The 141,622-nt window shown below is 43.5% G+C and overlaps 16 protein-coding genes and 1 long non-coding RNA gene across 19 annotated transcripts in view; 8 read left to right on the top strand and 9 right to left on the bottom strand.

Moving 5' to 3' along the window:
- mmp25b (matrix metallopeptidase 25b) overlaps window positions 1-12,748 on the top strand; it is an 18,855-nt gene extending 6,107 nt beyond the window's left edge. Inside the window, exons 2-10 of the mRNA XM_056297655.1 lie at window positions 1,996-2,128; window positions 4,852-4,996; window positions 5,379-5,668; window positions 8,404-8,583; window positions 8,869-8,956; window positions 9,446-9,528; window positions 10,374-10,526; window positions 11,332-11,625; window positions 12,475-12,748. Coding sequence (XP_056153630.1) covers window positions 1,996-2,128; window positions 4,852-4,996; window positions 5,379-5,668; window positions 8,404-8,583; window positions 8,869-8,956; window positions 9,446-9,528; window positions 10,374-10,526; window positions 11,332-11,625; window positions 12,475-12,728 — 1,620 coding nt within the window. The 3' untranslated portion in view covers window positions 12,729-12,748. The remainder of the gene's footprint in view (window positions 1-1,995; window positions 2,129-4,851; window positions 4,997-5,378; window positions 5,669-8,403; window positions 8,584-8,868; window positions 8,957-9,445; window positions 9,529-10,373; window positions 10,527-11,331; window positions 11,626-12,474) is intronic.
- Window positions 12,749-24,006: 11,258 nt separating this feature from the next.
- ca15b (carbonic anhydrase XVb) lies at window positions 24,007-29,241 on the bottom strand. Of its 2 annotated transcripts, none has more exons than XM_056297421.1 (9): window positions 29,102-29,241; window positions 28,551-28,626; window positions 28,440-28,466; window positions 27,182-27,352; window positions 26,187-26,335; window positions 25,988-26,083; window positions 25,282-25,360; window positions 25,014-25,177; window positions 24,007-24,921 (listed from the first exon to the last, which is right to left on the bottom strand). In XM_056297421.1, the coding sequence occupies exons 2-9, from the start codon at window positions 28,624-28,626 to the stop codon at window positions 24,742-24,744; spliced, it is 942 nt and encodes a 313-aa protein (XP_056153396.1). In that variant the 5' UTR covers window positions 29,102-29,241; the 3' UTR covers window positions 24,007-24,741. The 2 variants fall into 2 exon arrangements, with proteins under 2 accessions (XP_056153396.1, XP_056153397.1); XM_056297422.1 differs by lacking the exon at window positions 29,102-29,241 and adding an exon at window positions 29,048-29,064.
- Window positions 29,242-45,770: 16,529 nt separating this feature from the next.
- LOC130127018 (carbonic anhydrase 4-like) lies at window positions 45,771-80,662 on the bottom strand. Of its 2 annotated transcripts, XR_008811789.1 has the most exons (18): window positions 80,557-80,662; window positions 79,796-79,883; window positions 77,824-77,853; window positions 77,555-77,728; window positions 69,575-69,735; window positions 69,373-69,462; window positions 66,391-66,463; window positions 65,894-66,057; window positions 62,482-62,587; window positions 62,368-62,397; window positions 61,922-62,098; window positions 60,920-61,074; window positions 60,733-60,822; window positions 58,352-58,399; window positions 56,836-56,920; window positions 56,175-56,338; window positions 46,592-46,818; window positions 45,771-46,435 (listed from the first exon to the last, which is right to left on the bottom strand). XR_008811789.1 is itself a non-coding variant. In XM_056296565.1 (17 exons), exons 2-17 carry the CDS (start codon window positions 79,857-79,859, stop codon window positions 46,663-46,665), a joined length of 1,767 nt encoding a protein of 588 aa, XP_056152540.1. In that variant the 5' UTR covers window positions 79,860-79,883; window positions 80,557-80,662; the 3' UTR covers window positions 45,771-46,662. The 2 variants fall into 2 exon arrangements, 1 of the variants encoding a protein (XP_056152540.1); XM_056296565.1 differs by having other exon boundaries at window positions 45,771-46,818.
- Window positions 80,663-84,620: 3,958 nt separating this feature from the next.
- Window positions 84,621-85,513, top strand: LOC130127035 (histone H4). The gene has a single exon (XM_056296580.1). The coding sequence runs from the start codon at window positions 84,638-84,640 to the stop codon at window positions 84,947-84,949; it is 312 nt and encodes a 103-aa protein (XP_056152555.1). The 5' UTR covers window positions 84,621-84,637; the 3' UTR covers window positions 84,950-85,513.
- Window positions 85,514-86,280: 767 nt separating this feature from the next.
- On the top strand, window positions 86,281-86,808 carry LOC130127033 (histone H2B 1/2-like). Its single transcript, XM_056296579.1, has one exon. The coding sequence runs from the start codon at window positions 86,367-86,369 to the stop codon at window positions 86,739-86,741; it is 375 nt and encodes a 124-aa protein (XP_056152554.1). The 5' UTR covers window positions 86,281-86,366; the 3' UTR covers window positions 86,742-86,808.
- Window positions 86,809-87,536: 728 nt separating this feature from the next.
- LOC130127027 (histone H3) lies at window positions 87,537-89,244 on the top strand. Its single transcript, XM_056296573.1, has one exon. The coding sequence runs from the start codon at window positions 87,952-87,954 to the stop codon at window positions 88,360-88,362; it is 411 nt and encodes a 136-aa protein (XP_056152548.1). The 5' UTR covers window positions 87,537-87,951; the 3' UTR covers window positions 88,363-89,244.
- Window positions 89,245-89,312: 68 nt separating this feature from the next.
- LOC130127023 (histone H1-like) lies at window positions 89,313-90,431 on the bottom strand. The gene has a single exon (XM_056296569.1). It carries the CDS (start codon window positions 90,275-90,277, stop codon window positions 89,570-89,572), a length of 708 nt encoding a protein of 235 aa, XP_056152544.1. The 5' UTR covers window positions 90,278-90,431; the 3' UTR covers window positions 89,313-89,569.
- Window positions 90,432-94,404: 3,973 nt separating this feature from the next.
- LOC130127030 (histone H2A-like) lies at window positions 94,405-94,884 on the bottom strand. The gene has a single exon (XM_056296576.1). It carries the CDS (start codon window positions 94,840-94,842, stop codon window positions 94,459-94,461), a length of 384 nt encoding a protein of 127 aa, XP_056152551.1. The 5' UTR covers window positions 94,843-94,884; the 3' UTR covers window positions 94,405-94,458.
- A 1,839-nt stretch (window positions 94,885-96,723) lies between these two features.
- On the bottom strand, window positions 96,724-97,130 carry LOC130127039 (histone H4). Its single transcript, XM_056296585.1, has one exon. It carries the CDS (start codon window positions 97,118-97,120, stop codon window positions 96,809-96,811), a length of 312 nt encoding a protein of 103 aa, XP_056152560.1. The 5' UTR covers window positions 97,121-97,130; the 3' UTR covers window positions 96,724-96,808.
- A 9,394-nt stretch (window positions 97,131-106,524) lies between these two features.
- On the bottom strand, window positions 106,525-110,232 carry LOC130127935 (rano class II histocompatibility antigen, D-1 beta chain-like). Its single transcript, XM_056297649.1, has 4 exons — window positions 110,161-110,232; window positions 108,709-108,970; window positions 106,685-106,972; window positions 106,525-106,535 (listed from the first exon to the last, which is right to left on the bottom strand). The coding sequence occupies exons 1-4, from the start codon at window positions 110,230-110,232 to the stop codon at window positions 106,525-106,527; spliced, it is 633 nt and encodes a 210-aa protein (XP_056153624.1).
- A 3,268-nt stretch (window positions 110,233-113,500) lies between these two features.
- Window positions 113,501-114,379, bottom strand: LOC130127042 (uncharacterized). The gene is made up of 3 exons (XR_008811790.1): window positions 114,027-114,379; window positions 113,724-113,793; window positions 113,501-113,515 (listed from the first exon to the last, which is right to left on the bottom strand). It is a non-coding gene; the product is annotated as an uncharacterized LOC130127042 (long non-coding RNA).
- Window positions 114,380-114,596: 217 nt separating this feature from the next.
- On the bottom strand, window positions 114,597-115,329 carry LOC130127025 (histone H3). The gene has a single exon (XM_056296571.1). It carries the CDS (start codon window positions 115,093-115,095, stop codon window positions 114,685-114,687), a length of 411 nt encoding a protein of 136 aa, XP_056152546.1. The 5' UTR covers window positions 115,096-115,329; the 3' UTR covers window positions 114,597-114,684.
- Window positions 115,330-115,998: 669 nt separating this feature from the next.
- On the bottom strand, window positions 115,999-116,799 carry LOC130127032 (histone H2B 1/2-like). Its single transcript, XM_056296578.1, has one exon. It carries the CDS (start codon window positions 116,785-116,787, stop codon window positions 116,413-116,415), a length of 375 nt encoding a protein of 124 aa, XP_056152553.1. The 5' UTR covers window positions 116,788-116,799; the 3' UTR covers window positions 115,999-116,412.
- A 9,109-nt stretch (window positions 116,800-125,908) lies between these two features.
- On the top strand, window positions 125,909-126,315 carry LOC130127028 (histone H2A-like). Its single transcript, XM_056296574.1, has one exon. It carries the CDS (start codon window positions 125,929-125,931, stop codon window positions 126,313-126,315), a length of 387 nt encoding a protein of 128 aa, XP_056152549.1. The 5' UTR covers window positions 125,909-125,928.
- Window positions 126,316-132,310: 5,995 nt separating this feature from the next.
- LOC130127038 (histone H4) lies at window positions 132,311-132,737 on the top strand. Its single transcript, XM_056296584.1, has one exon. It carries the CDS (start codon window positions 132,367-132,369, stop codon window positions 132,676-132,678), a length of 312 nt encoding a protein of 103 aa, XP_056152559.1. The 5' UTR covers window positions 132,311-132,366; the 3' UTR covers window positions 132,679-132,737.
- A 5,446-nt stretch (window positions 132,738-138,183) lies between these two features.
- On the top strand, window positions 138,184-139,023 carry LOC130127031 (histone H2B 1/2). The gene has a single exon (XM_056296577.1). It carries the CDS (start codon window positions 138,197-138,199, stop codon window positions 138,569-138,571), a length of 375 nt encoding a protein of 124 aa, XP_056152552.1. The 5' UTR covers window positions 138,184-138,196; the 3' UTR covers window positions 138,572-139,023.
- Window positions 139,024-139,982: 959 nt separating this feature from the next.
- Window positions 139,983-140,600, top strand: LOC130127041 (histone H3). The gene has a single exon (XM_056296587.1). The coding sequence runs from the start codon at window positions 139,989-139,991 to the stop codon at window positions 140,397-140,399; it is 411 nt and encodes a 136-aa protein (XP_056152562.1). The 5' UTR covers window positions 139,983-139,988; the 3' UTR covers window positions 140,400-140,600.
- Window positions 140,601-141,622: the final 1,022 nt, after the last annotated feature.

Here is a 141,622-nt window from a genome sequence, read left to right as displayed (position 1 = left end):
CCTCTGTGAATAGTACACATACACACTCTCTAGTTAATGGTCACACCCATATTTGCATATGAAACCGGTCGTTGGTTTCGGTCGTTATGCAACTGTATTGTTTATAAGGGGTGGAGATACCTGCAGTCAGTTAAGACAAGATAACATTTAGTTGAGTGATGAATCGTATCTGTCAATAAACGCTGCATCCACATGAACTGATTCAACCTTCTTTGATTTAACTGCTGCAGTTGGCATTTCATTTTTATAAATGGACGCTTGTTCATTCAGTGAGCAACTTTGCAAGTGCGCATGTGTGGCACATGTCCGCATCCACAGATGCCAAAATGTACAATAGAACTGCATAGGCAGGCTGCCTGTATCCGCTACTCACCCATGGATGGTAGTTTTTTGGAGTATATCAGGTCCTTACAATCAGCAGATCAACTCGCATTCTCAGCCAGAATCTGACGTCTGGCCAAACAGTAGCGTATTACGCATTATTTTTGCAGCTAAAAAATAATGATAGAAAGATTTTGAAAGTGTATGTGTGTGTGTGTGTGTGTGTGTGTGTGTGTGTGTGTGTGTGTGTGTGTGTGTGTGTGTGTGTGTGTGTGTGTGTGTGTGGTGGAGGTGGTGGTGGTGGTGGTGGTGGTGGGGGGCAAAAGCGACCAATGGAAATTATGCACCTGTCAGCACCGATACAGAAAATAATTTCTCAGTCCTGCTTTGGTGCAAAACTTCATCCCCCTACCTTCCACCCACATGGTGTATGTTGAGGGGTGTTGATTGTTTGCTATGTCATGTGCTGTTTTCAAGAAAATCCTTTAAACAAATCGCAATATTGTTTTTCCTCATTCCATGGTGTTCCCCTTTCTCTTTAAAAATTCCAATAACATTGAAAACAAGTGAAATTGCTGAATCCTGTTTACAGATATTTCGTTTTTCACTGCAAAAAAGTAGATAAAGGCTGCAAACAAGCTCACATTTGTACATAGTAGGCAGTGAAGTCAGGGTTAACATCAAGACAAGCCACAAACAGTTGACGGCTGAACCCACACCGTTCTTTCTGCAGAGAGATGGGTGGAGATGGTATTTAGAAATGATGAAAGCGATGATGGCAGACCTATTTTTTTTTCTTCATCTTTCTGGTACACAAATGACACAAATGAGCTTTGTTGCAACTGTACAGAATTGCAGCAACTAAAGGAGGAAATGGAGAAGACTTCCGTAAACAAATCTGATGACTAAGAAATGTATAGTGCTCCACTGGAGAGAAAAAAAGTCGGCATTTGCAGATTATAGATAGTAATGCTTGAGAGAAAAGAAACAAAAAGAAAACTATTATTCCTATTTCTGATTAGTGGGCCTGCTTTTTGCATGACATCTAAATTGCATCCGGTGTTATTTTAATGTGCTGTTAAGTGTAGCTACATGTTATTATAGGCATAGAATAGACAGCCATTCCCCCATTAGGCCACTTACTCAACTGGGACATACAATGAAATATTGATTAGAAAAAAAAATAGCTGATGCGAACAGGGCCAGGAAACTTCTCTGACAGTTTGTGAATGAAAAAGGCAAAATCAAAGCCTTTCAAACTCTCTCCTTACGGTTCCCATCTTAGTATATTTTCCTCCCAAGTAGATAGTCATCCGAATATTGTGTAGGACATACTGAGCTGAAAGAATTAAAATTATCTTTATTTGAGAGTCAGTAGTCAAATACAGTTTCTTTGTATTGATTCTTTCTCTTCTCCCTTGTCTCTCATTCTTTCTCTCTCTCACTTAATTGAAAATTTCTTTTGATAACCTGTTAAATTCTTGACCTTGACTGGAACATCAGTCTGATCAAATCAGTGACTCTTACCTGTTGAAGCACAAACTGAGATCTAGGATAGGTAGAAGCACACACAATGAATGTCACTCACTACAAACAACACAGTCTCTGAGGATTTTAATAATATTTGTGCAAAAGTTTGATGACTGACTTTCCGTTTTTCTTCTTTTTCTTCAGGATTGGTTGAGCAGGTATGGCTACCTCCCTCCCCCTGACCCTCACACGGGCAAACTGCAGACCAAGGAGGGAATTGAACGGGCCATCCGGGTCATGCAGCGTTTTGGGGGTATCAGGGAAACAGGAGTGCTCGGTAACAACCTCTGAACTCAGCTGTAACCACGTACTTTACTACTATAGACATAGGCCACCATGTGCCATCGAGTGCCAAGTTTCTTTCTAACCAATCATTACACAAAGTGATTCCAGACATTAGTCTGTCCTCAGGTTAAAGGTGTGCTAATTGCTAAAATCACCTGAAGTAGTGAATGTTTGAAAAGAGAACCTGCATACTCTTGGCTATCCATAGCACATGGTTTTCTATTCTATTGTATGCTTTGCATTGCAACAGGTGACTTGGTTTGTACCCTAACTAGAGGGCTTATGCTGTTACCCCATGTAAACAAACACATTCAACTATCTTTATCATTGGCCCTCAAGTACCAGCTAGCTGAATCTGTGCCCCAATAAGAGGAAGGAGAGAGAATTTAACAACTAAAGGGCAAAGATTATGAAATGAATAAAACATTGCCATGGGTTTCACTATCTATGGTCTCATTTGTTGAATAAGACAAACTGAACAAAAGGCAATTTTCGATACAAAAAATCCTAAGTATTGTAGAAAATGATTTTATACATGCTTGAGGTGGAATGGTTAGTGAGTCGATAAAGAGAAGATGTGAATGACGGAAGCAGAATTTGGAATAGATGTTGTAAGGGATTGCATGGGTAGTCATTGCTTAAGCCATTGTAATTCTGAATGTTAAATTAAATCATAATTGGAAAGTGTGGAAAATAACCAAGAACAGCTGACAGTAACTTACAATGATAACTCTTCTGATAGCCAAGGCTTTAGCTTCTCTCCCCTGGCAGTTAGCACCTGTTAGCTGTTGTGCTAACTGTTGTTACTAACCAACCATTAGTAATAATTAATAATAATAATGATAATTTTATTTACATAACACTTTTCTAAAACAATGTTACCAAGTGCTTCACAAAAAAAACAAAACAGACAAGGCAAAAATAAGAGTAAGACCAAATAGGTAAGAGTAAAAATAAGAATAGTATAAATAATAAACAAATATAAAACATTTGTAAAAGCTTTCATTAAAAGAAAAGTTTTAAGAGGGGATTTAAAAGAAGCTAGAAACTTGGTTTGTCTTAGATCAATAGGAAGAGAGTTCCATAGTGTGGGGGCTTGAACAACAAAAGCCCGATCACCCTTTGTCACAAATCGAGACCTGAGAATAACTAGCAGGGCTCCATCTGCAGATCTTAATGGTCGAGGGGGAATATATCAAGTCAATAAATCACAAATTTATGAAGGAGCAAGACCATTTAAAGCCTTAAAAGTGAGCAGTAATATTTTAAAATCAATTCAAAATATAACAGGGAGCAGGTGTGGGGGCAAGCACAGGAGTGATATGGTCATGCCTCCTTGTCTCGGTAATGAGCTGCGCAGTGGTGTTATGTACCAACTGCAGACGGTGGAAGGACCCCTTGCTCGTACCAGAATAAAGTGCATTACAATAGTCAGTGCTGAGAATAGATAAAAGCATGTGCAACTTTTTTTCAGATTGGGAATTGATAAAAAGGACCTAATTTTGGAGATTAGCTCAAGCTGGAGAAGCTGCAGCCCTTCTGGCCTCCTGTCTGCTGCTTCAGGAGACCCCTGGGCCAACCAAGCCCGAAAAGCCTCCATCAGGCTGAAGAAGGAGGCCTTTCAAGCTTGGCCAGTGATTAAAAACCATAAAACCTCAAATGCAATAAAATTACCAAAATTAACAGGATGGCACTTAAGAACTAACTTATAAACAATAGCTAGGCCACCCCCTCTACCAGAGGGCCTGGGTATATGAAAATATGCAAAATCAGGGGGCTTGCCTCCCTCAGGGGAACAGTGTCCCCTGAGGACAGCCATGTCTCAATAATAATAAAAAAGTCAATATTATTAGAAACAATAAAATCATTAATGATAAAGGACTTAATACATACAGATCTCACATTCAAGAGGTCAGAATTGTTTGGTATCAAATTAGTTCCTGTCATTAGACTCTACTCTTGTTCATTGACACACAAACTGATCCATTCTTTCTTTTGTTGACATTTTCTAAAATCGGCATATTTGGGTGGAAATATAATACTTAATAAAAAAACAAAAACAATAACAGTTAACAGCTTTCACTTTATCCGGCCAAATGGTATTCATCTATATAACATGAAATGCACAATGAAGCAAGAGGAAAAAACAAGCATTTTACCCTATATAAGGGAAAAAGTGTGTGTGTGTGTGTGTGTGTGTGTGTGTGTGTGTGTGTGTGTGTGTGTGTGTGCATGTTTCACTATCCTAATGTGGACCAAATGTCCTCATTGGGATAGAAAAACCAGAAACCACCTCCCTTGTGTGGACATTTTATAGGTCCTCACAAGTAAAAGGGTCTATTTTAGGGTTAGGACTTGGTTTTAGGGTTAATGTTAGAATTAGGGTTAGGTTACGTTTGGGTAAGGGTTAGGGTTAGGCATGTAGTTTGCCCGGTTAAGGTTAGGGTTAAGGGCTAGGAAATGAATGTAGTCAATGAGGGGTCCTCATAAGGATAGTGAAACAAGTGTGTGTGTGTGTGTGTGTGTGTGTGTGTGTGTGTGGGAAGAGTGAATATGTGAGATGTGAGTGTGCATATGGTTGGAGTTGTGGCAGGATGTGGATGCAGGTTAGGGTGAAGGGAGTGTTTTTTTGGGGGTGGGGCAGGGGTTTCAAATCCTGATCACATGTTGATTATTTTTTCTGAGTTTTCTGCATATGTTTGTCATCTCTCCAAGACAGCGAAACTTTGAAGCTCATGTCCACCCCGCGTTGCTCCTTGCCTGATATCGTTGGGAGTGAAGACATGCTGAGGAGGAGGAGGAGGAGGAAGAGGTATTCTCTAACAGGCCTTCAATGGGAGAAGACGGATCTTACGTGGAGGTGTGTTTTCTATCTTATATGCTCTCTAGGTTTGGTTATGAGGGTGCAATTAAAGACCTTGTCAGTGTTTAAAAAGCTCACTTTTAAAGCAAAATGAAAACAATTAAAGAAACTTCTGCAAAACAGTTGAAATCACAGAATGGGCTGGCTAAAGAATGAAAATGCTCCTCAAGATGAGCTTCTTTGTAAATTTAAGTTGTCGAAATGAAAAATTTGGGATTAGATTATGTATTTGATTCTGAAAACAACAGGATTTTGATTTCATAAAAATCAAGGTTGAGAACACCAATAACAAACAATAAAAGATCAATCAACAACAGATAATTCAGTAACAGGGTTAGCTAACCTTAACCTTAACCCAAACCATAACTCGGGTATGTAGCGTCCACAGCTACCCGTCCGAGTCTCTGTCCAGCTCACTAAATCCCAGCACAGTGGACAGTCTCCTGGCACACGCCTTCAAAGCCTGGAGCGACGTCTCCCCCCTCCACTTCCAACGGCTCCAGAGTGACAGCGAGGGGGACATCCTAGTGTCTTTCACTCGCTCACTGCATGATGACGGGTATCCTTTTGACGGGCGAGGGGGCACCCTGGCACACGCTTTCTTTCCAAGCAGGGCCCAGATTGCCGGGGACACTCACTTTGATGATGATGAGATCTGGAGTTATGGAGGTAAGGAAGATGGATGGATGAATGATAGATAGATGGATGATGTATGTATGTATGTATGTATGTATGTATGTATGTATGTATGTATGTATGTATGTAGTATGTAGGGAGAGATGGATGGATGGTTATTAAGGTTAACGTTAAGGTTAAGGTTAATGTCAGTTTACTGGTCTCCAAAAAGAAATTTAGCTTGGACGACAAGGTTGCTGCTTCCATCATATACGCATACTGCAGTTTACATCCATATGCCCACTAGAGTTTTAATGGTTATATATGTAAAAACAACTACAACAACAGCAACAACAACCAAAGCAACAATAACAATGAAAAATAACAAAATAAATAAGATGCAGTAAAATGACAAGTTCTCAAAGTGGGACAGGATAAACGGTTAGCTTGTATCACCTACTCTTGTTCAGTTGCTTGACTGACAGTGCCACCAAGGAATGGATGATGAATTGATGATGAATGGATGACTTGAAAGCAGCTTATCTGCTAAACCACCTGTCAAATACAGAATTAGACAGCCAGCTGACATAATCAGAGAGACAGAGATCTTAATCTTGCCTTTTCTTTTTGTACAGTATGTCATTTCTAGACTCAGGGTCTTCTTTTTCTTTTATTTTTTTTCTTTCTGGATTTTTCCCGTTTTTCTCCCCAGTTGTATCTGGCCAATTATCCTACTCTTCCAACCCATCCCATTCGCTGCCCCACCCCCTCTGCCAATCCGGGGAGGGCTGCAGACTACCACTTGCCTCCTCTGATACATGTGGAGTCGCCAGCCACTTCTTTTCACTTGACAGTGAGGAGTTTCACCAGGGGGACGTAGCGTGTAGGAGGATCATGTTTTCCCCCCCTCCCCCGAACAGGCGCCCCGAATGACCAGAGGAAGCACTAGTGCAGTGACCAGGACACATACCCGCAGACATGGCCAATTGTGTCTGTAGGGATGCCCGACCAAGCTGGAGGTAACATGAAGATTCGAACTGGCGATCCCCGTGTTGGTAGGCAACGGAATAGACTGCCACGCCACCCGGATGCCCCGACTCTGGGTCTTCTTGAAACCAGTCTCTGATATAGATGCAGAGTCATGAGAGCTGGTACAGTTTAATGTTAGGAACAGCTAAAGAGCCCTTCTCCAGCCGAAGCTGTGGGTTGGCCAGTTTCAGTCTCGAACATTTGCTTTGCCATAGAAAGGCTATGAGAGTATTATTCAACTCTGATAGTGATTTACGCAATAATAATACATGGACCATTTGAAATGGATATAATAAGCTTGGTAGAACATTCCTTTTAAATAGGTGTACCCCCCCAGTAATTACAAAGGGAAACTGGACAAACGGGTGAGATCCTGTTTTATACGCCGGATTAAAGGCGTAATATTGGCCTTAAACAAATCAGGTAGAGAGGGGATAATATGGATGCCTAAATAAGTAAATCTTGATCTTATTATATTTTTAATTGTTCTCTCTGTTTTGTTTTGAATAGCAGAATTGTTGTTGTGAGGTATCAGTAAGTACCAGGAAGCGCTGCACGGCGTGTGTTACATGGCTGTAATGTGTGTGTGCGCGCCTGTCTGTTAACCTGCTGATGACTGGAGGAATTGGGGTACACATTTTTATTTTCTCAAAGACCAAGAGCTGGACTTGTCATGCAAGTGGAAAAACATATACTCAGGATTAAAGCCCCAGCAATACTTACTTGCAACATTTCACTCATTTGCCATCGAATGCCAAGAGTTTGCAGATATTCATACCATATGAGAATTCTCTAAGCTGATTTTGCCAAATGGCACAATTTCAAATGGAGAGAGTGGCCTTATCAGTGAGTGCAGCTGGTGTAGAGTTTGGTTTGAATGCAAGTCTGCAGAGTCATGGCCCTGTGACATGACCACTGCTCTAAACACCGAACCAAAGTCTTGGGGGCTTGAATCCGGCATGGATGTTTTTTTTTCACTTGTGCCTCCACCCGCTGATGGCTGCCTGTCTGTTATGCGTGTTTAAAAAAAAAAATTATTATATCTAGAAAAACAGCATTGGTGACACTAGCCCTTCATAAACTGTACAGCAGTGGAATGCTGTTAGCTGATCACCAGCTTAGTTAAAGTAGCCTACTTATTTCCCTGCAGTATTAAAAATTAAAATATGCTCATAAGTCATGAGCACTTAACAGTTCTGTCCTTTGGATAACATTTACTTGTAAAAGCTAACACTTGGGGAAGGCACGGTGGTACAGTGGTTAGTGTGGTCACCTCAAAGCAAGAAGGTCCTTGGTTCGAACCCCCGGGTAGTCCAACCTTGGGGGTCGTCCCAGGTCATCCTCTGTGTTGAGTTTGCATGTTCACTCTGTGCCTGCGTGGGTTTCCTCCAGGTGTGCCGGTTTTCTCCCACAGTCCAAATACATGTAGGTCAGGTGGATCGGCCGTACTAAATTGTCCCTAGGTGTGAATGTGTGTCAGCCCCGTGATGGACTAGTGGCCTGTCCAGGGTGTTTTCCCACCTGCCGCCCAATGACAGCTGGCATAGGCTCCAGCATCCCCGTGACCCTGAGCAGGATAAATGGTTTGGATAATGGATGGATAGAGATCTTCATATTAAAAGAGCTGAAATAAACCAATACCGTTCATTCCCTGATTGGTTCACAGAACCAGAAGTCTTATAAGTATTGATTTATTCACTGAGGTCAAATTCCCCAGGAAATGACAAACACTCACTCTGTGACTATTTCATGTTCTGCAGGTGAAGGCAGCAGCACAGATCTGTTCACGGTTGCAGTGCATGAGTTCGGCCATGCTCTCGGACTCTCTCATTCATCCTCCGACCCATCCATCATGAAGCCCTACTACCAGGGCCCAGTCGGAGACATTGCGAATTACCGCCTTCCCCAGGATGACAGACAGGCCATTCAGCAGCTCTACGGTCAGTGATCAGAGTGGTCCCTGTTCCTCATAATAGACCCGAGTTCAAATCAGACCACACTGTGGTTGATGACAGCTACATCCCTCCACATTCAGAGACGTTCAGGGTTTGCTTGGTCTCTTTTATAACGTGCAAGTTTGTGCACAGGTTTCCCTATTTCCTTCCTTTTCTTGACACTTGTTTGTAACCTAACACACATCCTGTGCACAACTTGCACACATTTAAAGTTGGTGCAAGATGTCATGTCCTCATGTTTCCTGTTGTCCGTGGTTCTTTTCGTTTCAGGTGTAAAGGAGGGCAGACCATCGCCCCCTGTTGGTGACCCTGACCTACCTCACCTCCCAAGTCCTGCTCCTCCCAGACCAACACCACAGTGAGTGCAGCTAGATGAAAAAAAAAAAAACAAAACATGGCAATTAAACTGGAGTCAGCACATATTTATTCCTCTTTTCTATTAATGAAGAAAACATTACACATAGGGATCTCAGATTCCTCCGAAGAGTCATCTTACTCATCCAGGTAGTACAATACCACAAAACAAGGTAAACACACACAACTAGACCATTATTGTGGGTTTTAAAATATTTAACCACTAATCTGATTGGTCTCTTTAGTTCTGTTGTCGGGTGGGGCAACTCCTGCACTTATTTCTGTGGGGACGCTGGTTCTCTTTCTGGAAGAGGATGTAGTTGAGGACTTCTTCTCAGCAGTGGCCTGACTTTTTATAACCGCAAAGCCCTCTGACTAAGCCCTTTAACAGTGATTGGGATTGATCCGCCCTCTCGTTAATATTAACTGAACTCCATTTTAGGAAATTGTATTTGACCAAAGGAGAAACGGAACAATCGTTCTTTTGTTTTAGTGCTGACCCCTCCTTCCTGGATCGCTGTGAGGGGGGCTTTGATGCCGTGGCCAATATAAGGGGAGAAGTCTTCTTTTTTAAGGGTGAGTCTGATAAGAGGGACTGTGTCCACCTCTGTCTACTAGGAATGCAATGATGAGGATGTGAAATATGAGTTCACATTACTAAAGTCAAATACCAGGAGCAATGTGTAATGCACCAAAAAAAAAGTTAACCATCAAAGCTCACCATCTTCATTCTCTATCTGTTTCACACACAGAGCAATATGCTTTCTCTCTGTTGGGAAAATAGATGTCTTTTTGTCTTTTTCTTAAATTAAGCTAAGAAATGGCTAAATCTGTATCAGTGCATGGCAAATGGACAAAAGAGGAACTTGCATTCAGTGCCTGATATTGGCAAAATCTGGATTTGTTATTAAAAAAAAATGAACAAGCCATTTTGAAACATCTGTAAAATCACCGGGGTTTGAACCCAGGACCACAGCAAGATGGTCCTGGGTTCGAGCCCCAGGGTTGTCCAACCTTGGGGATCGTCCCGGGTTGTCCTCTGTGTGGAGTTTGCATGTTCTTCTCATGTCTGTGTGGGTTTCCTCCAGGTGCTCTGGTTTCCTCCCACAGTCTAAGACATGTAGGTCAGGTGAATCGGATGTACTAAATTGTCCCTAGGTGTGAATGTGTGTGTGTGTGCCGGCCCTGTGATGGACTGGCGGCTTGTCCAGGGTGTCTCCCCATGTGCTGCCCAGTGACTGCTGGGATAGGCTCCATCATCTTGCGACACGTGCTCAGGATAAGCGGTTTGGATAATGGATGGATGGATGGATGGATGTATAATCACATTAATTATTTTTTAGTATACAACTAAAAGGTTTAGAGTGATTTAAAGTGAAAGCACAGTGAATGTACATTCCCTCATGGTCTCTCTCCTATAGGAGTGTATTTCTGGAGGACGAAGCGAGATGGCTCTTTGATTTCACTCCATCCGGCCCTCATTAAAAACTTCTGGATCGGCCTCCCACCAGGAACCAATAAGATCGATGCAGTATATGAGAGGAAGAGCGACAGCTGCATCATCTTCTTCATTGGTGAGAAAAAAAAATCCTGCGTTGATTTCATTGTCCTCGTTTGTGAGAAAATAATACTATCCATTTAGCTGTTTGGCCCTGCAGTAAATTTGACACTGGGAATAATAATTTTTGGGATTTTTAGAAAAAATAAAGTTAAGTACTCGGTGCTTATTCACACTTAAACATTTATGCATGTAGTGTGTGTGTGTGTGTATGTGTGTGTGTTGAAGGCTTTGTTCGGTTCAGAAATGAGAGAGAGAGAGAGAGAGAGCGAGAGAGAGAGAGAGAGAGAGAGAGAGAGAGAGAGAGAGAGAGAGAGAGAGAGAGAGAGAGAGAGAGAGAGAGAGAGAGAGAGAGGAGAGAGAGAGAGAGAGAGAGAGAGAGAGAGAGAGAGAGAGAGAGAGAGAGAGAGAGAGAGAGAGAGAGAGAGAGAGAGAGAGAGAGAGAGAGAGAGACTGACCGAGGACTCTATCTGGGTCCATAGAGAGGTCCATGGACTCCATCTGGGCCATGTGTGCTGGATTGGGTTGAATTGTATTCACCTAACATCCTTACAGCTGAAAAGGAAATCTGTTAATATGGAAACTAGCTCCACAAAACTATATAAAGCTATTGTACAAGTTTATGTCCTTTTATAAGATATATTATAAAAAGCTGTGGTCCCCAATATGTCACCAATTTACCTGCATTTAGTCACTACATCAAACAATCGACCGATTGGAGACAGATAGTGCTTCGGCAATCGGCTGAAAAAATGTAACTACAAAAACCTGATGTGATCTCTTTGGTTTTGATTCTCGTGTTCTCCGTCTCATTTGCCTAGGGTCTCAGTACTGGGTGTTTAAGGACACCGTGGCCATGGAGGGCTACCCCCGGCCGCTGGCTGACTGGGGCTTGCAGACCGGCGGAGGGAAGCCGGTGGACAGGGTGGACGCTGCTTTCATCTGGGCTCACAACGGCAAGCTCTACCTGTTCAGCGGGGGAAAGTTCTGGAGGTTTGACGATAGCCAGGCGGGCAAGCAGGTGCCCAAGCAACCGGAAGCGGGCTATCCACGAAACTCCACACTCTGGAAGGGAGTCCCCGCCCACCCGGATGACATCATCAGCTGGGGGGAAGGTATAACAGTGGGTTGAAAGGTCAAAACAACAGGAAAGCGGGTTGCTTTTTGAGAATCGTGTTGTCATGGAAACTGTCCTTGGCCTACTTTAAATAACATGGGGTCTAAAGTTGTGGTCAGTGGGTATTAAGCCCCACAGAAATGGCAAACTGTCTTCTTGTTACAGACATCTCGATTATAGCTGCGCTTGAATCGATGGGCTGGTAAAGGGAAAATTTGCAAATGTTCAACCTTATCTGTATCTATCTGTGACAGGAATAGCACATGAAAAACACCTGGAGTTGTTCCCGATTGTGTCCGTATCTCTGGGGTGGCAGCAAAACTTTTTTTTTCTTTTTCTGGCTGACAAGTGACGTATCGTGACATCAGTTGGATGGAAAAATAGAGCTTGGCAGGGTTTCTCACACTTTAATCTACTCTAAAGACGCCATACAAAAAACATATCCTCATTCTCTTGGCTAAGATACGTCTCCGATAGTGTAAATGACATCACACAACACTAACACAGATGCTTTTTTTTTAACCCGAAAAAGCTTGCAAAATAGGGTAATTGGCCAAGTACAATTGGTAGAAAAAGGGGAAATAAATAAATAAACAAAAAACAAAACAGGAATGTATGGCGACACAGAGGCTTAGGTGCAACGCATTCTGGTACGTGTAGGCATGGTGGGAAAGACTGTGAGCAGGAAAACATCAATTTCTCCATCAGTATGTTATGGAGTAAGGGTTTTATTGCGTTAATCCGCTACATGACTCATCAGTACTGATTGCGGTTTCACAAAATCATTGGGGAAATTTTCCTTTTAAGTGACGGGGGAATGAAAGCCTGCTGTTGTCTGTCGCTACAGGAGACGCCTACTTCTTCAAGAACAACCTCTTTTGGGTTTTGAAGAGAGGAGGAATGGACCAAGACAACGTCACTCCCAAGTCCATCGCTGTAGACTGGCTCCAGTGTCCGGCTCCTGCCCCGACCCGCAGCCCAGCCGCTCCGAAACCCAGAGACTGCAGCTGTGCTTTGAACAGATCATCTGCCTTTCCGAAGAGCAGCGTCCTGCTCCTCTTGGCTGTTGTGTTGATAAGCAGTGTGTTAACAAGAAAATAGAGCTAATGCATTATTTTCTTAATTTCATGCATTTAAACAGTAAAACTCCTTTTTTTGTTTTGTTTTTTTTTACACTGGGAGGTTGGCTCCTCTTCACTTCCACAGTAGGTTATCTAACCCGCAGCTCAATTCATCAGCTGGTTTCAAATTGTCTTAAAAAAAAATCAGTGAAAACTTTAAATACCTTTTGGTCTGGACAACAGTATAGGATGACTACGAGCTACATCCAGCTGCCATTATGCTATAGGATTTCTTTTCTTCTTTGAGAGAATAGAATTACATAGGGTATCTTTGCTTTAGGTCATGTATTGAAACTTGAAATACAGCACTCTGAAACGCCCTCATAAGCCGACTTTGCATGCCGGTTTATGTTTGGACGCCAAATTACTGTGAAAGGTTGAGGACAGACAAATGCTTGATTCCCAAACAGAAGACTTAAAAAAAAAGAAAAAAAAGATTATAATTAATTTCAATATATTTCTTGCTCTTCTTGCACCATTTATACTTTATTTGTGGACTAATGCCCTGTGTGTGTGTGTGTGTGTGTGTGTGTGTGTGTGTGTGTGTGTGTGTGTGTGTGTGTGTATGGTAAAACTGTAAGCATACAGAACGGCATGTAAGACTAAACGTGATAGAAACTTGTGATCGTTTTTCATTAATTTGTGTGCTAACAAAACGGTTGCTTTCAAGCTACTATTTAGCATTAGATTTCAATTCTGTTACTCGCCAAGGACTGCTCACACCATCTGCACAAGGGTAGAATATCAATATTCAATATCTATATTTCCCAGAGACAAAACAATATAAAGCATTGCAAGCCTTTTGGCATCCTCCTCATCATATTCTTCATATATTTTATAATTCCATTATAATTCTGCTATCCCCTTTCAATTGTTGCATTCTGTAAATTGTGTAAACACAATATCCATTGCACGTTGTCCATCTTGGGCAAGAGAGCCCTCCTCTGTTGCTCTCCCTGTGGTTTCTTCCTATTTTTTCTCCCTGTTAAAAAGTTTTTTTAGGGAGTTGTTCCTTATCTGATGGACGGGATGTTGTGTTGCTGTAAAGCCCCTTGAGGCAAATTTGTAATTTGTGATATTGGGCTATGCAAAATAAAATTGACTTGACTTGACCTTTTCAACGCTGAACTTTTTTTTTTTTTAATCTGGCCCGATCTTTACTCTTGGTTAGTAATCAAAAAATGGTATTTTGTGATGTTTTCTCGAATTCTTATAAAAAGTTGCATGGGGTAACCCTGCCCGTTTCGCAAGAGGCAGTTAAGTCTGTTGCGAGAGGCTGTCTATACTCATCTTCAATGTGGTGCAGCTCAACACTTGGGAGTAAAATAGCCTATTGTGGCTAATGTTGCCAGGTTAGGCACCAAATTGGATGAGTGTGGAAAGAAAAAAGTTGCTCATTTACAGTGTGACCTCACGAGAAAGTCAACATTAAAATGACAGTTTTCTTAATACGTGTCTACTTTGCTGTTTTGTCTTCCCCCCGTCTTACAGTGGGGCTCCGTTTCCCATGGGGACCCTCATCCCACAGAACAACCTCTTTATGTCGAAATACCGTTTCGTCTTCCAAAGGAAGCCATGCAGCCTTGCCAATCTCGAGACAAAAGCCCTTTGGTTCATGCTTGACATGTTCAGCGGAAGAACAAGAAAAAAAGAAAAGAAAAGAAGTGTCAGTAGTACAGACTATTCTTTCTTCTGCGATCAGTATCAGTTCCTTATCTGGCCCTTTTCTCTGTGATCAATAAGCGGCCCCTTTAGGGACGTTTCCCATCATGATGCGTCATTAGCTTTTTTTCAGCCTGTCTTCCTTCCAACAGCTCTTCTGGATTTCAGTCTGTCCCTCCTTGTATTACAACATGGAGGTTAGATTGCCACTGTTTCGCTGAAACCTCATGAGAAGTTGCAATTATGCATTGCTGGTCTTTGAAGGGTGGTTTAATTAGAGGAGTTGTATTGGTTTGGATTGGTGATAGTGACAGTGACTGAATTTCAGGCCTCTGTAAGCATGAGTGAATTTCCACCCTTTAGCTCTCGGGTTTTCAGTTTTTTTTCTTCTTTTTGCCTCCAGAAATACTGGAGTTGTTATATTCAGATGCATCAAGCGACAAAGCTGGAGTACTTCCATAGTTTTCTAAGATGTTTTTTGAATTCTTTTATAAATATGTATATTTTTTATCCTATTTTGCTACAGTGGCACAATGGCGTAGTGGTTAGTGTGGTCGCCTCACAGCAAGAAGGTCCTGGGTTTGAGCCCCAGGGTAGTCCAACCTTGGGGGTCATCCCAGGTCGAAGGTCCTGGGTTTGAGCCCCGGGGTAGTCCAACCTTGGGGGTCGTCCCAGGTCATCCTCTGTGTGGAGTTTGCATGTTCTCCCTGTGTCTGCGTGGGTTTCCTCCAGGGGCTCTGGTTTCCTTCCACAGTCCAAAGACATGTAGGTCAGGTGAATCGGCCATACTAAATTGTCCCTAGGTATGAATGTGTGTATGTCGGCCCTGTGTGATGGCCTGGCGGCCTGTCCAGGGTGCCGCCCAATGACTGCTGGGATAGGCTCCAGCATCCCCGCGACTCTGAGAGCAGGATAAGCGGTTCGGATAATGGATGGATGCATTTTGCTACACAAAGAGGATGACATTTCAACATTTCACTTTGAGACATGGAGTGTTTCGAGCAGCTGAATCTGTCAATCACACCATTTGTTCGAGTACTCCTGCTGGTAAAGAAAGTGGAAAATCAAAAACGAACAGATCTTACAAACAAACTGGAAATGTGATAGCAGCAATGGAGTCTGTGTCCAGGGCCGGCTTCAGTGCTGTGAGATGGCATCTCCATGTGGCCTTTAACGAGTTTAACAAGCCTTCCACTGCACTGACCCCCTAGTGGTCTGAAAGCATTTAGGGTGGGCATTTATATCGATCATCGGCTCCAGCATCCCCGAGCAGGATAAGCGGTTTGGATAATGGATGGATGGATTTATATTGATCAAGTCTCTGGCTTGAATCCAGACCAAAAAGAAAAGAAAAAAAGTGTAACAAAAGGAGATTTAAATTAAAACAGTCATGGGATACCAGTTTAGTCAATCCTCACAGTGCCCTTACTTGCAGGGTTTCTAAGCACAAGACTTATAAACGTCTGCGAGAAGAAGTTACTAAACGCCTCTTCCTGGCGAGGTCTTCACACAGCTCTCTGCTACCATTTACTGCGCATGCGTCGGCTTTGCGCGTTACTGCTAGATGGTCTGTCATAAATTTGACAGTTTTATCTAGTTTTTAGCCTCAACATTACGTTACTTTTAAACGCTTTTAATTAATTCTATGGTTTACCTGCACTACTTCCTGGATTTTATCCGATCGTCGATTGTTGCACGGACTTGATCGCACTGGAGTCCCCGACTCCGGAGTGCTTTCGCGGTGTGGCGAAAACTGCTTGGACTCAGCCCTCTGCCGTGTGTCAGATGTATCGGCGTAGCGGTGGAGATTGATACAACTTGACACTATTAGTATCTTTAGCCTTTGGCATATTTATTTTCCATCAGGCTCATCATGCGACCATGTTGTCGCATGATCTTGAATCAACAAGTCTACCGGAACTGGTAGGCTACCAACAGAAGAAGTGGCAGTGACATCACATCCTGATGCACTGCCTAGTGTAAACATTGCCCTCTGGTGGACAAATAATATTATTGCCCTCTACTGGGCACAGGAGTTATATCCATTACTATGAACACAATAAGTAAGGGCGTACATTATATTATAATAAAACATTCAACACCCCCACTCGCACATAGCTTATTGTGGTATAACAGTGCAATGTAGAAAACAATAACCAAAAATATTCCCGCTATTTGGGGATTAGTTACCAAAATAACAAAAATACAATGAGTCACACCATACATGGCGTTTTAGCAGTTCAAGTACCAAACAAGTGCTGAGCAAACTTTTTAAGTTGTAGCTTTGTGGCTGGTTTGGTCATCAAGTCAGCGATCATGCTGTCAGTAGGACAGTATTCCAGAGATATCTTACCACTACAAACAGTCTCTCGTATGAAGTGATATTTAATATCAATGTGTTTACATCTTTGGCGATTAACTGGATTTCTTGCTAAAGCAATTGCTCCTTGGTTGTCATCATAAACCTTAGTTTGTGCATATTTGTATTTATCCATACCCTTGAGTAGCTGATGTAAATACATACACTCCTGAATAGCTGACGCTAAGGCCATGTATTCTGCCTCGCAGGTAGATAGTGCAACTGTCGGTTGTTTCCTACTCTTCCAAGAAATGAGAGAGCTTCTCTCACTTAGGCTGACACAATATCCCGTGGTGCTACGTCTATCAGAGACCTCTGAGGCCCAGTCAGCATCACTGTGGATTATAAGCCCTAGCTGACTTTTGTAATCCCTTTTAAAACATAAACCACGGTGACTTGTACCCTTGAGATACCTGAACACGTGCTTTACTGTGTTCCAGTGCTCCTCAGTTGGATCAGAGAAATGTTGGGAAAGTTTGCTGACCACAAAACTTAAATCTGGCCTAGTGCAAGTAGCCAAATAAATCAAACTCCCAACTGCCTCTCGATACAACCTTGGATCTCCCATTTTTTCTGCATCCTCTGTGTATTCTAGTTTTGCCTCGCATGGGGTCTCTCTAGACTTACAGTCTTGCATCCCAAACCTGGAGAGGATTTTATTCACATACCTCTCTTGTGACATAGTGACTTGGCTCCCTGACTGGTGAAAATCAATCCCTAGAAAATGATTGAGTTTCCCCAGGTCTTTCATTTTGAACCTAGCGGTGAGCATCATTTCTACAGTTTTCACAACATCCTCATTGTTAGCGGCAATGATTAGATCATCAACCCATACAATAATGATTACTTTTTCATTTTCCTTTTCCCTTGTGTATTGACAGTTATCAGCAGGATTTTGTTTGAAACCATTTTCTGTGAGGTATGCATGTAACAGAGCATACCAGTTCCTGCCGGACTGTTTAAGTCCATAAAGGGACTTCTGTAGTTTGCATACTAGTCGTTCTCCGGTTTTTGATACCTCCTCATAACCTTCTGGTTGTTCTAGGTATATCTCTTTATCTATTTTTGCATGCAGGTATGCAGTTTTTACATCCATCTGATGTAAAACTAAATCGTCCTGCACTGCTTTCTGCATGACAACTCTAACAGTAGTCATGTCAGCTGTCGGCGAGAAGGTTTCTTCGTAGTCAATACCTTCCTTTTGGCTGTAGCCCTTAGCTACATATCTAGCCTTACATTTTTCTGACCCATTAGCGTCACTCTTTAGGGAATACACCCACCTGCCCCCCACTGTCTTTTTGCCTGGTGGCAACTGGGTGATTTTAAAAGTCTCATTCTCTTTCAGTGACTGCATTTCGTCATCCATAGCATTTTTCCACTGTTTTGACTTTGTTGACCTGATAGCTTCCTGAAAAGTGTGTGGTATGTCACAAACAGCTCTGTAACAAGCATCTACACAAATTACCAGTGTGTCTGTTGTATCAGTGTTGTATTCCTGTAAATGCGCTGGCATTCTCCTATTTCTAGGTGGGTTCCTTCTAACTCCCCCACTGCTTGGCTGTTCACTCTCGACCTCAGAAACATCACCACCAACACTTTGACCTGATGCATTTTCATCATCATTTATCTCATTGTCATAGACCATGGGTTCTACCTCCCTGTCCTGACATTCACTGTGTGGTCCCTGTGTCTGTGTTTCTTTCTCTTTAGGGGTCCTATTGTTGAACTTCACCAACCTTTGTCGTGATACCTTCTGTGTGTCAGGAAAATATACAGGATAAGCAGGACTATTCTTATCGTAGCCCACGAAAACACCCTCTTTACATCTGGAGTCCATCTTCCCTTTCTCTTGTGTGTATGTAAAACACACAGACCCGAATTTCTGAAGTCTGGACATGTCTGGTTTCTTGCCTGTAAGCATCTCATATGGTGTTTGCTGGGTGCGTTTACTATAGCACCTATTTCTTACGTGTGCTGCGGTCTGCACAGCATGACTCCACAGTGTATCTGGTAACTTGCTGTCTAGCAGCATACACCTACCCATCTCAAAGAGGGTTCGCCAACCTCTCTCCGCTGTACCGTTCTGGTGAGGTGAATAGGGTGCGGATGTTTCATGTTTTATGCCATTTTTGGTTAGCAGTGCTCTGAACTCTTTACTGGTGAATTCGCTCCCATTATCTGAGCGAATTATTTTGACCTTTCCAAAGGGGGCGGAGTCTGCTAAGTACCTCTCTGTGGCCTGTAAGGCATCACTTTTGGATTTGAGAAAATATACGGTCATCGCACCCGAATAATCGTCTGTAAAAGACTGTGCATACTTGTGACCTTCTAGACTTGGGGTTCTCATGGGACCAGCAAGATCCGTATGGACTAGCTGAAGAGGCTCTGTAGCCTTTTTATCTGCCTCTCTATTCCGTGTTTGTGTGAACTTTCCTTTAGTACATATCTCACACATCTGTGCTGGTCTAACAGCACTACCTCGTATTTCCATACCTCTTACCACACCCATTAGTTTGCTTACATCCTCGTAGTTGCAATGCCCTAAAATCTCATGCCATGTTTGCATGTCATGGCACACACTGCAAGTATCAACATTTTTCACAACAGTGGGTAGGTAGAACAAATTACCACTTTCATGGAAATCAAACCTGGTACCCTTCTTGGTGAGCATGTGACTGTCCCCTCTCTTAAAAGTCACTGTCGCCCCTGCATTGGTTGCTCTTGCCACTGAAAAGATGTCGTGCGGGTACGTCGGCATATACAATGCGTCCTGTAGCTGTGCGGTTTGTTCTCGTCCATCGCTGTCTAGTAGAGAGATCAGCGCCGTCCCTCTGCGTTGCGCTGTCCCCGTGCACTTAGTTCCATCTGCCAGCTCGATTGAATGGGCGTCGGGCTGGAAAGTGTTATCGAAGCTCTCGAACATGGCAATATCAGTCACAATGTGAGATGTCGCCCCAGCGTCCACCATGATCCCTTTCTTTTTCACATTGGCTGGTGGCCTGTCGTTGCTCGTCATCATGAAGAGGAAGTCCCTGTCGTTCCTGCTCTCCTCCTCTTCGTCCTCTGCAACCTTTCGGGCTCCGTCTCCTTTTCCCTTCTTCCTGCACACTGAGTCAGCGTGCGAGTTGCTCCTGCAGTGACTGCACCACACTTTCTGGGTGCACTTGGTCCTGACATGTCCTTTAACACCACATCGGTAACACGTCAGAGTGGCTTCCCCATCTTTTCTTTGTGTCTTGGTGCCTTGTTTGCTTTGCTTAGTGTTAGTCTTCATCACAGTGTCCGCAGATCCAGACGTCCTCATCTTTTCGGACTCTTCATACACCCTCAATCTTCTCTTAAAGTCTTGGAATGTGACATTGTCCTCATTTTGTGTTACATGGACAGCCAGTGGTCTGAATGAGTCAGGCAGTCCATTCAAGATGGTGGCTACAAGTAGCCCATCACTTATATTCTCTCCTGCATCGCGGAGAGCTGTTATAATATTCTCTGCCCTTATTATGTAATCTGTAACAGTCTCAGTTCCTTCCATACTTATAGTGGTCAAGGATGTGTACAGATTCAGAATCCTTGGCTTGCTTTTACCTGTATAGTGCTCTCTTAATATTTTTAGAGCTTTGCGGCCATCTTCAGCAGCATCGTGTCTTATTAATGACAGACTCTTATCATCAAGTGAATTTACTAATTGTGCATAACAGTCTGCATTTCTTGCTACATCTGTAGCTATAGCGTTAGCATCGGCACCGTCGGCTGGTGCTTGTAAAATAGTGTCTTTTAATTTCAGAATGTGTAACCGGCTAAGAAATCTTGTCTCCCACAGATCGTACTTATCCTCTGCTCCGTCGAACACGGGCCTCATTAACTGCTGCTGTAACAAGGAGACCGTTCCTGCTGCAGCCGCCATTATCACTTTCTTTTCCAAGTTCAATCTCCAAACGTTGAACTGCGGCTTGTAGAAACTCTCGTTGCGCGCTTTTCACTGCATTTTCAGCGGGAGTCTCTCGGCGCCGTCTTCAGAAGCCCTTTTAGCCTAGCTAGTAGCTTCACTTGGCTAACAGACAAAGGTTCGTTTTTCTGTTACCTTTCCTTGCTCTAAACTGGCATGACTGGGCCCATAACCTGTCAGATGTATCGGCGTAGCGGTGGAGATTGATACAACTTGACACTATTAGTATCTTTAGCCTTTGGCATATTTATTTTCCATCAGGCTCATCATGCGACCATGTTGTCGCATGATCTTGAATCAACAAGTCTACCGGAACTGGTAGGCTACCAACAGAAGAAGTGGCAGTGACATCACATCCTGATGCACTGCCTAGTGTAAACATTGCCCTCTGGTGGACAAATAATATTATTGCCCTCTACTGGGCACAGGAGTTATATCCATTACTATGAACACAATAAGTAAGGGCGTACATTATATTATAATAAAACATTCAACACCGTGGCCGTAATTGGCGGCTTTATTTTTGATTATTTATACTTTCTCGCTGAGTTTTTTGTTTTATTTCTGGAAACACAGCCTTGTTCCCCAGTCTTCAGGCCTTGGGGGGGGGGGTGCCTCTCTTCGCCCTCCAGCTGTGCCACGCTCAGCCATGAAACGCGCTGCTAGGCGGCTTTCGGAGATAATGAGCCCCACGCCGATGACTACGCGCCTGAACCCGCTTGAGACCGACGTATGCCACATCGGGTGTGGATGAGCTGCCTCTCAGTGAGCACAATGGTAATGCCACAGTTAGCCCACGGCTTGCTTCCGGCTGACACCAGTCGTCCTGGGCCGAAGTGGTGTTCTGCGGTCGTAAGAGGGACCGCAGAACGGACGGAGCTGCCTCTCCCCCTCGCCTAACCGCTACGCGACACCGTCTGACTACATCCCGGTCAACCCAGCCGACGGTGCTGTTCCGAACCCCTCTGCTACAACGATGTGTGCCGACAACGCAGCTTCCGCACCTCCTGTGGCTATAGCAACGTCCAGGTGGCTTAATGACTTCCCGTCCTAAGACTCCGAGAGAGGCCGTGCTCAGAAATGAAAGTCTTCCTTGTCCCGAGTCGGCAGGGAATCCCTCTTGCAGGTCTGCAAGACGCTGCCTCGTCTCACTTGCCGGCCCTGACACCCCTTATCTTGAACTTAAGTTGAGATATCTTGAAATCAATTGGAGATATCTTTAACTTCCATTCTGCCTTGTCAAAACGTAATTACAGATATCTTGAACTCGAGTTTTGACCAGGCAAAACGAGGTTGTAGATATCTGTAATTACGTCATTGCAGATATCTCGTCTAGCCAATAAATGTTAAAAGGGCTTTCCTTTTAACATTTATCCTGCCCCACATCTTATTCATGTGTGCAAGACATTGTGCATTGTGTAAAAAAGCCCTGTTTTAACGTTTAACAATTTCGCCTAGTCATAATGACGTTGGAGATATCTGCAACTGTCATTTCGCCTAGCCAAAACTGAATTGCATATATCTGCAACCGTCATTTAGGATGTGTGACGCGTTTTCAGTGACTTCGCTGCTGATATCTGTAATTAGGTTTCGACTAGTCAAAACTGAATTACAGATATCTCTAACTGTCGTTTTGACCAGTCAGAATGACGTTATAGATACCTTTAATAACAATTCTGACTAGTCACAATGTAATGACGCCTAGTCAAAAAACGTTGTGGATATCTGTAATGTTTATCGCGGATAGTCGAACTTAGCTAATAAATGTTAAAATGGCTTGCCATAGTGGTGGCACTCGAAGGTGCTTTTCCGCTCGTTGTCGCCCTCCGATGGCTTCATCTGTCCTTGACCCTCTCGCCGGGAATTTTCCCCATACAGACTATTTATTAGGCACCGTGCCTCTCACCCACACGGCGTATCTAAGAACAGAAACGACAACCGAATATCTGGAGCAAATATCTGCAATTTGCGTCCTATTTGTTGTACTCCCGTTGGTTATAATACTGATTTGACACCAAACAATTTTGGCCTTTATCATTAATGACGTTGTTGTTTCCAATAATATGGACTTTTTTTGTATGATTACTGAGACATGGCTGTCCCCAGGGTACACTGTGCCCCTGACTGTTGTTCTGGGTAACTCTACCTCCTCAGTGGCTCAGTTGAGTTGTGGTGTCCCTCAAGGCTCAGTTCTTGGCCCCCTTCTCTTTTCTATATACATGCTGCCACTTGGCCAGGTCATTCAAAATCATAATGCACTCTACCATTTTTATGCCGACGACATTCAGTTGTATATGCCATTAAACCCCACAGATCCTAGCGTCCTAGCAAATCTCACAACTTGCCTCTCTGACATTAAATCCTGGATGTCCGAAAGGTTTCTCAAATTTCATGATAAGTCTGAGGTCATTCTGTTCGGTCCCGAAAATTCCATTAGCACTTTTGTTGCTAATCTTGGTGGTCTGTCAGGTAGTCTAGGCTGCTAGGAATATTGGGGTAATATTCGATGCTAACCTCGGTTTTGATAATCAAATGAAACAGGTTGTTCAGTCATGCTTTTTCCAGCTCAAGCTAAACTCCAAAATTAGGTCATTTTTATCAATTCCCGATCTGCAAAAAGTCGTACATGATTTTCATCTATTTTCGGCTTGACTATTGTAATGCACTTTATTCTGGTATCAGCAAGGTCTCCCTCCATCGTCTGCAGTTGGTACAAAATGCCCCTGCTCAGCTCATTACGTGGACAAGGAGGCATGATCATATCACTCCTGTGCTTGCCTCTCTACACTAGCTCCGTTATATTTTGAATTGATTTTAAAATTGTACTGCTCACTTTTAAGGCTTTATATGGTATTGCTCCCTCATACATTCGTGATTTATCGACTTGGTATAACCCCTTCGACCATTAAGGTCTGCAGATGGAGCCCTGCTGGTTATTCCCAGGTCTCGGTTTGTTACAAAGGGTGATTGGGCTTTTGCTGTTAGAGCCCCACACTATGGAACTCTCTTGCTGTTGAACTAACACCAATCCAGTCTCTAGCTTCTTTTAAATCTCATCTTGAAATTTTTTTTTTAAAAGCTTTTACAAATGTTTGATATTTATTTGTTCTTTTTTATGAAGCACTTTGTAACATTGCTTAGAAAAGTGCTATATAAATTAAATTATTAACAAATGAGTGTAAGAAATGGAAACGGATGATCCGCTGTGGCGACCCCTAACGGGAGCAGCCAAAAGTAGTAGTAGTAGTAGTAGATTAACATGAGTGTACTGCCAAGAAATCAGACGGACACTTTCGTTTTTAAGATATTCACTTGGCAACATCAGAACATCAATGTTTTAACATGCAAGATGAGGCAGAGACAATAAATAGGACAACATCATGCCATGAGTGACTCACATGAGGTCTTCATTATGCCAACAGCACAGAAATTTATGATTTAGACTTCCATAGATTCAAACGAGCTTCATTTCACCTGAGAACAGTGACCTACACAGAGTCTAACGCAGGGCATGAAGAAAAACAATAAATGAATACAAAAATAAGGTAAGCGGTAATGAACCGATTTGATGCCGGCACAGTGATAAGGCGACACAACCTGGAGATAACCTCTGACTGCATGCCAGTTATATTACTCTGATTTATTCCCTGATGAATGCACTCCAGCCAACAAGACTCAATTTAACATTATGGGGGTTTCAGAGTGGATTCTAAACAAGTATATATAGACAACGGATGTTAACATATTTTCATCTACAGTTCTCGAACTGCTGACAGCTTGTGAGACACGTCCCTTCACCAGACTGCTGTGGTGGGTTTATGACCCCTTCGGATTGCAATGTAGCTTTGACATAGCAGCCAACGACAAAGTCGGCAGGCTTGTGTGATGAGGAAGGTGACAAAAGGCGATTGAAGTTCGGTGATGCAAATAATCTAAGACCGTTAGGTTGGTCAGGGACTGCTATTGTGTACTTGTGTGAGAGACTGGGAAATCTCACTGGCCCTAATGAAGGAGACGTGACTTCACTTAAATCCTGCTGTAGATTGCTCCCAGGATGGATAGGAAGCTAATGGAGTAAGAGGCTTTGGAGGCTGTGCTCTTGAGCTGGGTTGTAACGGCTTGGCTTGGCTGGACGTTCCGGTACACGTTGATCATGTGAGCTGACGTGCTGTTTCCGATGCGAACGGTGGAGCTGAAGAGATCGATCTGGAGAGAAAGATGTTGAGTTCAGTCAACTGTACATGGAATTCTGGCACCGATACCTTTCCTGGTTAAACTTCAGGGAAACGAAAACTCACCAAATCTTTGCTGACTTTAATTGGCTCCTTGAAGACGGTCCAGACCACAGCTTCGTTGCAAGTGGGGGTGGTCAGAGAGCCGAGGTAGCGGTAGTAGCTGGTACGGTCCACCCCGGCCAGCAAGTCATCCAGAGAAATTCCAGGAGTCATTTTTACTGAGTGACCTGAAGATAGATAAATAGATAAACCTCGGACTTGAACTCAAAAATTGGGTAAAAATTTTAAGGTAGACCCCCAGCCACACACCCACTCCATCCACCTCCCTTACCAGCTTCTGTGATGTTGGCAAGGTAGGATGTCAAGGTGTGCCAGCTTGAAGGTGACGCAGTTGCATTACCTGACATTTCCTGTCAAATTCAGATGAATGGGGCACAAGCACAGAATGTCAGCTTTAATTTCTAATTTATTAAATTTTATGTGCATGTTAGATTACACGGGGACATTAGGCCTCATGCAACAAGCCAGTCAGTCATATGCACAGGTCTATCATTAACCACTTTGAGCTATCTTGTGGCATTCACCAATTTTCTTGTGGATCCATCTGTCAGTACATTTTTAGAATGAGTGGAGCACACCGGTCATACACAAATACAGATGACAACCCTATATGATCAGCCATGGTTTTAAAGCAGTGAAACTCCATAAATCAGTGGTTTACCTCACAGAAAGACAAGTTTGGATATTTGAGAACATAATGCATTTAGACCTAATCACATAACAGGTGTGCACATACATACTGCTTAAATCGTATTTGGATTATTTGAGCATACTATATTTTGAATACACACTCCACAAATATAGACAGCAATGCTATTGGTGGCTTATATGGCATCAACAAAGACCAAAATGAGAATAAAAGAGTGATGTATATGAAAATGTAAAATATTAAATACAGTTTAAAGCACCAGTAGTATTTCATAGTTGTGATGCCAAATCACTAACATGTCCACTATATGGTTATATTTCTTCCTCACCTCTATGAAGAAGCCAAGGGCAGCAAGTCCCGTGGAGTCAGTGATGGCCTGGCTAGTGTTCCCATTATAGGAGGACTTGGAATTCACAATATGTAGCTGGAATTAAAAAAAAAACCAAACACAAGTTTTGAGAGTCACAATTCACTTTGAAACCTATTGGGAATTCAGCGTTCTAAATGCGTTTCAATCTTTGCCAGACCTCCATGGGGTAGCGCTTCCCATCAACAGTGTGCTCCGATCCAGGCATGGAAGAGGTGTTACCCCAGTGGAGGTGGAACTGCAGGCTGTCATAGGCCTCAGAGAGCTTTCCTCCAGACACCTGAACGCCGCTCGCCAGGGTGACTTTGACTAGATGAGGGTGCAAAAACACAAAGAAACAGGATGTGAACTAGAATCTCGGAGAGACTGGAAGAGCACTTTTTGTTGAAAAACCACAAGCAGGCAGACCATTAGTGATAGAGTTTTAAGAAGGTGAGAGAAAACCTGAAACAGAATGGGCCGAGATAAGGATGTGTCTGCAGTTTCAGAGGACAACAATGCCAAAGGAGTGCAAAAGGTTTCTATTGTGTCTTTATGTATACTGCATGCACTTGACACGATATGAGCTCTGATGACATAAGCATGACACCGAGATGTTATTATTGTCCATCTACTTGTAACTTGATTCTCCCATTCGTCGCCTCTTGGGGATCTAATGTGCACTTACAGTAAATGTGCTCAATATGACATGCGCTCTTGATTACGTGATGTAGTGGTCTGTGACGCCAGCTGAACATCTTGTGAATCGCTTTGGATAAAAAATAAAAAAGCGTCTGCTAAAGGTAAAAATGTAATTGTTAACCTACTGCTGAATCCGAGACTGCTTAACTGGGTGTGTGAACATTGGAGAGACAATCTGATGTGATGTGTCAGCTGCTACACAGTGCAGCGAATAGTTGGGAGACAAGTGAAGTGAGGAAAATAGCGTACATTAGTTGCTCCTCCCAAGTTTAGAATAGCACTGGGCAATTGGGCGCATTTGTAGAGACATGGAAATTTATCAAATATGAAAAACGTCATGCAACTCCCCACCCCCATGAGCACTGTCTCGAGTTAAAGGAAAAAACAAAAAACAAAAAAAACACGCATCCCTATTCAACGATGAGGGCATTTCAGTGTGCAACACTCCAACGTTTTGGCATCTGTGCCTCCCACCTGTCTTGCCAGTGTTGGTGATCTTTGTCAGCGCCACTGTGCTGCTGTAGTTGTGGAAGGTGAAGGCGGTCAGGCCCGAGTCCCCTGTGGCCGACGCAGAGACGATGTTGATGGGAGACTGCCGGGAGCCATTGCAGTATTTCGGCGCGATGGTGGGCCAGTTGGGGTCATCTACAAATCGAGTTCAGCAGTCACACTTTACATTCGTTTTTCCAAACACAACAGTCAAGAGAGACCATTAGTGGTCAGCAAAATGAAATAAAGGGGTCATATGTTTCAATGAATCATCTCCGAGTTCGATATGAATCAGGTCTCTTGTGATATGTGGCCTAAATGAACTGTCACAGTCTACTGCACTATAGTCATCGCAACAGGAAATGCCATCACATTGTTCGGTGGTTTTCAGTGCAGTCCTCTATAGGAGGCCTACCCACCACCACTGGTTTTACTGTAGCTCGTGACATTCACCTGTCGTTTCTGAGTGAAGGCTTGAATAACTGGAAAAATAGGTGAATAAGTAACACCCGACAGAACTGAAAACCAACAGGACTGGTTCTACTCACGGACCAGCCTGAAGCAGTGGGGGGAAGCTCATTTATCTTTAACACTGGTCCAGGTCACTTTTGTTTTTTTGGCAAACGGTGAATATATTTCTGCGTGTCTACAACAAAACATTTCCCCCGTATCTAACCGACACAGTGTGGGAAATAATGCATTTATATTATTTGCACTTGATTGTTTTGTAACAATTAAGCCACACTTTTGACAGCACTTAAGATTATTATGCCTTCTTTCGATTTTTTTTTTTTTGGTGGGGGAAACAACAACATTCAGTGCTGTCAACAGTTTGGCTTGATTAGTTTACAAAAATAGTGAATAGGCCTACCCAGTCTAACACTTAAATATGTGAGCGCCTCTACTGGATCAAATAGTGAACTGCATGAATCGGAGTGACTGACAGCTCATGTTCATGTAACAGGCTGTGCTCGAAATTCCGTTAATCTAGCTGTCCGGATACCAATATAATGGTGCACTGAAGATCAGAGTAAGTCGAATCACTTTGTGACGTTGTGTCCAGATGAACCGATGAACCGTGACAAAGTGACCTCACGTTGTCACGTTGTGTCCAGATGAACCGATTCAACTTTCTCTGATTTCTTACCTGGATTGTAGAGCATTATTGAGCAAGACAGAACCATTGAAGAAATATTTGCCCACCATTGATGAAGTTATAAAAAAGGAGGCTGGCTATACTTACTGCAGTCCGAAAGATGGTAACACCACTCTGTAAAGAAGAGAAACGAATTAATTGAGTAAAATTTAAGGGGACTTGAAGCGAGCGAACCGTGAATTTGAGGAAAGCACCTACCGACTGCGTCTGAGGCACAGCGGGCGCGCGAGATGAAGGTGCAGGCGACAAGCGCGAGGAAAAGAGGACGATTCATCTGAAGGGTAAAAAGAGAAAAGCAACCTCGTCATCGATGCGACCGTCTCCTGTCTACCCGTCTCGTTGACCCAATTATCAAAACGAGACATTCAACAGTAGCTACTATTTAATGTGGAGGCCTATATCGTTCAAAAGTCGGCCAGTGGTGGCTCGTTGGCTTTGAATAGCTCTGGACACTTCTCATTTAAATAAAAAAAAAACTTAAAATGTATCAACATTTTAATTTAAAACTCATTCCATACACAATAGGCCATGCTGTCGCCACTTGACCAGAATGATATTTAAAAGTAAATGAAATAGATAAATGGAGATTGACACTCATTGTTTGTAAAAGATAAAATTAAAAAAAATAAACAAAAACCGCATTTAACAATAATAACAACAACAACAACAATAATAATAATAATAAAGAGCATTACGGTAAAGACAGCAACAGGTTGACCTGGACACATGTCTGTATATAGTTATCTTACCTTTGCGACAGAGCTGTAGTCTAATGAGCACGACCTCACCGCCTGCCTTTTTTATTTGCTCGAGCGCTTAAGCGGAAAACCTGAAACCGCCTCTTTTCAGTTTACTTAGTCCACCTGGAGGGATTTTTGAGAGCTGGCGAGGATATACGTTTAGAGGCGTTTTCTTCTTCTTCTTCTTCTTCTTCTTCTTCTTCTTCTTCTTCTTCTTCTTCTTCGGAAAGAAGTGTGTAAACTGTGGGCTTCAGAGTGAATGCGCACGGAAGAAAAAAGCCCAAATTAGCTGCACCTGGAACCATTTCATACTTAGATAGATGAGGCGATATGCCGGCGACGTGCACGTGTCAGAACGGCATTTTAGACCCGTGGATGGACGACTAAAGGGTTTATCTCAGGGTTGAAATGTCAAAATATCAACGCTTTCTGCACAGTGATTACATGTTTTAATTTGGTCTGACATGACATTTTTAGTGTAACGTTCATTTCTGAGCAGCCATCTTCATTAAAGTTTTTTTTTCGGGCAAATCGAAGGGACGTGGTGCTCAGACGACATGGGGTTACTCAGCTGGTCTGGCTCCAACTGCTTCTGAATGCGCATGTGTGTGTGTGTATATATGTGGGTGGGTGGGTGGGTGTGGGGTGAATGTAGGGTGGGGTTTGGGTCGTTCACTTTGCACTTTGTCGTCATAAAATGGGCCAATCATTTTATGACATTTACCAGTCATATTATGCTCGAGGAAAGCGGAAACACGCACTTTTAACGCATCTGCCAGGACAAACAGGTTAAGTTATCAGTGGGTCATCTGCTGAAGTTGTGGACAGTTTTAGACTTCTGGGTTTACACACAGGGACGGATTAAACCAATCTGGGGCCCGGGGCACAATAATTCACGAGGCCCCCCTATAACAACACCAGAGAGTCTGAATGCAATTTCACCAAGCAGTTTTGATTAGTCATGTGACTTACAGTAATCACCGGAAACAACGCAACGCATGTGATATTATTAAAGGACCTACAAAACGTTACATTATTATTATTATTATTGTTGTTGTTATTATTTCACCCGTCACCAGCACTAACTGCTAAGGCGTGCAAACGTCACGTTAACGTTACCTCCCAGAATGCATTGAATATGTAAGGGATAATGTACAGTGAGCCGGTTATTATTTCGTAATAATAACCGGCTTGCTGTACATTATCCCGTTTGTTACAGGGCTACTTACTAAATAAATCAATAATTTGCCACAAACTATAACAAAAAATGCTTTTATTGATTTAAAAATTATTGTAGGCTATTGCTTCCATTCATCCAGATTACGTTAGATTTCTACGTTGTACGCATAGCAACGGTCTGTGAGAATTCTAGTGAAATCATGTCTTATATAAACCCTGGTAATCGACATTACTTCTTGTAATGATTATTTATAGAAGGGGTAATCTTTGGGCGGATTTCAGAGGACGTAATTTCGCTAATCTTGGGGGCCCCCAGAAGGGCGGGGCCCTGGGGCCCGGGCCCCGTCGGCCCGTGCATCAATCCGTCCATGTTTACACATCACAGACACCCTCACATGGTTTCTCAACACCAATTGCATCCTGAAGAAGGCACAGCAGAGACGGTATTTTCTGAGGCGTCTCAAGAGTTTTGGTGCGATCCTGAGAAATGTTATTGCAGTATCCTCGGCAGTGTGTTGACAGGCTGGACCACAGTGTGGTTTGGTGACCTGACTGCTCAGGACTGCAGACTGCTGCAAAGGACTGTAAAGACAGCTCTCTCTCTCTCTCTCTCTCAAATTCAGATTTGCTTTTATTACTATGACAAATATACATTTGTATTGCAAAGCATTTTCACATAAAGGACAATAACAGTGCATGAATACAGAACATATATACATCAATGGATGCAATAAAACAACTTACACAGGTACGCCATGGCAATCAGATCCTGTGTGAGCGGATGTGTAAATTTGTCAGTCTCTGCATGTGTGTGTGAGAGAGAGAGAGAGAGAGAGAGAGAGAGAGAGAGAGAGAGAGAGAGAGAGAGAGAGAGAGAGAGAGTGTTCACATAAAGGACAAGAACAGTATACAATACAGAACACATACACATCAACAGATGAAATACAAATCTTTCTGCCATCGTTTGTGTGGCCCTGTGTGAATATGTGTGTGTGTGTGTGTGTGTGTGTGTGTGTGTGTGTGTGTGTGTGTGTGTGTGTGTGTGTGAATATGTGTGTGTGTGTGTGTGAGAGAGAGAGAAAGAGAGTGTATAGTGGGTGTGTATGTGACTGTGTGTTTGGGGGGGGGGGCTGTCTGTGTGTGTGTGTCCAAGTGTTGTCCCGGTCCTCCCCGTTGGGATGGAGTGCGGGGTATCACTTACGGTCCCTCAGACGGTGGCAGGCTAGAACATACTGTGCAGCCACAGTACAGCTGCCCCTGTGTTCACCTAGTATGTAGGGCAGTTTTCTGGGGTTTGGCAGGGCAATTAATTTGGGGTGTCTCTCCTCAAATTTTTGGAAGTAATAATGGCGGATTTCCCTGGAATGTCTTGCATTCAGCCATAAGGTGCAGCTCTGTCTCGACAACATTGTCTTCACACTGTTGACAGAAACGTTCGTCTTTTGGCATCCGGGTCTTTTTATGTCTGCCTGTTTCTATGGCGATGCTCACCGAGTCTGTATTTCGTCAGTGTGTTTCTCAAATGTGTTTCTTTTATTTGAATGAGGTAATCTGCTAATGTGTACTCGCTGTCTAGGGCCAAATAGCATTGCATCTTGCTTTGGGGTTTTGTTTTAGACTGCCAATATTCATAATAATTGTCTTTTAAGTTTGAGGGAATTTGTTGAAGCCAAATATGTTGTGTAGTTTGGACCTGGGCCTGGTCTTGTGCCTCTAAAGTGTTGGTATGTGTTAGTGGAACAGGATGGCTGAAGACCAGGTTGGTAGGAGAGTTCTTCTCTTTGCTCAGCTCTTGGTATTGCAAGGCTTCATAATGGCAAGAGTGTGGGTCGCTGGAGGTTAGATGTTTCCAGAATTTGATTGCTCTTTTTTGAATTTTGATCAGAAGAGGATATTGGCCTCGTTCCGCCCTGCATGCATTGTTTGTGGTGCGCCGATGGACATTAAGAATGTTTTTACAGAATTCAACATGCAGGGTCTCAGTTGGATGTTTTTCCCATTTATCCACTTCTTGACTTGCAAGTGGACCCCACACTTCACTGCCATAAAGGGCAATTGGTTTTATGACTGATTCAAATATTTTTAAGCAGATTCTAATTGGAATTTCAAAAGGGATTTGTCTTTTTATGGCAAGTAGAGCCCTGCGTGCCTTGTCTCTTAGTTCATTCACTGCCATGTTGAAAGTTCCTCTAGAATTGATTCTAAGGCCTAGGTAGGTATACTTAAGTGTATGGTCAATTTCATTTGGTCCTAATCTAAATATGTGCCATCTTCCCTGATATCTGGATCTTTTCTGAAATATCATTATTTCAGTTTTACTCATGTTAACTGCCAGGGTCCAGGTCTGACTAAACTTTTGAAGAAGGTCTACTTGAGTGTGTCTCTCTCTCGTCTCTCCTCTGTGTGTGTGTGTGTGTGTGTGTGTGTGTGTGTGTGTCTCTCTCTCTCTCTCTCTCTCTCTCTCTCTCTCTCTCTCTCTTCTGTGTGTGTTTGTCTCTCTCTCCCTCTGTCTGAGTGTGTGTGTGTGTGTGTGTGTGTGTGTGTGTGTGTGTGTGTGTGTGTGTGTGTGTGTGCGCGCGCGGTTTATTCTTCAAGTATTTACAAACATCGTGGCGAATGGATTTTCACTTGGAAACAGAGATGATACTTAAATATGTTACTCTGGAAAATGCATGTAAATCCATTATTATTATTTTACTTTAAGGTTTGTCCAGAGCCAATGGCATCCTCCTTGTAAAGAATCTAGTACAGGATGCAGCCACACACAAAAAAGCTAGCACGTCTTAAAAAGTGTAGTTCCTCTTAATTGTGTAGCAGCATAGCTTACATTTCTCTTGGTTTGTGTATAGAAGCACCTTATATTGAAGTGTAAAACATCAGATCAGGTCTTAAGCCATTGGCTCCTTCATTCTCATTGCCTGCAAAAAGCAGCACACTCACTTTGGTCTGTGACAGTAATCACACATGACACCAACCTCAATAAGGTGGATGACTTTGTCCTCCATTAGCCGTCATTATGAGTTGGAGGAAATGGTTCTTGGAAAAAAATAAATGAATAAAATAGCCAACTGGGTGCCGCTGTTTGGACACACGCCCAACTTAATTCTTTTATTGCCATAATGACTCGACCAACATTGAAGGCATAAGGCATCCTACCAGGGCAATTGGCCAAAACATTTCCCCAGCAGCACTCATCGAGATATGTTTCAAACATTTCCTCTTCCTTTGAAACACAATATCATATCTTTTGATGTTGTTGTGGTTGTTGTTGTCTTGTTGAAATGTTCTACAAGCAGAAGTTGCTTCTGTTTGCTGAAGCTTCTGCAGCTAAACAAGCTCTGTTGCTGCATATATGTATAATCCACCCTCACTTATACACCATTTTGATTTAAAATGTCTATTTCAAAGTCAATTTTTGGTGCCACAAATTTCTGCATGTACCATTGAAGCTACTTATTAAAAAAATCCCTAATTGATAAACACTAGAGTTGCCTAGTACATTCATGTAGTAACACTGGTAGACAAATTAATTTTGCATTGCTTACATAGGGACACAACAGACACATCACTTTTATAAACCTCAATGCTCCAGCACAAGATGCATGGATGAAGATTAGTATTTTTCCCCCTCTTTTTTCACTCCTCCTCACTGTCAGGTGAAAAGAAGCGGCTGGCAACTCCACATGCATCGGAGGAGGCATGTGGTAGTCTGCAGCCCTCCCCGGATCAGCAGAGGGGATGGAAAAGCGACCAGGACGGCTCAGAAGAGTGGGGTAATTGGCCAAGTCCAATTGGGGAGAAAAAGAGGGGAAAAAGCCAAAAAAAGAAATGTCCTTGGCAATATTGTGACAAAAACAATTACGCAATTTATGTTTTAGCGATAGCCACTGACGCACCCAGATAAGTGACCCAAATCATGTTTTCAGCCGAGCTCCTCATGACTCACCTATTGTTGCTGCCACTATCTCTTTATTGATATCTTATACCACTATCCCTGTACAGTGCCATAGAGCACATTTTTCACTCCTCACCAAGAGGATATGTCAGCAGTGTGATTCCATCAGAACATTCAACACATAGTTTGAGAGATTATCTGGTTAGATGACTTCAGCACACTCTAGTACATTGCGCTGATCTGTTTCTACTGTTTTCACATCCGGAAAGAATTTTCTGCACCAACCCCAAACTGCACGACTGATACATGAGCAGGACACCCACACCATTTTTCATCATATGATGGCTTGTCGTTTTTGTCCACATGCGGCTCTCTGCTTACGTGCAAGAAAATCCCACGTGGTCTCACATGTGGCGACATCGTCTGAGCAATCAGATGAACTTCAGAGCCAAGGAGTGAATGCACATCAGGCACTCCTGACCAAAAATACAGACTGAGGAAAGATTGACAAGAAAATCACTTCTATGCACCCTGTGCTTTGCCTTTGTGCACTGCCCGTTGACACCAATGCCCTATTGGACTTGAACCTAGTTTTTTGGCACTTACTTGTGTTGTCGCCTCCTGACTAGATCCTCGCTTATGTTGTATTAACTCTCAAATTCACATCGCTTTGAATAAACACGTGTGCTGAGTGAAACTGTAAATTGTAAAATCAGAGCAGTGGGTTAAACAAAGGGACATTCTCAGAAATGAGAATTTCATCAGGATATGAACCTGTGTCACAGGCGATGACTCTGCATCTACCGACATTCTCGCTCTGCCCCTAGTTTGTCTTTTAAATGGTTCTTCTATGAACAGAGAATAGCTGTCCAGGTCCTATTGCCTGGGATCCTTAACCCCTCTGGGTGCATGCCATTCTATTGAACTTACTGTAGTATATGCAACCACACATTCTTGAATTTCTTGTTTGCCATTAACTGGATATAGTCTGTGGGGGCTTTCAGCTACATGCCAAATATTCAGTCAAAATACACGCTACAGATACAAATGCCATGCCTGGTGAGCATCTGGCTCAGACGAAGCACAACATAGCCTTAAGCAAGCGACAGACACATTAGTAAGCTGATTGTGTTCCACTACCATGCCAAGATTTTTCATCAGGGTCGAAGTCAAACTCAAATGGCGCTGATAGCCGATGGATTTTGGGTCATCGGTGGGAGCAAGCTGGTTGCTAAGCTGACACACTTGTGTGCGATGAAGGAAACTTCAACAGACCCCAAAATACAGGATAAATACCCGCTGAATTTTTTTTTTTTGGGGGGGGGGGTGGGGGAGGACTCAAAGAAAAGCACGTGATGCCCTCTTCTATTTCGAAGGACTGACAGTCCTGGTTAGAAATTGAACCAGTAGAACTTGCAATGTGAGCCACACTTCCTTCGCAGGTGATCTGGTAGATGTGATCTAGTTTGATCATAACACGTGCTGTGCAGCATCTCGGTAAGAAAGAATGCATATTACATATGAATGAATGAAAGAAAGAAACATGCATATGCAAATTGGAGGTCTGTTTTGAAGATGTTTGTTCACGAGTAACAGCTAGTCTCTCTGGCTTTGAGAATCAAAAGCCCCCCCCCCTTTTTTTTTTCAAAAATGTCCCCCCTTTTTCTCCCCAATTATATCCAGGCCAATTACCTCACTCTTCTGAGCCAGTCCAGTCGCTGCTCCACCTCCTCTGCCGATCCGGGGAGGGCTGCAGACTACCACATGCATCCTCTGATACATGTGGAGTCGTCAGCTGCTTCTTTTCACCTGACAGTGAGGAGTTTCACCAGGGAGACATAGCGTGTGGAAGTATCACGCTATTCCCCACAGCCCCCCCCCCCGAACAGGCGCCCCAGCTGAGCAGAGGAGGTGCTAGTGCAACGACCAGGACACATACCCACATCCGGCTTCCCACCTGCAGATACGGCCAATTATGTCTGTAGGGACGCATGAGCAAGCCGGGCGTAACATGGGGATTCAAACCAGCGATCCATCCCGGTGTTGGTAGGCAATGGAACCTGCTGAATGTTGGCATTTAATTTTTTTTCCTATTTTTTATTGCTATTATAGTGCATTGCTTTTTTTATTAGGTAAAAATCTATTTATTACAACAAATTACTTCTTAGCCTCAAGTGCTACTTCACGCAGATCAGGTTCACTCTGCAAACTACCCTGTGCACACTGAAGCCATTGTTAAAACTTGGTAAGCTTCAACAGACACTTATACCTCAATCCACCAGTCTTCATACCAGCTTTATCTGTGCACACTTACAACACCTGTCTGATGATGACAAATGTCACAAAAAACACCAGGTGGACGTTTGCTTTCATTTGTTTTCTGTGGATCTACCTGACGTATGTTCTGAGGTATGTTCTGAGGAATGTTAACAGTTTACTTCACCTCACGAAGGACTCCTTTTAGATCTTTTACACGTGGACAGGCAGGATATCAATATCGTGATAAAACCTTGTGTTTGGAGAAAGACTTAAATAGACTGTGGTTGTGCTGGGCAGCTGCCAGAAGTGAATTCCTTGGGGGGGGGGGGGGGCAGAAATGTGCTGAGAAATAGCACTAATACAATAAAGCTGCGCCAAAGTTTCATGCATTTGTTAAACAAATAAATGAACACATTAAAAGTCAATGAAAATCATGAGGAGGATTATCAATATCCCTTTTAACAGACACATTTAAATCCAGGTGGCCATGCTGGATTATTCAATTCTATTTTATGCGTAATGTCACCCAGATGATGACAGAGGCCAGGTGCAGAGCTATGGTGGCAGGCATAGAGCTGGGGGCTGCTGATGTGTAGACCACCCTGTCGTTTAGAGGCTGCACTGGGGGGTAGGTGTTTGCAAACCCCAGACTTACGGGGGAACTCTGTCATCTACGCTAAATGGACAAGAGTCTTTTCCCCTAACGGTGAGGACTTTCACCAGGGGGACATAGCGCGTGGGAGGATCATGCTATTCCCCCCAGTTCCTCATCCCCCCCGAACAGGCGCCCCAATCTACCAGAGGAGGTGCTAGTGTAGCGGCCAGGACACATACCCGTATCCGGCTTCCCACCTGCAGACACAGCCAAATGTGTCTGTAGGGATGCCGGACCAAGCCAGAGGTAACATTGGGATTCGAACCGGCAATCCCCATGTTGGTAGGCAACGGAATAGACCGCTATGCTACCTGGACAGCTAGCCTATCCTTTCTAAGCTTTACAAAGGCCCTTTGTCGTGCAGTTATGTCAAATGCTTGTCTTTTCCCCTTACTGTTGCCGATAATTAATGTTGTAGAAATGTATGTGTATGTATGAGCTGAAAGCAAGTGTGTAAGAGCGTGCACATACGTAGTCATGCGTGCACATTTATGTGCAGCACCCCTCAGTGAATATATGTTCTCGCATGCATGAAAGCAAATGTTTTGGTTGTCCACAGAATATGACATTCTCTATTGTCAATCATTCCCTGCTACAGAGGGCTGTAATCTGGAAACATGCCCATGGAATTCAATCGCTGCACTTTGATTTAAAAAAAAATTCAAATGAAAAAGCCAAACCTCTATCATTCTTACATAAATATTTGAAGTTAGTCTGTGATCGTGTAACCCAGCTGAAGATTCACTCACCATTCTTTGCTGATTTTGATCGGTTCGAAAACAGCCCGGACCACTGTCTCATCACAGTCGGGGTTGGTGAGGGAGCCTTGGTACCGACAGAACTTGGAGAGGTCTGTGTCTCCAATCCTGTCACTGATAGGAATGCGTTGTTCAAAAGCAACTTTGGAGCCTGACGAGGTTAAAAAGACAAACTGATATTACAATATGAGGGATGGACGTTTCAATATGCTGTAGAATAATGTTATTTATACATGTATCACACACACACACACACACACACACACACACACACACACACACACACACACACACACACACACACACAACCTCAGGGAGGTCAGAGGTCAGACTATAAGTGCTGCTGTCACACCATCAAGAAGACACCAACCAATGCAGGCCCGCCAGCTGGGATGCAAAGTCGGTCCTTGCATGAGAGGCATTTCTGTTGCTGGTTATCTAAAGGGGGGAGACACAGTGATGACTTCACGACCCACGATGGAGAGTTTTACGAAAGTGCAGGGGGATGTTGGGATGGGGCTTTGAGACTCAGGGTCATTCTTAAGTACAGTCCAAGTTCAGGTTCAGTAGTTTAAGAGATGGTCTACTTTGGGTATCTAGATGATAATACATAGACTCACGGTGTGTGTGTGTGTGTGTGTGTGTGTGTGTGTGTGTGTGTGTGTGTGTGTGTGTTTGGTGGTGGTGGGGTTTTGGGGACTACTGCCCCCAGCCTCACATCAGCCGTTTCATTTGTTAAAAACGTGTCACTTCATATCCTCACATCATTCTTTCCATTACACTCATGTGGCATCGTGCATCATGTATTTGGCTCCTCTGTGTGGCAAACCATACCTCTATGAAAAATCCAAGGATGGCAAGACCTTCTGGATCCCTCAAGATGCAGACTCACACCTTTCTTCTGACTGACAAGGTGCATCTGTGTCAAGAAAAGAAAACCTCAAACACAATGTACAACCCACAGTCCGGCTACGCGTCCAGGTAGTGTAGCGGTCTATTCGGTTGCCTATCAACACGGGGGTCACTGGTTCAAATCCCCGTGTTACCGCCGGCTTGGTCGGGTGTGTAAATAGTCTTTAACATTAAAAGGCATTAAGCCTGGTGCTGGACTGATGGTACGGACCTGTGATCATCGGTTTACACACACACACACACACACAGCACCTTACATAAGTCACACACTATCATTGTTGCTGCTTTTTTATTCTGTTTTGTTGTTGTTGAGTTGCTATTATTGCTGCAGTGTTGAGGAGCCGAAACTCAAGAATTTTACTCTGTTATACTTACAATGAGACGTAACAAATAAAGAATCTAGAATCTTACATCTTGAGTAGGAGATAATAAAACAGCATGAAGCCAAGTTTCTGTCGTCTAGATCAAACAAACAGCCTGCAGGGTTGGTCCCAACGCTAACCTCCATTGGGAATCCGTATCTGTTGACAGTGTGCTCAGAGCTGTGGGGGTGGTCAGCAACCCCGTGGATGCGGAGTAAGTTCCCCGCAGACCCCCTCCCCTCACCTCCTTAACTTCACACTTTTACTGAGAACAAGTTAAATGATTCAGTGTCAGCTAATGTAGACATTGGAGCTGATGGTTTACTTTTCTCTTTAAGCAATGTTATGCTAGGGCACTTTTACAAACCTGAATGGCACAAACTGGTTTGAGAGAATCACAATGGTACTTAGAGTCAATGGGCCTCATTCATCAATTCCGATTTATTCTTTCACACCCATGGAATTTTTTAGCCCTCAAGATTGTCTGACGTCAGAGGCAAAGCCTGATGGTAATTTATTATTCCTTCTCCCTAATATCTATTGTCTACCTCTTGCAATGAGCAATCACCCAGGCTTACAATGACGTCATCCAATTGGTGTCTAAATTCATGGGTTACCCAGGTTCTACACTGTGGTCTGAAACATACTTCAGGTCTAAACAACTCCATGGGTGTGTAAGAAAAAAAATTGTACATACAAATGATTGTTGAATGAGGCCCATTGTTTGTGATACTGAAGGGATTGAGACAAGGGTTTGGTTGGTTTTAGCGTTTTTGTTGGGTTTTAACAAGTGTTTCTTTCCACCACAGTGAGTGAGTGTCTGTCATGTCTTTCCAGTTATTTGGGTCCCTATCTGAAGTCAGGGAAAGGATAGACATTCAGGCTCAAACAAAGGAATAAAATACAATAGACAGTGAAATGGATTTGCAAAAAAGTTGCAGGTCACAAAACCAAGTCATACTAGTCTTTGCAGATCAATATCTGGAAATGCTCCACATAGCATCAGAAACTATCCATTACTTATGTCTTTACTTATCTTTTTTTTATTGCTTTTACTTATATCATTATTTACAAATACAGTATCACAGATTAAGGAAATTATATTTTTTAGTAAATAAAGCCAGCTCTTGCCCCATCCTGAAGCTAAGTTTGTCATATTAAATTTAATACCCAAATGCACGAACAAAAAGGAAAAAAAAAACATTTTAAATGTCATCAATCTCCAATTTTCTTTTCTTCTGAGATAAAGCTAAAGTTGCACTTGAAGTGAACTTTTATTTTTTTTTACCAGGTTGAAATACAAATTTTACATCTTGATAATAGCCTCTTTGGCTGGAATCTTACCTGTGGCTTTTGACTTGGCTAGAGATTTCTTTTCACGAGCAGATCACACGTTTAAGATCCTCATTTGCAATTTATCCCCTCTTATTTCGCCTGTATATAGTTAATCCTTGTTATATTGGAACGTGCACGGATAAATAGACTCGCCAGCCCTTGACTAAATGGGTCGGACCCTTTAGTCGACTGGTTAACATAGTGTAACTGGTTATTTTTTTGCCCGGTGCGGGATTCGATACGTTGTGTACTGCACCACAAGGCGACATCACTAACCGCTCGACTTAAGGGTCAGACCCGTTAGCTAGGGACTAACGTGTCTTATTAGTAGTTTACAGTCGTCACCCTCTCCCGGAAGCGCGCCCTCGCGCTTTGTTATTCCCGCGCTGCGAAGAGACTTCTGAGGATCTGCACACTTCCGGATCCCACCGCTGTCACCAATGTAACCGAGGGTTTGCAGATGTCGCCTATACGGTATGAAACTATAAAATAACAAATACGGAGGTTCCACTTTCACACGAGGACCACTTCATTTGAATTCTTCCCCCAACAGAACTCCACAGCAACAACACTGCGTACAGCACTTCCGCTCTCTCTTCAGCCTTCAAAATAAGAGCTCAAGGCATATACTGTGGCGACAGCTTATAACAGGAACTTAAAATCACTAACAGGCTACGTCCAGAAAAATAGGTCACAATAGTCGCCCGTGGTGCGGGAGATCCGGGTTCGCGTCCCGGCTGCGGCGGTTCCCGGTTTCCCCCTGAATTCGCTACATTGGTGTCAGAAGTGGGATGGTGAGATCGTGAGGCCATCGCAAGCGCGTGCGCCCAGAGGCGTGAGGGAGCTGATATGCTTAAGAGCGGGGACGCGCTTCCCGAAGGAGGGGGGTAGTGTCACATGCAGGAATAAGTAGAGACGCTGGCTGGCGGGTCTGAACCTTTAGCGGTTAGCGATGTCTCCTGCGGTGCGGTACGGGTTCGCTTCCCGGCCGCGGCAGTTCCTGTGATTGCGTTGTCCCCCGTATTCGCTACATTAACAAGGGCTTTTTACGTATTTACACAGGGCAGGGTCACCGGTCAGTTTAACACATTGCCAACAGACGGCCTCCCGCTAATTTTCGTAAGAGCTTGGCGTGTTTTCTTGGAGCTCTATGGAAAAGCGTTTTCACAGCTTGTAAATACATTGCTTCATCGTACTTGTGTATCCTACAAAAAGACTCACTGGCCAGGGGGAGGTGGGGGTCAGCCCCCCTTAGCCGAGCGGTTAGCGACGTCACCTCGTGGTGCAGTACGACTCAGATCGTAATCCTACAGCGGGCGGAGAATATGCTCGGTTACATTGACGGCAGCGGTGGAGTTCAGGCAGGAGTTAAGACAGGCACTGGGTGGTAGTGAAGAGTTGCCAGATGGCTGGAAAACCACTGCAGAAATAGTGAGGGAGACAGCTAGGAAGGTACTTGGTGTGTCATCAGGACAGAGGAAGGAATACAAGGAGACTTGGTGGTGGAATGAGGAAGTACAGCAAATTATACAGAGGAAAAGGTTGGCAAAGAAGAAGTGGGATAGTAAGAGAGATGAAGAAAGTAGACAGGAGTACAAGGAGATGCAGCGTAAAGCAAAGAGAGAGGTGGCAAAGGCAAAGGAAAAGGCGTATGGTGAGTTGTATGACAGATTAGACACTAAGGAAGGAGAAAAGGACTTGTACCGATTGGCTAGACAGAGGGACCAAGCTGCAAAGGATGTGCAGCAAGTTAGGGCGATCAAGGATAGAGAGGGAAATGTGCTGACAAGCGAGGAGAGTGTGCTAAGAAGGTGGAAGGAGTACTTTGAGGGGCTGATGAATGAAGAAAATGAGAGAGAGAGAAGGTTGGATGATGTAGGGATAGTGAATCAGGAAGTTCAGCGGATGAGCAAGGAGGAAGTGAGGGCAGCTATGAAGAGGATGAAGAGTGGAAAGGCAGTTGGTCCTGATGACATACCTGTGGAGGCATGGAGATGTTTAGGAGAGATGGCAGTGGAGTTTTTAACTAGATTGTTTAACACAATCCTGGAAAGTGAGAGGATGCCTGAGGAGTGGAGAAGAAGCATACTGGTACCGATTTTCAAGAACAAGGGCGATGTGCAGAACTGTAACAACTACAGAGGTATAAAGTTGATCAGCCACAGCATGAAGATTTGGGAAAGAGTAATAGAAGCTAGGTTAAGAGGAGAGGTGACGATCAGCGAGCAGCAGTATGGTTTCATGCCACGAAAGAGCACCACAGATGCGATGTTTGCTTTGAGAATGTTGATTGAGAAGTATAGAGAAGGCCAGAAAGAGTTGTATTGTGTCTTTGTAGATTTAGAGAAAGCTTATGACAGAGTGCCGAGAGAGGAGGTGTGGTATTGTATGAGGAAGTCGGGAGTTGCAGAGAAGTATGTAGGAGTGGTGCAGGATACGCATGAGGGAAGTGTGACAATGGTGAGGTGTGCGGTTGGAATGACAGATGGGTTCAAGATGGAGGTGGGATTACATCAAGGATCGGCTCTTAGCCCTTTCTTGTTTGCAATGGTGATGGACAGGTTGACGGACAAGATCAGGCAGGAGTCTCCATGGACGATGATGTTCGCAGATGACATTGTGATCCGTAGCGAGAGTAGGGTGCAGGTTGAGGAGAGCCTGGAGAGGTGGAGGTATGCACTGGAGAGAAGAGGAATGAAAGTCAGTAGGAGCAAGACGGAATACCTATGCGTGAATGAGAGAGAGGACAGTGGAATGGTCAGGATGCAAGGAGTGGAGGTGACAAAGCCATTTGAGTTTAAATACTTGGGGTCAACTGTCCAAAGTAACGGGGAGTGCAGTAGAGAGGTGAAAAAGAGAGTGCAGGCAGGTTGGAGTGGGTGTAGAAGTGTGTCAGGAGTGATTTGCGACAGAAGGGTATCAGCAAGAGTTAAAGGGAAAGTTTACAAGATGGTTGTGAGACCAGCTATGTTATATGGTTTGGAGACAGTGGCACTGACGAAAAGACAGGAGGCGGAGCTGGAGGTGGCAGAGTTGAAGATGCTAAGATTTTCACTGGGAGTAATGAAGAAGGACAGGATTAGGAACGATTATATTAGAGGGACCGCTCAGGTTGGACGGTTTGGAGACAAAGCAAGAGAGGCAAGATTGAGATGGCTTGGACATGTGTGGAGGAGAGATGCTGAGTATATTGGGAGAAGGATGCTGAATATGGAGCTGCCAGGGAAGAGGAGAAGAGGAAGGCCAAAGAGGAGGTTTATGGATGTGGTGAGGGAAGACATGCAGGTGGCTGGTGTGACAGAGGAAGACGCAGAAGACAGGAAGAAATGGAAAGGGATGATCCGCTGTGGCGACCCCTAACGGGAGCAGCCGAAAGTAGTAGTAGTAGACATTGACGGCAGCGGTGGGATCCGGAAGCGTGCAGATCCTTATAAGCCTCTTCAGAGCGCCGGAATAAAAAAGCGCGAGGGCGCACTTCCGGGAGAGGGCGACTACTGTAACCTACCAAAAGACTCACTGGCCGGTCGAGCGGTTAGCGATGTCGCCTTATGATGCAGTACACTTCTGCTCGAATCCCGCACCGGGCGAGAATATAGTTAGTTACTCTTGTTTTTCCATTACGGAGCTGCGTCTGTGTGTAAGTCATCGAATCCAACCTAATAGTTTAATAACTGCATTGTTGCCTAAAATAGCACCGTTTTGAAACATAACCAACTCAGCAAGTGATGGCTAAGCGTGTATTAAAAAAAAAACTCCACACGGCGGGGTTAGTTGTGACACGGTGTTAAAACTAATCCACAATGCACAACGATAATGAAATAAATCAACTAATTCTTGCAACTTACTTCACAGAAAGAGACGTTCTACGGAGCCCGGGAGGTGACCAGGGCGTAATCCTTTCAAAGCTGCACTTTCGCTTTACTATTAAGCACACCCCCCCCCCCACTGCGGTCAAGTGTACCGGTGCTTGTAGCAGCCAAAAAGGACGAGAGCGTCGCAATGCAGCAATCCTTTCTCACCTTTGATATAGCAAATTAAACCATTATCATCATATATTGAATAAGTTTTGTTGAACATGTAACATAAGTCCTAATTTGATAAAACGGTTTCCATAAAAGGTCTGCTGAGAAGCGCTCGAAATGTTCCTAACTATGACCATATACAATTTAGTAGTTTCACTGTACGTTACTGTGCAGGGAACGTTATCTCAAAGGACATTGCAACACATTGATAAATTGGAGTTGGAGTAATATTACCATACAGTTTGAGAAAATTGAAGGGAAAGTCGGCTGAATTTACATTAATAGAATCATAATTTCCTCATATTTCAATGGCCATAAAAAATCCTTAAGCGGTTTCAATCAATCAATCAATCAATCAATCAATCAATCAATCAATCAATCAATCGATGAAGTTGCATTTTATAAAGCACTTTTCTAGCCGCAGCTGCCACTCAAAGCTCTTTTTTGTGTTTAGGTTTGCGGATAATTTTAATGGAATCCTGTTCAGGATGACCCTGACTAATAACCATGTGACATTTGGAGTTACTTTACTGTACAGTTTTTGAGAAAATTAAAGGGAAAGTCAGCTCAGATTTCATTATACCATTCATAATTTTCTCATATGTCAATGGTCATAAAAAAAAATCCTCAGGATGTTTACTGAAAATTTCAATGGAATCCTGTTCATAGTAGGGGTCATCTTGCATGAAGAAGACAAATTTAGCTGCACTCCCCTACATATCCCCCCCCCCAAAAAAAAGACTTTAAAGCAGAATTATCATACAGCTTAGCTACACATCTTCTAGGCTTAAATGCTTCATAACTTTAGACTGTTAAGTCAAGTTTTTTTTCCAAAGTGTAGCATAAATTGATAACTGTAAGTAGCAAATTTTGTTTAAAATTTTTGTTTAAAACAGGTGTTCATTTGCCCATAAAGTGAGGTTCTTAAACTGTCAATTAGAAAGTAAAGCAACGTTGGGTCCTTTAGTAAACAGTTCATCTGTCAGTGCAACAATGCAAATATTGATTTCATTCTCCATACATGCAGTTATCATGATTTCCACTACAGCATTTTTTTAGTCAAGTCAGGCTTATTTGTATTCCCCTAAACTACAGCTGAAGAGGACTTACTGTGTCGACCCGTTTCACTGTGTGAATACAAACGGCAGTAGAGACCAAATCTTGGGCCCTTAATTCAGATGAAGAAAAGTTTCTCAGATGGGAAAAGTAAGCAAAGTAGATGATGATGATGGTTGACAGTTACAAGCCATCCATCCAGTATAAGACAGTACCAGAAAAACACTTCCATTCAAATAGCAGTTATGATTTATTTCCAGTTAGTTTCATTTACAGAAAAGCTCACGTTTCTCTCCATTTAACTGTCTTTCTACATAGCTTGGCACTTCAATGGATGCCAAAGCAAAAGATGATGTAATCCAGACGGAAAACAGGCCATCTTGATGTATGGAGCTTTGATTCGTGCGGCCATTCACAGCACAGGCTTAAATTACCCAAGATGCAGTTCATCTTTACATGATTCCAAATACAAGACAGATAGGCTTAACATTGCAGATATGGCTCTTGGCTGACATGACCTCATACCCGAACCACAATGCTCCCAAATACCAACACTCCTCATTTTCAGGCTAGTTGGCAATTGCTTGCTTGCTGGTTGTCCATCGTGCCCGATGATGACCATCTTCTTCTATATGTGGGTCCTTTGGTGGCTGAATAGTCCGATCCTGGATGCACAGTTGCGGTTGCAGACCTGGCATGTAAAAGTGGTGCTGGAGGGGGTAGGGGTAGCTTTGCGAGCATGCCTCTTCGCACGCTTTGCTACACGGTGTTGTGTGTGCTGGTTTTCCATGTACTTCACTCCCTCTGAGATGTGAGAGCGCGAGGTTGTGCGGCAGAAAGCAAGTTCCTCCAAAGAAGAGGGGTTGATCTGACATCTTTTTAGTGTGGTCTTCATTTGGTCTTTGAACCGCTACACACACACACACACACACACACACACACACACACACACACACACACACACACACACACACACACTCTTCTCTACTTTCTTATGCTGATAATATTTGCTGTCAGTTTACTATATGAATTCGAAAGAATAATCAACAAAGAGCACCAAACAAACCTAATTTTCAGATCTACTTGGAGTAAAGTGTCAATCAGTGCAAGCTAGTCACCCTCCACGTGCAGACAGAGCTAGATGGGAGAGGCATACAAGCAACCCAGTAGGAGAAGGAATGTGGTGGGTCCTGGGCTGCTGGATGCTGCTGTAGTATAAATCTTCCTGCCATGCAGAATTTGTTTGGGCCGATACACGTCGTGATAGCCGGCGTGAACAGGAAACAGCTTCATCTGGTAGGGGTAAAGACAAAAAAAATCACCGCTAAAGCTACATGCAGTAGTAGGTAGCATCACATTTTTGCATCTTTTAAACACATAAAGCAATGGAAACAGTCATATTTCTCGTTCACTTGGTCTTGTCACACATGTTGGAATGAGCAGGTAGCCAAACTCATACATTCCCCACATAAAAGAGCACAGAATAATTTAATGACTAGACTGGGAGGTTACTAGCTGACTTTCACCTTAAGGGCTGAGGGAACAGAGTCCTGCTTCCTGCTGGAAGGGTAGGGTTCAAAGGAAAATTTCTTTCATCATATAAAATAGAAAAACTCAACCTGAATGCCTGTTACCTTTCTTCAGCAGCTTGACATTTTTATGCCCTATCCAACTATTTGACATATTTCAATGAAAACGTCTTAAAGCAAGTTAAAGGTATGTTCTGTTTTTTTGGGTTTTTTTTGCCATTTATGCTGCCTTATATTTCTACTCATGTTCCATTTTCTCTTCATTAATTATTCAATACTTTATTTATTTTCATCTGCTTTCTGAGGCCCATTGTGATGCTGTAAATATAAAAGGTGCTGTATATAAATTTGACAGAGGAAGACTGTCATGGACTTGCAAAGTGTTTGGTCCTGTGCTTTTCCACAAGATACTCCCTGTACTGAAAATCATGTAGCGTTGGGGTCAACTTTTTGTTGCAGTGGATCTTTTTTTTTTCTTCCAAATTTTATTAAAAAAAAGATTTTGAAGGGGCGTCTGGGTGGCGTGGTGGTCTATTCCGTTGCCTACCAACACGGGGCTCGCTGGTTTGAATCCCCGTGTTACCTCCGGCTTTGTCGGGCGTCCGTACAGACAGATCTACCGTGTCTGCAGGTGTGAAGCCGGATGTGGGTATGTGTCCTGGTCGCTGCACTAGTGCCTCCTCTGGTCGGTCGGGGTGCCTGTTTGGGGGGGGAACTGGGGGGAATGGCGTGATCCTCCCACGCGCTATGTCCCCCTGGTGAAACTCCTCACTGTCAGGTGAAAAGAAGCGGCTGATGACTCCACATGTATCGGAGGAGGCATGTGGTAGTCTGCAGCCCTCCCTGGATCAGCAGAGGGGGTGGAACAGAGATTGGAATGGCTTGGAAGAGTGGGGTAATTGGCCGAATACAATTGGGGAGAAAAAGGGGGAAAATTTGGGGGAAAAAAAGGGCTTTTGATTCTCAAAGCCAGAGAGACTAGCTGTTACTCGTGAACAAACACCTTCAAAACAGACCTCCACTTTGCATATGCATTTTTCTTTCTTTCATTCATTCATTCGTATGTAATATCCATTCTTCCTTACCCAGATGCTGTACAGCACATGTTATGATCAAACAAGATCACATCTACCAAATCATCTGCGAAGGAAGTGTGGCTCACATTGTGATCGGATCTCCGCCAGAAATAGCCAGGCATTAATATGAACTGCAGTATGGTCAGAGAATAGCAGATTCACCAAACTGACATGAGCCTCTCCCACCACGGTAAACCAGCTGCTGCTGTTACATTCACAATGGCTTTATAACACCTGTTAAAGTGTGTTGTTTCCTTCTACTAATGAGACTTTACAACTCGTTTCAACCCCACTGGGCTATAAACTTTAATAATAACTTCGGCACGTAAGGTTATACATCATGCTCGGTCCATTATTCAAGGTGCAACAACATAAATGACCTTTTTGGAAACGAGGAACTAAACAATGGTTCCTAACAATAGTTCCTATTATTACAACGCCTATACAACACGGCCATTACAAGTACTACTGGTCCAATTTCTAACCAGTACTGTCAGTCATTCTAAATAGAAAACCCAGAGGGCATCACATGCTTTTCTTTGAATCTTCCTGTCATTTGTCCAAGAATGAAATATTTCCATTTGCAAAGTGAAGATATGCTTTTCAAAATAGAGAATTAGCAGCAATACATGGGAAACTTTAAGAATGCAGGGAGAATTAAAAAACTATAGAAGCACGTCTGAAAAGACGGCCTTTCACATTTAACAGGGGAGTGAAGACGTGAGTCTGAGCCCTTCAGGTGGGAAGTTTCAAATATTGAGGCGAACTGAGCCTAAGACATCATTTAAAAAACAATGAAGAAAAACTGGTAATGGGGATTGCAAGCTGGGGCTAGGGGCTCCGCTTCTATCCTCAGGTGTCAAACCATTCAGTGCCATAAATCTGATTGACAGTTTTAAAAATAATTTAAACTGTTCTTCAAAGCAGGTAAAAAAAATTGAAGCTGATTGAAAGGGGAAATAAAAGGAAATCCACATGCTTCACCGACATATTAACTGCTCAATAACTAAGCAAAATTTGTGCGTTTCAGCCAGTGCATCACAGACCAAAACGATCCAGAAAGCCCACATTGCTCCGCTGCATAGCTTCATGTTAATTGCAGTCACACCTGGCTCAGAGCGCCCAGCATGACTGACACCTGTTCCTTCCATAATCACCTAAACAATCCTGCTGCAGAGCTGTGGGTAGGCCAAGGTGGGCCTGGGCCCACACATTTGGCACTCAGGCTCACCCAGTCAGAAGGCTTCCTTTTTGCTGGATCATCCAGTGAATAGCATGGATACTGTTTCATTAATACTGTTTCAATGATCTGAATATGAGACCAATAAAAATAAAACAATTATTTTTTTTCTAGATAATTTAGATCTTTGAGTGGCAGTGCATTTCGCAAATGCTAGCCTGTGAGCAGCCCCTCCTCTTTCAATCAGCGTACAGCTTGAGCCATTGCACAGAGGAACAGAGGCCTACTTTCCGCTAGCCAGCTGTTTGCAATGAAGGTTAAGGTAAAAACCACTGCTAATCAAAGCAGTTTGCCTAAGTTTCTCACAAAACGACGTGAAGAGCAGGAGGAAGAGAATTCAGCTCAAGTTCAGGCATCATTCTCAACTCACCACCCACACCAAACCCAGTCATCTCCTGCTGTAATCATCAAAAGTAAGCTAATTTACAATTTGGGAATGTAGTAGCCTATTGCCTATTTCAATATTGTTTAGTGGGTGTAGTTTTTGTTGGGTGTACAATTGGATTTTATGCTGATGTTGCTGTGTCTGCTCTGTGTGTGTGTGTGCATGTGTGTGTGTGTGTGCGTGTGTGTGTGTGTGTGTGTGTGTGTGTGTGTGTGTGTGTGTGTGTGTGTGTGCAGTGTTGTACAAGTTTACACTTCACAAGAGCTAGCTCAAAGTTCAGTTCACGCAGATTTAAAAGAACTAGTTCACATTCATAGTTCACGATTTTGAATTTTGAACTAAGTTCATAGTCCCAAAAAATGATCAGGAGTCAGGAACATTTATTTGTTGTTTCATTTCATGTAGTTTCCCCCAGCCCACAGCAGTGCAACACAATGACAAAGACACATCTAAAACCTACACGAACACATATATCCAAACTATTTATAAAAAAAACCCTGAAAAACTCCAAAAACACATATAACCAACATATAAAAGTAAATTAATTAATTAATAATAATTTTTAAATAAATAAATAAATAAATAAATAATTGTCCAAGAGAACAAACGCCAGCCAGGATGACTGTCACAACTGCCGGTCTGCATGGGCTATCAGTTAGCCTAGCCTGCCCCGCTTCTGCGTCCTGTCGGACCACCCTCGGTGTTTCCTCTTTGGGTGCTGCTCCAGGCAGGGTCATGGTCTTTGGGCCCACCGGAGGCAGCAGACCAAGCTCCCCCAGCCAATCCAATGCCAGTTGTCCCAGTCGGACACCTTCGATACACCTCCTCGCACTCCACACAACGACACCAAAAACACAGTCAATGCCATGCGGGGCCGCGCCGCCACACTGTACTTGGTGTCATGTTTGACACGATAGAGCTGCTGAATCAGGCAATCAGCAACGTTACTGAATTAGACGACTGGTCAGTTGAGCACCGAGAGAAATGGGGGAGTGCACAGTTAAAGCACTCCAAATAGCAATCACTCTGACAAAACACTCACTGGCGAATTCACGAAAGGATTGCGTGTCTGTTGCGGCCGCTAAACCTGCACAATCAGACCACAAGAAACTGTGTAATTCTCAAAGCACCCGCAAACAGTGAATTGTGCCCCTAACTAGTGCTGCCAAGAAATTATATTTCGGTGCTCCAGTGCTATTTATTCATATTTAAATTAGGTAATATGGATACATTTGGCTCAAAATTGGCCCCTTTCTATCCAAATGAGCATCATTGCAAACACCAGTGTTAATAGCCACACGTAGTTCGAGAGCGTCTTCAGAGAGTTGGTGGTAACTGTAGAACATTGTATTTGTTCCACCACATGTTTGACACGTAACAGCCACCGTACTAAGGTAACCACCGACTACTGCTACAGGAAGTATGTCAGCAGTTGGTCTGCCGGTTACATACAAAGAGTTGATTTAGCTAAGACTAAAATCGATGACATTGAGCCTGCCTACTGTGTTCTTGGCGCAAAGCCACCGTTTATACTTTGCCACACGGATAATCGCAATCAGATGCAAAACAAGTGCAAATTGCACTCAGCTGCACAACTTCATGCGCATGTTTGTGCTGTAATATCATTCACGCAATATCGTTTGTGAATCAGACCTTGAGACAGTTGCAACGGTTGCAAGTGAAGCACAATTCATGGAACTACCAGCAGCCACAATCCATTCTTTGTGAATTTTGGCTAATGGTCAAGGTGGGTGGGCATAGAGAGCAGGTGGTTTACACTGCACAGATTCAATATCAGTTTTTCTTAAGTCAAGTCAAGGTTAAAAACCGCTGAGTTATTTTTTAACCTGACCCACTATTAGTTAGGTTGTATCAATGAGAAGTGAGCAGGAAAACTTCCCAAGGAACAGAAAATGGACGGCGTTACCCAAAAGCCCAGCGGGGCTGCTATAAGAAACAAAAGAAAAGAAACAGAAGTCAAAGAAGCGGCCACAATAAAAGACGTCCCACTAATAAGTAGCTTTTTCAAAAAAGCTAAAGAAAGTGAAGAAGAGGGCATTCCAATGGAGGATGACGAGCTAGCTACTAGCTAGCAGTAACAATAGGCTGGAAGCGTCTACCATCAGTTGCAGCAATGCACAGCTGGATTTTGAGGACTTGATCACAGTTTGCAAAGAAAAAGTCAATATAGAAGAACTTCCAAAGGTAGGAACCATTTGATTAGGCTGTCTGTGCATTGAACAGTAGCTGTCGTGATTGTGTGTTTCTGTATATTTGGTGGATAAGTTTATTTGATATGCTGTTTGCGTAACATGTATTGCATCACTGTGGTGTGATGCTGCTATATTGTGTTGGAGTCGGTTTGTCAAGTTCACTATACACTGGCTTTTGCAGTTCTGTGTGGAATTGCCTAGCTCATTTAGTGAGCCTTGTTTTGAAAACTGCATTCAGCTGTGCTGTGTGATTACCTTAGGATGGCATTGTTGTAAACCTAGTCCTACCCAGTCACATTATTATGTATTGGTAATAACTCGTATGCTGTCTCCTTGGGTGATTTTCCATGTACACAAATATTGACATAGTGAGTCATGCACTGCCTTGGGATGATTTAATCCGTTGTTTCCTTGTCTTGTGATTTGTGAGTGAAATTGCCCCACTTGTTCAGCTGGACTGGTTATTCAGCATCTCACAAATAGGTTTGTGGGTGTGGTCTGGTTGATTTGACATGCCAGCTTGACTAGAATTTCAAAAATAATTAAGGTGTATTTTAATGGCTGGGGTGGGTAGTGTGGGGTGGGCATGGTGAGTGTGTGGGAGGTGATGGGTCGGGGAGATGTATGAGCATCAGTGCTCAGGGGCCCCTGGGGCTACTAATCCAGCCTTGGGTATACTTACAATTAAACTAAATTCTCTTTCAAATCAGACATCCCAAGATATGAGTGGAAAGTATTGTTCTTGCAACTGCATTTATAACCGCCTTTCTTTTACTCAAACGTAGCTGATGGTGGGAGGAAACCGAGCACCCAGAGAACACCCACGCAGACATGGGGAAAACATGCAGACTCCACACAGGAAGGACCTGGGACGACCTGGGGTTGGAACCCAGAACCTTCTTGCTGTGAGGCAACAGCGCTAACCACTGAGACACCATGCCGCCGTGGAAATAGTAACACTGCACATGTTGGCTAGCTTAAGTCCAGTAGATTTCTTCTTACTGTGAATATACATTTAATATATTTTATTTTAAAGAAGCCACATGTTGTACATTACATTGTTACTGTTATGTTTCACACTTTGTCATAATAGTCTATAGAAGCACATTTCAGAATCTTGCTATAACACACTGTATTGTCAGTTGGTCTCATATATGATTTATGTGTGAGTTATGAAACTAGAGACAGTAATTGCGTTTCTTTTGTTTATCCCTCTATAGTTTTCATGGTGCTCAATGTTTGATACTCTCTGCACCGAACCAAGGGGCCGCTACAGCCATGAAGGGCCATGTGATTGCAGGTTTGCTTTCCAACCCAAGCCTATGCTGGCTGATTTCATTAATTTGTCCTTCCTCATCAGGAATGTCTTAACTGGTGAAACCAGGGTTGGATTGCTCATCTGTACATGCAATTTTACAGAGCATGTCTCACTTGACTTACATCCTGGGATTTCAATAAAAATGTGTTATGTCCTACCAACATGGGAGTCGCTGGATCGCATCCACATGTTGCCTCCGGCTTGGTCGGACGTCCCTACAGACACAATTGGCCGTGTCTGCGGGTTGGAAGCCGGATGTGGGTATATGACCTGGTCGCTGCACCAGCGCTTCCTCTGGTCAGTCAGGATGCCTGTTTGGGGGGGAGGGGGAACTGGGGTAATAGTGTGATCCTCCCACACGCTACGTCCCCCTGGTGAAACTCCTAACTGTCAGGTGCAAAGAAGCGTCTGGCGACTCCACTTGTATCAGAGGAGGCATGTGGTAGTCTACAGCCCTACCCGGATTGGCAGAGGGGGTGGAGCAGCGACCGGGACAGCTCTGAAGGGTGGAGTAATTGGCAAAGTACAATTGGGGAGAAAAAGCGAGAAGAAAATCCAAAAAAAAAAAGTGCTATGTGCTGGGTTCGAGTGTGGGAGCCTTGGAAGCTCAGCTCCCATAAGGAGGGGTCTGAGCTCGTATGAAAGCAGTACAATCATACATCTGTGGGGGTTGCTAATGCATTACCAACAGCCAATTTTTAATAACAAATAATGTATTTTTCAATGTAATGAATATTATTTATGTTAATTAGATAAATATGCTAAAGGAAACATTGTTTTCCAAAAGAACTAAACGCACCATATTTTCTCGCGAATAACAGTATGGCTGCACGTCACCACCAAGCCACCATGGGGCGCAGTAGAGTATCGCATGTACGATGCCTTTTAAGAGCGTGCGAGCCGCAAACGTTTGAACACATTTGGAAGAAGAAACCATTACATGTGTCAGCCAACATTATCTTTACAGCTATTATCTGTTGTTTCAAAACAATGGTGACGCTGTTTGTCATGTGCAGTCAGTCATTTAATCCTTAATCCTGGTGCTGGGCCCGTGTTGTTGTTACAGTATTGCAGACATCCCGGGCAGTTTCGGGTTATCGCAATCTACTTGATACTATTGTTACAAGTGTGTGTGTGTGTGTGTGTGTGTGTGTGTGTGTGTGTGTGTGTGTGTGTGTGTGTGTGTGTGTGTGTGTGTGTGTGTGTGTGTGTGTAGTGTGTGTGTGTGTACATACACACAGGGTGTTGTGATGTGTCTAGTGCAGCAGTGTGTAGTTGGAGGGAAGGTGCACGTGTTCTTCCAACCCGCTTGTGTCCTTCCTGCCCTTAGCTTGCTGCCGCTGGCTAGCCTTTGTGGCGAATAGGGAAGCATCCTAGCGTGTAAGCCTTCCCTTGCCAGTACATAGCCTCTCCTTCACCAAGACTCCTGCCAGGCCTCCCCGTGGCCACACATGGTAACTGGGGTCTTGCGGCCCCAGGCTAACTTGGCAGGGGATCTCGGAGCAGCAGTGGGCCCCAGAGATATGGTGTGCAGACCCACCCTGGTGGACACGCCCTGGCACCTATCAACCACTGCCCCGCTGCCTTGTGGGTGAGTCTGGGAAGACATAAGGCTAAGGGAGCTTACCCCAACAGAAAAGCAAGCTGTGGCGGCACGCTTCGAGGCGGTTTCCGAAAAACTGGATTTCCGGCAGCCCCCTGCAGTTGTGTGGAGGTGCCGGTCGTCTAGGGGTCCCCCTTGCCATCGGAACCATCTCCTCTACAATCAAGTCATGTGGCGTTGGGAGAAGCGCACCCCCCATGCCACTTTAAAAACCATCTCTGCGCAGGTATCTTCTGCTATCTGAGTCCTCAAAGGACCCACAAATAGAAGAAGATGGTCATCATCGGGCACGATGGACAACCAGCAAGCAAGCAAGTGTGTGTGTAAGAAAGTGTAAGAGAACGTAATGAGCAGCTCTCTCTCTCTCTCTCTCTCTCTCTCTCTCTCTCTCTCTCTCTCTCTCTCTCTCTCTCTCTCTCTCTCTCTCTCTCTCTCTCTCTCTCTCTCTCTCTCTCTCTCTGTTAAAGCTCACCCATCCATCGCATCCATTATCCAAACTGCTTATCCTGCTCTCAGGGTCGCGGAGATGTTGGAGCCTATCCCAGCAGTCATTGGGTGGCAGGCAGGGAGACACCCTGGACAGGCCGCCAGGCCATCACAGGGCCTGAAAGCTCACCCGTTAGTCTTTTATTTATATCCACCCCTAACATTAATTATTTTGGAGACTCCCACAAAGCTCATATTATAACTTGAAACCTGACTATTTGTGATTCTTGAATCCTGACCTCTCAACAGTGGATATGGGCAAAAAAAATAAAAGCAAGTAAGAAACCACTTCAAATAGAAAGGAAGTCAATACACATCACATCTGCTGAACTCTGTCATTATGAAACACTTTCAGTAGGTATCAGTTTGCTGTGACTGCTGCATAGTTTACAAAGGGCAGCCCGGGGGACGGAACATCAAACAACAAAACACACTCAGCCGGTTTGTCTGTGTTTCAATCAGAAATCTGGAAAGGGGGAACACAAGTCGTTTGCCTTGTGTCAGTCAGTGCTACTCAAGACAGTCAGTCAGCTTGCACACGTAACACCCGTTAAGCATAAACAGACTAAAACTCAAGTCATTAAGCAATGGATCAAACCAATCACTCATAACAGAAAGTGGATAAGGAACATCAACCATTCAGACAGTGTTCATATCACTAAACAGGGACTTCGCTCCTCAGATTACACCGGTGTTCGTTAGTGTTAGGATTATTTTGGAATGTTCAAAAGACGATGTAGTTTTTATCACCTCCAGTCAGCATCATGATTTCATTTAAAAAAAAAAAAATCACACCTACCAGGTTCTTGTTGACTTTGATTGGTGATTTGAAGACTGTCCACACCACGGCTTGGTTGCAGGAGGGCGTGGTCAGAGAGCCGTTGTAGCGGTAGTAGGCTGTGAGGTCAACGTGCCCCAGCAGGTCATCGATAGAGATTTCTTTGGCAACATCCACTCTGCTGTCTGAATTAACAAAGACAGACTTCACCGATCCAAAGGAAATGCCGTGGAAGATTGCAGAGCACCTTTATTTTGCAACAACGACGCTCCGATAGTTTTTGAGAGTTCTTATGATGCTAACCAAGGTTTACAAATGTTTAATTTACAGATTTATAAACCTGTACTCCAGTGCATGAGTCTATGCAGTGGACTTAACAAGTACACACTTCATCCCTAAACTCAATTTTTCAAAGTGGTAGACTCATCCAATCAGAATACCTCCCATTTCCAAAGAGTATTTATTATGCATTGAAGGGTGTGCATACCTGAACAAAGACGATCTGGTTTCTTTGTTAATGGGGGATCTCATTTGAGATCTATTACTGGATTAAAAATTATGCGCATTTATATCTGGAACACATTTACAAACTAATTCATCAAGATGTTTTCCTTCTTTTAAAACAAACAAACAAACAAACAAACAAACAAACAAACCAGGTTGTTCTGGAAAGTGTTCTCACTTATGTTCTGGATAGCAGGCAGATGGGAGGTCAGTTCAGCCCAGGGGTCAGAGCCGGACGTGGAAGTAGAACCAGAGTCGGTCTCCTGAAGAGATTAATGATAAAGGAATGTTTTTCTGTAATTTTTCATGAGTGAGGGAAGACATGAAAATGCTGAGGACCTCCACCAGCTAAAATGTTTGACCGGAGAGCAGCAGGATCCGATGTATCAGTCTAACTCAATAACACACATCAACTATATTTAAATATGGACTAAGTATGCATGCAGAAAACAAGACATTGACATAAGAAACATTACATAATACACCTTTATCTAATTATCTTCATCAGGGTAAAGTCGAAATCAGAGGAATGAATGTGGACGAGCTGTCCTGAGTCAGTCTAATTAACTCAGGACAGATTAATTGGTTCTACGCCCCCAAATTAGGACGCCAGAGCCATTGCAAAGACTTGAATGAATGTTTGTTTGTAGTCTTTTTACATGGGTTTTAACTCTGGTGTTTTTAATAAATGGGCTGTTGTGCCCTCATCAATGCTGTGTGTCTTGGGCTCTGTGGCGGGGAACCCAGTTAGTGGCAACAACCTTACCACAGTGGTAGACCGTATGGGTGCTCAGGCATGGGAATAGACACGGACCTGGTGACTGGAAGGCATGCTGAGAAGAAAATCGTCAGCTCGGCCTGTAGCATCGGGGGGAGAAGATCTCACTACATCACTGGCCGGTGACCAGTGAGGGTGGTGCTGACCAGTTGATGAGGGAAAATAGCCCATGCTCAACGCAGCCGTACCCGGCCAGCTCTCTCCATCCCCACCAGGAGTGTTTGCCCAGCAGCAAACCCTGCAGTCTGGAGTCCATCTGCCCTACGACAGATGATGTGACTGCCTCTCCTAGTCTATAAGAATGAAAGGCAGGGAGTTGCCTCATGGAGGGGACTGGGCCCTGCTGGCACGGGAGAGTGGAGGGTCAGGGAAGATGACTCCATCAGTGGACCACGGGGGAGATTTTCTGCTGGGGACATGCTAGTGGCTAGCCAAGTGAAGTATGAAAACCCTGCGTAAGAGTCTGGACAGCTAGCCACTAGACATACTGGAACCCTGGACCCACCCTGAGGGTGGAAGGGGAGGGTGTATGGGGGTGTGTATGTGTGGCAGAGTTGGGTGTGGACCAGCTGTCCTGAGTTGGTCTAATTAACTCAGGACAGATAATTTGGTTCCACACCCCAAATGAGGACACCAGACTTGACCAAATATTTGTTTTTTTTACATGGGTTTTAACTCTGTTGTTTTTAAACATTGCTGTCGTAAATGGGCTGTTTTGCCCTCATCAATGATCTGTGTCTCTGTGCCGGGGATCCTGGGTAGTGGCAGCAACCTTGCCACAAGGTCATTATGTGGTTCGACGGACATTAGATTGTTAAAGATCCACGTTTACTTGGGAATTTAGAATTTTGTCTTTTCAGAGTATAAGGGAGAATGATGTACCCATTTAGATGCGAAATTAAGTTTCTTAGTTTACCTCATGATGTCCTGAGCCCCCGCTACGTTCCTTGTGTTCATCTGCAGCCTAGACAAATGGAAACAAATACTGATGACGTGCCGTAAACAAGTCTGTCAGTGCCCCCCCCCACCTTACCACAAGTTTAGAAATGAAACCCATCTACCCAATTTTTCCTTTTTTGTCAGGTGGGTAATCTGAAAACTTCGACCTTCTTCTACCCAGAAGTCTTTACAGATTTAATAAAGGATGAAGATTTCCAAATCAGTGCCTTCAAATAAAAACTCGAATGTCTACCAATCATAAACAGTCTGAGACATGTAATGCCAGCAGAGGATGCCTCGTCATGTCCGTCATGTTAATGGCATCACTGTGCAGAGATGTCTGGCAGATCTAGAAATTTGCAAAAGGCTCCTTACAGTACACAGTCACTTAAGTTTCCTGTATTTCTTAACTGGATCAGAGCCAACTGGAGTAAGATTGCAATCTGTATACGATGTTTGTCGTTAAAACAAAAAAGAGCTAGAAGGAGGGAAATGCATTTGGTTTGGACCGGTTCTTGTGAAGAACCTGAGCTCTAACAGTGGTAATGCATTTGTTTATGGGATGTTTCCGCAAAGACAGATGGACATCGAAGAGGTAAATGTTTCAAAAAATGACTTTTTTTTTTTGGATTCATCCCTCCCTTTTTCTCCCCAATTGTACTTGGCCAATTACCCCACTCTTCCGAGCCATCCTGTACACTGCTCCACCACCTCTGTCGATCCGGGGAGGGCTGCAGACTACCACATGCCTCCTCCAATACACGTGGAGTTGCCAACCACCTCTTTTCACCTGACAGTGAGGAGTTTTGCCACGGGGACGTAGCGCGTGGGAGGATCACACTATTTCCCCCAGTTCCCCCTCCCCTCCGAACAGGCACCCCGACCGACCAGAGGAGGTGCTAGTGCAGTGACCAGGACACATACCCACATCCGGCTTCGCACCTGTAGACACGGTCATTTGTGTCTGCAGGGATGCCCAACCAAGCTGAAGGTAACACAGGGATTCGAACCTTTGTGGTGTGGTGGTCTATTCCTTTGCACCACAAAGGAGTTTCTTGTTTTATGTCTCAATGCTCATTTCAAAATACCGCCAGTAAGATGTTCTTCTGCCACCGGCAGACGTATTGTTTGTTTCAAGAAAGTGTTCTTGTTTCATGATAATACCTTTTGTTACAAGACGTTTATGCTAAAATATAATATTGAATAAAGTTTCTTGTTTGAAGTTGTCCTTCCCCATTGAGTGAAAATTGCTGATAACAAGTTTTATGATTATAGGTACACCTTCTTGAAACAAGCATCTGCCAGCGGGGGTAAGAACATTTTACTAGCATTATCTTGAAATGAGCATCATGAGACATAAAGGGCAATTCTGATATTTTTAACCTGGGCCTCATTTTCCCATCATTTCGGGTCTAAGTAACTAATAGGGACAAAAGTATTTGGAAGTGGTCCAGTATTGAGCAAGAACGCTTCAGCTGGTAACCGCGAAAAGGGCGGCAATGTAAACCGTGAGGGCAAATTCACCCGTCAAATTACATCCACTAAAAGCACTTGTTTTTGTCACTGACAAGCTTACATTTTTATTATAAGTGTCTGATAACATTATGGAAAGGATCTCTACAGAGATAGACCTTTTTCTTTACATTTTACTTCTTTGGGTGTACTATTTGTGCATGGGGACATGGTTTCAGATGTTTACAAAAGAAGAAGTCATGCCGAATCTCATCAGATTTGACCATTCATCTGACCATAGCTTGAGACACAGAGGAACTCCTAGCAATAATTCATTTACAAAGTCATGGCTGACTATTTAGCCGATTTCAACAATGTGGATGAGGAATTTGAATTCGGTCCTTTCCATAATGTTGTCAGACACTTATAGTAACAACCTCAGCCTGTCAAGTGGCAAAAACAAGCACTTTTAGTGGATGCACCCTGACGGGCGCAATTCCCCCCGTGGATTACATTGCAGCCTGTTTTGCCAGCTGAATCATTCTCGCTCAATACTGGACCACTCATTCATTCATTCATTCATTCTCCAAACCGGGTATCCTTACTCAGGGTCATGGGGGTGCCGCAGCATTTCTCAGCAGTCATTGGGCGCAATAACCCCCATTGATTACATTGCAGCCTGTTTTGCCGGCTGAAGCATTTTCGTTTAATACTGGGCCAATTAAAAAAAAAAAAGTTCCCAATTAGTCACTTAGACCCCAAATGATGGGAAAATCGGGTCCAGGTTAAAAAAATATAATACTTGAATTACCCTTTAAAACAATATGAAATATGTTGATAAGGTTGTAATTTTCGCAATGTGGATGTGCAATCGGTCTCAGACATGTCTCAGGCACTGAACTTTACCTCAATGAAGAACCCCAGCACTGCCAGGCCATTTGGCGTCGCCACAGCCTCATCCAGAGTTAAATCTTTCCGAAGGTTCACAATATGCATCTTAGGGGTGGAAAAAACAAAAACAAAAAACAAACACTTCAGACTAAATATGACGATGTAACCTCAGAAAAAAAAGACTTTGGCTTATGTTCATTACCTCCATCGGGTATCTCTTTGAGTCCACAGTGTGTTCTGAGCCCTCCGTCCTGTCCGTTGCATTGCCCCAGTGGAAGTGGAACTGCAGGGTGGAGTAGATGTGACCCAAACCACCACCGGACACCTCGACCATACCGTCCTTCAGAACACACTTCGCTGAGAATGTAATGGAGATAGGTATATTAGCATCTAAATTTTTTTTTTTTAATTTTCCCCCTTTTTCTGCCCAATTGTATCTGGCCAATTACCCCACTCTTCCGAGCCATCCCAGTCACTGCTCCACCCCCTCTGCTGATCCGGGGAGGGCTGCAGACTACCACATGACTCCTTCGATACATGTGGAGCCGCCAGCCTCTTCTTTTCACCTGACAGTGTGGCGTTTCACCAGGGGGCCGTAGCGTGTGGGAGGATCACGTTATTCCCCCCAGTCCCCCCCCCCAGATTAGTCGCCCCGACCAACCAGAGGAGGCACTAGTGCAGCAACTAGGACACATACCCACATCTGGCTTCCCACCCGCAGTCGCCAGGGAGACGTAGCGCATGGGAGGATCATGCTATTCCCCTCAGCCCCCCCGAACAGGTGCCCCGACCGATCAGAGGTGTGCAGCGAACAGGACACATACCTACATCTGGCTTCCTACCCGCAAACACGGCCAATTGTGTCTGTAGGGATGCCCGACCAAGCCGGAGGTAACACAGGGATTCGAACTGAAGAGCCCCATGTTGGTAGGCAACGGAATAGATCGCTATGCTACCTGGACGCTTGCCTAGTGGGGAATTTGATTGTAATTTTGAGTCAAATGTTCACAGTTGAATAAGGTTCAATGAGTCGTATTTTAGCAACGTAAGGAGTGCCAGTCCTCACAATCTCCTCATTTGTGGCCTCCTCCATCCACACTGACTTTCATCATAGTCTAAATCACATGTATGAAAAGCATTTGACTGAACCATTTAAAAGTCTCTGGGCCCCTTGTATACAGTGTAAACCACCTTATACGCAAACCTGTATGGCCTGTGTTGATGATATACTTCATTGTATGTTTGTTGTCAAAATTTTTGAAGTGGAATTTGCCCAGATTATGGTCCTCCTTGACATTCTTCTTCTCTATGTTTATGGGTGACTGGCGGTTTCCCCCACAGTGGGAATGTGGCAGGAGGTGCCAATGGTTTGGACTGTGATCTGTATATGAGAGGAAAAAACAGAGTGTTCGATCAACACCAGTGATCCAATGAAATCCAAACGCTATCACTGCATCTGATGATTGACAGGTTATGTCGCTTGTTTTTTGGACGAGCAGGTGAAACTCAGCATATGTGCAAAATCACCTGGCAAACACTAACTCGAGTCAAATCTGGTTTGAAAAATCAGTTAATAGCAAAGCTATCAATATTTAGAATTTTTTTTCTTTTCCAAAAGGCCTCCCAAAATTAAAATGTGACATTACTTACTGCAGTGATCATCATAGCACCACGTGTGGCCTACGGAGAGAAGGAACAGTCGTATTTAACATCTCACTTCAGAGTGACAGGATTGTTAGTCTTGATTTTGTCATACCAACCCACCAGGCACTACTGGAATCGCAGGGGAGGAATAAACATGTCGTCCATTGAGAGCTTGTGTGGGCCGAAACACATTGGTAAGTTTAGACATCTTAGGAAAGCGCTCAATCTGAAAAAAAAAATCAACATTTCCAAATAAAAAGTGATGGAAACAGGGCGTTATGAGGAATTAAGTTGTTAAAGATATGAGCCCATAAGTTGGGGGTGGGGGATTTTCAAGCATACATTTAAGGCTACCTTAATCACAGACCTTCATTTAGAAAATGATGCAGAGCAGTTAAAACAGGGGTTACTGTGATGTCAAATATATATATATATATATATATATATATATATATATAATGCAGAGCAGTTAAAACATGGGTTACTGTGATGCCATATATATATATATATATATATATATATATATATATATATACATGAAATCGGCAATGGTGTTGAGTGCTCGACTAATGAGGAGCGGAATATCCACACGGATACAGAAAAAAAGGAAAAATCTGGAACTTTTTTCCTGTATCCGTATATATTTTTCTTTTCTTTTTTTGGGGGGGGGGATTTTTTCCCTTTTTTTCCCCAGTTGTACTTGGCCAATTACCCCACTCTTCTGAGCCATCCCGGTCACTGCCCCACCTGCTCTGCTGATCCGGGGAGGGCTGCAGACTACCACATGCCTCCTCAGATACATGTGGAGTCGCCAGCTTGTTCTTTTCACCTGACAGTGAGGAGTTTCTCCCAGGGGGCGTGGCGCATGGGAGGATCACACTATTCCCCCCAGTTCCCCCTCCCCCCTGAATAGGCACCCCGACTGACCAGAGGAGGCACTACTGCAGTGACCAGGACACATACCCACATCTGACTTCCCACCTGCCATCTGTGGCTGCGGGGACTCCCGATCCAGCTGGGGGCAACACGGGTATTCGATTCAAACTGGCGATCCTTGTGTTGGTAGGCAATGGAATAGACCACCATGCCATACGGACGCCCCATGATGTCAAATATGAGACGCAAAAACACATTCAAGACAATATTCACAAAACCTTTCAAAATACACGTTTCCAGAAAAATCGTTCCACTGTCAACAGTCACCTTTATCTGCCAGTTCAGACTGCAGCAAGAACAGAAAGGCCTCATTAACTTCCCTAGAATCAAGTTGAGACAAAGTGCACATTGGCTATGATGAAGTGCAACATCCAGGCAAACTGGCTTTTCTATTGATTATATCGTGTGTCAAATATTTCAAGATTTTCTTCTTGCCTGACACGGAGACATGTGGGTTAACCTACAGATGAACTTTAGAACAATTGTGTGTGTCACACAACTAACAAATTCACAAGCAGAACTCTGTATATACCTTGTGACATGTCACGGGTATGATAAACTGATAACAGACATCGATGGAAAGATTACATTACATAATGTAATGAAAGATTACATGCTCATGTCTTTTAGTCATTATGTAGACTGACATTAGATAATCCAGGCTTAAACAGTCAAAGCCACAAAAGCAGAAAATGTATACACCTGAACCGATCTTACAAAACAAACAATGGAAACCCAATAATCTACATATATCAGACTCATCTTTACTTGGCCGTGCATGTTTACATATACATGGCATTTGATTCCAGTTTAGTGGCTCTCAATTATACTGACAAAGAATAACACAATGATCTTCAAGAACAGGTGAAACAGGAAGAGACTAGTGCATCTATCAAGTTGTTCTTTGTTGTTTTCATAAATATTCAGTGGCTGGTTAGAGGGCACGTGGGCCCATTTATTGAAAGTAAAATGATGCACCTGTATACCACGTTATGAGCACAACAGTCTGTAGGAATTGTCACATTGGCCATTCTTTCAGTTTCCAGAATGTTTTGTGACTACAATAACCCAAACCTGACAGATAATTTTAATGTAGAAAAAAATTGCAATTCACTCCCAAATCCATAATAGTAAAGGAAGTGAGATTTATTCGCAGGACTGGGGTGTGTAAGTGAGCACCTTCAATCTTACTGTGTTGTATAAGTTGCAACTGCAGCAACATCTAAAATGACTGAAGACCAACAACACATTTTACTGATGATGAGTCATCTTATTGCTCCGTATCCTACTGATAATTCCCAGATATCACAGAAAGTTGAATCAGTTCATCTGGACACAACGTTTATTGAGAGAGAAACATTTCATCACTCATCTAAGTGACCTCTTCAGTCAAAACTGACCCCAGGTATCCCCACCCTTATAAACAATACCGTTGCATAATGACCAAAACCAACAATCAGTTTCACATGCAAACAGGCGTGGCCATTAACTAGAATTACAATGGCCATGTGTACTATTCACAGAGGATTTGGGAATGTTTGCAGTCACGGCATCGACCAATTTCCGGCACAGCATGTTTTGGGGGTTTGAAAGCAACCGAGACGCAATGTTTGGAAAATACGTGTCTCAACCGTTCTGACACTCCCGCCACATACGGAATCACCACTGGTTTACACTTAGGCAGCTGTTGTCCTTCTCCTCTCTTTGATTGGCTGGCGTACTATTTGGGCGTCTTCCTGGCTTTGACAATCACATATAAATTGGTCCACCCCAAGGATCAGATCCCTGATCGGATCCACATTGTGTATGCTGTTAAGTGCTAGCAGGATTGCCTTGACTTGTACATTGGGGAAACCAAACAGACACTTGCCAAGGGAATGGCACAAGACAGGAGAGCTAACACATGAGGCCAGGTCTCCGCAGTCTACACCCATCTACAGGCCAGTGGCCACTCTTTCAAGAATGAGGATGTGCACATTCTTGATAGGGAGGAATGCTGGTTTGAACGGGGAGTCAAACGAGGGAAGACCATCCCTGAACCGGGGGGGGGGGGGGTTAGAGTACATCTGTCACCACTTTACAATGCTGTGATTGCAACTATCCTCCAATCTTCTGTGAATAGTACACATGGCCATCGTGAATCTAGTTAATGGTCACACCCATATTTGCATATGAAAACGACCGTTGGCTTTGGTAATTATGCCACTGCATTGTTTATAAGGGTGGGGACACCTGCAGTCAGTTGAGACTGAAGAGGTCACTTAGATGAGTGATGAAACGTTTCTCTCAATAAACGTTGTGTCCACATGAACTGATTCAACTTTCTGGGATTTTCTTACCTGGATTATTGAATATGCATCAAAACAATTTCCAGATAGATGTCAGTTAAACTAATGTCCGCCCGCCATTTGCACTGTGTTGCCCTTTCAAACCATGTCTTCAATCCAGTTTCCATCTCATAAACAAACAAGCAAGCAAACAAACAAACAAACAAACAAACAAACAAACTAAAAAGCTCACTTCAGAGTCATTGCTAAATAAAGATGTTTCCTCTCTGGAAAGGAATGATCTGTTCTTCCAAGTGACACCAACTCACCAGGTCTTTGCTGACTTTAATGGGCTCCTGAAAAACGGTCCAGACCACCACCTCGTTGCAGTCGGGGGTGGTCAGGGAACCCATGTAGCGATAGTACTTGGTGAGGTCCACGTCTCCAATCAAGTCACTGATGGAAATACTGTGAGTGATATTGACTGTGGAACCTGGAAAGAAAACACACACACACACACACACACACACACACACACACACACACACACACACACACACACACACACACACACACACCTCAGGATATTGGTGCTGTTAAAATTGCTTAACATTTTAGATGTGAACCAACATCAACGACCGAACCGTATTCAGTCTTCAGGGGCCTCCTGTTACACAACTGGTTTGGTATACAACTCATCTGGGACAATCTTAACTATTTATTCACCATCAGCAACCTCAAACACAAAAATCTATTTCATCTGCATCAAAACCCTGCTTTGTGTGTTTCAGTATGCCCTACATTATCAGTAAGGCAATGAGCCAACCTTTCATCGTCACGTTCTTCAGATAGGACGTGAAATCCTCCCAAGTTTGTGATGCAGCTCCCCCTTCTGTTTCCTTCAACAAAGAAACCTGAGTTAGTCACATTCCAAGATCACGTGGAAGACACATCCCTGCATTCTTCAAGTCTTGTCTCTGATTTTAGAATCAGTGTAAATCCTGAACTTTTGTGCAGACCTATTGAGGTTACCGGAGTAGTGACCCGCGGGGTCAACCCGCAGGTCAGGCGGGTTCGAGGGGGCTTGGTTTATTAGAAAATATCACGGGGTCGGCGGGCGGGTCAGGGAGTGTAAACAATTCACAGAAACACTGTGTGCTATAGGCTAGGCTTTGCATTGCTAGTCCAACCCCCCCCCCCTCTCTCTCTGACACACACACATGCTCACGCACGCAAGCAGCTTTATCATCTCTGTGAATGTTCTCATTCATCCAGGTCATGGTTATCCAAAGGAATTGAACCGAGTGCAACATACATATATACCAAGTCCAGTTGCACTCGATTCAATTCGTTTGGATAACTTTTATCATCCATTTGCGATCATGGTCCTGGTCAGTGCATGTGTTGTAGAGTGTTGAGGCTTCACCTACGGGTTTTTCCCCAAGTGGTATCCGTAGCTTTTGTTGACACCAAAACTCGCTAAAAATATTTTTTGGTCTGAAAGAACACACGTGTGTGTGTGTGTGTGTGTGTGTGTGTGTGTGTGTGTGTGTGTGTGTGTGTGTGTGTGTGTGTGTGAGAGAGAGAGAGAAAGGAGGGGGGAGGGAGGGAGGCAGAGTACATGTCTTTAATGATATAGGTTACTTTTTTGGCTGCTATTCAACTATAGAAAATAGCGTGTGGAACAACGTGTCTGTGTGTTTAGCAGCTTAGAGCCAGACACTATCAGCAGACACTACCAGCAGACACTACCAGCAGACACTACCAGCAGACACTACCAGCAGGCACTACCAGCAGACACTATCAGCAGACACTATCAGCAGACACTACCAGCAGACACTACCAGCAGACACTACCAGCAGACACTACCATCAGACACTATCAGCAGACACTATCAGCAGACACTACCAGCAGACACTACCAGCAGACACTATCAGCAGACACTATCAGCAGACACTATCAGCAGACACTACCAGCAGACACTACCATCAGACACTATCAGCAGACACTATCAGCAGACACTATCAGCAGACACTACCAGCAGACACTATCAGCAGACACTGCCATCAGACACTACCAGCAGACACTATCAGCAGACACTATCAGCAGACACTATCAGCAGACACTATCAGCAGACACTGCCATCAGACACTACCATCAGACACTATCAGCAGACACTACCAGCAGACACTACCAGCAGACACTACCATCAGACACTATCAGCAGACACTATCAGCAGACACTACCAGCAGACACTACCAGCAGACACTATCAGCAGACACTACCAGCAGACACTATCAGCAGACACTACCAGCAGACACTACCAGCAGACACTACCAGCAGACACTACCAGCAGACACTATCAGCAGACACTATCAGCAGACACTACCAGCAGACACTACCAGCAGACACTACCAGCAGACACTACCAGCAGACACTATCAGCAGACACTATCAGCAGACACTATCAGCAGACACTACCAGCAGACACTACCAGCAGACACTACCAGCAGACACTATCAGCAGACACTACCAGCAGACACTATCAGCAGACACTACCAGCAGACACTATCAGCAGACACTACCAGCAGACACTACCAGCAGACACTATCAGCAGACACTATCAGCAGACACTATCAGCAGACACTACCAGCAGACACTATCAGCAGACACTACCAGCAGACACTATCAGCAGACACTATCAGCAGACACTACCAGCAGACACTACCAGCAGACACTACCAGCAGACACTATCAGCAGACACTATCAGCAGACACTACCAGCAGACACTACCAGCAGACACTATCAGCAGACACTACCAGCAGACACTATCAGCAGACACTACCAGCAGACACTACCAGCAGACACTACCAGCAGACACTATCAGCAGACACTATCAGCAGACACTATCAGCAGACACTATCAGCAGACACTGCCATCAGACACTATCAGCAGACACTATCAGCAGACACTATCAGCAGACACTATCAGCAGACACTACCAGCAGACACTACCAGCAGACACTATCAGCAGACACTACCATCAGACACTATCAGCAGACACTATCAGCAGACACTATCAGCAGACACTATCAGCAGACACTGCCATCAGACACTATCAGCAGACACTGCCATCAGACACTACCAGCAGACACTGCCATCAGACACTATCAGCAGACACTGCCATCAGACACTACCAGCAGACACTATCAGCAGACACTGCCATCAGACACTACCAGCAGACACTACCAGCAGACACTATCAGCAGACACTACCAGGCTTGGATACAACATGTGATGCCTTGCAGGCCGTGTATTATGCTGGGCTTACAGCCCAAAAACGAAATAGTGCAACACTGCTCCCTTTGCTGTAGCTTAGGCTACATTTGGAGGTGTGCGGGTCGGGTTGGCATCGGCTGGTTACTTAACGCATATTTTAGCGGGTCGGGTGGTGCGGACCGAGCGTCATAATGGGTCAAGTGGGTGCGGGTATTAAAAAAAAAACCCTGACCCCCCCATCACTACGCCAGAGGACTGTTCATGTTTCCGGGGGGGGGGGGGATTACAACTTGAAGCGTAGGTTAACTCAAGGTGCAAATCAGAAAGTAAAACTCGTGTTGAGTTATCCACACCTTCTCTGAGAACACCATGGAGATTTAAATGCTTTACACTTTAGTTACTGCACACTTGCACTCTTTTAGGGGACAGGTCATAGTTTATAAGGGTATGCAATGTGTGTGATACTTTACCCATCATTACTCTCTGCAGGGAAATTAGTAGGGTTTTTTTAATTATTTTTTTAAAAACACACATTTATAAAAAAACCCAAGACGGCGATTCCCTCTGGATCTGCCTTGGCCTGTTCCACAGTGAGACCCTTCTTCAGGCTGACTACGTGCATCTAAATGATAAAATAAATACATAAAATAGAAAAAGTCAAAATGGTCATGCCAAAATAGACTTTAGGCATGACGTTGTATTTGGTGCAGCCATTTGATGCACCTGCTCATTACCTCCATGGGAAATCTGTGGCCGTCAAGCGTGTGCTCCGAACCGGGGTGGTTCGACTGGTGGTGGAACTTCCCCCAGTGGAAGTGGAACTGGAGGGGGGAGTAGGTCCCGTTCAGTCCCCCGCCGCTCAACTCAACCTCATTCTCCTTCAGTATGCACTTCACTGGCGCCCCGAGTAGGTTTCGGGTAAAAAGGAGAAATCGTTGAGCGTATATTTTGACAGCCTTGTGTGTACATAGACATCAAACAAACTCTATGTCATCTATGACAATGTTTTTAAAAATGTCTGTGAATGTTCTCAAAATGGTGTTTTTTAGGGGTGGGACGCTTAATAAATCTCGCGATTTGATATGTCTCACGATTCAGGGCTCACGATTTCGATTCAATACGATACAGAGGATGCCTTGGTAAGCATGAGACAAAGCACCATTGCAGTTCTCCATTTTTTCATGTATTTTAAGAATTAGGCCCAACATATTGGCATTATCAAGGCACGAATTCAAACGTAATGCAAGTGCAAAAGTTCTAACATTTTGTGCCATGTTTTGTTGTTGTGTAGCACAATTGCTTTATTGTAACTACCAGAACGACCAAGGAAGTAAGTTTGACCGTTTTGGATTTTCAAAGTTTAATAACTTTGTGGGGGGGAAAAGGAGAGATACAGACCTACCGATCCCTGAATGCTCCTACAGTTACATACATATATTTGCATTAGAATGAGTTTTAGATCAACTGCACAAAAAAGTTATGATAAGATCTATCTAAAACGACCACGAGCCATCAAAATGACCGCGCGTAATTTGCGTGTCACGTCACTATTTATCACGTGTGTTGTTCGCGTCATTTCCTGCGCAATGTTCAGTTCTTTTTTTATAGTTCAGGTTTTACAGGCCTTGTTACGTTTGTTAGATTAGCAATAGCTAATCGGATGTGTTTTCTGCTTTGTTTTTCAAGTATTAGTTCCAACATGTCTGGATACAGCCGCAGTTTCAGACACACCATGACAACCACCGAGGCACTGCAGTATTCACATTCGTTGGACACTGGCGATTTTAAATTGTTTGAAAAATGGTATTGTACCGATCACGGATGTGTAGACTCAATAGCCCATTGGTTAACGGGTCGGGGAAAACTGTACTGTGACATTTCGTAGTAAAACTGTGAATTGGTTGACAGTTTTAATGTGAACTTTCACAGTTTGGCCATGAAATATTTTCACATTTCTACTATGGATTTTGATGGTAATTTGGCCACTTCATGGTTCTACTTACTGTGAAATGTCATAGTATAACTGTAAACTTGGTTGACAGTTCTGCTATGAACTTTCACAGTTTGACCATACATTATTTCAGTTCTACTATGAAAAGATGTACTGTAAAATGTCATAGTAAACCTGTCAACCTGGTTGACTGTTTTACTGTGAACTTTAACAGTGAAATTCCATAGTGAAATGATAATGTGCCTATTCCACGCACTACAAAACGAAGATATGCCGGTGGCAGTGATTTTCGGGTCAAGTCATCCCATGCATGCAATGCATTCTGCTGAGGTGGCAGAGACGGATTTCGGGCATGAGGGAAGGGAATGTGGCTCCACTCTTATTTTCATGCATGTAGAAGAAGTTGAAAATGCTCCAGAAGAAGGTCGACATGATGGGAGGCCACATGAACTGGCCACGGAGTTGAGAGTTCCTGAACTTGAAAAGGTAAGCCTGGAATTGTTCTTGGAATTAACGTTAAGTTAAATTTCCATGTGGTTCTACAGGGTCTTCATAAGTTAAAAAAAACGTCTTAAAACGTCTTTATATGTAATAACCTTACTGAAGCTTACTGTAAATATTGTTCACTCAATGTCCACAGTAATTTTACCTAGTATATGTAAATTTTATGTTGAGATAGGTTAGCTAATGAGCTCATTTTGAATGCATCTTCAAAAACTTAAATACTACTTGAAAACTACTGGCTACCACGGCTACAGTGCTATGCTAGCTAGGGGACGAGTCAGCTGTTGCTGTAGTCACTATGCAGAGCATCAGCTATTAGGCTGTAAATAACCCGAAGTGTTGGTGGTGTCTTCATTTAGTGAGATGGCTGATATAGACTGCCATGAACGGCATGGTGTAAATGAAGCGCTCTAAAATCTTATGGTTAATGAAAAGCCAGATCCATTAGTTTACCTAGCAGCCTAAGGCTACCTAGCATTTTTATTAATGGCATAGCCAGCGCTTCTTTGGTGGCATAGCCTAAATCAAAAGTTTTAGAGCACTTTGGTTCGGAAAAAAATTGATAAGCAGTCCGATGGCTGAGATATAGACTGTTATGAATGGCATGGTGTAAAATCTTTGCTGTTACGGTTCATGAAATGCCATAACCATTAACATTGGCGTCTTCTTGGCTACACTGTACAGCTGGCAGAGCTAGGAATGTCATAATAGGTGAAAGTTCCACATGCATTTTAACGCACACCACCTTGATTTTCCTTATGATTTAGCAATATAAGAGAAAGAGAAATGTAAATCAAAAAAGGAAAGAAACAATTTAAAAGTGCAGGTACTGTGGTCTTGCAAAGTCTTAAATTTAACTCACGGAAACCTTCAGAAACCCTATTGCAAGACCAGAAGGTATCCTCAAATACACCTTTCATAAGTTGTTGTTTTCTTTTTTCAGTACAGATACGTATTTGATTCCAATGAAGACATTGAAGATCTGCATGAAGGCCAAATTAGTCATGATGATGCCCAGGTTAGTATCACACCACCTTGATTTTCATTATTATTTAGCAATATAAGAGAGAGAAAAATGTAAATAAAAAAAAAGAAAGAACAATTTTAAAAGTGCACGTACTGTGGTCTTGCAAAGTCTTAAATTTAACTCACTGAAACGCTGAGAAACCCTATTGCAAGACCAGAAGGTATCCTCAAGTACACATTTTCACAAGTTTTTTTTTGTTTCAACATAGATATCTGATTCCGATGAAGACATTGAAGAAGATCTGCGTGAAGGTCAAATTGGTCATGATGACGCCCAGGTTAGTATTGCACCACCTCCTCCTCATTGTCCTACATTTCAGAAGTAGTTCCTAGTTCAACTTACATATTCCTCTTATATACCATTATTTACCTCAACATTCAACACAAAACAAAAGGTAGTATCCTCTTTCATAAAATAGCTGTTTGTTTTTCTTTGCATGATTTCGTGCCCATTTTTAAGGGGGTAAATTTGAACATGGTGCAGGCAGTCTGTCTTTACTCTACGACACAAGTTGGCTGGAACTGCGCTGCAAGATTTATTGACACTGATTGATCTTTTGATACCAGGAACTCTTCCATCAACAAAATTCCTGTTTGAGAAGGAGCAGGGTCTAGTATCACAGTTTAAATATGTTTTCTGCTACATGTCTTGCAATGCCAGAATTCCAGAAAACACTGGGAGGTGTGAAGGATGCCAGTGACCATTCTCACAAAAGGAGTGCCTGGACAAAGGTAACTTCTGCATATACTCACCCTTGTGAAACCAACAGCAGAATTTTCTGGAAAACCCTTCTGTCACATTTATCAGAGATGAAGAGAAGGCAAGATGTGATATTGTGTCACATGTCATAAATTCAGATTGTTATTTAGAACACCTGAGCAATTAAAAAATATCACCACCGGATTTCACTTTGATTTTTAACATAGATGGTGTTCCTTTGTTTAAATCAAGCAAATTGTCCATGACTCCAATTCAGTGTGCCATCACAGAGGTAAAAAGTATGAGAAAGCACATTTTTCTTCTTGGAATGTGGCTTGGTTCTGAAAAGCCCAACGTGAGAGCATTAACTGAGCCTTTTGTTAATGAGTGTTCCAGTCTAAATGAAGAGGGTTTGACCTGGAGAAATAGTGAGGGTGTGATCACCACATCAAAATTTCACCCCTTGGTGTGCACAGCTGATGCTGTCGCACGTCCTGTTCTTCGGAACCGTACATAATTCAATGGGAAGTTTGGGTGTGATTGGTGCAAGCATCCTGGAGAGTATGTGGCAAAAGGCGATGGGCATGTGAGGTGTTACCCTTTTCAGCCCAAGGTGCAGATTAGGAACAACAGCAGCCACATAGAGGAGGCACTAACTGCCAGTCAAACGCAAACTGTTGTTAATGGAGTGAAAAGTCCTTGTGTGTTGAGTCTTATGACTACTTTTAACATTGTCAGGTCATTTGTTCCCGATGATATGCACTCTGTGTTGCTGGGAGTGACGTGGTATATTGTTAATCTTTGGCTTGATTCAGCAAATCACAATATGCCCTGGTACATTGGGTGTGGCATTCCAAGCATTGATCGGCGGCTCCTTTCTATCAAAAGTCCGCTGGAATTATCCAGACCACCAAGGTCGCTGTTGGAACGAAAGTACTGGAAGGCTTCAGAATGGCAAAGTTTTCTCTTGTATTGTTCATTGCCTGTTCTGTCTGGCATATTGTCATTAAGGTTTCTGAAGCACTTCTTTCTCCTGAGCTACAGCATCAATACCCTTGTTAAGGAGAAAATAGACAGAAATGTGCTTCCACTGATAGATGTAACCCTTACCAAATGTGTCATATACATGGAGGAACTGTATGGTAAAGAAAATTGTACATTCAATTTCCATCAACTGACACATCTGGTGCCTTCGGCGAAAGATTTTGGCCCTCTTTCTGGTGTTTCTGCATTTTTGTTTGAGTCCAATAATGGCTGCGACGAACCGTCAGGGCCTTCTAGGCCTTCGGTGAAGGCATAAAATGCCACAGAAAAAGGAAAACACTTTCATAAAAATAATACAATCTTCTAATCAATCTGTTAATATCGCATTACATTTCGATTTCGACTACACATACAAATTTGTGAGGCTCTGCTTGCAGTCTCTCGGCCAAAAAAAAAAAATCCAATCAGCTTTTTCCCTCTGTTGTAACCATGTGAGAAGACTCCTCCTGCCAGCGCCTTCGGTATCTCAAGTGAAGGTTTCCGCTATCTATATAAGTTAGGCGTTAATACTGGATTGATTGATTAGTCGACCAATCAGATTTCGATGTGTAGCGGATGGGCGTATTCTTTTATACTTGCACAGCGTCATAGGGCCTTTGCTGCATACAGCCTACGTGACCGATTGATCAGCCAATCAGCAGCAGCGCTGATTGGCTAGGTCTGTGGTTGAAACCGTTGTGGTTGCATTCCGCAGCGCATCGCGGTAGTTGGTGGCTAATGTTAGCTAGCGTTTGTGTTTTTGATTTAGTTAGCTAAGCTAGCTAGCCGTGAATGAGAATAATGTCTCACGGAGAACTCGTGAATGATGTGGTGGCGGCAAGTTTATTAGTCACACCATTTTCAAGACAATTGTTTGGGGAAAAGCAAAGGATTGTGGAGATAGGCAGACCAACCACACAGTTAGCGGCGCTGACCCAACCAGGGAAGACGTATGTGCGGCATTTCCAGGCAAGCACCTATGAAAGGTACCCGTGGCTCACTGGAGCCAAGCAAAGCGGAAAACTTTACTGCTGGGCGTGCTTGCTTTTCTCATCAGAGAAGGGGTCATGGAACTACACAGGCTTCCAAAACCTGGCTTGTCTTATTTAAAAGCCAAAGGAGTGCTCTATGACCGTGGGATAGACCGTTTCATTCAGAAAGAAAGGAGAATGGATTTTGTCTTCAAATAGACAACACTGGTGAGTCAAATGCATTTTTTTTGTACAGCTAGTTGATTTGCTCAATGTTTGATTGTTTTTATGCCCAGCGGCCTGGCTGGGATGTGTTTGTTGAGTTTCTTGATAGCATATGTATATGCCCAGCGGGATTACTTCCAGTAAGGCTGTATGTTACACCATGTCACCACACCATGTCGCTGTTGTGAAAGTGAAAAGTGTCAAATAACTTAATGATGGTGATGATTGTGATGATAACCACTTTTTCCACTAAAACATTGTAGGGCAATTATGAGGAGGTGACGTCTCACCGAAGGCCTAGGTCTAAAATGCATGGTCCGCTACTGAATAACGGTCAGCTGAAGAACATGATTTGTGGCACCAGATATGTTGCATCACAAATCGTAAACAAATTTCTTCTCATGAAAAATCTTCCATCCATAGCCAGTAACAGTAACTTGGAAATGGCAGGTGAACATGTCAGGCACTATTTTGATCAACTTCTTTCATCAAAACAGCAAGTTCACATTATGTGTGGGGTGGTGTTACTCTTGGCCAAGGGAAAAGACGATATCTGTCGGTAAAACAGAGGCTAGCCTTAGAAGAGCTTCTGGGGCAAAAATTTGATGTGCAAGGTCCTCTGTTTTATAAGAAAATTATTGGTAATGGTCTGGTACTGCAGACATCTGAAGACTGCTCTAAGTTCAAGAGTGACAATTCTGTTTTGCATACTACAGAAGGCAGTTACAGAAGAGTTACAGATCTTGTCATAGTGGATGTATGCAATTGTGGTGTGCAGGGTGTGTGTACACCATCAATTCAGACAAAGTGCTCACTGATTCAGAGACTGGCATAAGACGGTCAAGATTTTTATTGTCAGTTGCACCATCTAATCGTACAGTGGCACTTCGGTTGTCTAGTATATATGCCATGGGGATAGTGATCACTGTTGGACACTCCATGTACATTACTCCTTTAATTAGAACTGAGGAAGTTGATTAGATTTTGATTCTTGAGGCACCATTGTTATGTTTTGGTCAGGAAAATTTAGGTGTAGTATATTCCGGCTAAGTCTCTCATATCTAGATATAAATATTTTGTAAACATTGTAAATATTTTCAACTATTTTTGTAAATATTGTAAATATTTTGTAATGGCATTGTCTTGCAAGATGTAAATATGTTAATTTTTTACTATATCGTTTCTCATTGAAATATTGTAAATATATTGAATATTTGTAAATATTTTTGTAAAATGTAAGCAGCTTTTAGGTGTAAATTATGTTAAATGTAAATATTTCAGTCTTTCGTTTTTTCTGTCATGTCATTCACTTACTCACTCACCCCCTCCACACACTGACACCCCTCATTTACACACACACACCTTCTCACCCCCACCTGTACTTGTATTATATACCATTACAATTACATATTGCAATATTGTATATATCTTGCAAAATATTAACACTTGAAGTGTATTCTAACTTATTAAAATATAAATATTTTTGTCTTTCATATTTGTCCCTGTCTTGTCATTTACCTGTACGTTCATAGTTGAACTGTAAACTTCACTGTAAAAATTAAACACCAGAAGAGGTGACTATGAACTGTTCATAGTTAAACTGTAAGCTTAATATGTAAGAGGACTAAAACTGTCAAAACTGAATTTCCCAGTTCAACTATATCATGTTTATAGTAGAACTGTAAACTTCACAGTCAATATCATTAAACTATGACCATGAACTTCATAGTAACGAGAGTTCACAGTTGTAGTTTGATGCATTCATGGTCGAACTGTAAAGGTGACAGTAGAACTATGAACAATTATGATTCAACTGTAAACTTCACAGTTTTACTGTGAAATTTCACAGTACATTGTTTCACAGTCACACGTGGTGCGGCAGACCCGTGTTTGCGTCCTGGCTGCGGCGGTTCCCGGCGGCCCCCTGAATTCGACACAGTATTAAAGTTGTTAAAATGTTAATTTTGCTGTCAGTCATTTCCTAACAGACATACTAACACAATGCAATGCTTTAATAGCTCAGTTGGGGATTCATCTTGACAGAATATCGAGTTGAAAATCCGGCGGACATTTTGACCACCCTTGGTCATTTTAGATAGGAGTGAACTCCCAGTCGTTCTAGTTTAATAACGCACGACCTCGCGAAATGAGAAGCGTCTTGAACAGTGAAGACTGTATCGAACGATTCAGAATTCGATCCATTATTGTCCCACCCTAGTGTTTTTGTATTAACAGAGGTTTTGTCACACTCCTAACAGCATGTTGACACTTGGGGTTACAGAAACCAAGGCGTCCTTAGACTGAACCTTCATACCTGTGTGACCATTGTTTGTTAGTGACTTGAGGACCTGGTTGGAGGAGAAGTTGAGGAGGGTGAAGTTGTTGAGTTTGGGGTTTCTCATGGCGTTGCCGGTGACTATATCGATAGGAGACTGCCGCTTCCCATCGCAGGTCGTGGAGATGTGGCTCCAGTGGCTTGGGGTTTGCTCTGGCGGAGAAGAGGAGGAGGATGATCCTAATGCCATGGGGCAACGAGGACTTCATCAGCGTTTTTATCCAAAAGATTGAAAACATGTTTCTTACCACAGCCGGTGTAGCACCACTCATTTCCAGCTATGTAGAAAAAGAAAACACAGAGACACATAAATCTAGCAGCCCTCAAATGAAATGGAAAATAACTACACGTCTCACCTTCGCAGCAAACAAAAAACGTTCCCAGCACGTCCCCTATAGGTCCTCCCCGAACATCCGTAAAAAGTCATTGTGTAGGGTTTTCATTACGTCACGGGGACGTTATTGCGGGACTTTAGAGGAAAGTCCTCTAGACGTCCCACGTTACTGCGGTCAGACACGGCAGGGACGACTCAGTGACGTCCCGGGGACATTACAGGGATGTTAGGGGAAAGTCCTCTGGATGTTCCCGTGATGTCCCGGGAAGATTATTGCAGGACGTTCCCAAGGACATTACGGGGACATTAGGAGAAAGTCCTCTGAACGTTCCCCTAACGACTTGGGGATGTTATTGCGGGACGTCCCTGCAACATCCCGCAAAGCAAGAGAGGCAAGATTGACATGGCTTGGACATGTGTGGAGGAGAGATGCTGAGTATATTGGGAGAAGGATGCTGAATATGGAGCTGCCAGGGAAGAGGAGAAGAGGAAGGCCAAAGAGGAGGTTTATGGATGTGGTGAGGGAAGACATGCAGGTGGCTGGTGTGACAGAGGAAGACGCAGAAGACAGGAAGAAATGGAAACGGATGATCCGCTGTGGCGACCCCTAACGGGAGCAGCCGAAAGTAGTAGTAGCCCCTGTAACATCCCGAGGACATTACAGGGACATTAGGGGAACGTTCTCTAGACATCCCCGTGACTTCCCAGGGACGTTAGGGTAAAGTCCTTTTAGACATTCCTGTGACGTCCCGGAAACGTTATTGCAGTGTGTCCCTGTAACGTCCCGAGGACATTACAGGGACATTAGGGAGAAAGTCCTCTAGATGTCCCCGGACATCCCGGGGACATTATTGCGGGCGGACATTACAGGGACGTCTCCGTAACGTCCCAGGGACATTACAGGGATGTTAGAGGAAAGTCCTCTAAATGTTCCCCTGACATCCTGGGGATGTTATTGTGGGGCATCTCTGTAACATCCCGAGGACATTACAAGGACTTTAGGGTAAAGTCTTCTAGATGTCCCCGGGACGTCACAGGGATGTAGTTGGACATTCCTTGTACGTCTTGCAATAACATCCCCGTGACGTATTTAAAAGTCTACGCAAAGGCATTCACCAGAGGTTTGGAGAGGACCTTTAGGGAACGTGCTGGGGACGTTTTTTGTTTTGTTTTTTTGCTGGGTGAACACTTACTCTAACCCTGATCATAAACCCAAATCCTAACCCTAAAATAGATCCACAATCAAGAGTGGACTGACTGAAATGTCATGGTTTAAAAACTCAAACTGGTCCTCACAAACAAGTACAAGAAACTCACCCATGTTGTTTGATAGATATGTGGATTTCCATAATTATGGACACCCGAATGTAAAGTTCTAAAAACACACAAGTTCAGTTTTCTTCTTTTAGTATACATTTTGATTTCTGTAATCATGGAAATTAGATGCAAGCAAGCTAAGTATGGCACTCCAGACGTCCCTCTCCCCAGCAACACCCTCCACCCTCCAGCTCCTCCTGGGGGATCCCAAGGCGTTCCCAAGCCAGATTGGATATGTAGTCCCTCCAGCAAGTTCTGGGTCTAACCTGGGGTCTCCTCCCAGTTGGCTGTGCCCGGTAAACCTCCAAGGAAAGCGTCCAGGAGGCATTCTAATCAGATGCCCGAACCACCTCAAGTGGCTCCTTTTGATGCAAAGGAGCAGCGGCTCTGCTCCAAGCTCCCTCTGGATGTCCGATCTAAATGCATGTGTCCCGAAAAGACCAAACGTACAGACACTCATGCTGAGAGGTAACTGATGACACCTGTTGGGCCTTTTGGTGAGGATGGACCAGCGACACTACAGAGATGTTAAGGAGCTGGGAAACAACGATTAGAATGAATTTACTCACCAGATAAGTCAACAAGAGCTCCCAAGTACAGACATGGCAGGAGAAGGGAGAGCGCCATCTTCATATAACGAAATTGATTTCAATGGTTCTGTTGAAAAAAAAAAAACAGGACAGAGGATACGAGGTACGCTCCGGATTCATGTTTTTGGTGACAACATACCATTAGTTGTGTGCAACAGAAAAAAAACACTCCAAAAATAGCAACAAACAAAGCAAACGTCAACTAATTACATTGCTCATTATTGACCATCTGTCCCTGTTGAGTTTGCTGTGGTAACTTGATGGAGCCCTGCTACTCGTGAGCCTATGCAACTTGCTGTGAGATGGCGAAGAAACAAACTAAGAAACAAATAAATCCACAAAAAAAAAGCGATTTCTTGCTGTCACACCAGCTGAGGCAGGTTTGCCATATACTGGACATCAGCAGACACAGCGCTGTGAGACAGAACCTGTCTTGATGCTTCAGAAGCTCCGTTCATCTGCAGCAGGGTGCCAGAGGCGACATGACACCTGACATGTGCGCTTATAAAAAGGAGATACCGACCATTCAAACCTCAGCTGACCACATCTGATTTTCAAACTCAGCTGATTCACACAAATAATCAACATTTAACATATGCCACTGTAATAATATACTTCACACTTTTCAGCGGAAATTTACCTTATAATAAATAGCCAACAAATTATACCAGTATACAAATTATACACTAAAATAACAGCATGTAAAAAAAAAGAAGAAAAGAAGTGTTTAGGTGCTTTACCTTGATATCCTGGTTTAACTTTCCAACAGTTAAAAAAGCAGGTCTTATCAGATTAAACAGTCACATTATAAATGAAGAGTCCAGGTGTGAGGAAGAAAGCCAGCTGTGGTTCGGGTTAGGAAATGTGTCCTGAGGTATTCCAAGGCAGGGATTAAAGGAGGCAACAAACAATGGGAGGGCCCCACTGTGTATACAACATGAAACCACTATTGTGTGTGTGCGTAACTGTTGGGCCTTGCATGACCAGAGGCCTCGATATTTGGCATATTGCAGTCAAAATAGTGGTGGTTTTACTTGGAAAAGTCTGGATGGCATCAATCAGCAGGTCAGCCCTCTGTTCCCGCATCGCTGTGAGTTAGCTAGTGAATAGGTTAGCTAACGGTTAAGCGTGAGGTTCCAGTTAGGGTTAGGTAGAGATTGAGGTTAAGTCAGGCAGAGTTTAGGTAAATTCAATGCAATAGAGTTGAGGGAACACAGACAGGCTCCCGGCATCAGGACGGCAGTTGGCCAGTCTATTATCTAGCAGGGCCAGTCAGCTGAGGCAGGATAAGTTGGGTTAAATTTCAAGGTTTGACTGACAACATGGGCTGAACGGAGGAACAATTCTCCAAATGTAACATGCATGATAGGGTTAATACTCCTGTTTGTGCCCCTAAACAAGGCAATGGAAAGAAGAACTGGAATTAGTCCCCAGGCGCTGCAGCTGCCCACTGGTCCTATAAAATAGGATGGGTTAAATGCAGAGAACAAATTCGTTATAAGAATACAATGTCGAATAAAGTGGCTTTCATTTCATTCACTTTCATCATATGCCTGCTTTTATTCAGTGTGGGAAATTTGGTTATTTGGATTACTGACCCTCCCCATTTGCCGCCAGTTTCATTTGTAACCAGTTATGACAGTAACACTCTGCAAACAAAATCCTCATCATGAATAGTTGAGCTTTTCAGCTGTTGGTAAGCCTTCGGTGTGCTCTCCATCTTCACACTGGCCACGCTCTGAACCCAGTTTAGAGGGATAACCATAGGAGATGGAGACACCAGGACTGGAACTAAGTAATGCAACATGGTTTTGTGACGGGGGTAGTCTCCCTGCAGTGTTTACAGTAATTGTTCCTGTGTTTACAGAACACTTCTCACAACCAGAGAACAGGCCCTCCGCCCTTCACTACGACCTTCCCTCATCTCCTCTTCGTCATGTCTCATTACTCCCAGGCTTCCGATTGTTAATGTTTTACCTTTTCGCAAAACCACACCAACCACATTTTCCAAGGCAGTATAAGTTCTGCCTAATTAATCAGCATGCACGGGAAAGGTGCAAACATACACACACACACACACACACACACACAACACAGGCGGGGATGGTCGTATATTAATTTAATCTCAGTAGAATTTAAGGTTAATGATGCTGTTGGGGGAAAAAAAGGATCGACACGCTTTCCATGTGCTCCGGCGTGCAACACAATTTGTAACGTCATTTTCAAAACTCAGCTATGGCAATATTTCAAAATATAGGCCTTAAGATACAGTTATCCAAAATCAATGAATTAAAGCAGTGATGTGCAGTCAGGGGAGTCAGGGTAGGCAGTGCCTCACACAGGCTAATACGAAAAAAAAGAAATATCATGATAGTTACCAAAAAAATAATTTATTTATTCATTTATTTAACTTTAATTTGTTAAGGTTGTTGTAGAATTAATAATAAAAAAAATCATGTAAAACTTGTTGTTTTATCAATAAAAGGCATGCCCTATTCAGGATAGCTTGCTCCCAAAGCTAGCATTCGTGAATGCAGGCTGCTGAGGCAAAGTCTGCTTGTGCCTCTGTCTGGCGTGGGGTTAAGTACTTACTGCCCATCCAGCCTTGGATCTCACTGCACGTTACTGAATTAAAGCACTTATTCACCGCCGATGCCAATGAAAACAAACAGATGACTGTAAGACTGACTATGATTACAGTTCATTATCAATGTATACATTTTTATGGACACATTATCAACGTATAAATGTTATGGACCACTATGGATTCAAAAGGAATCGAGTGCGTGCAAAGCTTCCTCGCTAGCTTAGGCTGGCTAACAAAGGGTTAACTAGCCAGCATAGTCACGAGCCAAAGCGAGTTGAATGTGTGACCAATATGAAATAGCAATAATTGTTTGTTCGCTTTAGTATATTCTCAGAAAACGGTATGTAGTTATTAATATGTCGAAGTGTGTTTTGTTGAGCACAGTGTTTGGAAGTGTATATTACTGGTGCCGAGTGCATGGTGTGTGAATGTATGCTTGTGTAAACTACTAATAAGACACGTTAGTCCCTAGCTATCGGGTCTGACCCTTTAGCCGAGCGGTTAGTGATGCCGCCTTGTGGTGCAGTACACACCGTATCGAATCCCGCACCGGGCAAGAAAATAACCGGTTACACTTGTGTGCACGTCTGAATGTATGTGTTATATTTACAGGCGCAGTAACTAAATAGTATTGTTTTAGGTCGGGATTTGTATTTTGGGTCATTAATACGATTAATACAGTTGATGAGGAGCCGGCAGCTGTCCTGTATTCATTTCTTCCCCTGTTCCAGGGGTATTACACCTGCCTCTAAACACGCCTTCCCCCTTTCATTCTCCTTCTCCCAACAGTAGCATAGTTCAGGCAGTGGTACAATAGATCAAATAATGTACAAATAATGTATTTTGTTCTTATTCCAGACAGGTAGAGGAGGGGGTTACACGAGCGCCGAGTGTCCCGAGAGAAGAAAATCAGGTGGCTGAACCATCAGCAGCAGCATGAACTCATTCTCTGTCACACGGACGGACAGATTCATAATTCCATTTTAATCACTTAGGTTTGGCTTTTGCCTTATGTTTTATTTTATTTATGTGTTTGTTTTGAGGGGACACCGTTTACAACTTCATGGCAGTAACATGTACTGCTCAAAATTTACTTGCAAGATAAGCGGTTAGATTAAGTTACTGAAAAGATGCTGAAATGATTTTATCAACCAAACAGCTAATATTAATCTGCATGGTGGACATGAAAGTCCAAAATGCCCCATAAATGAACCTACTGTCTGGGAATTGAGCCCTTTTGTGACAGTTAGACAGAGAAGGAGTAACACAATATATGTTATGTGGTACTATTACAAAATATAAAATGGTTTCAACACAATATCCTGGACAAATATACTAGTCTTTGATAATCCCTCAGTATGTTTTCCTCTGGTCTTAATTATAGAAAAGTAATACACGTGGGCTCCAGGATGGATGGATGGATTCTAGTACCTTCATGCTGTGAGGCGACCGCTCTAACCACTGCGCCGCTGTGCCGCCTGGATGAAATATCAACGAGGCTATTGTAGCCCCATAAAGTGTCTAAAAGCAGATGCTTGTATTACCACAGTAAACCCCTACAGAAAATCAACGTCCACCGTGCTGTTTTTTCCTTCTTTCTTGGCCTTTTGTATCTGTTTGAGTGGGACAGTACTGCTGGCGTCGTGTGTGACTGCCGCTTCTCCCTCTCTTAGCCCCCCCTTCCCATCCACCCCTGTATGTTTGTGCTATGTTTATCTGTTGTCTTGTTTTCACCGCCGCTTATTGTAAAGCGACTTTGAGTGTTAGAAAAGCGCTATATAATTTAATTTATTATTTTTATTATTTAGGTACACCGTCTTAAGTAGATGTATATGGTTCCCAGTCATACCATGATAGGATGTTTTGGTAAAATAAAATGGTTCCCTATTGGTCTACGCTAGAGATAGAGGTCTATGATATCGGTCACGCAATTTAACAGTCTTTTGTATTGCACAAACGTCTACAGAAGTGTTGGTTGTGCTGTACGGTTGTATCAAACCTTAACATGTTTTCATTAATAATGTGCCGCTTGTCTTATGTTTCGATAAAGAGACGAACTTAAGGGCATCTTTTCGTAAGTTTGCAGAGCTCATTATGCATACGGGTGGGGTTACAAAGAGCCGCCGATACGGGTACTTGCTGCTTCAATTAGGTCCTCAGATGTGTTATTTAATGACATCTCCGGCCGTAGCTCGACATATTGTATAAATCGTGGAGCAAAGCAGCAGTTCGATATGAGTGGACGCGGCAAAGGAGGTAAAGGACTCGGGAAAGGAGGCGCCAAGCGCCACCGCAAAGTGCTTCGTGATAACATCCAGGGCATCACCAAGCCCGCCATCCGCCGCCTGGCTCGCCGTGGCGGAGTGAAGCGTATTTCCGGTCTGATCTACGAGGAGACCCGCGGAGTCCTGAAGGTCTTCCTGGAGAACGTGATCCGTGATGCCGTCACCTACACCGAACACGCCAAGAGGAAGACCGTCACCGCCATGGATGTGGTCTATGCCCTGAAGAGACAGGGTCGCACCCTGTACGGCTTTGGCGGTTAAGCGCCCAACCACCTGAAACATCTTTTTAACCCAACGGCTCTTTTAAGAGCCACACACACAACTCTGAAGAGTTAATTCATTCCCATGTCGTTATGGCATTTCAGAAGTGATATTAATTTTTGGGTGTTTTATCAACATTGCTGCCAAAACAGCGGCTGTGGGCTTAACTGAAACTGCTAGGAAATAAAGCCCCCTGAGGCAAATTTGGGATATTAGCTGTTAAAATTTACTCAAAGCTGAAGGTGACACGTCAATCTGAATTCATGCAGTTTCGACGCATATCGTTTTCCCGCCGTTTTCAGTGGGTCAGGCGCGGTGGTTTTCTGCATGTCTACAGTAAAACGGCCGCGGCTAACTACTGTTACCACTGTTCAGATACAGGCCAACGTGAATGCCGCATGAAACGCGGGGACCCCTGCCAGCAAGTTGAATCGGTACATCCGAAGGCGCCATTACTTTGTGGGATTCACTTACCTGGAACATTGAGCATGTATCAAGAGAAAGGGGACCCCTGTTTAAGAGCGCTAAATCACAATTTTTTTAAGGATTAAAAGGTTTATTTGTCACATACAAGGTCAATGGGTGAATTTATTTTGCTAAGTACGAAAGTGCAACAAAAATAGGTAGAGCAGGTAAATGTGAATTAAAAAAAAGTTAATAATCCGTGGAGTATTCAGAAGTGTTCTCCGATAAATATCTATATACAAATATGCAAACAGTCTTTATGAAGGAAGGGGTCAGAGGCAAAGTGACAGCACTGACAATTTTTGGTTTTATATATATATATATATATATAGAGAGAGAGAGAGAGAGAGAGAGAGAGTACGTTATTAATGTTATTTGTTGTTTAGCACTCTTACAGCCCGAGGAAAGAAACCCCAGTCAAGCAACTTTATTGCCACACAAACAGGTTTGTAGTATAGTATTTGATTATGGTACAGCAGAGTAATTCCGTGTTAACATACCCAACTTCCCAATTTAAATTCATACAATAAATAAATACTTTTGCTGGCTTCATGGCTGCGGAGGCATCTGCCTGACCGCAGTGGCTGAAAGGGTCCTTTATTGGGACGATGTGAAGGGTTGTGCATAAGGTGGGCGGGCAGTGAGGCCAACATAAATAATTCACATTAGTATAAAATAAGGATTAAAGTTGAAATGGAAATGAGTTTTTGAGGTAAAATTGTTTGTTTGGGTTTTTCCTTTTAATGGCTACGGCAAGAATTTGAATTTGCAGCTGGTAAAAACGAATGTTCCTCTAACTAGTTACGTCGTCAAATATGGCGCAACCACAAAGCACGACTGTCAACCAATCCCAGATGGGGACTCGCTCAGTAAATTTGCATACAATGACTATAAGTGTCTGAGCAACTGCGCGTTTTTGCAGTACGTTGTCTTCAACAGCATTGTAGTCGAAATGCCTGATCCAGCCAAAGCCGCACCCAAGAAGGGCTCCAAGAAAGCCGTGACCAAGACCGCGGGAAAAACTGGCAAGAAGCGCAGAAAGACCAGGAAGGAGAGCTATGCTATTTACGTTTACAAGGTGCTGAAACAGGTCCACCCCGACACTGGCATCTCTTCCAAGGCGATGGGCATCATGAATTCCTTTGTCAACGACATCTTTGAGCGTATCGCCGGGGAAGCTTCTCGTCTGGCGCATTACAACAAACGCTCCACCATCACCTCCAGGGAGATCCAGACCGCCGTCCGCCTGCTGCTCCCCGGTGAGCTGGCCAAGCACGCCGTGTCTGAGGGTACCAAGGCCGTCACTAAGTACACCAGCTCCAAGTAGACCGCGCTTTGCGTCTATTCAAACTCAAAGGCCCTTTTAAGGGCCACCCACGACATGAAAAAGCGGTTGTCTGTATCTGTATTATTTTCGTTGTCATGGTGAATTTTGGTTCTTGCATTAAGAGCATTGCTCCTATAACCACCCGACACTGCTTTGAATACGCCAGTCTTAAAATGTTCTGTTCCATCCACTTGGTGTTGTGCGAAATTATCACTAGCATGAAATTCAACATGGCTCGTTTACCCCTAATCGACCACCCAAAAAATCCATACAGCCCGCGTTTCACCTCCAAAAGCAAGAGGTGATTGGGTGAAGTAACAACTCTAAACATTGCAAACTCGGCAACGGACAAAAGACATGATAAAACAAAAAAAGAAAAAAAAGTCTTAAGGATCCGAGTCTTCAACCCAATCCATAAATAAGAACCATTGGTAAAATATAATACTTTGACAATAAACAAATTAAGAAAAGGAACAAATCAAGTGTTTTTTGCTGCTATGGTACCACTGCAGCTATGGTCACACTGCCGGGATTGGTAGCGTGTGTCACTGAATCTTATATTAGTTAAACCCTTGACGATATTGAGTCACTGAGCCAGTAACAGGTTGAAAGTATCGACTCCTGCAGACACAAACATTTCACTTGCATTACACCATCTATGTGTTTTTAGTAGTATTCTCATTGCATCTCTGTAAGCTTCATTTTTTTGTAGTTTGACCACAGGTGTACAGTTTAAAATGGTGTACAATATGCTCTGAACAGACATCTTCACACTAACTGAACACATACCAAACGTGTGTGCTTGCTTGTGCATACATCATGCGGCAAGATATTTCACCTCATTACATACCCCAATATGATTATCAGAAATTTTCAATTCTAATTTAATTTAAAAGTCTCATTTGGGTTGCAACGGATTGTGCCTAATTCACTTGTGTCAGCAAATATAGTAATATTAAAAAAGAAAATATCCTGACTATTTAGTATTTTCTTATAGCCTGGATTTCCAAGGGTCATGTGACGCTGAGGCGGGGCAGTTCATTTTGAGTTGCTCGGCGGAAATTCATCCTCTCCAATCCTAAACGGAGACGTAAACAGTGATCGGGGTGATGACCAATCAGCACGCAGTATACGTCACAGAGCGGGGAATAAATTCAGCGCGAAGACGTCTTTCCACATTTCTTCTGACTGAAGAGTACCAATCTCTACGATGGCCAGAACCAAGCAGACCGCTCGTAAATCCACTGGTGGAAAAGCCCCCAGGAAGCAGCTCGCAACCAAGGCTGCCCGTAAAAGCGCCCCGGCCACCGGCGGTGTGAAGAAGCCTCACCGCTACAGGCCCGGGACCGTCGCTCTGAGGGAGATCCGTCGCTACCAGAAGTCCACCGAGCTGCTCATCCGCAAACTGCCCTTCCAGCGCCTGGTGAGAGAGATCGCTCAGGACTTCAAAACCGACCTGCGCTTCCAGAGCTCCGCCGTCATGGCTCTCCAGGAGGCCAGCGAGGCTTACCTGGTCGGTCTGTTCGAGGACACCAACCTGTGCGCCATCCACGCCAAGAGAGTCACCATCATGCCCAAAGACATCCAGCTGGCCCGCCGCATCCGCGGAGAGCGCGCTTAAGCCCATGTGAGAAGACCCCAAAACGGCTCTTTTAAGAGCCACCTCAGTGTTTCATGAGAAAAGCGATTACCCTGTTAGATGCAATTAAGTCTCATCATGATATTGGGCTATACAAATAAAATTGACGTGACTTTCTGCAAGTACATCAGGCAGGTAGAGGAGGGATTTACACGAGAGCCGAGTAATGTCCTGAGACGAAATTAAGGTGACTACATCGACACCACCATGAACTCGTTCTGCCAATATTTTATGGGATGGACGGATGCATATTTCCAAGGAGAATCCCCATTAATCCTCTAATTTACCTGTAACCTTTTTTCTTTATGGTGCACGGTTCACAACTTCATGGGGTAGTAACACGTACGGCTCAAGATTAGGATATTTTATCAACCCAACAATATGCACGGTGGCCCAAAATGTCCCATAAATTATCATCCTGTATAGGAATTGAGCCCATTTGTGCCAATTAGATGGGAGAAGAATCAAACCTAGACAGTTTGAGATTAGTGGGGATTCGATTCTATAAAAAAAAGTGTGGAGGGGAAAAAAACATGCATTTCTGATAGAGGAAATGTCCTTCAGTGTCGTGAGTCCAAGCTGCTAATTAGCCGAAAGGTTAGGGGCCGTGTGTCTATCGGCTACTTCTAAGTCGGAGGATTCAAGGGCAGTGTTTCACAGAAATTATGCGTTTTTAGGAAAGATGTTTAAAACATTTGGTTCAGCATCAAACAGGTCCAGGTCAAGTTATGGGACAACATGCTAATTTTGAACTTTTATTTGGGGTATCTATACTTTTAATGATTTTTGATTGTTTTTATTGGTTTTGTTTCATATATTATTGTAAATAAAGTTAGTATTTTTTCTAATTTGAACTTGCTTACATTGTGGTTGAGGCCCGAGTTGACCCACATAACCTTACAAAAAGACAAACCAAGCACATTTCCATATTAACTTTAATTACTTAACATCACACGCATGGATCCATTTCATAAGTTTATGTTCGGATTTAATTACATTATAAAAAATAATGTATCATAGAATCATCCTGTAAAATAGAATATAACATCAGTATAACAGCAAATAGAAAAATACGCACCTGCAGGGTATATTTAAGTTAGATACACTGATAGAAAACCTCTTTCATGGAAAGATGTGGGTGGCTCTTAAAAGAGCCTTTGGGGTTTGAACAGTTCAGGTGAACAACAAATCACTTTTTGGATGCGGCCTTCTTTGCTTTAGTCGCTTTGGGCTTCGCAGCTTTCTTGGCTGGGGATTTCTTGGCTGCCACGGGTTTTTTGGCCGCCTTCTTCGGACTCTTGGCCACTTTCTTGGTGGCCTTGGCTTTCTTTGCAGCTGCCGCCGCCGGCTTCTTAGCCTTCTTAGGAGACTTCTTGGCTGCGGGCTTGGGTGCTGCTTTCTTGGGCTTCTTTGCTGCAGCGGCTTTCTTGGTCGCCGGCTTCTTCGCTTTTGGAGCAGCTTTCTTAGGCTTCGTAGTCTTCGCCTCCACTGCCTTCTTGTTAAGTTTGAAGGATCCGGAAGCCCCGACGCCTTTCATCTGGACCACCGTCTCTTTGGTGACGAGACCCTTCAAGGCGGCTTTAACGCGGGCGTTGTTCTTCTCGACGTCGTAGCCACTTGAAGCCAGAGCCTTCTTAATGGCAGACAGAGACATCCCTCCCCGCTCTTTGGAGGCGGCCAGTGCCTTAGTGATGAGCTCTCCGACGCTGGGGCCGACCTTCTTGGGACGGGGAGCTTTCTTCTTGGGAGCTTTCGCCGGAGCGGCAGCGGCAGCCTGTGCAGGAGCTTCTTCGGCCATTTTGAAAATGCGGTGCAGTTCGTCGACTCGGGAGAGATGTGAGCGTCTATTGGTGAAGGCGGTGCAGGAGGCTGGACTTAAACACAACACGAGAACCATGCAGACTCATTCTGCAAGGCTTGTGTCCTCGCTGCTGAAATGATTTCTCCTCTTGTGTTTTCTCCTCGACAAAAAACAACTAAAACACATGTAAGATAGTGAAATTCAGTATCCGTTATAAACTTAGCAGCAAACAGACCCGTGTCTCTTCATCTTAAAGCTGTTTAAGTCGTTGAACACTCAATCTCTTTGGTTGTGGAGAGGCACAAACCTCATTGTAGTGCCACCACAACACAACATTTCCACTTTCTTATAGCTTAAACCTATTTAAACTTCATTACATCCTGACTAGTACACATTAATCATTGAGCCAACATATCTGTTGCGTTGATCAAATGAAAAAAATGCTCTGTTGTAATGTGTTTTGTTTTAAATAAAGCTTCTTTGGATGATGGTAAACACACTCATGTTGGCAGTGATCTACGGCGCCAAGACGTCTTGACTCTTTTCAAAAGGAATTACTCTTGGCTTCATGGACGTGTTAATTATCCAAATATGTAGACAATAAAAAAAATGTAGCATCACATACCTGGAACAAAGATAAAGTTATTCAATTTTCCTTTAATCCAGAGCGTTTAGTGCATTTATATTTGTATATAAGTAGAGCCCCTGAAAATGTGTTTCCTTTGTTGCCTTCCTACTATAAGCTATCACAACTTTTGAGAACACACTAATGACTTTGAAAACGAAACAAATTAAGTTTTTCAAATGAGACATTTCTGCATAATGCACTTCTTTGTTCTCTCACTGGCTTAAACTGGACATGACTATGTTAATGTCATGGCTGTGTGGTCTGGGTCAACTAGGCTCACCTTTTTCCCCATTCCCTGATTTGGATTGTCATTTCGGCCCCTGCCTTGCTCACCTGTTCCCCCATTTACCTGATTGGCTCTCCAGCAGTTACATATTCCCCCTGTTGCCCTTCCACACAGTCAGATCGTCTTACTGACTTACGGTAGTTGGATGCGTCACGGCTCGTCTCCAGCTTTCCTTGCTGTCTGCAAGTTTGTTTGTTTTATTAAAACATTGTTCTAGCCCAGTCTGTCTCTGCTGTCTGCATTTGGGTCCTCAATTCCTGCTCTCGGCGTTGACAGTATGCTCTGACCAAATATGGACCCAGTAGATTTACTCAGCTTCAGTGCTCGAATTAAGTGAGCAGTTATGGGGGGGGGGTGTTAAAACGCTAAAATTATGCTGTCTTTTGAAAGGTCTTTTGACTCAACGCAACCATTTTGTAAGTCGGGGAGGAAAGGTGAATATCAGTGTATTTACTCTTCAATGTAAGACAGTGTGAATTAATAACTGAATGAATGCCCCTTGCACCAGTAGAGAGTGCCTGACGCCAGCGAGATCTCCAACTCTGTTATTCTCGATTCTGCCTCGCTAGAGTCGCTCGTGCCACACGCCCGTCGTTTCAAGTGCAGATTGTAAGACATCATCCACAACATTCCTCTTCAATTGCAAAATAAATAGAAAATAATATTTCGAAGCTGAACTTACTGGTAGTTATTGTCAGATCGTTTTTCCCGATTACACGCTAATCTTTTAAAACATAAATATTTTCGAATTTAAAATCTTGGAAAAAGCCAGTGATGTTAGCTAAATCTGGTCAGATAACACATTGTAGCCTACACGAGGGGATGTTGGACATTACTTATGAACGGTTATTGTTAGACAGTATTACCTTATACTCGCACGTGCGAGGAAACACGCGGTATTACTAACATACAGAACCTCTGTCGCTAACGAAATATGAAAAGTATCGGTAGCCGCTCGTGACGTGACTGCTAGTTTACGTTACCTTGGCTAGTTAACTCGCTAATTAGCTGACTAACGTTATCAATAGATACCTCTAGTTTCTGATCAAAGAAAAAAGTGGTGTGTAAGGTATGCCATTTTTGAGCAAGTGTAACACTCCACAACTAAGTGACGAATTTAAAGCAACATCTTCAAACTAAGCACCCATCAGAATTCGCGCAGACCTGATTATGTGTTTAAATGTGCTATGTGCATTAATTAATTTTAATTTTTACATGATGTTTAAGTACTAATTTTCACATCATCACTGGGTAATTGGCGGGGGGGGGCACAACTTTCATTTGGGGGGGGGGCGAGGCCCGGCCAATGCCCCCCCGTAGCGCCGACACTGCCGGTCTGACTGTGACCACGCAGACAGAACAGAGGTACCGGTGCAACATACAGACAGGCATGGTTCACAGCTTTACTGCTACATGCCGACTAAGAACTGCTACAATATGCCCCCAAAATAATTGATAATTTGGTGTTATTATTCTTATTAACCCAGCCACTGAGGATGCACAAGCTAGTGCATCCTTAGTGCCGGTCCCAAGCCCGGACAAATCGGGAGGGTTGCGTCAGGAAGGGCATCCGGCATAAAATCTTTGCCAAATCAAATATGCGGATCATAAATTACGGATTATCCGCTGTGGCGACCCCTAACGGGAGCAGCCGAAAGTAGTAGTAGTAGGTGTCATTATTCTTATTACAACCACAATACTATGGGGGGGGGGACCCCCCCCAAGCTTAATTGTTCCTTTCTTATGGGAGGTCCCTTGTTCATTATTGGAGGTCCGCCCCCTCTAAATTCGACCCCTGCTCAGCTTGCCATTTACTTGGGAGGATTTCAGTGCTCAGCACCCCAAATGGCCACCCAGTAGACAGGAGATACATGAGGACAGACCCTAACCAACTGAAGCAATCCTACCAGCCATGAAAGCTGAAGTTACTGAGGTTCAAATGAGAATCATGGCCAGACTAAAGACAGTCAACCGCTGGGCATGGCTTCCACGACTCAGTGATAAAATGCCATCACAAAGCCTGCTTGCAGATGGGAACACAGCCCTATGCAACATATCAACGGTCACCATAACAGAGACCAATCAGCTTGTATATGCCACTGCAACTGTAATCTTGGGGATGCTTGGGTACAGAATTAAGAACACAGGTCACCAACAGTACCCTCCATGGACGAGAAAGCTGGAAGCCAAAATCAAAGCAGCATGGAGAGATATTAGCCAATTAACAGAGGTGCAGAAAGGTGTGATGAAAGACAGGTCCTAGTTGAAGAAGTACAACAGGCTGTTCATAAGTGAGGTTCTAGAAACTGCCCAATAAAGGCTCACAGCTCTGGCCGCCAGGCTTAAAAGATACACTAGCGAAGCATCAGCTACTGGTTGATAGAGCAGTCACCTAAGACTCTAAAACCCGACAGACCAACGTGAGCACAACCTGGATTGACTACAAGAAAGCATATGATTAAATGCCCCACACCTGGTTACTGGGGTGCTTGGCACTATATGAAACCAACAGGACACCGATAGCCTTCATCAAGAACTCAGTGTTGCAGTGGAAAACAACACTATGGAAGCCAACTCAAAAACAATCACACAGGTAACCATCAAATGTAGCATATACTAAGGTGATGCACTATCCCCACTGCTGTTCTGCATAGGCCTGAATCCTCCTCAATCAGATCATTACAAAGAGTGGATATGGATGCAAGTTCAGAAGTGAGTTACCATCAGCCACCTTCTATACATGGATGACATCAAACTGTATGTCAGGAATGAGCAGGCGAATTACTGAAAGGCGTGGCAAACGCAGAGATGACTGGGGAGACATCCCCCGGTGTGCTAAATGGCAAATTTAATTTTAAACAGCTTCCGGAGGGAAGTTTAGATAAAACAAAAGTCATATGGACATTTTGCAGTGATAAACTGTCTTTGCACCGAAACATAACAAGCCACACTATACTGTCTCTTCAAAGGTACTGTGGGATTCCGTTTCTTAAATAGGCCTACTCATTAATTTGGGTGAGACGTTACTTGGCAAACAATTTACAGGTAAGCCGTTTACATTAACTTTGTAGCAGACACAATTGTTCTTTATTCGATGCGAGGGTCTAATGATTCAGTACACTGGAAATAATTGCTTTGCCCATCAGTTTTTTTAAGCAAGTTTTTACGACAAGTATGTTACCCATCACTTACAAGTTACATTTTCCTTCTCTAGATCTTATTTAAAGTCTCAAAGACAAGTCACCAGTACTGGATCTGCTGTAAAAGTGTTAATAGACTTAAACAGGAACGTTGCTTTTTATCAGTGAGTGTGTGGCTCTTAAAAGAGCCTTTGGGTTGTTGGGAGCAAGGCAGTGTGTACATTCACTTCTTGGCGGGCTTGTCGGTCTTCTTGGGCAGCAGAACAGCCTGGATGTTGGGCAGCACGCCGCCCTGAGCGATGGTCACTCCACCCAGCAGCTTGTTAAGCTCCTCGTCGTTGCGGACGGCCAATTGCAGGTGACGAGGAATGATGCGGGTCTTCTTGTTGTCCCGGGCGGCGTTTCCAGCCAGCTCCAAAATCTCAGCGGTCAGATACTCCAACACAGCCGCCAGGTAGACCGGGGCGCCGGCACCGACACGCTCCGCATAGTTGCCCTTACGGAGGAGTCTGTGAACACGGCCCACAGGGAACTGAAGCCCGGCCCGGGATGACCGGGTCTTGGCCTTGGCCCTTGCCTTTCCGCCGGTCTTGCCTCTTCCACTCATGTTTGAATAGCTTCGTGTAGTTAACACTGAATGATGAAGTCAAGTCCGGACAGCCGGTGGTATTTATACACAGCGCTACGCAATAAGACACGGTCCAATCGGAGAAGAGTCTTCAGCAGTTGACGCTCTCCACCAATGGAGATTCTTTTAAAAACAGCGCTTTGCGTTGGGACCAATCAGAGCTGGTGTCGTTAAAACGGCACTCTAACAGACTCGCCAGACTAAACCATCTTCACTACAGAGAGGGACAATTAAAATTTTAAATCAACTCGTTGATGACACTCCATTAAGAAATGGAAACGGATGATCCGCTGTGGCGACCCCTAACGGGAGCAGCCGAAAGTAGTAGTAGTTGATGACACTCCATTATTCTTAAGATTAAAATGAGATCAAAAAAGCAATGGCGTGAACTGAAGAATTTAGTGTGGTCTTGGAGTTAAAAATGAGTATTAGTAAATATATCTTATTTTCACTTAAGGAATGTGATATGACAAATATAAATGGAATTCCATTCGAAGATATGGTAACATACATAAGAGTAATAATACGCAAAGATGAACAACAACGGGGTAATTTGAATTTTAAACCAATTGTAGAAAAAATAATTAATCACTGGTTAGTTAGAGACTTATCTTTATATGGTCGGGTACTATTACCCAAAGCAGAAGGAAGATCCAGATCAGTGTATAATGCTTTGTCACTTGATTTTTCCACATATGTAATTAAAGAACTTAATTAAGGGCTTAGACAACGTGTTTCACAATTTTATCTGCAGGAATAATTCTCATTATTAAAAAAAAGTGCTTTGTAACACCAAAGACCGTGGAGGTCTGGAAGTTCTAGATTTTAGCTAGCTTAATAATTCATTTAAAATTAAGTGTATTATTGAACACGTAAAAAACAAGGATAGTATTTGGATCCAGTTGGTGGTATCAAATTCCTACTAAAATGTGACTTTTTGTTGATAAAATCCATATTAAGTTGGCAAAAGTTTATCAGCAAGCACTGATAGCTTGGTTATTAGCTTGCAAACATCACTTTTCGCCCCACAGGTCCTTCATATGGAACAATAAAGATATCCGATATAAAATAGGACTGTTTTCTGTCACGCAGGGCTTAATGAAATACTGACAGTTGGCCAATTACTTAATCAAAATGGTTATCTTATTAATAATTTCTTGATGAATTCACATCACAACATTGTTTTGTTTGGTGTTATAAGATAAATTAAAAACATCCACTGAAAATGAATATGACTTGGTCTGAATCCATGTTGATCAGGATGACTGATGGAAACCATATTAGGGGACCAATCTGGGGTCATTTTTGGAATTACATTTCATTGTCTATCCTTAAGATAGCCAGGACATACAAACCGCAACAATAACCGTTCCCAGATTCAGTTCCAAGCTTTTTAGTTCCGCGCCAAACATTGAAAATTAAAGACACTAAAACTAACGAGAACACAACAGGAACAGCTAGGTTTGTTGTTACATATGTGTGCTCCATTTACTTTAGCCATACTTCCAGATATATATATATATATATATATATATATATATACACACACACACACACACATTTACACAACCATTGAGTGTAAATAAACCATCTACCAGTAAACTATTGGAAAAAAAATCCGTACATTTACAATGTGCATTTAATTAACTTATCATTCGACATTGATGCCTGCATGGAAATAAGGGGACTGAAAACGGAGGCTGTAATGTTGGATATTTAGTCCCTTGCTCCATTTTTACTTTATCCAAACTTCTAAGCAGCTTTACATCAGCGCACAGCCGTTGCGTATCAGCTGTTAACACACCCAAAATGCAACTTGAAATTGCAACCCAAAAATTAATATCGCTTTCAAAAAGCAATAACGACATAGAAATAACTCTGTGGAGTTGTGGGTGGCTCTTAAAAGAGCCGTTGGGTTAAAAGGATGTTACAGGTGGTTGGGCGCTTAACCGCCGAAGCCGTACAGGGTGCGACCCTGTCTCTTCAGGGCGTAGACCACGTCCATGGCGGTGACGGTCTTCCTCTTGGCGTGTTCGGTGTAGGTGACGGCATCACGGATCACGTTCTCCAGGAAGACCTTGAGAACACCGCGAGTCTCCTCGTAGATCAAACCGGAGATACGCTTCACTCCGCCACGGCGAGCCAGGCGGCGGATGGCGGGCTTGGTGATGCCCTGGATGTTATCACGAAGCACTTTACGGTGGCGCTTGGCGCCTCCTTTTCCGAGTCCTTTGCCTCCTTTACCGCGACCGCTCATTATGACTCGAACTAAGATTAACGAAGTACGTGCCGGTACACATGGCGATGTCAGTAAATAAGCCGTCTGAGGACCTAATTGAAGCAGATAGTGGCTCGGAGTGGCGGCTCTTTGTAACCCCACCCTATATGCATAATGAGCTCTGCAACCTTGTGAAAAGATGCACGTGTTTTCCTCTTTAGCGAAACATATGACAAACAGAACATTAATTATTAAAACATTTTACATTTTGACCGGCCACAATATAATAATACAGCAAAACCAACACAGAAGTTTGTACAATACAAAAGGCCGTTAAATTATGTGACAGACCTATAAGTTATGTCACAGACCTATATCTCTATCACAGACTTATAGAGTACAATTTTGTTTTACCAAAACATTCTACCATGGGATGACTGAGAACCAGATACATCCACATAAGATAGTGTACCTACTGTGGTGATAGATACATCTGCTTTTAGACACTCTATGGGGCTACAATAGCCTTGTTGATATTTAGCTCACGCATTGTGTCATAAGTCTGACCCCGCCACTGAGGATGCACAAGCCAGTGCATTCTTAGTGCCGGTCCCAAGCCCGGATAAATGGGGACGGTTGCGCCAGGAAGGGCGTCCGGCGTAAAATCTTTGCCAAATCAAATATGCGGATCATAAATAAGTCGTTGGTATCGGTTACCAACGACCGTAACCGATACTGTTAACCAGCAGGGTGCCGGTGGAAAATATGTTACTGTTGGGCCGCCCAACAGTAGGCATACTGTGTGTGCAAGAGACCAGGTGGAAGGGAAGTAAGGCCATGAGTATCGGAGGTGGGTTCAAACTCTTCTACCGTGGTGCGAATCGGAGGAGAAATGGGGTAGGGGTAATTCTGAAGGAAGAGTATGTCAAGAGTGTGCGGGAGGTGAAGAGAGTGTCAGACAGAGTGATGAGTATGAAGCTGGAAATTGAAGGTGTATTGCTGAATGTTATCAGCAAGTTGGGTGTGAGATGGAAGAGAAAGAAGAATTCTGGAGTGAGCTGGATGATGTGGTGGAGAGGGTACTCAAGTAGGAGAGAGTGGTGATTGGCGCAGACTTCAATGGACATGTTGGTGAAGGGAACAGAGGTGATGAGGAGGTGATGGGTAGGTATGGTGTCAAGGAGAGAAATGTGGAAGAACAGATGGTGGTGGATTTTGCGAAAAGGATGGAAATGGCTGTGGTGAATACATATTTCAAGAAGAGAGAGGAACACAGGGTGACGTACAAGAGTGGAGGAAAGTGCACGCAGGTGGACTATATCTTAAGTACAAGACACGATATAAAAGGGATTGGAGACTACAAGGTGGTGACAGAGGAGAATGTAGCTAGGCAGCATCGGATGGTGGTCTGTAGGATGACTTTGGAGACCAAAAAGAGGAAGCGAGTGAAAGCAGAGCCGAAGATCAAATGGTGGAAGTTGAAGAAGGAATACTGTTGTGTGGAGTTCAGGCAGGAGTTAAGACAGACACTGGGTGGTAGTGAAGAGCTTCCGGATGGCTGGGCAACTACTGCAGAAATAGTGGGGGAGACAGCTAGGAACGTACTTGGTGTGTCATCAGGACAGAGGAAGCAAGACAAGGAGACTTTGTGGTGGAATAAGGAAGTACAGCAAATTATACAGAGGAAGAGGTTGGCAAAGAAGAAGTGGGATAGCAAGAGAGATGACGAAAGTAGACAGGAGTACAAGGAGACGCAGCGTAAAACGAAAAGAGAGGTGGCAGAGGCAAAGGAAAAGGTGTTTGGTGAGTTGTAAGACAGGTTAGACACTAAGGAAGGAGAAAATGACTTGTATCGATTGGCTAGACAGAGGGGCCGAGCTGCGAAGGATGTGCAGCAAGTTAGGGTGATCAAGGATAGAGATGGAAATGTGCTGACAAGCGAGGAGAGTATGCTGAGAAGGTGGCAGGAGTACTTTGAGGGGCTGATGAATGAAGAAAATGAGAAAGAGAAAGTTGGATGATGTAGGGATAGTGAATCAGGAAGTGCAGTGGATTAGCAAGGAGGAAGTGAGGGTACTTCCGTGCCTACACCCCATTGGATCTAGTATCAACCCATCACTACCACACACGAGAACGTGCGGTCTGCTTTACACGGGTTGATGCTAGCTCCAACGGGGTGTAGGCACGGAAGTAGACGTGATTGGCTGTTGCGTCGGCCAATAGACAGCGCGGAACCCCGAAACGCACTGACTGCCAGACCGACAGACAGAGCAATAGTTGGGGTGAATTAAGTTAACGTTAGTTAGATAGTGATAGCAATAGCGGTAGGGTTAGTGTTAGGGTTACGGTTAGGGTTAAGTACGATCTGGCAATGTTAATGTCCGTTGTAAGCTAGCCAGCTAAATGTTTCAGTGCGCATCGTTTGTTTCAAGTCAGTGCGTTTCGAGGTTCAGCGCTGTCTATTGGCCGAGGCAACAGCCAATCGCGGCTACTTCCGTGCCTACACCCCGTTGGATCTAGCGTCAACCCTTTACAAGTGGATGAGTGCGCGCCTGAAAAGCATCCCAGATTTACCGTGTCTTTACAGAAAGCGTTCCGCCCCGAAAAAAAATGTTATTTCCGTCCAGGAAAATCTGCCGGCGATGGCGACGGGGTGACTAATACTACTCCTACAACAACAACTGGTACTACTATTTCTACTGCTACTACTAATTAAGCTAATGAGTCAACGTCAAAGTCAAACCTACGTAATGTCTACGTCAGGGCGTCAGCTGGAGGCAAAACAAAGCCGGAAGCGGTAACGTTAAATACGAATCACGTCCTCAGGCAAGCTTACATCCAGCTAACGTTAGCGAACATGTCTTCATGCTGTGTTTTTCGGTGCCAGAATCGAAGAAGTAATAAACTAAACTTGCTGTTTTATCGCATACCAGCTGCCACTCCCAGTCAAAAAGATCGGAGACAGCTGTGGTTAAACGCGATAAGAGGAAAGGATTGGACTGAGGAGATCATCAAAAATGCTCGTGTTTGTAGCGCACACTTGATATCAGGTACGTGAGGTTAACGTTAAACTATACTGTAGCGAATTCGGGGGGCAACGTGTCTACTTATCCAAGCACGTTACAATACTTTTGTCTGTTGTATGTATGGATATTTGCCTCCAGCTAAGCTCCGCCCACAAAAAAAGATCACGATTTTTACTAACAGAAAAGGGATCTATTGTCCCTTGCAGGGAAATTAGTTTTCAGCCAGTATAAAAACTGTCACACAAAGACAAAACATACAAACACCAAGGCGGAATTGACAACAGGACATAGTGGGCAAGGAGAACCAAAGTAAAAAAAAAAAATATATATATATATATATATATATATATATATATATATATAAAATATACAGACCAAGGAAACAAGCCAACTGCAGACAACAGATGAATACTATCTACTATTTAGCAATTTGAAGGCAGAGGGGACAAAGGAAGCCCTGTAGTTCTTAGTCCTAATACAGGGCATCCTCAACCGACGACCTGAAGGTAACAGCTCAAATCCGGCCGAAGGGGGTGACCTTGGCACTTCAGAAGGGAAGTAGCCTTCCTGAACACCCTCCTATTATAAAGATCAGTTACCTGAGCTTGGTTTCTCCCTGAAATCTTGCTAGCCTATTTGATAAGTCTATCAAGCCTTTTTTTATTGGCCAGAGTCAAGTTACCAAACCAAGCCACAGTACATTAAACTTTTTCAATAAAACTTGTATAAAACAGAGTCATCTTCTGGGAGGAGACATTAAATATACGCATTTTCTTCAGGAAAAAAAATTCTTTGTTGGACCTACTTTGATGTGGAAGCAATGTGAGTTTCAAAGCATTTTTTTTTTTGTCGAGAACAACCGCCAGATATCTAGCTGTCCACAAGCTCAATGTCAGCACCTTTAATGCCGGTTGGTACAGGACTAGGAGGAGTCTTTCTAAAACTGATTATCATGTATTTAGTTTTAGACATATTTAAATGGAGAAAGGACTCATCACACCAAGACACAAAATCATCGACCACAGGTTCATGTTGTTCCTCCTCCCCTTCAAGAAGACTTACAATCATCGAATCATCCGCAAATTTGAATATGTGTCTGTTGGTATGGTTGCTGCGACAGGTATTAGTGTACAAGATGTTGAGTAACGGAGAGAGGCAACAGCCCTGAGGGGAACCAGTTGAAGAGTACAGCTGATTGGAAAAGCAGCCATTAACCCTCACACACTTGGACCTATCAGTCAAGAAGTCCAGTATCCAACCAACTAGATTAAGATCCAGTTTGAAAAGATGAATTAGCTTATCTGTTAACAGATGTGACTGGATTCTGTTAAAGGCTGAGGAGAAATCTATAAACAGTCTGGCATGAGCATTTGTCCCCTCGAGATGGCGGTACAGAACATGTAAAAGCGTTATCATGGCATCTTGTACACCCCTTTCGGGCCTGTATGCAAATTGCAGTGGGTCAAGGGATTTCTCCACCTGCGATAAAACCTCATTTTTAATGAGCTTCTCAAATATCTTCATGATTAGAGAAGTCAATGCTACTGGTCTATAGTCATTTAATGTCACAGGGATTCTAGTCTTGGTAACTGGTACAATTGTCGAGTGTTTCCATAATTTAGGGGCCCTCTGTTGCTGAAGGGATAGTGCGAAAATAGTGTGAAATATTCCACACAACTGTTCAGCACAGGTTTTAAGAACCTGGCCACAGATATGATCAGGTCCAGGGCTTTTGCTAGACTTGGTGACTTTGAAGTGTTTTTCCACCCTTTTGATATGAACAGTCCAAGCTGGGGGAGCTCTAGTGCTGTTCTTTAATGCGCTCCATTTTTCTGTGAAGTCATGATTATTGAATCTCAAGTAAAATTTGTTTAACTCATCAGCCAACTGTTTATCTTAATTAAAACCAGCCAGAGCAATGTTCCTCTTGCCTTTGTCATACCCAGTCATAGATTGCATACCGTTCCAGGCTACCCTTAAAATGTTACTGCTCAGCTCAGCTTCTATTTTATCTCTGTACCTGACTTTAGCCTTTTGATGATAATAATAATAATAATTAAAATAATGAAAAGGCATTGAATCTAATGAACCAATGGTGACTATTTGCACAAAGTTGAAAAAAAGTTGGCGTCTTCCTTTTTAGTTTCTTTCTCCACACTTGGTTCAACTTGGATATTGCTGAAACAGAAAAATAGGAGTGAAAATATTTCTCCGACCTCTATAAATCTATAAACATCTACAAATCATCTATCATACTGTTACATGTATACAGCAAGAAACGATTTTTTTTGTGTGTGTGTGAAGTCAGGTCAAGTTTATCTGTATAGCCGAAGGACTTTACTATCAGTACAACAATATACAATAATCCACTCATCCATTATCAGATCTGCTTATCCTGCTCTCAGGGTCGCGGGGATGCCGGTGCCTGTTTCCAGCAGTCATTGGGCAGCAGGTGGGGAGATACCCAGGACAGGCCACCAGGCCATCACGTGGCCAACACACATACACACACACACACACATTCATACCTAGCATGGCCGATTCACCTGACCTACATGTCTTTGGACTGTGGGAGGAAACCGGAGCCTCTGGAGGAAACCCACACAGACACGGGGAGAACATGCAAATTCCACACAGAGGGTGACCTGGGATGACCCCCAAGGTTGGACTACCCTGGGGCTTGAACCCAGGACCTTCTTGCTGTGAGGCGACCACGCTAACCACTGCACCACCGTGCCACCATATATATATACGAGAATATACAGCAATATACGACAACCTTGGACCCTGCACCCAAATGAGGAAAAACTCCACAAGAAAGATCTTATCAGGAAAAACATATGGGTGAACCCTGTAATGGAAAAATACAAGCATATGCAGGATCTGCTGTTCCTTTCCACTACATTTGTCTCGGTACTAGGCAAAACAAAAGTTGTAGGCAAAACAATGTAAACAGTATGTGACGTCTAACTAGAAACGAGTGGCTCTGTACCTTTCTACTGCATTTGTCTCAGTACCAAGGTTACAGCAGAACCTGTATAAGTTTATATTTTTCCATTACAAACCTCAGGAAGAGCAACAGAGGAGGGATGCCTCTTCCAGGATGGACAGGCATGCAATCGGTGTCAAATGCACAAAAGTAACAGAATTATAATGTAACATCATAGGTTACACAGAGCAAGGTAATGCAGAATACATACAGTGAATCCATACAATTTAGCACATTTAATTGTGCTGGTTTGCTGGTGACCCTTTATGAACAGTTGTTTGCAGAACTTGTTTAGGGCCCACAATCACATGACTAAGAGTCCCAGTCTTTAAGAAGCCCGTCCTATATCATGGCTCATAAGAGGTCCCCCCCCCCCTACTCTATGTGCGTGTGTGGGGGGGGCGTGGAAAATGTAAATATTATTGTTTAACCAGTCGACCTAGTTTTGATTGACAGAAGTGAGAGGAGCTCAAGCTTCAAAAATAAAGGGGAAGCTGTCGGAGGGGAAACTGTCATGTTTTCTAATGGCCAACAGTTACGTTTAAGATTGCAAAACCAGACGTTTCAAAATCATTTATTTATGGGAACCAATCTTGTCATAATTACAGAATTCTTAGATATGAAGGACTCCCAGGCTCTGAGCGCTCCCGGGTCGGAGTGACAGAGAATTTTATATATAAGACTTTTTTATATATACGAATTTTTAATATAAGACTGGACTGGGATAGGCTCCAGCATGCCCGTGACCCTGAGACCAGGATAAGCAGTTCGGATAATGGATGGATGGAAGACTGGACATTCCATAATAATCATGCCTAAAGACATTATTACTCAATTTGAATGTGAAAATAAATCTTTACATTACATGATAAATCCTATACTTGCATTTGGTAAATTTCACCCACATAAAACAAGATTCACTTGGTCTCTCCCAAACCTTCGCACTTCTGTACATAGATAGACACATTGGCCCTTATGACGAACAAAAAAAGTGAACACACTGTCATATTATAAAGAACTATTTTCTGTAGCCCCTGAAGATTCATTTACTATATTTAGATTATTGTTTATTATGTTTAGATACTTTATATTTATGTTAATTCATTTGTTTAATTTGCATATTTCATTTTATTATCTGCCTTTTTCCTTTTTCACTCAGAGAAATGCAGATTATATGACAATGTATAATGTATAAATGTATAAAATTTCTGATTGTATGTTAAGGTTCATTTTATATATATACACACACACACACACACACACACACACACACACACACACACACACACATATATATATATAAAGGAAAAACAAAATGCCGCCTCCACAGTCTGGGTCTACTAGCAAGTGAAGGTGTTTGTCGTAACCGGTTGTGACTCTTTGGGGCAGCTTGCCAACCAACCAGCACTCAGTAGCTGCAACACCACCATTTTACTCCACAATAACCAACTGCTGTAGAAAAATGGGAAAATAAGATAATCACGAATCATGTTTATTGGTCATGTAGGTTTGCACATACATGGAATTTGACTCTGGTTTCATGGCTCTCTCAGTGTACTTAACATAGAATGACAAAACTACAACTCAACAATCTTCAGATACATATACACAAGGATTGACTTATACTGGCAAAATAAGAGGCAATAAAGTGCAGTGGTGCAGAGAATATATCAGAGATGCTGAAATAGATGTTAGCAAGTTATTTACATGCCTGAGGTAGATGGACATAACAGAGCGTACCAGCATACGTACAATGTAAAGTACAATATATAGAAATGGTTGGATTTATTGAAAGTGTTAAGCATTTCATTTGAATGACATCCTTTGGAAAGAAACTGTTTTTATAACTGGTTGTTTTGACGTACAGTGCTCTGTAGCGCCTGCCAGAGGGGAGGAGTTGGAACAGGTTGTAACCAGGGTGCGATGGGTCTGCGGTGATGTTGCCTGCCCGTTTCCTGACTCTGGAGGTGTATAATTCCTGAATGGAGGCCATGTTGGCACCAATGATTTTCTCTGCAGACTTAACTGTCTGTTGTAGTCTGTCCCTGTCCTGTTTGGTGGCCGATCCAAACCAGATAGTGTTGGATGTGCAGGGGACAGACTGGATTATTGCAGTGTAGAACTGAATCAGCAGTTCCTGAGGCAGGTTGAACTTCTTGAGCTGGGGGAGAAAGTATGTCCTCTGCTGGGCATTTTATTTGTAATGTTTCATTAATGTTTAGCTATGTCTTCAAATGAAAGCAAGTTACTGCATTATTTGCCAGAAACCCAGTCAATAAACAATGTTAGCTGTTTAGCTCCTTTGACTCCCATTCATCGATTCCTTTGCGCACTCCTCCTACCACCTCTATGATGGGGAGGTATGAGGAGGATTTCCATTAACTTGCTTAATGTGCAATTTGAAATTGCGAATTAAAAAAAAGAGTAATTGAAACACGTGAATTTAAACAAAAAACTCAAATATTGCAGGAAAAAAAGTTTATACGCTTGCATGAGGTGGTTCTACAAATGATTCGACAAAACACTATTTTGCAAAACTGAAATGGAAACACATTTTTCAGACTGTTGGGGTTTTGGAATAATGGGCATCGGATATGGCCTGGCACCTTATAAAGAGCGATGGCTATGAGCTTCTCGGTTGGAACTGGTTTCAAGCGCCACGAGAGGTCCTGTTGCGTTGCATAACTCATCAAATGTCAAGTGGGACATTCTGACGTTTTGGATTCACAGGGCATCTGTAAAATTATTGCAGACAGCGACCTTCCATAAGTCCCTGATATGTGGCTGCTGCTAGGGATTTTGAATAGGGAGTTTCCTTTCCGTCATTGCATGCATCAGAAGACTATTGCGAGAGGCCAAAACCCAGGTTTAATCACATAACGTGTGTTTTTTTGACTTTTTAAAAAAAAAAATATTTCTATTTGACTGCTGGGATAGGCTCCAGCATCCCCGCGACCCTGAGAGCAGGATAAGCAGTTTGGATAATGAATGAATGAGCCAATGGAAATCCCCCTTATGATGTGCTACAGTCATCTTTTTGTACAATGGGATTAATATGAAGTGGGCAGACTGTGTGGTTTTGTTGCAACCTTGCTTTCTGCGAGTCATTCATTGTAGTGGTTCCTGACTGATTAGTTACATCCGGCACAACTGCCCTCTGGGGGTGGTTAATGAAGTGATCAAAGTGGGAAAATAGTGGCTATTTCGTTAGAGGCTATTCAGTTGTTTAACATCTAAAATAGCACATAGCACTTTGTAATTTCCCAGCACGCAGCTGTGTCTCAACTTAGCCTGTAGCTCTTCTCCAGTAAAAAAGTACCCCAATAGCCAGGACCACAAATCCCAGGACGAGCCAGGAGACCCCCAGTGCCACCAGCAGTCTTTCAGTCTCCATATCTGAAGTGTCTGCAGAGAGATCAAAAACTAACTTAAGTGGCAGCTGTTCATCAAAAAAGACAGAAGAAGACGGACACAACTTATATAAACACACACTACACATCCAAACAGCCACGACTTCATACATATATATTTACATAAAAAGACTGAAACACACTCATAAAACACACACACACGTGCACAAACACACACCCAGAGGGTAGAGTTTGGGTTCCCACAGGCTAGCATGCTCCACCATGCAGGAGATGCTCTCTCCCACAGCAGGGGTGTGTTCCAGGTGGGAGTGGAATTGGTATCTCCAGGCTCCGCTGGGAAGCTCTTCTTGCATCAGCTTCTCTGAGGTGTGCGGGAACACCTGCCCATTCCTCAGCCAGGTGAGTCGGATGTCTCTGGGGTAGAAGTCGTAAGCAGTGCACAGCAAAACTGTGGAATCCCTGACGACCTTTGACCTCCCCATCCTCAGACTGACCCGTGGAGCCACTGTAAAATGGGAAGAAGGTCCGACACGTTTTTATTATTTATCAGCCAGCTCCCATTTTGAAACACAACGTTTATGTGGACGCCCATTTAAGTGATGTAAATACCCCCATGCAAGAAATATCAAAACCAGCTTAAAAGTCCATTATCACGTTTGTGTTTTATTGTTATTATAGTACTACTACTACTGCTACTACTTCATTCCCTATTTCTCAGGGGTCACCACGGAAGATTTTACAGGTTTCATTGGTTTCACTGTGAGGGCATCATCGGCGGTCACTCGGGGTCGAGTATGACTGTCCTCCTTAGTCCTTGTGGGTCTTCAGGTGGGCAAAGAGGCCGATCCTGGAGCCGCATATTTTGGTGCAGTGTGGGCAGGGGTAGGTGGTGGTAGTCGTGGGATTGGTTTGGGCCTTTTTGGTGGAAACTCCCTCCTTTCCGAGTCTGCACTTGTCTTCTGCAGCACGGCGGAGATCGTTATTATATAGTGCAGCTCCTCCCCGGACAAGTTTTCTCCAGGTCGCCCTGTTGGTTACTGTGTCCTCCCAGGTTTTAGGGTCTATGTGGCATTTTTTGATGTTCGCTTGGATGTTATCCTTATACCTTTTATTTTGACCTCCCGGGCCACGTTGTCCTGTGAGAAGCTGGGAGTATAGGAGTTGTTTTGGGAGGCGAGAGTCAGGCATGTGGATGGCATGGCCAGTCCATCTGAGCTGGTGTTGGGCAATGGTGGCAGTGAATGGTAGCCTCCTCCAGGACGCTGGTGTTGCTGCATCTATCTTCCCAGGTGGTCTTGAGGATTTTTCGGAGGCACCTCTGATGATGTGCCTCTAGTGCCTTCAGGTGCCTGCTGTATGTGGTCCAGGATTCTGATCCATACAGTAGAGTGGGCACAGCACCTATGGCAGCTGTTGTTAACCTTGGCCTTGACCGTTCTGGTATGGTCTTGTCAATCCATATATTGATTTGCAAAAGTTTACATCGGATGCCCTTCCTGACACAACCTCTAATCTTATGGGTGGGAGCCCAGGCAAAGAAGTGCTGGATGCCACCCCAGTATTCATGGACTTGCACCCATGCCTGTTACTTGCTGCTACTACTGCTAACGATAATAATAATAATAATTAACATTATTATTATTATTATTATTGTTATTATTATTCATCCATCCATTATCCAAATGGCTTTTCCAGCTCTCAGGGTCGCAGGGATACTGGGACTTATCCCTGCAGTCACTGGTCTGCAGGCGGGGAGAAACCTTGGACAGGCCGCCATGCCATCGCACACACACATACACTCACACACACACACACACACACACACACACACACACTTATACCTAGGGGCAATTAAGTATGGCCGATTCACCTGACCTACATGTCATATCATTATGTATTATCATTATTATTATTATTATTATTATTATCGCTTGCTGCCCAACTGCTGGGATAGGCTCCAGCGTCCCGTGACCCCAATCGGGATAAGCGGCTTGGATAATGGATGGATGGATAATAATAGTAATAACAACAACAACAACAACAATGATAACAATAATAACAATAAATACACGAATAAATGAATATATTAAAAATGAAACATTCGTTGTGGAACATTAAAGTACGTCTGTGTTCTGCATGGAAAAACAATATAATTCCAATCTGACACGACACGTCGTGTCGCTGTGTCCATTAACTTCTCTATGTTTATTTTACTGTTTTCACTCCCTCCCCCGCTCTCACCTGTCTTATCCAGCATGGCTTTATAGATGACCGTCGCTTTTGCTTTGCAGAAAAAGTTCAGGTCGTTCCTCCTGAGTGACAGATAGTTGATGTCTTTGTTGACGTCATCGGCGAACTGACGGCCGTAGTCGGTGTAACCAGTGACCGTCTCTGTGGAGCTGTTGTACTGGGCCATCAGCTGCCCATTGTAATGGTACTGGATCTTGTACCGCACGTCGTACTGCTTTGAATCATCGCCGATGATCTGACAAGTTTTCAGTATCTGGAAATATTTTTCACGAGTGGACAGCACTGTGGGGAAAACACACACACACACACACACACACACACACACACACACACACACACACACACACACACACACACGCACACGCACACGCACGCACACTCCCGTTTCACTCGCTGTTCGCCACAAAAACTGGAGTAGTTTAACTGTAAATGCGCGTGACCACCGATGAAATTATCAAATCAGTTGTGTCACATCTGCCGCCACCGATCACCACCATGTACACAGTTATAACATGGGGTCCAGCAACACCTTCCTCTCAAGTGTCAGTCAATGTGGCCGCTGAAGGACGAATTTACCGTGTTTTCAAACCCTGTCCGACTTTTAGCTTAAACACGAATCCCCTCTAAAATGGTTTTGCTTTGAGGGGAATGCCTTCAAATAAATCTGCCTATACACATATGCAAAGCAATACAACCAAGCAGTCGTGTAAAGAAGGACGCTTACCTGAGGTCGTGAAGACGACGTGGCTCAGGAACAGTATGGAGCGGTGCATGGTGCTGCAGCACGCCGTACGTCTTTCAGGGAGAGTCAAGTCTCACCTGGACTCCGTACGGACACTTCAGCTGGCCAACGGCTTCAAAAGGCAAGTACAGATGGCGATTAAACCGAAACTGCTGATGGTCGGACTTCGACTCCGGGGGGTCACTTTTCCTGTTCCTCCGGTTGTGGGAAATGTTATTTCCTACCGCCTCTCTCAGTTGCAGCCCTGGGCGATTTGTAACGGCATTTCGACCCACACATAAAATGTGTAAATTACAGAACTCAAGTATCAAACAATGAGGTGGCTGGAAACCCAAGGCATCTTACATGTACATGAAACTCCCCCGTATCAATGTATGTAATGTCTTAGAGACCAGCTTGGTCTAGTCAGAAAGGCACGAACTGAGGAAGCTTCTTGGATGAGAGGCGAAACGTCTTCACGGATACATACCAAGTCCAGTCGCACTTGATTCAACTCCTTTGGATAACCACGACCTGGATGAATGAGGACATCCACAGACAACTGTTAACATTAAGGACGCCAGCCACCCCGCTCGTGTTCTGTTCTTGCTCTCTCCACCTGAAAAAAAAATGTAACCGGAGCATCAAATCACACACCACCTCACGACGTGCCCCGCCGCGAGCATGCCCAGCAGTCACGTGACATAGAGAGCTGTCACCACCTTGTGAGGTGTGACACTGCGGAGAAGAGCTGCCGGCACCTCCGCTCTCTGTTGAGAGAGTCTTGCTGTCATGTTGACTGACTTCCACTCCAATATAAATGGCAAGCTGAGAGGGAAGCGGAGGGATTTTCTCCCAGTTTATCGTGAAATCCAGCCTTGACAAATGCGACTCTATTATTGTCGTCTGGCTGAGTTTAATTCCACTCCCAGATAGACGACAAGCTGGGAGGGGAGATAAGATCTCTTTTTTCCAGTTTATTGTGAAGCCCGTTCTTGACAGATTGTCTGTAACACGGCATCCTCCCTGGAGTGAGCCAGCCAGAGCAGATCGTCCAGATCAAACAACATTTTCATCCCCTGTCATATCCATCCATCCATCCATCCATCCATCCATCCATCCATCCATCCATCCATCCATTATCCTAACCGCTTATCCTGCTCTCAGGGTCGCGGGGGGGATGCTGGAGCCTATCCCCGCAGTCATTGGGCGGCAGGCGGGGAGACACACTGGATAGGCCGCAAGGCCATCACACAGGACCCCTGCCATTTATGGTAGTCAAATGCGCTTGCGCATATACTGTGTGATATACGGGAATACAGTGTCGTGTTTTGTTGTCGAGTCTTAAAGAATATGAGACGACGTATGGAACGTCTAGTCTCAATTTATTGCGCAACTCCCCGAAACACCTGCAACTGGTTCCCCGAGTCACTTTTACCAAGTACGTCAAGTGATCCGCAGATCACGTCCTGCATGACGTAGACACATCTCTCCTGTCAAGAACATTGTTTACATTTTTGTCTACGAAAAACCCCCCAACATAAACCCTGTGAACCATAGGCAAGCAATTACCCTTTGCAACAAAGACAGGGTTACAGCAATATGTTGGAACGTGTAACTCCTTTTTTACACTATTTAACAGCAATTACACTATTTATTATTATTTATTTCCCTTATTTGTTTTAATGAACAATAGATATATACCTTGTCTGTTTACATTCCGTTCCCTTCCTTTGGCTTTCTTCCTTGCTACCAACTATTACCACCTATTAAGTTTACTGAATGAGCCTCAGAGGTGTTTTGATGTTTTTAACTGACCTCCTGATTTTTGTGTCAGTATGCTTATTACTTGCCTTTACAGGTGTTTCAGATACAGGCGAGTTTGCATCATCAACATTCACGTTTATTTCCTCGGGTAACACTTTGTTCCTTTTCAGGTGCCTTCAGTAAGTGTCTGCGGTTTCTCCTGTATGTTGCCTCTTCTTGTGTTTGCGCCTCATAGGATCTTGGAGCTACATTCTGCAGTACCCTTATAGCTTCTAGGCTCCAGTGTTTTCCATCATGCAATTTCACCCTATCATTTGGTTTCAGCTCACTCAGTTCTTTTGACCCGCTCTCATCATTTATTTTCTGTTTCAGTTTGTCCTTTTATTTTCTCTCAACTAACCCTTTGTCTAGTACACATTCACTTTCCAGTAACTGTGGCATCCGGGCTTTTAACTGTTTATTGAACAGCGGTGCAGCTGGCGACCGCCCGTGTGACAGTGGAGTTCAGCTGTAGTTCAGTAGGGTTAAATAAGGATCCGTTTTAGAATCAACAGCTTTCTTGATTAGCACAAGCTTCACAACATTTTCAATGAGACCATTAGACTGTAGATGTAACTGGCCGCTAATTCTTGTTGATATAAGTTTAAAGTTACCTCCTTTTTTCTAGCTGATAATTTGCATTTGTTATGCATCCATTCCTTTTATAAGTAGTTATTTGATAGTTTGTGTTTACGCTTGAAATGGACAACTCATTCCTGTAGTTACCTGTATTTTCCACAAGGTGGTAGACATCTCTGTGAACGTTCTCATTTATCCAGGTCATGGTTATCCAAACGAATTGAATCAAGTGCAACTGGACTTGGTATATATCCGGACATATACCAAGTCCAGTTGCAGGTGGTAGACGTCCCCTTGCTGAGCTGGTTAACTGCCCGTGCTGAGATGACTAGGCGAACCCGTGTCTAGTATGCCCATTCACGTGCCGCTTAACGTGATTTGGCCCGGTGTGCTCGGAAGCGTGAGCATGCATGGGAACCTTGGATAAATGCTAATGGTATGCTAACGCGAAACGGAGATGTATCCGAAGACGAGAAGGGGAGAAAACTAACTAAATTAAGTTAATATGGTGTTTTATTTATTTGAGTGATTGTGAGCATGGGACATTAAAGACTGTACCTGTGAGAGTACACCGGTGGGTGTATTACACGCTTTGGTGTAAGAGAGAGGAAGGTCTGCATCTTTTCTTCTCCCCCCTCCCCCCAAGAAAGTTATTAAACTTTTAAAATCCAAAATGGTCAATAGTCGTTTTAGTAGTTGTTAAAGTAAAGCAATTGTGTTACACAACAAGACAATATGGCATAACGTTTTGTTAGAACTTTTGTACTTGCATTACGTTTGAATATGTGCCTTGATAAAGCCAAAATGTTGGACCTAATTCTTAAAATACATAAAAAATAGAGACCCGCAATGGTGTTTTGTCTGTTGCTTGCCAATGCATCCACTGTGTCGTATTGAATAGAAAAAAAGGTTACTTTTGGGGCGTCCGGGTACCATAGCGGTCTATTCCATTGACTACCCATACGGGGATCGCCGGTACGAATCCCCGTGTTGCCTCCGGCTTTTTGAGGGACCCCCCCCCCAAAAAAGTTACAGGTAAGCTAAAGAGAACTTGTTAAGGAGTATTCTCCTTGGAACATTGATAGAGAACGAGTTCATGGTGCTGTTGATGGTTAAGTCACCTTATTTTCTTCTCTCAAGACACTTGTAATACTCAGCTCTCATGTAATTGTGACCCCCCCCCCTCATTCTGGCTACATTCTGAAGAAACCACACCGGTCTTCTGATTTCAGGGTAGCTACTGCAGGCCCATTTATTTCTGGTGCAACTCAACTCTGGCAAAAACAACATAAACAGATAGAGGTTGTGGGCGGCACGGTGGCGCGGTGATTAGCGCGGTCGCTTCACAGTAAGAAGGTCCTGGGTTCAAGCCCCGGGTAGTCCAACCTTGGGGGTCGTCCTCTATGTAGTTTGTCTGTTCTCCCCGTGTCTGCGTGGGTTTGCTCTGGTTTTCTCCCACAGTCCAAAGACGTGCAGGTCAAGTGAATCGGCCGTACTAAAGTGTGTGTGTGTGTGTGTGTGTGAGCCAGCACTGTGATGGTCTGGTGGTCTCTGTCTCCCCACCCAATGACTGCTGGGATAGGCTCCCGCGACCCTGAGAGCAGTTTGGATAATGGATGGATGTTGTGGTCGTATAGTGTCAACTCAACTCCAGCGCCACCATGTGAAGAAGAAGGGGGAGGGGTTAAATTGCTGATATATAAATACATAATGAAAATACAATAATAACAAATGGCTCAACCAAAATAAAACTGTATCTTATAGTTTACAACAATATTAGTTTCATTACTTAATGTTAACATTTTACATACTAGCATTCCCTGAACCCGTTTTGTATCAATATGAAATGAATAACTATATGTGCATTATAGAGAAAATTATATTCAGCCAAACAACATACCTGGCAAAATCAACAGATAGATGTTGTAGTCATATCGTGTCAGCTCAGCCCCAGCCCTATTCATAGAGAACTATAACCAAATGATAGCTAGCAGAGCATGACAGCAGCCATTACACACCTCATTAGCTTGAGTGAACGTTTCATTTATCGTGCAGTTTAACAAAAGAAACACTGCAGAAAAAGAGCATAGCATGGAAAAATGTGCATACATCTATACATCAATTGCCATAATTGGATTACATTTTTAGGAATTTAATGAACAATTTTAGCCATATTTGGAGCGAGCTCTATAGAAAAACATACCAACTCTGTCGCCATCGTGTGAAGTTGGACAAAAGCTGTCAAAGGACGGATGAGTTTCTCTGTAAACCAACGGCCAGCCATGCCTGGAGAGGAGATAGGGACCACCAGTTACTCCCCCTACTGAAACACAATGACCTAACCAGCTGTGCTCCTACGACCTTCATAGGTTACGGAACTGACGATGATGAACCTTTAGAAATGGAAACGGATTTTCCGCTGTGGCGACCCCTAACGGGAGCAGCCGAAAGTACTAGTAGTGTGCGTAATGCACTTGACAACTGTCACCACTAGGAGGTACTAAGTGAAAGATGCCAGGTTTGAATACAGGGAGCGCCAGAGAAACTCAATATATAAGGAACTATAATTTACATTTTGCCGAACTTCAGTCTGATACTTAAGCTCCTTCTCTACCTGCCAGATGTACCTTCAGATATAAAAGTTACATTCCTTGTATATATCATTTGTACCACTGCCTGAACTACTAACACCGCCACAGCATTAATTAACAGCGTGCTTGTGCCACACTAATCAAGTCAGTTTTATTTGCATAGCCCAGTATCACAGTGAGACTTAATTGCATCTAACAGGGTAATCGCTTTTCTCATGAGACACTGAGGTGGCTCTTAAAAGAGCCGTTTTGGGGTCTTCTCACATGGGCTTAAGCGCGCTCTCCGCGGATGCGGCGGGCCAGCTGGATGTCTTTGGGCATGATGGTGACTCTCTTGGCGTGGATGGCGCACAGGTTGGTGTCCTCGAACAGACCAACCAGATAAGCCTCGCTGGCCTCCTGGAGAGCCATGACGGCGGAGCTCTGGAAGCGCAGGTCGGTTTTGAAGTCCTGAGCGATCTCTCTCACCAGGCGCTGGAAGGGCAGCTTGCGGATGAGCAGCTCGGTGGACTTCTGGTAGCGACGGATCTCCCTCAGAGCGACGGTCCCGGGCCTGTAGCGGTGAGGCTTCTTCACACCGCCGGTGGCCGGGGCGCTTTTACGGGCAGCCTTGGTTGCGAGCTGCTTCCTGGGGGCTTTTCCACCAGTGGATTTACGAGCGGTCTGCTTGGTTCTGGCCATCGTAGAGACGGGTACTTTTCAGTCAGAAGAAATGTGGGAAGACGGCTTCGCGCTGAATTTATTCCCCGCTCTGTGACGTATACTGCGTGCTGATTGGTCGTCATCCCGGTTGCTGTTTACGTCTCCGTTTCGGATTGGAGAGAAAAAAAATTAAAACGAACTGCCCCTCTTCAGCGTCACATGACCCTTGAAAAGCCATGATATAAAACAAAGTAAGAAAGATGCCTAAAAAATACTCAATTTAGCCCAATTATCCAAACCGCTTATCCCAATCGGGTCAGGGGATGCTAGAGCCTATCCCAGCAGTCATTGGGCGGCAGACGGGGAGAAAACCTTGACTGCCCGCCAGACCATCACAGGGCCACGGAAATCAAGCAAACAAGCAAAATTTTATTTATATATCACTTTTAAAAACACGTACCTACAAGGTGATTTACACTTCATGCACACAAATACGAATAAATACATAAAATGAAATTGAATGAATATACAAGTATGGCGTCGGGAGTAACGGACCAAGCTAAAAATGGAACAAAACAGAAGTCAGGGGTGGGAAACTATAAACAGGCTTGCCTGAAAAGATGGGTTTTTTAAAAGCCGCTTAAAAACAGTCCAAAGATTCAGCGAATCTAACGGATTGGGGGAGATGAATCCAGAGGCTTGGGGCTAAAACTGTAAAGGCGCGGTCACCCTTTGCTTTGCAGTAAAATTAGTCAGTTGATGTCGACAGCGATACTCAAGACATTTCCTCTTTCAATATTGCCATATTGGCTGCCACAAATGAATTACGCACAGTCCGTTGCAACCCAAATGAGACCCCCCCCCTCATTTTATACTCGAGTTTAGAGGATGGATTTATCGGTAAGGTGATGAATGAATATTTTCATATTTTAGTTAGGATTTAGTAGCGTTTACCTAATGGGATCAAGTTTACATTCTGAGAGGGGTCATTGTGGGAGGGGTCGGTAATACATCAACAAATATCGGGAGGGAGGAAAGTTTCGTCACGCGATCATCTCGATTTTTGGTCGTGAAACATGGCTTTGTATATTTTCTGGGTGGTCGAGATGGGGTAGATGAGCCATGCCGCGCAGCCGATTTCATGCTAGTGATTTTGCACAGCACCACATGTAGAACAAATCATTAGAATTGCGTAGTCATACCTGAAGGTGCAATGCTCTTAACGCAAGAGCCCAGAGTCACCATGACCTTCAAATAAATTTTTTTTAAAAATATGGATACAGAAAACTGCCTTTCCATTACATTGTGGGTGGCCCTTAAAAGGGCCTTTGAGTTTGATGGGATGCAAAGCGCGGTCTACTTGGAGCTGGTGTACTTGGTGACGGCCTTGGTGCCCTCAGACACGGCGTGCTTGGCCAGCTCACCGGGGAGCAGCAGGCGGACGGCGGTCTGGATCTCCCTGGAGGTGATGGTGGAGCGTTTGTTGTAGTGCGCCAGACGAGAAGCTTCGCCGGCGATGCGCTCAAAGATGTCGTTGACGAAAGAATTCATGATGCCCATCGCCTTGGAAGAGATACCAGTGTCGGGGTGGACCTGTTTCAGCACCTTGTAGACATAGATGGCGTAGCTCTCCTTCCTGGTCTTTCTGCGCTTCTTGCCAGTTTTTCCAGCGGTCTTGGTCACGGCTTTCTTGGAGCCCTTCTTGGGCGCGGCCTTGGCTGGGTCAGGCATTTCTATCGCAGTGCGGCTGAAGACAACGTACTGAAAAAGTGCGCAGTTGCTCAAATATTTATAGTCACCTTATGCAAATGTTCTGAGCGAGTCCCCATCTGGGATTGGTTGACAATTCGCGCTTTATGTATGCGCCATATTTGATGACGTAACTAGTTAGGGGAACATTTGAAGCTATAAAGACGCGGGCCGTAGAGAACACGTTCACCCGCGTCGTCTTTATCAGCTTCAAATTCAAGTTCTTACCGTATTGTCATACAATATAACCAATTTTACCTCAAAAACTAATTTCCAATTCCACTTTAATCCGTATTTTAAACTAATTTGAATGATCTGTTGTTGGCCTCACTGCCTGCCCACCGTATGTACAACCCTTTACATCATCCCAATAAGGGACCCTTTCAGCCCCTGCGGTCAGGCAGATGCATCCGCAGCCATGAGGCCAACAAAGTGTAAATTCATTGTATGAATTTAAATGGGGAAGTTGGACATGTTAACGTGGAGCTACTATGCTTTGCCATAATCAAATACCACCAACCTATTTGTGTGGCAATAAAGTTCCTTGAATTTTGACACACTCAGAAAGGGTTTCTTTCTCAAGGCCATAAGGGCACATGTGATAATTATTTTCACTCTGACATGAAATGTGGCTCGAGACAAAAATCTCTTACAGTATTGTCACACTTTTTAATATGTTCACGAAGAGACGAACAAAGCATAAATACTTAAGTGCGTGCCTTGATCTCTGAGCCCACTCCCTTTATACCTTGCAGCCGAAACATGATTATTGTCACGGTCACAACAGCATGTGCCCAGATCAGAGAAGGATGATTCAGTTCATCTGGCATGACGTTTATTGAGATGTTTCATCGCTCATGTAAGTGACCTATTCAGTCTCAACTGCCTGCGGGCGCCCCCACCCTTATAGACAATGCTGTGGCATAACGACCGAAACCGCAATCGGTTCCATATGCAAATTAGCGTGAGCATTTTCAAGCAGTTTCAATGGCAATGTGTACTATTCACAGAGGATTTGCAATCACAGGGTTGTAAAACGGCGACAGATGTACTCTTAGCCCCCCCCCCCGGTTCAGGGATGGTTATTCCCTCTTCACATAGATGGTCTCTTTGACTCCCAGTTCAAACCAGCGTTCCTCCCTATCAAGGATGTGCACATCCTCATCCTTACAGTCAGTTGAGACGGAAGAGTACGGAAGCCGTAGAAGAGGTTTCTTAGATGAGTGATGAAACGTTTTTCTCTCAATAACCGTGTCCAGATCAAAGAAAGTTTAATCAGTTAATCTGGACACAATGTTTATCGAGAGATATGTTTCGTCACTCATGTACGTGACTTCTACAGTCTAAACTTTAGTTTACACTAAGGAGGTGACTGAGATGAGTGACTACATGTTGTGTCTAGATGAATTGATTCAACTTTCTTTGATTTTCTTAGCTGGATTATTGAGCAGGCATAAAAACAATGTGTACCCAGAATTTCTCCCTAACCCTGGCTGGAAGAAGTAGCTCATTATTATTGCTTAACTGTCATCCTAATGGATAACAGAATTTGCTCAAAGAGTTTGTGGTGGCCAATGATACAGAGAAATTGCCAAAAAAAAACAACAAAAATCAATGAGATGAGGATCCTTCAAAATAAGACTTATATTGACGCATCGACAAAGTCTGAGTCAGGTCTGCAGAGTGACTGAAGTTCAGACAAAAGCCTCCCTGTCTTTATACCATTTACAAATCTAGTGAACAATCTACTTGTGCCAGTCAATGTCCTGCTTTTAATCAGGGACCTTGTTGATCAGGACATACTGGTGGAGCAAAAGCCTCTCTATCGATGCAAGGATTACATTAGGATGTCTTCAGTCATCCCACTTTGACAGTCTAATGGTTGTCTTGATATGCTATTACTACTGCTACTACAGTTTTTTGCATAATAATGGTTACACTTACATAATGGAATATCACCTGTCCTACTTTTGGGCATAAACAAGTTTATCTTCTACTAACGTTCTGTCCTAGTTATGGCCTTGTGCTACTTGCCACAGTTGCTTGTCACTCTAATCACATGAAATGACAGACACCCACATTTGCCCTTACGTAATACCATAAGATCATAGGTCAGGTCTTCCAGCTCATAATTCTCCAGGACCGTTCCTTCAGACCTTATTACACTCGAGTGAGTCTCCCCTACATTCCTCTGCTATCAGCTGACAGTTAACAATAGGCCTTTATTAGTTCACACAGAGAAGACACTTTATAGCACTAATTTCGATTTACTACCCATGAATTTTTAGCATCCATCCAACCAGCGTAAACTGAAGTTAAACATGGTATGGGTCATACATGGTGAAATATTAAAAATAAGCAAAGCCTCAACAGGTTGAGTCATCATTGTGTTTCAGTAGGGGGAGTACCTGGTGGTCCCTATCTCCTCTCCAGGTATACATGGCCGTTGGTTCACAGAGGAACTCGTCTGCCCTTTGACACGTTTTGTTTTTAGTCCTGCTGGGTGTCAACACTCCCTCCTCACAACAACCGAAGGGTTGAAGTGGAGGTGCTGGTTTAGTCACCGATGACCTGATGCTTGGGGTGTAGTGCGGATTTTTTTAATGGGATAACACTATTTTAATGACATCATCACAGAGAATGCTGCATGCTGACACATGCTTCATTCACAAACCCCACATGAATCATCCCAGTTCATAACAAAGGATCCGCAAATTTATTCTACACCAAACGCATACAGTCAGGTATGTGCAACAGGCTGCAGTAGCTCCAAGCCGGAGGGGGAGTCAAATCATTGTCTCTTGTGGGACATTTAATATGCTGCCTGTATTTTGGCATTTCATGGCTGAGCCATGAAATCCGCAAGGATTATGAGTAAGGAGTCTGGATATTTGCGCTTCATGTTTGTAATTTGATCAGCCAGGTGTTTAAATTAGAATCTCACCAGAATGAGTAACAAGACCTGAGACAAATTCTCCAAATTCTTCAAGAAATAGTGAATAAGAGCCAGGAGGTTGATAGAGCATCACAATCTGGACTGAGCTGAGGCTATTTGTGGCTGAGGGTGATATACTTAGAATGAGACCTTCTAAAGATTGAAACTTAGAGTCAAGTCTAGAAGTCAGATTGAAAATAGACTAATATTAAGGAAACACCCCCACCTTGTTTATTTGCTAGAGCTACATGGGTGTAAGTATAGTCAGGTGAGAAAGCTTCTTTTAAGAGAAGGAAAACATTTGATTTCAGTCATGTTTCACATAACCCAATTATAATGAAATTATGTTCAAGAATCAGATCATTTATTAGTAAGACTTTGGTAGACAATGACCTGATATTAATGAAAGCAAATTTAAGCATCTTGTGGAAGTGATCAGTAGTAGGCAGAACTTTAGAGCTACCAATAGGTGAAATGTTAATTGGAATTAGACACCTTGTATTATTAGTTGACAGTTTTGGTGACCAAAACTTTGGACGATATGTGGTCACACTTTTGATAACATTAGATGTTTAGTTCTGTAGAATATTACGTACGTCATTGCAAATTTCATTACCAGGAAGGTTAATAATAATAATGGGAATAATTGCACAGGACAACCATTTCTTTTAAACATTTTGCTTTCTGGAAAAAAACAAAAAAAAACAATAGAGCTTCTGATAGACAATGTTAAGCAGAACACAAAAATAATTTTGGATTTGCTGCATCACTTAGGAATTTGAAGAAACATTAAAATATTTTTTTTGAATTGAACATGTTTAATCAAATAATGATGATGACACACTGTGTAGTTCAACTGAGCTTAAAATCTTTTGCAGCTTATTTTAGTTTGTACTCAGCATCTGGTTACTCTCGTGTCTGTGTCCAACCTGTTTTCCATGGCTGCAATGTCCTGATGAAACCTTTTACCATGTTTGTCACTGACTGCACCACGATCAGCCAGAGAAGACGTCCAAGTGTGAATGCAGAAAATTAATGTTCAATGACTTGTTGCACTTCATGGTTTTGCATGCTTTAAGCATGTTGTCAAGCAGGTCAATGTAGTTTGGTGCTGTGTATTTGCCAAGAAAATTCTCAACGACATCCTTAAATGCCTTCCATGCTATTTTCTCTAGCCCCACTAGCAGATCTTCTAATTCCCTGTCATTGATGACCTGTCTGATTTGTGCAACAGCAAAAATGCCTTCCTCAATCTTGGCATCAGTTATTCTTGGAAACATCTGTCTCAAATAGCGAAATCCATCACCTTCTTTGTTTGTTGCTTTCACAAAATTTTTAATTAATCCCAGTTTTATGTGAAGAGGAAGCAGAAATGTCTTTGTTGGGTGGACAAGTGGTTTATGTGCCACACTTTTCTGCCCTGGAACAAAATGCTTACGGAGCAACCAGTTCTTTTTAATGTAATGTGACTCTTTAGCATGGCCATTCACAAAGGAAACAACAATACTTTGTATATCTGAGCTGCATTCCTAGTAGCAGTGCCAAGACCTTTAGATCACCACAGCTGTTCCAGTCATAATTGTTGTACTGTGTGTGTTTAACAACAGTTCCACATTATTGTAGGTTTGATTTCATGTGCACTGCATAGCCAATGGGTACTGAATGGTAGACATTACCATTGTGTAACAGGACAGCTTTCAGGCTTAATATTGACAGATATATAAAAAGACACCATTGTTGAAGGCCCATGCAGACAACCCAAAGCCATGAACAATCCATCAATGTCAGTGCAGAAACAGAGATTGTCAACCTGCATAAAAATGTTTGTCAAACATCCTTGACGGTTCTGAAAGATAGAAATTTTTGTACCTGGTGACAACACACCCCATCCTTGCAATCTTGAACCAAATAGTTCTGTTTTAGCTTCTGACAAATCTATGTCCCTGATCAGTCATTTAATTCTGGCTGTGTTATCAGATGAGGATAACCAGGCATAAAGGGTTCAACATTTGGATTAGTGTCATTTCCACATCTGGTTCATGTATTGTGGCATCTTCATCTGCTTCATCTAAGCTCCATGTCTCTGGTCGCTTCTGTCCTGGCAAACTGTCATCATGGTCTCATGGCTGAAGGCAGATTGGGGTATTCAATAGATTTCTTATTTTGAGTAGAGAAGCCAGATACATTGGTCAGACAGAAGTAATCACGTGATCCTTTTGTTCTCCCCATAGCATTCAGACTGCAAATGACATTGATTTCCGAGTACCTCTGAACCAAGCTCTCAGGTTGACTGCACATGTTGCACAACAAAAGTGAGGAGCCCAGGGTTTCTCTTGGTCAACAATTTTACATCCAAAGAAGAGCTCATAGGCTTTCTTAATCAGTGCAGTCATGGTGCCTAGTTGAGCCTTAAGCATACACTCACCACAGATGTAACAGAATGTATTGTAGCTCTTGCAACATTGACGAGACATTTCTACTGTATTAAACCTTCCTGAAAATAAATAGGCAATGGATAAAAAGACAATAAATTCTATTGTTAAGTTTACAATAGAATATGCCATTGCCTGAAGAACATATGCATCAACATGCATCCAAACAGCATCTGTAAATGTGATCAGCTTTTATAGCCTGTCTGCCAGCATTTAACCTGACTAAGCATGCCAGGCATAGCACTTTTTATAGCACCTACACTGAGTGCATGCCCAGGCATGCTTGGACTGAGCAAAACAGCTTGCTTTGTGGGCAATATATAAGTAGACTTAAAATATCATGGCATGGTGGCCTAGTGTCTAGTGCTGTTGCCTCACAGCAAGCGGGTCCTGGGTTCAAACCCCAGGCAGTCCGAGGTCCTTTCTGTATGGGGTTTGCATGCTCCCCCCATATCTGCGTGGATTTCCTACAGGCACTGCAGTTGCCTCCCACCATCAAAAAAGACATGCATGTTAGGGTTAATACTTCTGTCTGTGCCCCTGATCAAGGCAATAGTTTCCCCCGGGTGCTGCATAGCAGCTGCCCACTGCTCCTAGCTACACAGCTAGGATGGGTTAAATGCAGAGAGTACACTTCATTTGTATGTTTGTACAAAATGACGTGTCTACGTTGAAAGCCTACAGATTTCTGGGTTCCACAATCTCCCAGGCCCTGAGGTGGGCATCCAACATAAACACAGTTATCAAAAAGGCTTAGCAGTGGATGTAGTTTCATCACTGCATCACTGTCTGGTTTGGTTCAGCCACCAAACAGGACAGGGACAGACTACAATGGACAGTTAGGGCTGCAGAGAAAATCATTGGTGCTAACTTGCCCTCCATTCAGGACTTATACACCTCCAAACTCAGGAAATGGACAGGCAACATCACTAAAGACCCATCACACCCTCGTCACAACCTGTTTCAACTCCTCCCTTCTCGCAGGCGCTACAGAGCGCTGTACCCCAAAACAACCAGATATAAAATCAGTTTCTTTCTGCGGGCTGCCATTCAAATGAATGCTTAACACTGTCCAACCATTTTGTATATACTGTACTGTACCTTGTACATATACTGGTATGCTCTGTCATGTCTATCTACCTCAGGCATGTATGTAAGTAACCTGCTAACATCTATTCAGCATCTCTGATATATTATCTGCACCACTGCACTTTATCACCTCTTATTTCACCTGTATATAGTCAATCCTTTTGTATATATTTGAAGACAGTTGAGTTGTAGTGTTGTTATTCTGTTAGGTACACTGAAAGAGCCACGAAACTGGAGTCAAATTCCATGTTTGTGCAAACCTACATGGCCAATAAACATGATTCTTATTCTGTGGTTGTGCCCATAAGTGAGGCCCACTATTAAGTAGGCATTGACTTAAATCCTTTCAATGCGGCGTGCATGCGTGAGGAGATAAACCCACTAGCAATAGATAGCCTTGGAGGGCGATCTACTCCATCAATAAAGAAGCTGCACAATTCAAGAAAGAAGTTGATGTCCCAGAAACCCCACCAACAGAAAATGAGGCAACTACCATCTATGCCAAACGAGTGAAGCAAAGGTCAAAACACCATGGCCAGCAGCAACTGCAAAAAACCTGGGAGGACAAAGCAATGCACGGGAAGTACTCAAAAAGAATGAAAGATGCAGGCGTGGACCAACAAAAGACACACCAGTGGCTGAGGAGCACCGGGCTGAAAGCAGAGACGGAGGGCCTGATAATCGCTGCACAAGACCAGAGCCTGGCAACCACATCCTATCACCATCGCATCATCAAAGATAGAAAAGACCCAAAATGCAGAATCTGTGGAATGTACGAAGAAACCATCGATCGCATTGTCTCAGGCTGCCTGGAACTGTCAAAGACCGAGTACATGTACAGGCACAACAAGGCAGCAGCATACCTGCACTGGAAGATCTGCAGGAGTTACAAGATCAAGACGACTGAGAAGTGGTACGAACATCAGCCAAAAACAGTCACTGAAAACAATGGTGTCACCATCCTCTGGGACATGCCCATCCACACTGACAGAGAGATAAAAGCCAACAAGCCTGACATCATTATCAAAAAATAATAATAATAACAATAACTTTAAATATATATAGCACTTGTCTAAAACAATGTTACAACGTGCTTTACAAAGAAATAAAACCAGACATGGTAAAAATAAGAGTACGACCAAATACATAAGAGTAAAAATAAAACATTATAAATAAATAAAAAATATTTATCAAACATTTAAAAAAAACATGAAAAGAACATTTTAAGACGAGATTTAAAAGAACCTACAGACTTAGTTTGTCTTTGTTCGACAGGAAGAGAGGTCATTAGTGTGTGTGTCTGTGTGTGTGGGGGGGGGGGGGTCTAACAGCAACAAACAAGACCTGAGAATAACCAGCAGGGCTCCATCTACAGATCTTAATGGTCGAGAGGGCGACATATACTAGGTCAATAAATCACAAATGTGTGTAGGAGCAAGACCATTTAAAGCCTTAAAAGTGAGCAATAGATTTTTAAAATCAATTTGAAATATAACGGAGGGCCAGTGCAGGGAAAGCAAACACATGAGTGATATGGTCATGCCTCCTTGCCCCGGTAATGAGCCGAGCAGTGGCGTTTTTTACCAACTGCAGACGGTGGAGGGAGCCCTTGCTGATGCCAGAATTAAGTGCATTACAATAGTCAAGCCGATAATAGATAACAGCATGTGCAGCTTTTTGCACATCGGCAATTGACTAGCATATTGATCTATTAGCCTACAATCCTATTGTTCAGTTCACGTTGGTAAAATTGTGTATTTCAGCATTTATATATTTATTTTTGTATTTTTTTACATTTTATCACTTGATTGATAAAGGGGGGGGGTGATGATTCAGTAGGTCTTATCAGGACGTCCGTGAGTTCAGTAAGCAAAGAGAAGGAAGGTTGGGAGGGGCTACATAAGGTTAAAATAAATCGATTTGAGCCAGAATAATGGGTGCAAAAAAAGTTCGACATTTTACATTGTGTTCAAATGTAAAATACTGCTTATTAGACGAGGGATAAAGGAGAATCTGTATTTAATGTTCTTTATTCTTAGGGGCCTCAGAGTACACTATATTCATCCATAAAATGCGGAAATTACAGTGTTAATTTCTCATCGTCCAACAGCAGAAACAAACAAAGACACTACGCACTCAAAAGAAGCAGTAATACGTTTAACAATCCAGGCAGTAATATTGATCTTACAAGACACTAAAATGTCAGGCAATTGCTGATCTTCTAAAACACTCTTTATACCATCTACTCCGCCTTCCAATATACTTTGTATCCAAAATGTTGCAAAATACAGGTAGCCATTTACATGAGCTTCTAAAACATGTCTTTATGCATGCTCAATAATCCAGGTAAGAAAATCAAAGAGAGTCGAATCAGCTCATCTGGATACAACGTTTCTTGACAGATACGTTTCACTTAGATGAGTGATGTCAAAACGTCACCAGCTCTATTTTAGCCAAGAATGGACACAAAGGAAAACTGGCGGATTATTATTTTCTGAATTCAAATTTCAAGTAACCGCCAAACAAAACTATGGGCGGACGTCAACACTCCGGATTGGTTTATGAAACACAGGTCCACATCAACCAATCAATGCGTTCGCAAATGTATAAAGCTTTCTACTTAGTCTCCGCCTATTCGCTTGCTGCATATCGCTTGCGTTAACGAACATGTCTGGAAGAGGAAAGCAGGGCGGTAAAGCCAGGGCTAAGTCTAAGACCCGGTCGTCCCGGGCTGGTTTGCAGTTCCCTGTCGGACGTGTCCACAGGCTCCTGCGTAAAGGCAACTACGCAGAACGTGTGGGTGCCGGCGCACCGGTGTATCTGGCGGCCGTGCTGGAGTATCTGACCGCAGAGATTCTGGAGTTGGCCGGAAACGCAGCCAGGGACAACAAGAAGACCCGTATCATCCCCCGCCACCTTCAGCTGGCCGTCCGCAATGACGAGGAGCTCAACAAACTGCTGGGGGGAGTGACCATCGCTCAGGGTGGCGTGCTGCCCAACATTCAGGCTGTCCTGCTCCCCAAGAAGACCGACAAGTCTTCCAAGAACAAGTAGAAATGAAATCCCCGTCTCTGCAAACCCAACGGCTCTTATAAGAGCCAACCACGTCCGTCTAAAACTGAACATTCCTATCAAGTGGTCGGGGTGGTTAAGTAGTGTTTCTCGGCTATGCAGAGGGAACGGGGGTGGGGCTGACATCCAAATACGTGTCAAGAGTTCCGTTTATGTATTTAGGATTTGATTCATAAAAAAAGGCAAAAATATATTTAGCAAGTCTTTCCAGAGGGCTCGTGACATTCATATGGATTCAAGGAGCGTGTGTGTTGGGGAGGGGGGGATTACGTAACCGCCGCTTTGTGCACTGCTTCACTTAGGTCCTCAGACCGGATACATAAACTGATCTCTGTCTATTGCAACGCACACGCTGATGAGCCAAAACATTATGACCACTCAGGTGAATCGAATAACGTCGGTCATCGCCAAACAATGGGACATGTCAAGGCCCGTGTAGATTAGACGATAAACGAACAATCGGTACTCGTAGTCAACGTGTTGGATGCAGGAAAAATGGGCAGGAGTAAAGACCTGAGCGACTTTGACAAAGGCCAAATTGTTATGGCCAGACGACTGGGTCAGAGCATCTCTGAAACGGCGAGACTTGTGGGCTGCTCCCGGTCAGCAGTGGTGAGTACCTACCGACAATGGTCTGAGGAGGGGCAAACCACAAACCGGCGACAGGGTGTGGGGCGCCCAAGGCTCATCGATGCACGAGGGCAACGAAGGCTATCCCGACTAGTCCGAACTGATAGACGATCTACTGTGGCACAAGTCACAGAAAATTTCAATGATGGTTGCAGGAAGAATGTGTCACAACATACAGTGCATCGCACCCTGCTACGTATGGGGTTGCGTAGCCGCCCCGTACGCAGCCGCGTCCAAGAACCCAGCTGCAGCCAAGAAAGCACCACCCAAGCCCGCAGCCAGGAAGTCCCCCAAGAAGCTGAAGAAGCCGGCGGAGGCAAACAAAGCGAAGAGCCCCAAGAAAGCGCCCAAGAGTCCGAAGAAAGCGGCCAAGAAACCCGCTGCAACCAGGAAGCCCAAGAAAGCAGCACCCAAGCCCGCAGCCACGTCCCCCAAGAAGCCGAAGAAGCCGGCGGCGGGGACAAAGAAAGCCAAGAGCCTCAAGAAAGCGGCCAAGAGTCCGAAGAGGCGGGTCAAAAAAGCCGTAGCAGCCAAGAAATCCCCAGCGAAGAGTCATCTATCTATCTATCTTCTATGATACATGAATATTTCTTTTTCTAACAGACCTTCCCATCGTGATCTATAACGAAATCTTGATATGAACTGACCTGTGAAATGTCTGTCATTTAGTGATGTTAAGTAAAAGATTTTTGTCGAAACACGCTTGGCCCGTCATCTCTTTGTATATATGGTTATACGGGTCAACTCGAACCTGGAAACAATGTAGAGCAATTTCAAAATTAGCATGTTGTGCCATTCCTGGCATAATTTGACCTGGGCCCCTCTGATGTTCTCCAAACATGACAGTGTGACATTTCTAATAGAAGTACAGATTTTGTATTAAGTATTAAGATGTTTTAATAGGTCACATTTAACAATATAGCAGATGTAATCTTTTTTTATAGATTCTTAATGAAAAGCTATAACGGGCTGTCTTATCAAGGCTATAAAGATACAATTAACAGGAATAGGGAGCTAGCAAATTACAATTATTTAAACCAAAACGTCCTGATTTAACCCCTTGTAATCTGGAGGGCTATTACTGTTGCTTTCGTTGACAGTGTTGATTCCATTTCCAAGTACACAACTGCCTAGTTATTTATCCAGCAGCAAAATCCCGCAACTGTTTTTGACACTACACGTTTCAGTTTTCCTATTTCTGATTTAAGCTGTTGGGGGGGGGGGCGTTTAATTACTCCTACATGGAGACGAAGTGTAGGGTTTCTAGTCAACCCATTCAATCGACATGAGATGCAACAACTTGAGACCAACTGTCTCGTTGGGGTCTTACCAGAGCGATCGAGGAAGAGATCGGTAGAATCAAATACGCCAGGTTTATGGATAACAAACGAGTGTTGGTACATGCATCTAGCAAACAACAGCAAGAAAATATACCACGAATGTCGTCACTAAAAGGGGAAAGGACGAAGGCTCATATCCCTGGAGCAATAGCAAAGTTGAGAGGAATTATCTCAGGAGTCCCAGTAAGTATGTCTATGGAAGATGTTAAAAAGGAGCTACTAGGCGGAAAGGTAATTGACGCTACAAGGCTTAAAAGTAAAAGGGATGGCTCACTGAAGGAAACCCTCTCAGTTGTACTTCAGTTTGAGAAAACCCTGCCTAAGTCAGTGCAAATGGGATATATGAACTACAGTGCGAGGGAATACATTCCCAAACCACTCAGGTGTTATGCATGCCAAAGAATGGGGCACACAGCACAGCAGTGTAAAGGAAAGCTAAGGTGTGCGCCTTGTGGAGGCCAACAGGAGTATGGAAAATGTGAAAAGGATGCCAAGGTTAAATGTTGTAATTACAGAAGAGAGCACAGTGCTGCGTATGGAGGCTGCGTAGTGCAGAGAGAAGCCGGAGAAGTCCAGAAAATAAAGATAATGGACAAAGTTTCAGAAGCACTAAAGAAAGTTAGGGGGTAGGAACAAACAACAGGAATGTTAGTGGAATGGCTCAAAGAAATGCAGTACAACTTGACAGTAACACACATGAAAACCAGGCCCAAACCCAAGCCTCAATAACTATACAACATGTTTGTGATCATAAATGTAAAGTTAACAAGGAAACACTAGTGGTGAACAAAGTGAACTTTGTGGCCTTCATCTGCCACACCATCAATATTGCATCACAGATGAAAAAGAAAAGTGATAGAATCAGGAACATTGTGGAGGCAGCAAAAAGATTCCTTGTTTTGAAAGATGTAAAAGCAGACCAGATGCATGCATTGTTGACAGAAGCATTAGTTGGAGAAAATATACATGTTGTGGGTTGAGATTATAGTTATGCTAGTCCACATACTACAATGGAATGTGAGAAGCCTAATAGCCAATGGGCAAGAATTTTAAAAAGTATTTATATGAATTAGAAGTAGCTCCAGATGTTACAGCCTCAGTAAGATTTTGTGATCCCAGGGTTCAGGTCTATAAGACATGACAGAACAAACCATCAAAATGGTGGTAGGGTATTTGCTGCAGTACATAATGGTGAGCACCTTGACGATTTCCATAGACAGCAGAAAGAATGTGTACTCAGAGAGAATGAGAATGTGAGGGAGAAGAGAGAGGATGGGATGTCAACTCTGGATGTAGACTTTACAAAGTCAAAACTTAAAATTGCCTTACAAGATACTGGATATACAGCCCCAGGACAAGACCATTTATGTTATGCCATGTTCTGGCAGCTGCCAGTGGAAACACTGAAGTTAGTGCTGAGAAGTTTTAATAAAATCTAGAGGGAGGCAATGCTGCCGAGTTGATGGAAAAGGGCAGTCATATTACCATTCATCAAGCCAGGGGAGGACCCTGCTAATCCTGGTAACTACAGGCCCATAGCGTTTACATCTCACTTATGTAAATGATGGAGAATATAATAGTTTGTAGGCTATCACATGTATTGGAACAAAGAGGGTTACTGAGTAATTTTCAGAGTGGATTTCAAAAAAGATGAAAGAGCGAGGACATATGGAATGGAGGCCTTAGAGTTCACCAGATCCACTCCATTTAGTAGCGTACCCCCTTGGTTGTTCCCAGAAGTAAAGATAGACATGAGTATTCTGGGCAAGAAAAGAGAATAGCAAATGAATGAAGTGGGAGTTAAAACAAGTGTGTACCTGAGTAATAGTTATCACAGTTATCTCAAAATCTACACAGACGGTTCCAAGAGAATAACAATAATAATAATAATAATACTAGAATATCTGACCAGTTATCGGTATATACAGCAGAAATAGTGGCAGTCATTATTGGGTTACAGTGGGTTGAAGAGGTCAGACCTGATAGGGTGGTGATATGTTCAGATTCAATAGCAGTCTTGGAAAGTATGCAGTCAACAAAAACTGTCAGAGAAGATTTAATCATTGAAATTTACCATAATTTGCTTAGATTACACAGAGGTGGTATAGCTGTACAGTTCTGTTGGGTACCAGCACATGAGGGACCGAAAGGGAATGAGTGTACAGATGAACGAGCAAAACTGGCATCGCAAAAAGAAAAAACAGTATCAGTTCCACTTGGAAAAGGAGAAGGAAAAGCAGTGATTAAGAGGGAAGGAATGGAGATATGGCAGAAAAGGTGGGAGGAAGACTAGAAAGGAAGGGGGTATTACAAAATACAAAAACCTGTCATAACAAAAAAAGTATAAGGAAAGGAACAGTAGGGAGGAAATCATAATAACAAGAGTAAGGCTGGATCACACAGGATTAAATGGCACTTTGTTCGTAATGGGGGGAAAGGGGGACAGTGGTAAGTGTGAGAAATGTGGAGTTAAAGAAAACGCTGAACATGTAATATTACATTGTAACATGTATGAAGTGGAACGAGAAAGGTTACAGGATAAAGTCCGAGAGGCGGGACAAGAGTGGAATCTGATGGGGATACTGGGAACAGACGGAGAGGGAGAGGGGATTAAAATCACCAGGAAGGCATTATTTCCTTTCTTAAGTGACACATGGTTGAAGGGTAGACCTTAATGGGGTAAAATGACATGATGTTACAAACTGTTGTACAGTAGGTGGCGGTATGCACCTTAAAATTGTTTGTGATCCGCCAGTAAACCGAGTGGGGGGCGAAGAAGAAGAAGAAGAAGAAGAAGAAGAAGAAGAAGAAGAAGAAGAAGAAGAAGAAGAAGAAGAAGAAGAAGAACAAGAACAAGAACAACAACAACAACAACAACAACAACAACAACAACAACAACAACAACAACAACAATCAGCTCCCAAAAGCTTTCTTCTTCAGCTATAACGGAGCCAGTGGAGCCCAGATGTTAGGGGGCTGCCCCTATACTCATAGAAACTAGAGTTACGTTAGAGACTTTGCCGTCTAAAGCTATTGCTACTGGGTTAAAGGCGAAGCGTCATGATATGGCCTTCGCCACACTGGGTCCATACGGTACCGCAAGCACAGACATATCCACCTCACCACAAGCAATGTTTGCCATTTCGCCGTGCGTAATGTCAAGTCAATTTTATTTGTACAGACCAATATTTGTCTCAGGTGGCTTTACAGCAACACAACATACTGTCCTTATACCCTCGCATCGGATAAGAAACAACCCCCCCCCCGAAAAAAAAGACTTTACATGGAGAAAAAATAGGAAGAAACCTCAGGGAGAGCAAAAGAGGAGGGCTCTCTCTACCAAGACGGACAACGCGCAATGGATGTGTGTACACAATTTACAGAATGGCACGTCACAAATCCCCATATATAGTTATAAGAACACCGAATAACAGAACATCTTTTATCCGCCCATTGGGGACGACGGAGAGGAGAAAATGAGCCTGCTTTTAGTATTTTAGATATAAAACAGCATTGTGCCAAAGGAATGACGTCACTCTGCACCCCATTATCGTCCAAATTGTTCAAAACTGGTCTCGTTTCGTTTCCTTTTTGCAATATATAGTAGCTGAATTAACTTAAGAGTATGTGAGAGGGGGTAGGGGAAAAAAACAAGTGTATACTTCCTCCTATTCCTCCTACTCCTTTTCGAACATGTAACAAATAATATGATGTATATGCGACTTTGAGTGTTAGAAAAGCGCTATATAAGTTTATTATTATTTATTATTATATGAAGATTTGTTCGCTGAGTTTGATGTGTAGATTTGTTGATCACTTCAGATTACTGGCAATGGACTATTATACCCTGCTTGTTTACGCGTTCGAAATAAATCATTCATTCATCAGTCACTCATTCATTCATAAGGTTGCAGAGCTCATTATGCATATGAGGTGGGGCTATAAAGACCCGCCACTATGTCCATAATCTGCTTCACTTAGGTCCTCAAACTGGTTATTTATAAACGTCTCCGGGGTAGTGAAGCACATTCTGTAGGTTGCAAACTTGAGGTATTGTGTAGCCATGAGTGGACGGGGCAAGGGAGGCAAAGGACTCGGAAAAGGAGGCGCCAAGCGCCACCGTAAAGTGCTTCGCGATAACATCCAGGGCATCACCAAGCCCGCCATCCGCCGCCTGGCTCGCCGTGGCGGAGTGAAGCGTATCTCCGGTCTGATCTACGAGGAGACCCGCGGAGTCCTGAAAGTCTTCCTGGAGAACGTGATCCGTGATGCCGTCACCTACACCGAGCACGCCAAGAGGAAGACCGTCACCGCCATGGACGTGGTTTATGCCTTGAAGAGACAGGGTCGCACCCTGTACGGCTTCGGTGGATAAATTCGACGACAAAACTACTAAACCCAACGGCTCTTTTAAGAGCCACCCAAAATTCCCAAAGATGCATTCTAATTGATATATTGCAAACGTGCATTACGTTTTTGAATAATCTCTTGCATGTTAGGTGTATTGGTTCTGCGTTAGATTGAAAATACGTCTGGAATTTACTTTTTGAACTAAGGCTAATAGTGGCACATACGTTAATATAGGTTTATTAATATTGGCGGGAAAAGTTTAGTGTGCAAATGTGTGTAACTCAACGAACCTAGTTCTCGGTTCTCTAATTGTAAATGTTGGCGCGGAACTAAAAGGCTAGGAGCTGTTCTGGGGACGGTTATTGTTGCGGGACACATTGAATCCCGCGTGTTTACCAACCGATTTCCCTGCTCCCCGTGCACTACGTTGTATGTCCATTTGACTAGAAATACTTGCCGTTTTGTGCACATATTCTTCAAGGGAAAATATTTTAGTGAGCAAATATCTATATTTGAGCAGATTTAACATTATTAGTTTAATATTTAATAATTACGTTAGTTTCGTTTTTGAATTACAGCCTTTCAGTATTATTACTAAATTGTACTGTAAGCACATGATCGTAACAGGGTTGTATTAAGAGCAAAGGGGTACAACAGTTTATTTTATTTTGTATTTGTCAAGGAAGGTGATGAATGTGACTGATCTATGGTCGGTGAGATTTCAGAATAAACCGCTAATACAACTAAAGATAACGTATCAATGACGTCGGACTTCATGGAGTTTCGATTCGATTATTGAGCATGCATCAAAACATGGCGTCCCCGGCTTTCTGTTATCTATTAAGATGACAGTCCCGCAATAAAAATGAGCTACTTCTTCCAACCAGGATTAAGGAGAAATTCTGGGTACATGTCGTCTTTATGCATGCTCAATAATCCAGCTAAGAAAATCAAAGTTGAATCATCTTGACACAACTTTTTACAACGATGAAACGTATCTGTCAATAAATGTTGTATCCGGATGAACTGATTTAACTTTCTTTGATCTGGACACAACGTTTATTGAGAGAGAAACGTTTCATCACTCATGTAAGTGACCTCTTCAGTCTCAACTGACTGCAAGGATGAGGACGTGCACATCCTTGATAGGGAGGAACGCTGGTTTGAATAGGGAGTCAAAGAGGCCATCTATGTGCAGAGGGAACGACCGTCCCCCGGAACGGGGGGGGGGGTAATGGTCATTGAAACTGGTTATGCTCACGGCAACTTGCATATGAAACGGGTTGTTGTTTTCGGTCGTTATGCCACTGTATTGTTTATAAGGGTGGGGATACCTGCAGTCAGTTGAGACTGAATAGGTCACTTAGATGAGTGATGAAACGTTTCTCTCTTAATAAATGTTGTGTCCAGATGAACTGAATCACTTTTCCGGATCTGGGAACATACTATTGAGACCGTGACAATAAGCATGTTTGGGCAGCAAGGTATAAAGCGAGTGGGCTCTACAATCAAGGCACACACTTTATTAAAAAGTTTGACAATACTGTAAGACATATTTGTCTTGCTACTCATTTAATGCTAGAGTGAAATTAAATAATGGTCACCACATGTGCCCTTATATGTCTTGGGAAATAAACCCCATCTATTGCCACACAAATAGGCAAAGCATAGTAGCTCAGTGTTAACGTATCCAACTTCCCCACAACTTCATACAATAAATAAATACTTTGTTGGCCTCGTGGCTGCAGAGGCGTATTCCTGACCGCAGTTCCTGAAAGGGGTCCCTTATTGAGATGAAGTAAAGGGCTGTGCATAATATGGGCGGGCAGTGAGGCCAACAATAGATAAATCAAATTACTATAAACTACTACTACTTTCGACTGCTCACGATAGGGGTCGCCATAGCAGATCATCCATTTGCATTTCTTTCTGTCCTCTGCGTCTTCCTCTGTCACACCAGCCACCTGCATGTCCTCTTTCATCCAATCAATAAACCTCCTCTTTGGCCTTCCACTTTTCATCTTCCTTGGCAGCTCCATATTCAGCATCCTTCTCCCAATATACCCAGCATCTCTCCTCCACACATGTCCAAGCCATCTCAATCTTGCCTCTCTTGCTTTGTCTCCTAACCATCCAACCTGAACTATCCCTTTAATATACTCATTCCTAATCCTGCACTTCTTTGTCACGCCCAATTAAAATCTTAACATCTTCAACTCTGCCACCTCCAGCTCTGCCTCCTGTCTTTTCATCAGTGCCACTGTCTCTGAACCATATAACATAGCTGGTCTCACAACCATTTTGTAAAGCTTCCCTTTAACTCATGCTGGTACCCTTCTGTCACAAATCACTCCTGACACTCTTCTCCACCCACTCCACCCTGCCTGCACTCTCTTCCTCACCTCTCTTCTGCACTCCCTGTTACTTTGTACAGTTGACCTCATGTATGTAAACCCATGTGCCTTCGTCACCTCTACTCCTTGCATCCTCACCATTCCACTGTCCTCCCTCTCATTCACACATAGATATTCCATCTTGCTCCTACTGACTTTCATTCCTCTTCTCTCCAGTGCATACCTCCACTTCTCCAGGCTCTCCTCCACCTGCAGCCTACTCTCGCTACAGATCACAATGTCATCTGCAAACGGCATAGTCCACGGAGACTCCTGCCTGATCTCGAGCATCAACCTGTCCATCACCATTGCAAACAGGAAAGGGCTCAGAGCTGATCCTTGATGTAATCCCATCTCCACCTTTAACCCATCTATCATTCCAACCGCACACCTCACCATTGTCATACTTTCCTCATACATATCCTGCACCACCCCTACATACTTCTCTTCCTCATACTATATCACACCTCCTCTCTCGGCATCCTGTCATATGCTTTCTCTAAATACACAAAGACACAATGTAACTCCTTCTGGCCTTCTCTATACTTCTCTCAACATCTCAAAACAAGCATTGCATCTGTAGTGCCCTTTCATGATATGAAACCATACTGCTCCTCGCTGATCATCCCCTCTCCTCTTAACCTCGCTTCTATTACTCTTTCCCAAATCTTCATGCTGTGGCTGATCAACTTTATACCTCTGTAGTTGCTACAGTTCTGCACATCACCCTTATTCTTGAAAATTGGTACCAGTATACTTCTTCTTCACTCCTCAAGCATCATCTCACTTTCTAAGATTGTGTTAAACAGTCTAGTTAAAAACTCCACTGCCATCTCTCCTAAACAACTCCATGCCTCCACAGGTATGTCATCAGGACCAACTGCTTTTCCACTCTTCATCCTTGTCATAGCTGCCCTCACTTCCTCCTTGCTAATCCACCGCACTTCCTGATTCACTATCCCCACATCATTCAACCTTCTCCCTCTCTCAATTTCTTCCTTCATCAGCCCCTCAAAATACTCCTTCCACCTTCTCAACACACTATCCTCACTTTTCAGCACATTTCCATCTCTATCCTTGATCGCCCTTACCTGCTGCACACCCATCCCAGCTCGGTCCCTCTGTCTAGCCAGTCAGTACACGTCATTTTCTCCTTCCTTAGTGTCTAACCTCTCATACAGCTCACCATATGACTTTTCCTTTGCCACCTCTCTCTTCGCTTTATGCTGAATCTATGATAAGAAGATACTTCTCTTTCATTACTTCAACTACCATCTTACAGGTTATACAAACCTTGGTTTTGTCACACCTGGACTACTGCCCATTAATCTGGTCAAGTGCAACAAAACAGGAGCTAAACAAGCTTCAGATAGTGCAGAATAGAGCAGGACATCTTGCAGTCAGGTGTTCAATGAGAAAAGGTATAGACCAAATGCACCATGATCTTGCCTGGTTGAAAGTAGAAGACAGATTAACATGCAGTCTTCTAACGTTATTCAGGAATATAGCTGTGTCAAAACAACTCTACTGCCTGTACTCAAGCATAACTTTTTCCCAGGACAGACATGAACATGGAACAAGACAAGTTAGCAGGGGTCGTTACAATTCCTCAACCCAGAACAAATGCAATGAAAAGGACTGCTATGTATAGGGCCATTTCACAGTGGAATAGGTTGCCATATGTTATTACTCAAGCAACAAGTAAAAAACGTTTTAAAAAGCAACTTAAGAGGTTATTTTTTTTTGGGTGGAAGCATACATAATGTATAGTACATAGCTTTTTATATTTTTATTCTGAAATATGTAGCTCAAAGCAGTTGGTAGGAGTAGTCTGTAATAGATGCTACTGTAAGGGTGTGTGTGTGTATGTGTGTGTCTGTGTGGGGGGGTATGTGTTTGGCTTCTCTAATAATGCTGGTTTAATTGAGGTGGGTGGGATGGATGGGGAATGAATTGAATTTAGGGATGCAATTGTATTTATCTATGTATACATGCATGTGAAAGCATGTGCATACATGGATGTTTTTAATGTGGACCCAAGGAAGAGTAGCTGTTGCCTTGGGTAACAGCTAATGGGAACTAAATAAACAATAAACAATACTCCTGTGTACTTTCTTCATCTCTCCAAATATCCCACTTCTTCTTTGCTAACATCTTCCCCTGTATACTATGCTGTACTTCCTTGTTCCACCACCAAGTCTCCTTGTCTTCCTTCCTCTGTCCTGATGACACACCAAGTACCTTCCTGGCTGTCTCCCTCACTTTTTCTGCAGTGGTTGCCCAGCCATCTGGTAACTCTTCGCTACCACCCAGTGCTTGTTTTAACTCCTCCCTGAACTCCACATAACAGTCTTCCTTCTTCAACTTCCACCATTTGATCCTTGGCTCTGCATTCACTCTCTTCCCATTCTTGGTCTCCAAAGTCATCCTACAGACCACCATCCGATGCTGCCTAGCTACGTTTTCCCCGGTCACCAACTTGCAGTCTCCAATCCCTTTCAAATCTTCTTCTACATAAGATATAGTCCACCTGTGTGCACTTTCCTCCACTCTTATACGTCACCCTGTGTTCCTCCCTCTTCTTGAAATATGTATTCACCACAGCCATTTCCATCTTTTTCGCAAATTCTACCACCATCTGTCCATCCACATTTCTCTCCTTGACACCATACCTGCCAATCACTTCCTCATCACCTGTTTACTTCACCAACATGCCCACTGAAGTCCGCTCCAATCACCCCCCCCCCTTGGGCACACTCTCCACCCCTCCAGCCAACTCACTCCAGCATTCTCCTTACTCTTCCATCTCACACCCAACTTGAGGGTGTGAAAATAAAATCACTATAAAATTAGGATTAAAGTAGAATTGGGAAGGAATGCTTAAGTAAAATTTGTTGTTTTTTTATGACAGTACGGTAAGAACTTGAATTTGAAGCCGGTAAAGACAACGCCGGCGAACACGTAGGCCCGCGCCCCTAAGCTTCAAATGCGCCTCTAGTTACGTCATCAAATATGGCGCATGCACAAAGCACGAATTGTCAACCAATCCCAGAGAGGGATTCGCTCAGGAATATTTGCATAAAGTGACTATAAATATTTGAGCAACCGCGCCATTCTATAGTATGTTCTGTTAGCTGCGATTTAGTTGATATGCCCGATCCAGCCAAGGCCGCGCCCAAGAAGGGCTCTAAGAAAGCCGTGACGAAGACCGCGGGAAAAGGTGGCAAGAAACGGCGAAAGACTAGGAAGGAGAGCTATGCTATCTACGTCTACAAGGTCCTGAAGCAGGTCCATCCCGACACTGGTATTTCATCTAAGGCGATGGGCATCATGAATTCTTTTGTGAACGACATCTTTGAGCGTATCGCTGGCGAGGCTTCTCGTCTGGCTCATTACAACAAACGCTCCACCATCACCTCCAGGGAGATCCAGACCGCCGTCCGCCTGCTGCTCCCCGGTGAGCTGGCCAAGCACGCCGTGTCTGAGGGCACCAAGGCCGTCACCAAGTACACCAGCTCCAAGTAGACCGTGCTCTGCGTCCAAACAAACTCAAAGGCCCTTTTAAGGGCCACCCACAAGATAAGAAAGTGGTTTTCTGCATCTCTATATTGTCGCTGTATTTAAGTCATTGTGAATCTGGGTGTGAGAACACTGCCTCGTCAACCTTAAATCACTTTCCAACGTTGGCTTTTTCTTTGGTGCCACTGAAACCCAGGTGCTGCTGATCAACTCCAAGACAGTATAAAAGCAATGGCTTTGAAGTTAATTGGCTGTAGAACGTCAAAGTATGTGCGCGAGATGTTCGTTCATTTGTTAGTACAAGCTCAGTTGAGTATTTAGTAAAGATGAATTATGAGTTGAATTTTGGTCAGTCAATTTGTTCGTTTGCTTTGCTCATTGTCATTTTACATGTAGTTATAACCTATAAATAAACCATTTTATTATCTGGGAACGGTGTTGAGTCTGCCTTCTGATTTTAGCTCCTCAGGCCAGGCTTCCCCACACTGGGCGTTTAGGAGCATTGCACCTACAGCCACCTGGCTCGGCTTTGAATACGGAATTCTAATTAATGTTCTCTTCCGCATGTGATGTGCAAAACCATCACTAGCACGGAATTGGCTGCACAACATGGTTCATTTACTCTCAATCGACTACCCGAAAGCTACATGCAACCCATGTTTTACGTCCAAAACGCAAGAAAGTGATGATCGGGTGAGGAAATATTCCTCCCTCCACATATTCATAAGTTTTATGTGTTAGTGACCCGGTTTCCTCCCACAGACATGTAGGTCAGGTGAACTGGCCATACTAAATTGTCCCTAGCTGTGAATGTGTGATGTGTGTGATGGCCTGGCGGCCTGTCCGGGGTCTCTCCCCGTCTACCGCCCCAATGAATGCTGGGATAGGCTCCAGCATCCCCCGCGACCATGAGCAATGATAAGCAGTTTGGATAATGGTTGAATGGAAGGATGGTATTACTGACCCTTCTCATGCTGCATTCAGAATATGAACTGGTCCCATTAGGTAAACGTTACTAAATCGTAACTAATAAAACAATACATTAATTAATCACCTTATCAATAAATCCTCTAAACTCGGGAGGGTATAGAATGAGGGGGTCTCATTTGGATTGCAACGTACTGTGCCTAATTCATTTGAGGCAGCCAATATGGCAGTATTGACAGATAACATATCTTGAGTATTAAGACATATTTCTTATTGTATTTTATATCCTGGATTTCGAAGGGTCGTGTGACGCTGAGGAGGGGCAGTTCATTTTGGCGGAAAGTCACTCTCCCCAATCCTAAACGGATACGTAATCAGCGACCAGGATGGCGACCAATCAGCACGCAGTATACGTCACAAAGCGGGGAATAAATTCAGCGCGAAGAAATCCTTCCACATTTTCTTCTTCTGACTTAGACGAGTAGTTTACGCAACGATGGCCAGAACCAAGCAGACCGCTCGTAAATCCACTGGTGGAAAAGCCCCCAGGAAGCAGCTCGCAACCAAGGCTGCCCGTAAAAGCGCTCCGGCGACCGGCGGTGTGAAGAAGCCTCACCGCTACAGGCCCGGGACCGTCGCTCTGAGGGAGATCCGTCGCTACCAGAAGTCTACTGAGCTGCTCATCCGCAAGCTGCCCTTCCAGCGCCTGGTGAGAGAGATCGCCCAGGATTTCAAGACCGACCTGCGCTTCCAGAGCTCCGCCGTCATGGCTCTCCAGGAGGCCAGCGAGGCTTACCTGGTCGGTCTGTTCGAGGACACCAACCTGTGCGCCATCCACGCCAAGAGAGTCACCATCATGCCCAAAGACATCCAGCTGGCCCGCCGCATCCGCGGAGAGCGCGCTTAAGCCCATGTGAGAAGACCCCAAAACGGCTCTTTTAAGAGCCACCTCAGTGTCTCATGAGAAAAGTGATTACCCTGTTAGATGCAATGAAATCTATCGGCGTGCACAATACCTACCAGGGTCACGTTGATAAATCATGGGGGTTTCACTTTTTTTTTTAACATGTCTAAACCATGAATAGCTGAGAGGCTTTGAAAGAAAATGCCAAATAGTGTAGCTGACAATTACTTTCGGCTGCTCCCGTTAGGGGTCGCCACAGCGGATCATCCGTTTCCATCACTTCCTGTCCTTTGCATTTTCCCCTCACACCAGCCACCTGCATGACCTCTCACCACATCCATAAACTACTTTGGCTTTTCCGTTTCACTTCCACACTCCTATCCTTTCCCTTCTCCTTCGCCCAATAGTAGCATAGTTTCCTACGACACCCTACTGGCCAACAGTACCGGTGGTGGTCGTTGGTAACCCGGGCCTCGACCGATCCGGTATATGGAAATCTGACTTATGACCCGCATATTTGATTTGGCAGAGTTTTTACGCCGGATGCCTTTCCTTGACGCACCCCCTCCCCATTTATCCGGGCTTGGGACCGGAACCAAGAATGCAATGGCTTGTGCATCCTCAGTGGCTGGGTTAAAAAGATAATAATAATAAAAAAGAAACGGACAATATTAGTAGTATTTAGTATGGCGCAAGCCGAATCATATCCTTTCTTTGCAGCCCATTCTGTCTAATGGCAATAATTTTGTTGTTGGAGAATGTAGTGAATTGCTGACATTTTTCAGTGGACAGCATCTCTGATGGGTTTGGAGATTGGGGATTAATAAATCGATGAATAGACAAAAAAAGCACTTTGCAATTGTTAATATTTTTATTAATGATTTTAGAGAAAAAAATACTGTCTGACCTGTTTAATTTTTATGCTGTACTTATTCAGTCTATCCTTGTAACAGTGGAGTTCGGCCTGGTGACACTCTCTTAAGCTGCCTAACAGGCTTTTTGTTTTTCTATGTTTTTAGTTTTAACAGGTGCAATGTTGTCAAAGATATTTCGTATTTTTGAGTTGAAGTTGTTCACAAGATCCTCGGTTTGTGATGCCATGAACGGGGATAACTCATTTACAACTTTCTTAAAGATTTCAATTGTATTATTGTCAATGAAACGTTTTTTGATTATCCGAGTGCTCTTCTGTTATACAGGGGGAAAAACAGACACGTCAAAAAATA

Source organism: Lampris incognitus, chromosome 17 (assembly GCF_029633865.1).
Source record: "Lampris incognitus isolate fLamInc1 chromosome 17, fLamInc1.hap2, whole genome shotgun sequence".
Classification (NCBI taxonomy): domain Eukaryota; kingdom Metazoa; phylum Chordata; class Actinopteri; order Lampriformes; family Lampridae; genus Lampris; species Lampris incognitus.
Note: the sequence above shows the minus strand (reverse complement) of the source record. Positions and strands in the feature narration are given on the sequence as shown.

Bases quoted from the DNA above. Each gene is read 5' to 3' on its own strand.
- ca15b (XM_056297421.1), bottom strand. From the start codon at position 28,626: ATGAATCGTCCTCTTTTCCTCGCGCTTGTCGCCTGCACCTTCATCTCG. The intron at 26,336-27,181 runs GTGGGAGGCACA...ACCCTCATCTAG, and splicing joins CACCAACACTGGCAAGACAG to TCAAAGTCACCCTGGCGAGC. The intron at 26,084-26,186 runs GTCTGGCAAAGA...TTTTAATTCCAG, and splicing joins GGAAGCGCTACCCCATGGAG to CTACATATTGTGAATTCCAA.
- LOC130127018 (XM_056296565.1), bottom strand. From the start codon at position 79,859: ATGAAGATGGCGCTCTCCCTTCTCCTGCCATGTCTGTACTTGGGAGCT. The intron at 62,588-65,893 runs GTGAGTTGGTGT...TTTTTTTTTCAG, and splicing joins TTAAAGTCAGCAAAGACCTG to ATTGAGCGCTTTCCTAAGAT. The intron at 56,921-58,351 runs GTAAACTAAGAA...TAATCTCTTCAG, and splicing joins GGGGCTCAGGACATCATGAG to GAGACCGACTCTGGTTCTAC.
- LOC130127035 (XM_056296580.1), top strand. From the start codon at position 84,638: ATGAGTGGACGCGGCAAAGGAGGTAAAGGACTCGGGAAAGGAGGCGCC.
- LOC130127033 (XM_056296579.1), top strand. From the start codon at position 86,367: ATGCCTGATCCAGCCAAAGCCGCACCCAAGAAGGGCTCCAAGAAAGCC.
- LOC130127027 (XM_056296573.1), top strand. From the start codon at position 87,952: ATGGCCAGAACCAAGCAGACCGCTCGTAAATCCACTGGTGGAAAAGCC.
- LOC130127023 (XM_056296569.1), bottom strand. From the start codon at position 90,277: ATGGTTCTCGTGTTGTGTTTAAGTCCAGCCTCCTGCACCGCCTTCACC.
- LOC130127030 (XM_056296576.1), bottom strand. From the start codon at position 94,842: ATGAGTGGAAGAGGCAAGACCGGCGGAAAGGCAAGGGCCAAGGCCAAG.
- LOC130127039 (XM_056296585.1), bottom strand. From the start codon at position 97,120: ATGAGCGGTCGCGGTAAAGGAGGCAAAGGACTCGGAAAAGGAGGCGCC.
- LOC130127935 (XM_056297649.1), bottom strand. From the start codon at position 110,232: ATGACAGCAAGACTCTCTCAACAGAGAGCGGAGGTGCCGGCAGCTCTT. The intron at 108,971-110,160 runs GTGGTGACAGCT...AAATATTTCCAG, and splicing joins GCAGTGTCACACCTCACAAG to ATACTGAAAACTTGTCAGAT. The intron at 106,973-108,708 runs GTGAGAGCGGGG...CCCATTTTACAG, and splicing joins AGCCATGCTGGATAAGACAG to TGGCTCCACGGGTCAGTCTG.
- LOC130127025 (XM_056296571.1), bottom strand. From the start codon at position 115,095: ATGGCCAGAACCAAGCAGACCGCTCGTAAATCCACTGGTGGAAAAGCC.
- LOC130127032 (XM_056296578.1), bottom strand. From the start codon at position 116,787: ATGCCTGACCCAGCCAAGGCCGCGCCCAAGAAGGGCTCCAAGAAAGCC.
- LOC130127028 (XM_056296574.1), top strand. From the start codon at position 125,929: ATGTCTGGAAGAGGAAAGCAGGGCGGTAAAGCCAGGGCTAAGTCTAAG.
- LOC130127038 (XM_056296584.1), top strand. From the start codon at position 132,367: ATGAGTGGACGGGGCAAGGGAGGCAAAGGACTCGGAAAAGGAGGCGCC.
- LOC130127031 (XM_056296577.1), top strand. From the start codon at position 138,197: ATGCCCGATCCAGCCAAGGCCGCGCCCAAGAAGGGCTCTAAGAAAGCC.
- LOC130127041 (XM_056296587.1), top strand. From the start codon at position 139,989: ATGGCCAGAACCAAGCAGACCGCTCGTAAATCCACTGGTGGAAAAGCC.